The sequence below is a fragment of the Lithobates pipiens genome, unplaced genomic scaffold (assembly GCF_037356315.1).
Source record: "Lithobates pipiens isolate NorthernLeopardFrog02 unplaced genomic scaffold, aLitPip1_a1.2 Scaffold_18, whole genome shotgun sequence".
Taxonomy (NCBI): Eukaryota; Metazoa; Chordata; class Amphibia; order Anura; family Ranidae; genus Lithobates; species Lithobates pipiens.
Window position 1 is genome coordinate 375,491,621 of NW_027507758.1, and position 144,179 is coordinate 375,635,799.

Genomic DNA, 144,179 nt, shown 5'->3' on the forward strand with positions numbered 1-144,179 from the left:
AGTCCATTTTTAACCCTACACAGTCCAAAGGACCTTACCTAGCCACTTTTTATCATGTAGTATTTAAAGAGCTCACTGACCTATGTCTATCAGAATCCTCCAGGCCCCATCACTCTGTCACCAACTTAAGCCTCCAAGATCCTACAGAATTAAAATCATTGGGCACCAATCCTAATATTATAATCAAACCTGCCAACAAGTGGGAAGGTATTGTGCTGCAAAAGAAATCTGACTACCTCTCGGAGGCTATACGACTCCTCTCAGATGTTAATACCGATGATAAATTGAGAACTAACCCCCTGCCCAAATTTATTGAGGAGTCTCAGCTTGAGTTTGAGTGGAATTCTGTCGGAAAAACCATCCAAGATTTTTTAGACAAAAACTCAGATCGTGTGTATGCGGCATTAGGCATGTTTCGCTGCAAAAATACCTTATGTCTTACCTGTTCCCATGTTACCCATGGCAAAAAACCTTTGTTGCCAATGGAAAGACCACTTGAATTCCTTTCTACAATTGCTCCACAAGATATGTTCTCTATTGCATATTTTGTCCATGTGGCATGCTCTATGTTGGCAGAACCATAAGGGCCTTGCTTGCCAGGTTTGGGGAGCACCAACGAGCTGTCCAGGTAGGCAGCCCACAATACAATATCTCTCACCATTTTGCCACCCATCATCACAAAGCCATTGCTGACCTTCAGGTATGAATCATTGAATCCATACCAGATAAATTTACACACACACACACACACACACACACACACACACACTTTATATTACATTATTTTCAGGTTCAGGACTCTTTCATTAAACCTTCCTTACCTTTCTTCCCCTTCCTTTCCATCCCCCTTTGACACTGCACATTCTCCTGCTAGGGGTTACGTAGATTCTTACAATCCTTACTATATATTGGTTTGGTTTTAATTTTTTATTAAAGAATGTTTTAATAATAATTTCTTACTTTGTTATTTTTTTATATTTATCATTAAATTACATTAGGACATTATGCTTGATGACACACATATATAGACAATTCATTCATAGTAATTGTAATTCCTTGTGTCAACATTATATTAAGTGTATATATTATCAACTTTTTCTATTTTTATCTATTTAATTAGTGTATCATAGTAGTTATGTTTTCTTGTGATACGGTTTGCCTCTGGTCCCTTAAATCCTACTGCTAACACAGACGCTGTTACATGCTGTTGGCTTCAGTCTGGAAAGACCGACACCTCCAACAACCAATTAGATCTGAAGAAAAAGCGGAACCTTCGAAACGCATCATCTGACACATGCCCATACATCACTTCCGGTTCATGGACTCCTCCAAGTGCGTTCCATGCTGGTGTGCACGCCGACAAGCAGGAACCAGGCTGGTCCTGTCCATCGTCCTGCCAATCCACCCGCTGCAGCCCGCTGGAACACTCCTATGGATACAGCTCTGGACCTTACAGTGACCCTATAGAAACCATGGATACATTCACCTCATATGCTCGTTTCTCACTGATGTTGTGCGAGTAGCCAATTGGCTTTGTTTTGATTAAATTGTTCCTGATATACCGCATTTAGTTTGGCGCACCTTGTTTCTTCTTTTCCCCTTAACCATTTCAATGCACTATATTATATACAATATCTCACAAAAGTGAGTACACCCCTAACATTTTTGTAAATATTTTCTTATATCTTGTGACAACACTAAAGAAATTACACTTTGCTACAGTGTAAAGTAGCAAGTGTACAGCTTGTATAACAGTGTAAATTTGCTGTCCCCTCAAAATAACTCCACACGCAGCCATTATTATCTAAACTGCTGGCAACAAAATTGAGTACACCCCTAAGTAAAAATTTCCAAATTGGGCCCATTTTCCCTCCCCAGTGTCATGTGACTCGTTAGTGTTACAAGGTCTCAGGTGTGAATGGGGAGCAGGTGTGGTAAATTTGGTGTTATTGTTGCTCTACATAAAGATGGCCTAGGCTATAAGAAGATTGCCAAGACCCTGAAACTGAACAAAAACACAGTAGCCAAGACCATACAGTGGTTTAACAGGACAGGTTCCACTCAGAACAGGCCTCACCATGGTCGACCAAAGAAGTTGAGTGCACGTGCTCAGCCTCATATCCAGAGGTTGTCTTTGGGAAATAAACGTATGAGTGCTGCCAGCATTGCTGCAGAGGTTGAATGGGTGGGGTAAGCCTGTCAGGGCTCAGACAATACGCCGCACAGTGCATCAAATTGATCTGAATGACTGTTGTCCCAGAAGGAAGCCTCTTCTAAAGATGATGCACAAGAAAGCCCGAAAACAGTTTTCTGAAGACAAGCAGACTAAGGCCGCGTACACACGGGCGGACTGTTCGCCCAACTTAGTCCGCTGAACAGTGTTTCAGCGGACAGTCCGCTCGTGTGTGGGCTTCAGCGGACTGTTTCAGCGGACAGTCTGACGAACAAAGTTTTTCGGAATTTCCGCAAGACAGTCCGCTGAAACTTGGTTTCAGCGGACAGTCCGCTCGTGTGTAGGCTTGTTCGACAAACTAAGTTTCGCGCATGCTCAGAAAGGATTTACACGGCGAAGGTTGCATTGCAGTGTATTGGACGTCGAATTTCTTGTCCCGTCATACGTGCCGTTCACGTCATCGTGCACGCTTTCAGCGGACTGTTCGTTCATCGTGTGTGGTCAAGTCCGTTCATGCAAATTTTGAGCGGACTGTTTGTCGGATTGTTTGACGAACTAAGTTGGGCGAACAGTCCGCCCGTGTGTACGCGGCCTTAGGACATGGATTACTGGAACCATGTCCTGTGGTCTGACCAAGATACATTTATTTGGTTCAGATGGGGTCAAACGTGTGGGGCGGCAACCAGGTGAGGAGTACAAAGACAAGTGTGTCTTGCCTACAGTCAAGCATGGTGGTGGGAGTGTCATGGTCTGGGGCTGCATGAGTGCTGCCGGCACTGGGGAGCTACAGTTCATTGAGGGAAACATGAATGCCAACATGTACTGTGACATACTGAAGCAGATCACGATCCCCTCCCTTCGGAGACTGGACCGCAGGGCAGTATTACAACATGACAACGGCCCCATACCAGTGGCATACCAAGGGGGTGGGGGGGGGGCGGTCCGCCTTGGGTGACACACAATGGGGGTTTCGGCACTGCCCAGGGACCCCGGGTGCATGTGGGGCCCCTGCACTTTCCCTGTCATCGCAGCTTTGTAAAAAGTTGATTGGAACAGCACAGGGCCCAGCAGTGTGGGGGAAGCTGTCTGTAACTCCCCCCTGTCATCTCATCAAGTTAGGCTGTCCCTCTGGGATCTTCATGTTCTCCCGAGGCTGCTGCAGTTGGTGGGAGGGGTCAGGGTGTGCCTACCTCCTCCACTCCTCCTACAGACTCCTCCTCTCAGGCAGAAGAAAGAGGAGAGACCACAGCAGTCTGGGAATCTTCATCATCTGACATGCTGTAAGTGACTGAGCAGTGCACACTGTCACTACATTCAGACCTAGCCTGTCTCTATATACCACCCTAACCTGGTTCTATATACAACTCTAACCTGGTTCTATATACCACCCTAACCTGGCTCTATATAGAACACAAACCAGTGGTGAAGTTTTAGGATGGGGGGGGGGGGGGTCGCCAGACCCCGCCCTTCCTTTTTTACCCCTCCCACTTGGTGAAAATGTGTGTGGTTTCAGCAAAATAGTGGGCGTGGCTCTAAGGTGGTGGGGTTAGTGTCTGAGATGAACGAGGGACGGAGGGAGAGGGACAGCAGGGACAGATCCTACACAACAATAGAAATATGTGTATTCTAGAAAGTTTAACAATCAGCAGATAAAGATAATAAAATAATATTTTTAATTAATAATAAAATTGATTGTGGTTTTATATATAAACTTTCTCTGTATTTTGAGTATACTAGCACTGCAAAAATCCCGCTTTCTCCTTCTCTCTTTCAAATAATTCAGCAGATAAAGATATTTCAAACACCTGGTGTTAGCACTTCAATCATCCTGGCACCATGGTTGTTATGGTGTCAGAATGATCGAAGCGCATTATTTCTATTATAACATTGTAATATAAAATGAAATCATTCAACTCACCATAATGCAGAATCAGTGGGAGTCCTGAGCGTGTCACTAGCCACGTGGCCTGCCACCAGATGCCATCAGGTGTCCCCCCTCCTTACATGTAGCCTGTGTCCCACCAAATGCAGCCTGTGTCACCATCAATTGCAGCAGTATGTGTCATCACCAAATTGCAGCAGCATGTGTCATCACCAAATTGCAGCAGCATGTGTCACCATCAAATTGCAGCAGCATGTGTCACCATCAAATTGCAGCAGCATGTGTCACCATCAAATTGCAGCAGCATGTGTCACCATCAAATTGCAGCAGCATGTGTCACCATCAAATTGCAGCAGCATGTGTCAACATCAAATTGCAGCAGCATGTGTCCCACCAAATTGCAGCAGCAGCATGTGTCACCACCAATTGCAGCAGCATGCATCCCACCAAATTGCAGCATGTGTCCCACCAAGTTGCAGCAGCATGTGTCACCAAGTTGTAGCAGAATGTGTCACCAACTCAGCCCTTCACAAAGTGCCACAAGGCGGGCTAAACGCCCGCAAATGAAGCGCCACGTCTGCAATCTCGTGATTGCATAGACATGGCACTTCCCATAGGTGCAATGTGTCCGGCATTGGACTGTGTCCGGCGTCCGAACACAGTGCACTTGAGGGCCAGCTTTAAAAAAATAAAAATACATTTTGACTGCCTAGAGGGGGGAGGTGGCAGCGCCCAGGTGCCCCCTATGGACGGGCCGCCCCTTACCCAAACCCATCTCTATATATCACCCTAACCTGGCTCTATATACCACCCTAAACTGGCACTATTTACCACCCTAACGTCACAATGTCGATGTGCGGAGTGCTGCCTGGGAAACTGAGGGTAAAGGTGATGGACTGGTGAAGCATGTCTCCAGACCTAAACCCTATTGAGCATCTGTGGGGCATCCTCAAAGGGAAGGTGGAGGAGTGTAAGGTCACTAACATCCACCAGCTCTGTGATGTTATCATGGAGGAATGGAAGAGCACTCCAGTAGCAAACTGTGAAATTCTGGTGAACTCCATGCACAAGAGAATTAAGACAGTGCTGGAAAATAATGGTGGCCACACAAAATATTAGGACTTTGGGCCCAATTTGGACATTTTCATTTAGGGGTGTACTCACTTTTGTTGCCAGTGGTTTAGACATTAATGACTGTGTGTTGAGTTATTTTAAGGGGAAAGCAAATTTACACTGTTATACAAGCTGTACACTCGCTACTTTACATTGTAGCAAAGTGTAATTTCTTCAGTGTTGTCACATGAAAAGATATAATAAAATTTTAACAAAATTTGAGGGGTGTACTCACTTTAGTGAGATGCTGTACTCTGCACTGTGTGTGTGTATATATATATATATATATACACACACATACATACACACACACACACTAGACTGCCTGCACTGTACAGTTGCACTCATGAGACCCTGGCAGAATTCATGATTTCTTGGCCATTTTTCAGAGTCAAACTTTTCTTTCATTCATGGTTAGTGTTTGGCTGAAGCCATTTATTATCAATCAACTGTGTTTACTCTTTTTAAATCATAATCACAACAGAAACTACCAAATGACCTTGATCAAAAGTTTCCATACTCTGGTGATCATTGGCGGCTGGGGGGGGGGCGCAAACAAAACTAAAAAATACGGAAAACCAAAACCCATCAATTGCAGCCACTATGCCCATCAATTGCCGCCATTGTGCCCATTGAATGCTGCCACTGTGCCATCAAATGCCGCCACTGTGCCATACAATGCCGCCACTGTGACTCCCCCGCCTGCTCGCCGTCTGCCTTGCACTTACCCTGTCTCAATGAGGCAGCGGTTGATGGCGGTGAGCGATGTCCTCCATGTGTCTTCTCTCGCCCTCTCCTTCCACCAGGCATCCAATCACAGTGCTTGTCTTTTCAGCTAATCAGGTGAAGGGTAACAGACACCCGAGCACCTGATTGGCGGAGAGGCGGTTCAGTGTTAGGACAGCGAATGTTTATTCACTGTTCTAACACACCTGAGAACTGCGAGCGCCAAGTAGATTGCGAGCCTATGTAATTCAGGTGCCCGGCCCTTGAAAAGGGAGGGGAAGGGGATCACCGTTCCAGGTGGAAATGTGTGGATCAGTTGTAATGGCGCAAGTTGATATTGTGGTAATCCTATGTAAAGCGAATTTGCGTAGTCCAGTTGTGAATTAATGATTGTTCCAACTACCACTGCTTTGTCATTCTTTGGGATAAAAGGGATGAGTCTGCGAAGCATGCACAGCAGATGGTGAGATCCACTGACTACTGCTCCTATTTGCGCATCCATTGACATTTGTGCATCTAAAATAACCCCGAGACTCTTCGCTTTGGTCTTTGGGGAGATAGTCTGCCCAAAGACGGTTGGTGGAGACCAGGGGGTTTTGGTTGCGGGCTTATGATTTGGGTGTAAGATAAGAAGCTCTGTCTTTGATTCGTTCAGCTGAAGGGAGTTAGTGGTCATCCAGTCCTCTATTGATTTGAGGCAGTTTTCAAAGTTGTTGGTGATCTTTTTTTCCATTGATCCTGAAATAAAGTTGCGTGTCGTCAGCGTAAGAGTGGAAGCAGAGATCTGAGCATCTGATGATTTGAAGGAGTGGGCGAATGTAAAATGTTGAAGAGAACGGGCGACAAAGGAGAGCCTTGAGGGACTCCGCAGGTGACTGCCCGAGTTTCGGAGAAGAATTTTCCTAGTTTCCCTGTCTGTGACCGATTTCCTAGGAAGGACGCGAACCATTGGAGATCTAGGTCTTGGACTCCGGCTACTTCTGTGAGGCGGACGAGTAGAGTATTGTGATCTACTGTATCAAACGCTGCACTTACTGTCTAGCAGTACGAGGAGACACGGCTCTCCGTCATCTGCTGCTTCGAGGGCGTCGTCCCAAATCTTGAGGAGAGCTGTTTTTGTTCCATGACCCGGGCGGAAGCCTGATTGCAGCGGGTCCAGGAGTTTGTGAGTATCCAGGTGGAGTTGTAGCTGATGTACTACAGCTTTCTCCATGATTTTAGAAATGGTGTTGAGGCTTGTAATTGGCCTACGGTTGTTTGGATCCTGAGGGTCCAGGTTTGGTTTCTTGAGTATAGGTTTGACGATGCCTTGTTTGAGGATGCTGGGAACAATCCCTTCGTGGAATGATCGGTTTATAAGGTGGGTTATGGTTGGAGCCACGATGTCGGAGCATTCTTTTAGTAGTTTTGTGGGGATGATGTCAATAGGTGAAGTACTGTCACGCAGTTTATTAATGATGTTTTTGGCTGTGTCTACGGTAATTGGGGATAGTGAAAATTTTGGCGGTTGCGGTATGTTGGTGCAGACATCCTCTTTATGCATTTGCTGGCTGAGGTCGGATGTTTTCTTCTGACAGATTGTTTCCCTGATGGTTTTGACTTTATCAATGAAAAAATCCGACAGTTTGTCACAGTAATCCTGGGACTCACTTTCTGGGGGTTCTAGGCACACCGGATTTATTGATTGATTAACCAGTTTAAACAGTTCCCGTGGTTGGTTTGCGGCCGTTGAGATTGTATATGAGAAGTGGTCCTTTTTGGCTTTGAAGATTGCTTTCCGATAATTCTCTGTGAGACCTTTGTAGTTAAAGTAGTTTTCCTCTGTGGTATTTCTTCTCCGTGTTCTTTCTGCTCTTCTGCGTTCTTGCTTTAGTACGGCGAGGGAGCTGTTAAACCATCCAGAGTTTTTCTTCCTGATGAGAGCCCTGCGTTTTGGTGCTACCGAGTCTGCTGATTGCAGCAATGCCCTGTTCAGGAAGTTGAGTGTTTCCTCCGTAGAGTGGTTTAAGGTTCTTGTAGTTATCTTGTTGGACAGAGGGGATTTGAAGGATTCGGAGTACAGTTTTTTTATGCGATCTGGTCCAGTACGTTGTTACAGGATTCAGTTTTTCGTTGGTGATGTTGGTAGCGATTTTGAATTTGATGACGTGGTGATCCGTCCATGTCAATGTTATGTTGTCAACGTCAATGTTCTGTTTGAAAATGAGGTCCAGGGTGTGTCCTGACCTATGCGTGGGAGTCTATCAGTTGCTGGAGACCCAGTTCTTCTAGTTGATTGATGCAGGCAGTCGCGATGGGGTCTTTGGGCTCGTTTGCCCAAAGGTTGAAATCTCAGAGTGCCAGGAAATTTTTGAATTTTAGGGTGTGCATTGCGAAGGATTCCGTGAGGGGTGAAAGAAGATTGGACTTTGGTCCCGGTGGTCTGTAGCACAGTAGAATGAGTGGTGTCATGGGGTGTTGGTTGAAGATGTGGCGTCAGGGTTTCCATAAAAGGCACTGGGTTCTGAGATGATGGTTTAGTGAGATCCAGGTGACCTTTAAAGATCACTGCTAGGCCTCCTCCTTTTTTCCCTATCCGGTGTTTCGGTTAGGATCCTGTAGTTTTCCGGCACCAATTCGGTGAGGATGGTGTTGCAGGCAGAGGTTAACCAGCTTTCGATGATGAAGAGGCAGTCTACATTGCTCTCGATGATGAAGTCGTGTACTTCCAGTCTATGTTTGACTGCAGACCTGGTGTTAATCAAGGCGCAATCTAATTGTAGTGGTCGAGTAGATGTCTTCCTGTGGTTGGGAGCTGCTTGTTGTCCGGTTTTTAATAGTTGTTCTCTTTGAAGTATTTTTTGTATGGAAGATGGCAATGTGGTGTTGATGTTCCTTAAGCCCCATACACACTATCAGATTTTCTGCTGAGTTTTTCCTTCAGATTTACCAAATCCATGTAGTGCAAGGGCCTGCCTGATTGCATACACATTGGTTTTGGTAAATCTGAAGGAAAAACTTGGCAGAAAATCTGATAGTGTGTATGGGGCTTTAGTCTGTGCAGAACTTCAGCTGAGTATTTGAAGTGGCACATGGTTTGTGGATGCAGTTGATGGTTTGATGGTACTATGGGCCTAAGATGATGATCCTGATCAGGGTATTGATCCTGAGGAGGGGCTAGGTATCAGACTTTCCGTCGTGCTTGAGGCTATTAGCGCGCAAGTTGATCAGGGGATGCCTATATGGATGCGGAAGGAGTTGTATTCGGTTGCTGGCTATTCCGGCTACCTTTACTTGAGGTGAAGGTCTCCGCTCAGAAAAGAAGTCTAGCTGTGATCTGGAGTAGTCGTCCTAGGATAGCATGAAAAATGGAATGGAGGCCAGAGGTAGGGCTATGCTAACCTACGGTTGTTCCCGATTGTTCCAGAGGAAGGCGAAAAAAAAACCCTGGCAGTAGCAGCCAAACGCGCCAGTGGGGCAAAAATTCCTACCTGACCTCCGTAGGCAGTCGGACGGAGTCCCTGGAACAATCACTAGGGGGGGGCTTACCTGGCTGCGGTGGTCCCCGTTAAACACTCTGGTTCTGGTGAATCTGGCTTGCTGTCAGCCTGACGTTTCTGGAGAGCTGTCTGGTTGCCCCTTGCAGTGGGATCTTTACAATGGAGGGGAGGATGGAGGTAGGATAGAGGTTAGAGACTCCTGTCTTAACTCCTGGTTATTAACTCTCCACTTTAGTTCAAAAATCCACTTGTGTTCACAAAATCCACATGCAAGCCACCATCATGGAGCAAGCTCCTAGAGGAGTTTGTATAACTACCTTTATACACCTGTGAACAATTAACCCCTCCCCTAAATTAGCAGGAAGAAAGAGAAAAAAAAATGCTGTTTAAAAAGTGTCAGAAAAAAGGTCTTTTAAAAACGGCAAGCAAATGTATCAAATAAAGGAGGGGAAAAAAATAAATAAAAACACCCCCAAAACAACACTTGCAAGCAGAAGCAGTCAAAAGCACAACTCCTGGTTATTAACTCTCCATGTCGATACCGCAACCATAGTGAAACTATAACTATTGGACGGGGTACTGGATAAGGTGCTGGATAAGAACCTCAGATTGTCATGCTATAAAGCTGTAAATGTATCTAAGCAAATCTGCATACAGGATATTTATAAGAACAAACCTCTATATAAAAGAATCACAATTCATATCAGACACGCAAACTACAGTCTAAACCCATGCTGGCATTGCAAACCTCCAAGAATTGCAAGATGTCAGCTACTGGTAAAAACTGTTTAACATAATATGGGACATTGTCCAATATGAAACAAAATCAAATTTTATATAAATGAATACAAAAAAAATGCAAAACCAAATGAACCACTCTACACTAGCATAGCGTTAAGGAGACCAGGGAAAAGAAAGACGAAAACTAAAACCCAGACAGGGAGAAAAGAGGAAACGAGGGAAAAGATTGTTATTAATGAGAACAGGCAGTGAAAGACATAGCTATGTATGGCCAATCACGTTTTAACTTGTGGACCTATCCTCGCTCAAACCTCAGAATGGTCCATAGTGTTTAAAACCTGTACAGTTTGGAGTCCTGATGACTACCTAAACTGCCCACATGTAAGTAAAAGCCATCTAAATGTAATACTCCCACTCATGTCCACAACACTATGCGAACAGAGTGGTCAGTATCAAGATGGCCAAAGTGTTGCCACACTTCCCGTTAAAAACAGGCATACACATGACAATGCAAATTGTATGAACCATAGTAAACCGAAGCCTGAATGGCAAATCTTGTCTGCACTACAACCCATATACACCGCCATGAATCTAGTCATAATAAATAGTGAGAAATGTCCAACTCAAAGTTTAATTCTGTCAGAATTCTGGTTTGTAGAATAAATATCCAGAAAACTTTGTGCTTGCGAAGCCCCTGAAAAGGGAGGGCGCCTGAATAGGGGGTGGCATGCAATGCATGAATCTATCCATTGGTCATAGAGGGGGTGGCTGGAGAGAGGGGGTGGCTGGAGAGAGGGGGCGGCGCCTGTCCGCCCTTATGGACGCACTGCCACTGCTGGTAATTTACGCCTGATAACATGCACACAAGTTGACACAAAGGGGTTTGAATGGCTATTAAAAGGTAACCATCCTCACCTGTGATCTGTTTGCTTGTAATTAGAGTGTGTGTATAAAAAGATCAATGAGTTTTTGGACTCCTGACATACCCTTGCATTTTTCATCCAGTGCTGCACTGACGTTTCTGGATTCTGAGCCATGAGGAAAGCAAAAAAATTGTCAAAGGATCTGCGGGAAAAGGTAGTTGAACTGTATAAAAAAGGAAAGGGATATAAAAAGATATCCAAGGAATTGAGAATCCCAATCAGCAGTGTTCAAACTCTAATCAAGAAGTGGAAAATTAGGAGTTTTGTTGAAACCAAACCACTGTCAGGTAGTTCCACTAAAATTTCTGCCACAACTGCCAGGAAAACTGCTTGGGATGCAAAGAAAAACCCACAAATAACTTTAGGTGAAATACAGGACTCTCTGAAAACATGCATGGCTGTTTAAAGATACACAATAAGGAGGCATTTGAAGAAAGATGGGCTGCATGGTCGAGTTGGCAGAAGAAAGCCATTACTACGCAAATGCCACAAAGTATCCCGCTTACAATAAGCCAAACAGCACAGAGACAAGCCTCAAACCTGACACAAAGTCATTTGGAGTGATGAGACCAAAATTTAGCTTTTTGGCCACAACCATAAATGCTTAATTTGGAGAGGAATCAACAAGGTCTATGATGAAAGTTCTACCAATCCTACTGTAACACAGAGGTGGTTCGCTGATGATTTGGGGATGTGTGAGCTACAAAGGCACAGGAAATGTGGTCAAAATTGATGGCAAGATGAACGCAGTACGTTATCAAAAAATACTGGAGGAACATTTGCATTCATCAGTCAGGAAGCTGTGCATGGGGCGTACTTGGATAATCCAACATGAAAATGATCCAAAACACAAGGTGGAGTCGACCTGCCATTGGCTACAACAGAATAGAGTGAAGTTTCTGGAGTGGCCATCTCAGTCTCCTGACCTCCATATCATTTAGCCACTCTGGGGAGATCTCAAACGTGCAGCTCATGCAAGACAGACCAAGAATTTACAGGAACTGGAGGTTTTTTGCCAAGAGAATATGGGCAGCTTTACCATCTGAGAAGATAAAGAGCCTCATCCACAAATACCACAAGAGACTTCAAGGTGTCATTGATGTTAAAGGGGGCAATACACAGTATTAAGAACTGGGGTATGTAAATTTTTGATCAGGGTCATTTGGGCAATTTCCTTTGTGATTATGATTTAAAAAGAATAAACACAGTTGTTTGATAATAAATGGTTTCAGCCAAACATTAACCATGAATGAAAGAAAAGTTTTTGTGTTATCATTCATATTCTTTGAAAAGTGGCCAAGAAATCATAAAATTTGCCAGGGTATGTAAACTTTTGATCACAACTGTATACAGGCAGTCCCCTAGTTACAAACATCCGACTTACAAATGACTCCTACTTACAAACGGAAGGGAGACAACAGGAAGTGAGATGAAATCTACCCCTAGGAAGGGGAATTCACGCTTGAAAGAGTTATTATGGGAAAAAGGTATCTCCACTGATGCTTTATCACCAATCCTTGTTTCCACAACAACCCAAAATTTTCTAAATGCAATTGTCATTGGGAGAGAAAGCAAGGTGTAATCTTCTGAACAGGGGCACAGACAGGAAAACAAATGATACAGGGGTGTTAACCCTTACCTATGCTATTCATGAAGCTTAACATTTTTATTTTGGCTAGAGCTACGCTTAAAAAATTTACCCCTTCCGACTTACAAACAGATTCAACTTAAGAACAAACCTACAGACCCTATCTTGTTTGTAACTCGGGGACTGCCTGTATATAGTCTACACTGAATGATCTGTATAGTATAGTATAGTATAAATGCATATATATATATATATATATATACATACACACAGTGCCTTGCGAAAGTATTCGGCCCCCTTGAACTTTTCAACCTTTTGCCACATTTCAGGCTTCAAACATAAAGATATAAAATTTTAATTTTTTGTGAAGAATCACCAACATGTGGGACACAATTGTGAAGTGGAACAAAATCTATTGGATATTTTAAACTTTTTTAGCAAATAAAAAACTGAAAAGTGGTGCGTGCAAAATTATTCGGCCCCTTTACTTTCAGTGCAGCAAACTCACTCCAGAAGTTCAGCGAGGATCTCTGAATGATCCAATTAATGATCCAATGTTGTCCTAAATGACTGATGGTGATAAATAGAATCCACCTGTGTGTAATCAAGTCTCTGTATAAATACACCTGCTCTGTGATAGTCTCAGGGTTCTGTTGAAAGCACAGAGAGCATTGTGAAGACCAAGGAACACACCAGGCAGGTCCGTAATACTGTTGTGGAGAAGTTTAAAGCCGGATTTGGATACAAAAAGATTTCCCAAGCTTTAAACATCCCAAGGAGCACTGTGCAAGCGATCATTTTGAAATGTAAGGAGTATCAGACCACTGCAAATCTACCAAGACCTGGCCGTCCCTCTAAACTTTCAGCTCAGACAAGGAGAAGACTGATCAGAGATGCAGCCAAGAGGCCCATGATCACTCTGGATGAACTGCAGAGAACTACAGCTGAGGTGGGAGAGTCTGTCCATAGGACAACAATCAGTCGTACACTGCACAAATCTGGCCTTTATGGAAGAGTGGCAAGAAGAAAGCCATTTCTCAAAGATATCCATAAAAAGTCTCATCTAAAGTTTGCCACAAGCCACCTGGGAGACACAAACATGTGGAAGAAGGTTCTCTGGTCAGATGAAACCAAAATCGAACTTTTTGCCCACAATGCAAAACGATATGTTTGGTGTAAAAGCAACACAGCTCATCACCCTCAACACACCATCCCCACTGTCAAATATGGTGGTGGCAGCATCATGGTTTGGGCCTGCTTTTCTTCAGCAGGGACAGGGAAGATGGTTAAAATTGAGGGGAAGATGGATGCAGCCAAATACAGGACCATTCTGGATGAAAACCTGTTGGAGTCTGCAAAAGACCTGAAACTGGGACGGAGATTTATCTTCCAACAAGACAATGATCCCAAACATACAGCAAAATCTACAAAGGAATGGTTCACAAATAAACGTATCCAGGTGTTAGAATGGCCAAGTCAAAGTCCAGACCTGAATCCAATCGAGAATCTGTGGAAAGAGCTGAAAACGGCTGTTCACAAACGCTCTCCATCCAACCTCACTGAGCTCTTGCTGTTTTGCAAGGAAGAATGGGCAAGAATTTCAGTCTCTCGATGTGCAAAACTGATAGAGACATACCCCAAGCGACTTGCAGCTGTAATCGCAGCAAAAGGTGGCTCTACAAAGTATTAACGCAAGGGGGCCGAATAATTTTGCATGCCCCACTTTTAATTTTTTTATTAGTTAAAAAAAGTTTCAAAAATTTAATAGATTTCGTTCCACTTCACAATTGTGTCCCACTTGTTGGTGATTCTTCATAAAAAATAAAAATGTTATATCTTTATGTTTGAAGCCTGAAATGTGGCAAAAGGTTGAAAAGTTCAAGGGGGCCGAATACTTTCGCAAGGCACTGTATATAGCCTACACACCACTAACCAACCTGTCTAATCTAGCTCAAGTTCTGTCAATCTCTCCACGTTATCACACTACACACAGTCGACGTGTAAGCAGCCTTATAGAGTGTGGGGTATGGACTTAGCCCCCTGAGCCATGATTGGCCAAAGGCACCCTGCTTTTGGCCAATTATGGCTCTCCCAGCAGATCGCGCCGTGATTGGCCAAAACATGCAGGTCATATGGGGTTTCCACGGCAAATTTGAGCACCGCGGAGCTCCCCATAATGCACTGCGAGATCGCAGTGCATTGGGGGCTCCTGATTGGCCACAGCAAGGGTCATCATAGTCCCAGGGCATGCTGGGACTATGATGTCATAAGGGGCGGGATCACCATGTGACATCACCCGGTGACCCCACACCTTATGCCTAAATAAATAGCCGTGCACCGTATCCACAACATTACAGCGGGAGAGAGCATCGTGTCAACATCGGAAAGAACAGAAGAAGAAGAATACGGCGACGACTAAGGAAAATGTCGGGCTCCTCTGCTAGCAAGAGTGGCAAAAGAGCAGAAGATAGCGGAGGAGCCCGGCGAGAAGAACCGGAAAGCACGGAGAAGTCAGGAGAAGACCCCCGAAGTCGGAAGAAGAGCCCCGGAGCTGCCTAATAAACTACTTTAAAAACCTGTGTAGTTTTTTTTTTATTGACGATGTACCCCATACCCATTCACATAGGGTGGGGGGCCGGGATCTCGGGACCCCCTTATTAAAGGGGGCTCCCGGATTCCAATAAGCCCCCCTGCCCGCAGACCCCGACAGCCAACAGCCAGGGTTGTCGGGAAGAGGCCTTTGTCCTCATCAACATGGGGACAAGGTGCTTTGGGGTGGGGGGGGCCTGCCCTGTGCCCACCTTCCCCAAAGCACCCACCCCCCATGTTGCGGGCATGCGGCCTCGTACGGTTCAGGAGGGGGGTGCCGCCAGAAAGTCAGTTTGTGTGTGCAAGTCCACTCCTTTGGAAAGTCCAGCACATTGTCCGCCGGATAGTCCAATTGTGTGTACGCGGCATTAGAGAACCTTAGTGAGCAAACAGCCTCATGAAGGCCAAGGAACACACCAGGGATAAAGATGTGCAGGGTTAGGTTATAAAAAAAATACTACAAGCCTTGAGCACTGTTCAATCCATCATCCAAAAATGAAAGAGTATGGCACAACTACAAACATACCAAGACATGGTCGTTCACCTAGACTGACAGGCCGGCCAAGGAGAGCATTTATCAGAGAAGCAGCCAAGAGACCCATGGTAACTCTGGAGGAGCTACAGAGATCCACTGCTTAGGTGGAAGAATCTGTCCACAGAACAACTATTGGTCATGCACTCCACAAATTTGGCCTTTATGGAAGAGTAGAAGAAGAAACCCATTGTTGAAGTCCCGTTTACAGTTTGCGTATAATCGGTCAAAAATGTAGTGCAAGCGCTCAACCTATATACACTTCTTATAGTGCTACAAAATGATATATGCTCAAATGTATATATAAAATTACCCAAAGGGAAAAAGTGAATACACTGTTATAAAGGTACAAAATATAGAAAAATATATACAGTGACTTATATATGTATATATATAACAAAAAATAGTGGTAAATAGGATATTATATCCCAAAGAGAGAAGACAGTGACTATGGATATCTGTAAACAATAATCACAGTGATGAAGTCCATAAATGGATATATAGTCCAAAAAAATCGTGCAAAGTGCCAATAACAGCCAGGGTTCTGTGATATTGTGACCGAAGAAGACAATATTTCACCATGTGACGATCCCACCACCGTATGGGGTGCAGGCTTACCGGATCTATATGACCCTAGCAGACATACGCCTCAGGGGTCAAATGATTTTTTTGGACTATATATCCATTTATGGACTTCATCACTGTGATTATTGTTTACAGATATCCATAGTCACTGTCTTCTCTCTTTGGGATATAATATCCTATTTACCACTATTTTTTGTTATATATATACATATATAAGTCACTGTATATATTTTTCTATATTTTGTACCTTTATAACAGTGTATTCACTTTTTCCCTTTGGGTAATTTTATATATACATTTGAGCATATATCATTTTGTAGCACTATAAGAAGTGTATATAGGTTGAGCGCTTGCACTACATTTTTGACCGATTTTCCAGCTAAAAAAATCCCTAGTTTTAGCGTGTTGGCTGCTCATCATATACATTTCTTTATATTCTTCTATTCTTTTTTTCAATTTTTCTTTTGCGCAATATTGTTGGTGTACAGTTTGCGTATAAACATGTGGAAGAAGATGCTCAGATGAGACCAAAATTTAACTTTTTGGCCTAAAAGCAAAACACTATGTAAGGTGGAAAACTAACACTGCACATCATCCTGAACACACCATCCCCACAGTGAAACATGATGAGGGCATCATGTTGTGGGGATGCTTTCTTCAGCAGGGACAGGGATGCTAGTCGGAATTGATAGGAAGATGGATGGAGCCAAATACAGGGCAATCTTAGAAGAAAATCTGTTAGAGTCTGCAAAAGACTTGAGACTGGCAGAGATTCACCTTTCAGCAGGACAACGATCCTAAACATACAGGCAGAGTTACAATGGAATGGTTTAGATCAAAGCATACTAATGTGTTAGGATGGCCCAGTCAAACTCCAGACCTAAATCAAATTGAGAATCTGTGGCAAGACTTGAAAACTGCTGTTCACAGACACTCAACATTCGGTCTGACAAAGCTTGAGCTATTTTGCAAAGAAAAATTGACAAAAATGTCACTCTCGCTGTGCAAAGCTGGTAGAGAAATTCCCAAAAAGGCTTGCAGCTGTAATTGCAGAAAAAGGTGGTTCTATAAAGTATTGACTCGGGGGGCTGAATACAAATACACGCCACATTTTTCACATATTTATTTGTAAAAAATGTAGAAAATTTTAAAAACCATTTATCATTTTACTTCCGCCTCACACTTATGTGCCACTTTGTGTTGGTCTATCACATAAAATACATTTATGTTTTTGTTGTTGTAATATGACAAATTGTGGAAAGCGTCAGGGGATATGAATACTTTTTCAAGGCACTGTAATAGGTAATGACAGTGTCTCTTTTGGACTTATGCCATCAACAAGGAGAATAGTGAAAATGTAGGCAGCCTTATTGTTTGAGAAAATATAAGGGTTTATATGCCAACTATACATTTTAATGTGTTAAAGTAAAAGGTTTTAATTAGGTTAGGCAGCACATGGTCTTAAATATACTGTAAATAAAATATAAATAAAATATAAATGCTTTTAGATATAAAAAGTTATGTTCTACATTTATCAGCTAAAGATGCAGTGCATGCTGACGCTAGTCTATAGTTTTAGGTGCCAATTACTCTTTTCTTGGCTTTTTGTTAAATAAAGACCTATAATGTTTACATAGATGTGTAAAAGTTAACAAAAGATCATAAAAGCTTTTTTTTATATTGTGTAGCATATATGGGGCAATCAGTAATAAGTTGAGTAATTGTTGTAATTTTTCTTGCTTGCGCCCCACTACCAAATGAAGGACACTATAACGTTCAAAGCTTCTCTTCCCCTTGCAAATTTTCTTCGAATAGCACTTAAATTTAAAATGTATTCACTTAATTACAAGCCTATTATTATAATACTGCCCCTTTACCCCTATCTGGGACTTGGCTGTATTTACTATATGGAATGCTTCTCTAGTCCAATAACCCTGCGTGTTGAGGGTGATGGGCAGTGATGGGTGTTCAACATGGGTAGATGCCCCCTCGTTCCCCACCTCTACTATATTGTACTCAACTTTGTCTTCATTACCTACTCCCCACCAAGACCAATTCTGACATTTCACTCCTACATGTAAAAATCTGTATTTTTTTTTTGCTAGAAAATTACTCAGAACCCCAAAAACACTATATATGTTTTTTTTTTAGCAGAGACCCTAGAAAATAAAATGGTTGTTGTTGCAATTTGTTATGTTACATGGTATTTGCACAGTTATTTTTGAAATGCCGTTTTTTTGGAAAACATACACCTTAATGAATTTTAATGAAAAAAAAAAACCACAATATATATAACCCAATTTTTTGTAACGAAGCTGTCACACTGAGTAAATAGATAACTAACATGTGAAGCGTTAAAATTGTGCACAGTCATGGAATGGTGCCAAACTATGGTACTTAAAAATCTCCACAGGCAACACGTTCAAATTTTTTGTTGCCAGTTTAGAGTTACAGAGGAGGTCTAGTGCTATAATTATTGCTCTCGATAGGTTTGTTCGATATACATGTGTAGAGCAAACACTGTTTATATATGTAGGTGTGAACTACTTATGCACCTGCCTCTGTGTGCAAGCACCAGGTGCACTTTAAACTTTTTCTTTAGTATTTTTTTTTGACCGCTATTATTCCTATCGCAAGATATGTAAACATCCTTTGTGATAGAAATAATGCACAACAGGTCCTCTTTATGGAGACATCTGGGGTCTATAAGACCCCAGATATCTCCTCTACTCTGGAAAGCATGAGATTTAAAAAACTAAAATAAAAAACATTGATCTCTGCTTTCTAGGGGAAAAATGGCAGTGTTTACAACTGCCAGAGCTGGAAGTGACGCCACTTTCAGCCTCCCAGGGTCACAGAGCTCTGTGGTAACCCAGCCCCACTGCCGGATCAGATCTCTGGCTTCACGATCGAAAGGGAGATCCTGGAGAGGCACCAAAGGGGAGCGGGAGGGGGGACGTCTCCTCCCCCTGCCTCCAAAAGCCATGGGCTAGAATGGCTTTTACAGTATTAGGGAACCGGTAGCTGAAGGCATCATCCAGATATAGAATCTTAAAGTTCATGTCATATAACGTCATGCAGGCGGGAAGTAGTAAAATATGCCCCTGATTGATTCTTATTTACTAACTTTGTGCCAAGGGAGGAAGTTTTTGTTTTCAAAAAGTTTTATTAAAGCGATAAATAGAAAACAGCTTCAGTGAAAAGGATCAAATGACATAAACATCATATGCAGTTGGATGACAAGATTATAACAAAATGGCGAACAGACCATAGGGTTCTACAGTGGCATAGATCTTACATCCAATCAGAAATCGTAATAGAGGGAAAGCAAAAAGGGAGGAAGTTTCTTAAAGTAGCATCAAACCCTCAGTGTTTGTTTAACTTAACACATTGAGCACAATAAAATATACAGTCCCTAGTAAACTATTTGTTAAAATTCTTACCCCAGGACTTGCAGTGTGCAACTTTCAGTGCTGCTGGTTTCTGCATTCCCAGTTCTGCTTCCCTGAATATCCAATCATTACAGGAAAGAGTTAACAGTTTAAAGTGCAATTTCCAGTCAGTCGATTGGTTCAGAGAAGCGAGGGGGAGGAGTAGGTGAGGCTTTTGTGAACAGGTAGGGCTTTAAAAAAGTACTTTAAAAAAAACAAAGGTTGTCAGATCCTGGGAGTGGCATATCAGAATGAAGCGTTTACCCAAATATTAGGGGAGGTGCCTCCAAAAAACACTTGTACAACAAAAAAACAAACAAACACAAAGCATATAGCACCTATGCAAGCTACCAAAAAGGTATTTTTTAACCACTTCAGCTCCGGACCAATAAACACCTTAAGGACCAGAGGTCTTTTTGCAATTTCGCACTGCGCTGCTTTAACTGGTAATTGCGCGGTCATGCAATATTGCACCCAAACGAAATTTGCGTCCTTTTCTTCCCACAAATAGAGCTTTCTTTTGATGGTATTTGATTGCCTCTGCGATTTTTTTTTTTGCGATATAAATGGAAAAAGAGCGAAAATTTTGAAAAAAAAATATATTTTCTTCTTTTTGTTATAAGAAAAATCGAATAAACTAAATTTTAGTCATACATTGAGGGCAAAATTTATTCAGCCACATGTCTTTAGTAAAAAAAATGTCAATGAGCGTATATTTTTTGGTTTGCGCAAAAGTTATAGCGTCTACAAACTAGAGTACATTTTCTGGAATTTACACAGCTTTTAATTTATGACTGCCGATCTCATTTCTTGAGGTGCTAAAATGGCAGGGCAGTACAAATCCCCCCCAAATGACCCCATTTTGGAAAGTAGACACCCCAAGGAAATTGCTGATGGGTATGTTGAGCCCATTGAATATTTATTTTTTTTGTCCTAAGGGATTGAATAATGACAAAAAAAAAAAAAAAAAAATTTTTTACAAAAAGTTGTCACTAAATGATATATTGCTCACACATGCCATGGTTATATGTGGAATTGCACCCCAAAATATATTCCGCTACTTCTCCCGAGTATGGGGATACCACATGTGTGGGACTTTTTGGGAGTCTAGTCGCGCACGGCACCCCGAAAACCAATCACCACCTTCAGGATTTCTAAGGGTGCAAATTTTTGATTTAACTCCTCACTACCTATCACAGTTTCGAAGGCCATAAAATGCCAAAATAGCACAAAACCCCCCAAAATGACCCCATTTTGGAAAGTAGACACCCCAAGCTATTTACTGAGAGGCATGTTGAGTCCATGGAATATTTTATATTTTGCCACAAGTTGCGGGAATATTACAAACTTTTTTTTTTTTTGCACCAAGTTGTCACTAAATGATAGATTGCTCACACATGCTATGGGCATATGTGAAATGACACCCCAAAATACATTCTGCTGCTTCTCCTGAGTACGGGGATACCACATGTGTGGGACTTTTTGGGAGTCTAGTCGCGCACGGCACCCCGAAAACCAATCACCACCTTCAGGATTTCTAAGGGTGCAAATTTTTGATTTAACTCCTCACTACCTATCACAGTTTCGAAGGCCATAAAATGCCAAAATAGCACAAAACCCCCCCAAATGACCCCATTTTGGAAAGTAGACACCCCAAGCTATTTACTGAGAGGCATGTTGAGTCCATGGAATATTTTATATTTTGCCAAAAGTTGCGGGAATATTACAAACTTTTTTTTTTTTTTGCACAAAGTTGTCACTAAATGATATATTGCTCACACATGCTATGGGCAGAAGTCAAATTACACCCCAAAATAAATTCTGCTGCTTCTCCCGAGTACGGGGATACCACATGTGAGGGACTTTTTGGGAGCCTAGCCACGTACGGGACCCCGAAAACCAAGCACTCCCTTCCGGATTTGAATATAAAATGCTACCAAAAAACCTGTTAGCGATGGCAGGGATCAGGCCTGACTCTGCGATCGCTGCAGTTATGTGTTTAGTGTTTTGTAAGTGACAGTGATCGATCGATACTGCACTTGGGTGGGCTGGGCAGAGGGGCAAAACGCAGGTGCTAGCAGGTATTTGGGCTGATCCCGCTAACAATGCGTTTTTTTGGAACCCTAAACTGCTGGGGACGCTAGTATAGATCTGATCAGATCAGATATTGATCTGTTCAGATTCTATACCACTACGGGAGGTGTATGCTTTGCGTGTGGGTGTTAGCGGTACTGGCACTAACCTAGCGCTGCCTGGGGCGACGCAGACCCTGACCCTAAAACCTAATTGATATCACCCGCCGGGTGATCAGGGGGTTAAACCTTTATTGGGTAATAAATGGTGGGTGCCCTGATGCTATAAAAAACAAACTAACCAGAGTCACCCGTAACACTTATACGGTGATCAGTGGTGAAAGGGTTAACTAGTGGCAATCAGAGGGTTCAAATTTTTATTAGGTAGTATATGGGGGTCCCTGGCGCTATATAAAAACCTGACGGGGAACCTAAATAACTAACTGGCTAACCAGCGTCACCAGTGACACTTATACTGTGATCGCTGGTGAAAGGGGGTGAAAGGGTTAACTAGCAGCAATCAGGGGGTTAAAACCATTATTGGGTAGTATATCGGGGTACCTAGCGCTATAAAAACCTGGCGGTGAACCTAAAAAAATAACTAGCTACCTAGCGACTGTAGCGACACTAATGCAGCGATCAGAAAAACGATCGCTTAGTGACACTGGCAAAAGGGGGTGAAAGGGTTAACTAGCGGCAATCAGGGGGTTAAAACCATTATTGGGTAGTATATCGGGGTACCTAGCGATATAAAAACCTGGCGGTGAACCTAAAAAAATAACTAGCTACCTAGCGACACTAATGCAGCGATCAGAAAAACGATCGCTTAGTGACACTGGCAAAAGGGGGTGAAAGGGTTAACTAGCGGCAATCAGGGGGTTAAAACCATTATTGGGTAGTATATCGGGGTACCTAGCGATATAAAAACCTGGCGGTGAACCTAAAAAAATAACTAGCTACCTAGCGACACATGCAGCGATCAGAAAAATGATCGTTTAGTGACACTGGCAAAAGGGGGTGAAAGGGTTAACTCTAGGGGCAATCAGGGGGTTAAATCTTTATTGGGGGGTGATAGGGGGCTACCCTGGACCTAACACTAACTGTCCTGACAGTTTTTACTGTCACAACTGACACTGAATGCATTGATCAGTAAAGAAATGATCAATGCAATCAGTGACACTGTGACTGGGGGGGGGGGGGGGGGGGGCGGGGGGGATCGGGGGGCGATCGGGGGGGGTTTGTGTGCCTGTGTGTACCTACATGTCAGTGTAGTGTTGGTGCACACTTACTATTAGTCTTCTCCTCGTAGTCCGGTCAAAAAGACCGCCCCGAGGAGAATGACATCACTTCCTCCTTCCTGTGTAAACAATACACAGTGGGAGGAAGCTTCTCATTGGCCAGGAGCGATCCAGAGGGGGTGGCCGAAAACCAACGGCCATCCCCTCATCACGGAGCGCTCCTGGAGCGAACCGGACCGCCGTAACCAGCGGGAGGGGGTCCGATCGGACCCCCCACCCGCTGGAAGGCAATCACGTAGATCTACGTGATTGTGCCTGCCTGTGCCATTGTGTTGACGTACATTGGCAATACGGCGGTCCTGAAGTGGTTAATGGATGTACTGTATATAGTGATAAAAACAGTGCAAAAGTCAAACCCCCCTAAAGGATGCTCTCCTCCCATCCACCTCCCCCAGCCCCCTCACCATCTCTGATCCCCAGACCCACCCCAAACAACCTCTCTACCTAGCCCCACTTCCCCCTCTCTGATCTAATGTGACAACACTGAAGAAATTACACTTTGCTACAATGTAAAGTAGTGAGTGTACAGCTTGTATAACAGTACAAATTTGCTGTCCCCTCAAAATAACTCAAGACACAGCCATTAATGTCTAAACTGCTGGCAACAAGTGAGCACACTCCTAAGTGAAAATGTCCAAATTGGTATCAAAATTTTGCATGGCCACCATTATTTTTCAGCACTGCATTAACCCTCTTGGTCATGGAGTTCACCAGAGCTTCACAGATTACCACAGGAGTGCTCTTCCTCTCCTTCATGACAACATCATGGAGCTGGTGGATGTTAGAGACCTTGTGCTCCTTCACCATCTGTTTGAGGATGCCACATAGATGCTCAATAGGGTTTAGGTTTGGAAACATGCTTGGCCAATCCTTCACATTTACCCTCAGCTTCTTTAGAAAAGCAGTGGTCATCTTGGAGGTGTTTTGGGGTCGTTATGTTGGAATACTGGGAAAGAAAGAAATGGCTGCACATCCAGAACTTCCGATTGCCTTTTATTTTGCTTCACAAAGATAACACCAGAGACACCAAACTGTGGTCACGTAGACACGTTTCACACATACATTTTGTGCTTAATCATTACATTTAGTAATGATTAAGCACAAGATGTATGTGTGAAACGCATCTACATGACCACAGTTTGGTGTCTCTGGTGTTATCTTTGTGAAGAAAAATAAAAGGCAATCGGAAGTTATGGATGTGCAGCCATTTCTTTCTTCTTTCCAAGTTTCCCACGAAGGTGGGCCGGGGCTAGCACTCTGCAAGATACTTCAATCAGCCTTATCTTTATACAGCTGGAATAGAGGTTCTTTTTCTTGTATGTTGGAATACTGCCCTGCGGCCCAGTCTCCGAAGAGAGGGGATTCATGCTGTGCTTCAGTATGTCACAGTACATGTTGGCATTCATGGTTCCCTCAATTAACTATAGCTCCCCAGTTGCGGCAGCACTCATGCAGCCCTAGACCATGACACTCCCACCACCATGCTTGACTGTAGGCAAGACACACTTGTCTTTGTACTCTTCACCTGGTTGCTGCCACACATGCTTGACACCATCTGAACTCAATAAGTTTATCTTAGTCTCATCAGACCACAGGACATGGTTCCAGTAATCCATGTCCTTAGTCTGAATCACCTCACAAAGTGCAAATAGTGCAACTAAATAAATGCAATTAAATAAATACAATTCAGGTAATTGCTGCAATAATCAATGTGCTCATATAATATATATATGCCCAAAAAGAAAAATGCAAAATCAGAGGGCATAAACAATGTGCAAAAAACAATATTAAGAGACACAGTGAATCTGTAAATCATAAATGTTCATAAATTCCCGTTCGTGCAGATGCTTTGTGAGCTATAAACAAAGTCCATGCATAAAAGTGCCTTCCGCAGTGTATACTAATCCAGTGATTCAATTCAGTGCCAAGCCAGTGCACCACCTGTTTCCCCAGCCTCTCACCTCCAATACTTGATACAGAAGCACAATTTAAAAGCCAGAGCTATTTCCTCCACAATCATCCAGTGGTTAGTATCCAGCTGACTTTTTCTTTCCCTGGTTCTCCACCTCTCACATAAGTAAAGAACAGAAGGACAAGGGGGCTCTCATGTGTAGTATCCAAATAAAGCGATTTTAATAACAAACAATAGTAACTTACAGTTCAGTAAATGACAACGAGTAGATATAGCAACAATCCGAACTTCCGGTCTCGGCCGCGACCGGAAGTAACAAGTGCAATACCACAGCTCCTTCCCTGACGCGTTGCGTCACGATCACATGACTTTTTCAAAGGGTAAACCATTTACCCTTTGAAAAAGTCATGTGATCGTGACGCAACGCGTCAGGGAAGGAGCTGTGGTATTGCACTTGTTACTTCCGGTCGCGGCCGAGACCGGAAGTTCGGATTGTTGCTATATCTACTCGTTGTCATTTACTGAACTGTAAGTTACTATTGTTTGTTATTAAAATCGCTTTATTTGGATACTACACATGAGAGCCCCCTTGTCCTTCTGTTCTTTACTTATGTGAGAGGTGGAGAACCAGGGAAAGAAAAAGTCAGCTGGATACTAACCACTGGATGATTGTGGAGGAAATAGCTCTGGCTTTTAAATTGTGCTTCTGTATCAAGTATTGGAGGTGAGAGGCTGGGGAAACAGGTGGTGCACTGGCTTGGCACTGAATTGAATCACTGGATTAGTATACACTGCGGAAGGCACTTTTATGCATGGACTTTGTTTATAGCTCACAAAGCATCTGCACGAACGGGAATTTATGAACATTTATGATTTACAGATTCACTGTGTCTCTTAATATTGTTTTTTGCACATTGTTTATGCCCTCTGATTTTGCATTTTTCTTTTTGGGCATATATATATTATATGAGCACATTGATTATTGCAGCAATTACCTGAATTGTATTTATTTAATTGCATTTATTTAGTTGCACTATTTGCACTTTGTGAGGTGATTCACACTCATTGCACTTTCTATATATATTTTTCAGTTTACTATTGATTAGTTATTCTTTTATGGTGAGCGCCGCAATTTATTTATTATTTATTGTTTCACTAGTAGTGTGGAGATCACTATTCTTGCAGGCTGCTTCCACACTTTAATATGATTTAAAATTTTTTTTTCTTTTTGGTTTGTTACACTTAGATTAGTAAGGTGAAGCGCACTAGTACCCTCTAATTATATACATGTCCTTAGTCTGCTTGTCTTCAGCAAACTGTTTTCAGACTTTCTTGTGCATCATCTTTAGAAGAGGCATCCTTCTGGGATGACAGCCATGCAAAGCAATTTAATGCAGTGTGCGGCGTATGGTCTGAGCACTGACAGACTGACCCCCACCCCTTCAACCTCAACCTGTTCTGAGCATCATGGGAAATGTAGTTCCAAAACATCTGAGGTGCCAAGGTTCGCCATCACTGGCCTAGGCCATATTTATGTAGAGCAACACTTCTTTTTTTCAGATCCTGAGAGTTCTTTTCCATGGGGTGCCATGTTTAACTTCCAGTGGGAGGGAAAATGTATAATTGGGCCCAATTTGCCAGCATTTAGACATTAATGGCTGTTTGTTGAGTTATTTTGAGGGGACAGCAAATTTACACTGTTATACAAGCTGTACACTCACTATTTTACATTGTAGCAAAGTGTAATTTCTTCAGTGTTGTCACATGAAAAGACATATATATATATATATATATATATATATATATATATTTTAGCCAGTAAGATCTGTGCATCTATGAAGTTCCCTGAGTACAAATATGGGCTGACAGCTAGTAACATGCATACCCTACATGGCCTAATAGGACATATGCAACATCTGAATCAAGGAAAGTTAGAGTGACTAGGCGTGCGGGTGTTTATCTCACCACGCCGGTCGATGCACAGGAAAAATATATTCTCTTCTTGTAATATGGAGTTGCTAGTATGGCATCCAGAGCTGACCTGCCCATACACTGGCTGTGATCCATGGCTTATCCATTTGGCAGGACGTTCATAGAATCCAAATAGGGGGGGTCATACACCAGCGTGTACTCTGTATGGCAGCAGGTCTCCTGGCCTCGGGAGGGGGGGGGGGGGGTTCCCTTCTACACCCTCCCAGTGACTGGGGCTTCCTCAGGGCATAGATCAGGAAAGTGTGGACAGTGCAATCCCCAGTCAGTCTAAGAGCTCAGAGAAGGAAGGAGGAGAAGGGAGGAGTAGCTTGAGAGGCTTTTACTAACATACAGGCCTTTATTGCAGAATGGGAGTGACAACATCTTGCACAAGCCAATCAAGATGGCCAAAGAATGTCACCCAGAAGAAGCTGGGGGGAGGGGGGGATACCGATGCCAGCATCACACTCAGTGGATGTCAGACTGTTGGAACATAGATGAATATTCTTGCCTTTAGTTTTTCTTTAATATCACTTTAATTTGGTTGCAGTTATTGTCAGGACGTAAGTTTTAACCTACCTAGACATTTTAATACAAGGTATAACAGGCAAACACATGAAAGACTGTTTATGCTTAAATCAAATGTGTCTTTTTAGGAATAAAAAGATCAAACAAAAAAGACCACCATCACCACACATTCAAATTTTATAATTCATTTATTTATTTTTTTGGATATCCCAAACCTCCAAATTTGTACTGTAGAAATCTGCTGGGAACAAAGCACTTTGCAGTGTTGAGGAAACCATGCACCACTATCCAAAAATGTGTCCATCAGCACCACAATTTGAAAAGGCAAATAAATTCAACAAAAATACTATACGGTATGAACAAATAGAAAACTGTGCCTCACAAACTGACAAAGGTTGAGCAACAATGCTTTATTGACTTAAAAGCTCTTATTGGATTATGGATTAGCATTTAACGTGACCCTTCCAAATAAGTGAAACATCTAAAGCCTGCACATACCTGTCAGAAAAATATACCTGCGTCCCCTGGTTTGTTCACCGATTCCTGCTGACCTCCCCAGTACAGAGACAGTGGCGACACCTCGGCAAGTGCGAGGAACCAGTGACCAGTGACAGCTACGGGGAACCCAGGAGATCAACACTCCTGAAATTGCCCAGTGAACCATTTCTCAGCAACGGAGAGGAGTTCAATGGCATTTTCCTTTACATGTGCTTGCTTTAGTCTTCTTACTTACCGTATATACTCGAGTATAAGCCGAGATTTTCAGCCTCTTTTTTGAGGCTGAAAGTGCCCCTCTCGGCTTATACTCGAGTCATCGCTGTCTGCCCGCTCGATCAGCGTGTCGAGCAGACAGACAGCGGCCATTCTAGAATTCAAAAGCCGCGCCTCCGGCTCCGCCTTCGCCTGTGATAGGCGGAACACTGAATTTCCCAGCAGCCTGTGTTCCGCCTATCACGGGCATCGTCTCATCCTCGTACTACGGACGAGGATGAGACGATGCCCGTGATAGGCGGAACACAGGCTGCTGGGAAATTGAGTGTTCCGCCTATCACGGACATCCGATAGGCGGAACAGCAGTCAGTGGGAAATTGAGTGTTCCGCCTATCACCGACGGAGGCGCGGCTTTTGAATCCTAGAATGGCCGCCGACGAAGAGCTGAAGGACGGAGGCTCGGCTCGGGACGGGACGGGCCGGGCCGGGACGGGCCGGGCCGGGCCGGGACGGGACGCAGGCTGGACGGGACGCAGGCTGGACGGGACGCAGGCTGGACGGACACAGGCAGGCTGGACACAGGTAGGCTGCACGGACACACACACACACACACACACACACACACACACAGATGCATGGACACACACACACACACACACGGATGCATGGACACACACACAGGGATGAATGGACCCACGGGGATGGACGGACACACAGGGATGGACAGGCATGTCTCACCCTCGGCTTATACACGAGTCAATAATTTTTTCCAGTTTTTTGGGGGTAAATTGGGGGCCTCGGCTTATATTCGGGTCGGCCTATACTCGAGTATATACGGTATGTGGCAGGGTCACATCAAATGCTAATCCATAGGAATCAATCAAAATCCACCCTGTACCAGTGTGAATTCCAGATTGATTTCTTATGGGTTACAGCAGTTAGAAGTAAGACATTTTAATAATTATAGTAAAGCTATTGTAGGAAAATAGGAATTGTCTAATACTGTGTAAGACAAAACATTCTGGAACATTAGAGAACTAAAATGTTATTTACAGATTTGAATAAATATGATACATATTCAAGTATCCTTTGATTCCATTTGTAGTGTGCATGTGTTTTTGATTTGTTAGTTTCATTTTCTGTTGCTGACAAAGTCTTCCGAGTGACATATACAGTATCTCACAAAAGTGACTACACCCCTCACATTTTTGTAAATATTTTATTATATCTTTTCATGTAACAACACTGAAGAAATGACACATTGCTACAATGTAAAAGGAGTTTACAGCTTCTATAAACAGTGTAAATTTGCTGTCTCCTCAAAATAGCTTAACACACAGCCATTAATGTCTAAACCGCTGGCAACAAAAGTAGTACACCCCTAAGTGAAAATGTCCAAATTGGGCCCAATTAGCCATTTTCCCTCCCCCGTGTCATGTGACTCGTTAGTGTTAAAGGTCTCAGATGTGAATGGGGAACAGGTGCGTTAAATTTGGTGTTATCGCTCGCACTCTCTCATACTGGTCACTGAAAGTTTAACATGGCACCTCATGGCAAAGAACTCTGAGTATCTGAAAAAAAAAAAAATTGTTGCTCTACATAAAGATGGCCTAGGCTATAAGAAGACTGACAAGACCCTGAAACTGAGCTGCAGCACGGTGGCCAAAACCATATGGCGATTTAACAGGTCAGGTTCCACTCAGAAAAGACCTCACCACGGTCGACCAAAGAAGTTGAGTGCACATGCTAAGCGTCATATCCAGAGGTTGTCTTTGGGAAATAGATGTACGAGTGCTGCCAGCATTGCTGCAGAGGTTGAAGGGGTGGCGGGCCAGCCTGTTAGTGCTCAGACCATACGCCACACACTGCATCAAATTGGTCTGCATGGCTGTCATCCCAGGAGGAAGACTCTTCTAAGGATGATGCACAAGAAAGCCCACAAACAATTTGCTGAAGACAAGCAGACTAAGGACGTGGAGTACTGGAATCATGTCCTGTGGTCTGATGAGACCAATATAAATTTATTTGGTTCAGATGGTGTCAATCAAGTGTGACGGCAACCAGGTGATAAGTACAAAATCAAGCATGTCTTGAAAACTTCAAGCATGGTGCTGGGAGTGTCATGGTCTGAGACTGCATGAGTGCCACTAACACTGGTGAGCTATATTTCATTGAGGGAACCATGAATGCCAACATGTACTGTGACATACTGAAGCAGAGCATGATCCGCTCCCTTCAGATACTGGGCCGCAGGGCAGTATTCCAATATGGAAACTACCCCAAACACATCTCCAAGATGACCACTACCTTGCGGCAAAGCATGTCTCCAGACCTAAACCCTATTGAGCATCTGTGGGGCATCCTCAAAAGGACGGTGGAGGAGCGCAAGGTCTCTAACATCCACCAACTCCATGATGTTGTCATGGAGGAGTGGAAGAGGACTCCAGTGGCAACCTGTGAAGCTCTGGTGAACTCCATGCCCAAGAGGGTTAAGGCAGTGCTGGAAAATAATGGTAACCACACAAAATATTGACACTTTGGGCCCAATTTGGACACTTAAGGGGTGTACTCACTTTTGTTGCCAACAGTTTAGACATTAATGGCTGTGTGTCGAGTTATTTTGAAGCTATACACTCATTACTTTACATTGTAGGAAAGTTTCATTTCTTCAGTGTTGTCACATGAAAAGATATAAACTATTTTTTAAAAATGTGAGGCGTGTGCTAACTTTTGTGAAATGTCACTAAAGCTTGCTGTTTGTGTACCAGTAAAGGTCATATAACCTATTTTACAAATAAATACTAGAAAGTTAAAAATGACTCAACACGAAAAGGCAATACCCTTCTACAAATCAAGATATTTGTAGACTTAGTTTAAACCAAGCATGTAAGTTTATGACTGTGCCAAAGGGTGGGAAAAAATCTTTCAGAAGTCTGTCTGTCAACCCTTATCTATAGAAAGCGTAGACAAAACTAAAAATATGTCATGAAAGAATTACAGAGGTTGTCATTGCAGTGCATTTTCCTGTTGAGCAACATATCAAATAACTAAAGAAAAGAAAATAAAGAAGATCAATAGCAGCTGCAGGGGAGGAAAGAGCTACTCAAATAAAATTTTCACGAAAACTGACAATCTTTTGACTAGGGTTCCTAAATGTATATAAAGCAAGACCCCTGCCCCATACCTGCTTAACTTATAATTAACCCAGCCATACATGGATCAAAATGTGGCCAGTTCAGCAGTGAACGGATGAATTTTGATCCATGTATGGGCCAACTGGCTGTACACAAGTCAGTCTATCAATCAACTTATATACAACCAGCCTGTTGGGTTTTTCCTGAACAATCAGTGCTGCCGTCTATAGCCGACAACAAAATCATTGTATTCTCCACCAGAAGAATATGATAACTCAGCGGGAGTGAATTCCCTATCCACGTAGAATGTGCGGAAGGGGGAAAGTGGTTAATTATTTTTTTTTTTTTTTTTTTTTACATTCAACCTGCTGGTTGAATGAAAATAAATTAATCATGTAGTCATAATGTATGCCTTAGTCAAACCAGTGAAATGAAGTGGTTCAAATAGTGACCCACTTTTATGGTTGCATTGGAATCAGAATTTCACTAGACAGCAGCATTGCAACTGAGTTCTATAATTCTGTCTCAAGAAAACCTAGAAGCTATGGGAGAAGGGCATCTAAATCAAACCTGGAATTTTCTAATCCACATAAATCTGTCAACTGAAGAATGGTGAAGCCAAGATGGTGAGTACTGTGTGGAATGATGTGTGTACATCATACATCTCTCTTTGACCTGGTTCTAAATAACCAGACCACGCTGGGCATCCACATAAATCTGTCAACTGAAGAATGGTGAAGCCAAGATGGTGAGTACTGTGTGGAATGATGTGTGTACATCATATATCTCTCTTTGACCTGATTCTATATAACCCGGTTGAGCAACCACGCTGGGCCTATACACCCTTCAGCCATAACATTAGGACCACTGACAGGTAAGGTGAATAACATTGAATATCTCATTATAATGGCACTTGAAAGTGGGCTGGATATATTAGGCAGCAAGGGAACAGGTTGTCACTGACTTTGATGTGTTGAAAGCAGGAAAAAAATGGGCAAGCATACGGATTACTCCACTTTGACTTTGACAAAGGGACAAATTGGAATGGCTAGACAACTGGGTCAGAGCATCTCCAAAACTGCAGCTCTTGTGGGATGCTCCTGGCCTGCAGTGGTCAGAACCTACCAAAAGTGGTCCAAGTAAGGAAAACAGGTGAATGGGCAACAGGGTCATAGGTGGCCAAGGCTCATTGATGCACTTGGGGAGCAAAGGCTGGTCTGTGTCGTCTGATTCAAAAGAAAAGCTACTGTAGCTTAGATTGCAGAAAAAGTTAATGCTGGTTCCCACAGAAATATGTCAGAACACACAGTGCATAAATTAATAATAAAAAGCCAATCAGAGCAAATAATACCAAAATCAATTGTTAATGTGAAAATTATCTAAAAAATATTGTTCACCATGAACAACTGCGGCTCAGCCAACCATGGTGAAAGTGATTGCACAACACTTAAAAAAACTTGATACTAGAAAAATAACAGTGTGCACAGCAATATTTATAAAAAATCTTATAAAGTTCACTCTACAAATGTAAAAAAAGAAAGTCCACACTGCAGATGTATAAAAATGAAATAAAGATATTTCTTCAATGTGCAATCATAAAACTTCCACACCCCGTGTCTACTCTCTTCACACTCCGTGCAAATCCATCACCAGGTGAAAGGGCTGCTCGCCTCATTGCAAATAAAGGAAAGCATATCACACAAATTAGGCACTTCTCTCCTTTCCTCCTCTCCACAGTGATGGTATAGAGACTACACTGTTATTTTTCTAGAACACACAGTGCATCACAGTTTGTTGTATATGGGGATACATAGCCGCAGACCGGTCAGGGTACCCCTGCTGACCCATGTTCATGGGCACCTGAGCATCAGAACTGGATCACGGGCAATGGAAGAAGGTGGCCTGGTCTGAGGAATTCAAGAATGGTTTGAGGAACATAGCAAGTTCGAGTTGCTGTCTTGGTGTTGCTACTACCTCTAGGTGATATTATGTTTCCCATTAAAACAAGGATGTAAACATTTATGAAAGTTGCAAAATGGTTTGTATGTGTTGTCATAAAATATTTTTTGTAGAGGGTTTTTTTTTTTGCCAGCATCCAGAGTCATAGTGCAAGAAACAGAGTACCAAATAGCATTGTTATAAAACACAAGACATAGGCAAATATTTGCTTGTTTCTATGGTCAGTAGCTACTTTCTGTGGTCAGTAGTAGTATTAATACACTGAAAAGGGTAAGTAATGTAAAACTGGCATCACTAATGGGTGGACTACATTCTCTTCAAGTCAGTTAGAGGAGTACACCACCTTCTTGTCATTGTGCAGCTACTTCACAGAAAAAGCTTGCTTCCACATATGGAAATTCACCTCCCAACTGCAAACAGTAGCTATCTGTCACATGCATTTTACATTGTCTTACTGGCTTCTGACTCTGAAAAACATACTACAAATATGTACATTGCTGTATCTTGTTGATGATCACAGAGAATTGATGGAATCAGAGTTCAAATTTCATGAAGGTGAGGCAAACAGATGGCTTTCAGCAGTTAACAGCTTCCAGTCACTACAATAATCCTTGATAAATGGATAAAAAAGAAACCTCAGAGCACTTGATTTATAGAAAATGTCATTATTTTTCATGAAGTCTCAGTCTCAGTCACCGGTGGGGCAGGTTCCACAAGGTACTTGTATGACAAGCTGAACAATATCTAGAAATAGACAATAATAATGGTGTAAATAATGGTGTAAAAGCATCCCATATTGTATCTGGATAACACAGCACAACAGAAAACTTTGGAATTTTAACAAAGAATGTCCAGTATATATATATATATATATATATATATATATATATATATAGAATACGCAACATATACATCCATATATATGTATATACACACACACACTGTATTTCACATTTCTATATTTAAGTTCAAATCCTGTCTAAAAGACTGCTAACTTCAAGCATTTTTACATAAAATCCAAGCTCTACCGAATTAAATTGGTGTGTTAACTGCACTCTTACTCTAAAGTTAACAGTGGCAGATCTGGGAGCATGACAGCAGTACAGAGGCCATCACTGAGCTCCATCTAAAAATATTAATACAAAGCTGCCTATTTTTCTGACCCTCCGGCTTCAATACTTGTGGAGTTACTGGTCCAGAACATAGCAGAAAAGTCATTATCTAAATACTAGGTTAGTGACTTAAAGTAACAAAGCCAGGGGTCGAGCATGACATCCAGACAATCAATCACTTAAAGAATATGTAGTTAGGAATGGTAGTCTCAGCATTTCTCTCAGGGAAGGATTCTTTCAAGGCCAGATTGACACATATGCACTATGGTAATGCATGGTAAAACCTGTGCATTACTGCAACATGTGGTAGCATATCAAGCCTGCATTACTGGATTGTGATGCTATTCACTTTGAATGGCACCCCACTGCACCAAAACATTCCTGCATTGCAGGCCACCGGCCTGCACAATAACACACTACCGCTGCATTGGCAAAAATGATGCAGGTGCATTCTTTTGGTCCATTATGGCTGCCCATTCAAACACACCACACAAGACCACAAATTTCTGAATGAAGCCTAACAGATTTTATAGTGATCACCTATTTGGCTATTTCTAGACACATAACTTATTCTGCCATTATCAAGTCTGAAATTTGCAGTTCAAAGAAAAGGCTGCATGAGGACTTTACACATAAGCAAATATGGTCATTATGTGACGGGCAGGAAGTCAAGAATTCCAATACAGTGGCCTTTATAAACAAGTTATATTGAAAACTTTTGTTTTTTCTATGTTAATGCATATATAACCCCACACAATAAAGTAGAAATCACACTTTAACTAAGCTCACGCTGAAGAAAATAATGACTAATGTGCAAATGAGACCTACTGATCAAGTCAACATCTCACAATAAATGCATTGTTGGTAAACTATGCTGGCAGTCTTTAAGTAAAATCTATACACCAAAGTTTTGAATACCAAGTAAAGATAGTGTGACAAAGAAGCAGAATGTGAGAAAAAAAACGAAATATACGTATGGGACAAGTGAGCAAAATACTATGGGGTTGATTGTAAAAATCTGGTGCAGCTTTGCATAGAAATCAATCATCCTCCAGGTTTTCTTGTCAAAGCCTAAATGAACAAGCTGAATTTACAAGCTTATTGGCTACCGTGCAGAGCTGCACCAGATTTTGCACTTTCCAGTTTTAGTATATCAACCCCTTTGTCTTACCGTGATCAGAAGGAGCAGACCCATCATGACTCCCAACATTATATATAGATTTTCTGTTAAGCCTGCTGCCCACAGTGGCCCCAAAATTGTGGCTACACCTCCAACTGAACGACGAATCCCATGGTTAAACCCTGCAAAATGTGCAACACAATTCCATCTATATAAACATTTTCAGTATTCATAAATATAATTGTCTAAGTTGACTTGTAAGCATACTATATACATTTTAAGGCAAGACAACAGGAAGCTGTATTGTGTTAGTCCTCAACAGAAATAAAATATACATGTAATGGTTTAAGAGTTGCTAATGACCATTACCACATGGTAGCAGCAATCTCCAGGAGCATGCACAGAGCTTCAGCTTATTTTCATGACCGGAGAGCCCCAACATCCAGGGAGCTTTGTTCTACAAACCAAAACTCCATCTGAGGAGTTGGCACGTGGCCTTACCAGCTCATGGTCAATGAGGTCGCCCATTCCATTAACTGGACTCTAGTAAAGCATAGCAGGTATATGCATAATGACAATGAAACCATTTGAAAAGTACGACAAGACTTGTAGAGAGTTGCTTGAAGAAAAAGTAAATAAGAACAAGTTAAGCAAAGAAACTTCTCCATAAGGGAGAAGTTGTCCATTACCTAAGGCTACTAGCAAAAAATTAGATCTCACAGAGTGGGTAGGGTTACGGGGGTACCCCCAGGGGGCATTTCCAAAAGCTTTGCAATTAGGATAATGTGAATTTTGACTTATCAGTAATATCTGATTCTTGGAGCACAGTACAGCATACAGGCTTTTTATCATTATGACTGGGTTATATGCAGCTACTTCTAGGTGATTGGACAATGTCTTACAAAGAAGGCTGCAGGGACATCCCTCTATATAACAGGAATAAGAGGTCTGGATAATCCAAAAGTGTCCACAAAGCATCTTCCAGAAGCCCAAGTACATCAGAGTTTCATGTACTCCTGTACCAATGTAGTGCAATGAGGATCACCAGAAGGCCCCCTTCTTAATCCTATGGATTAGGTGAGGGAGAATCTGGAGGGACAGAAAGGCATAGATTAGGTTGAACTGATGCCATGGGATCACTAGAGCGTGCACTGCAAAGGCCTGAGAGTCCCTGGACCTTGTGACAAACCTGTCCATTTTGTTGTTTAATCTGGTCTTCAACGGGTCCACATCTGGTGTACCCCACCAGTGGTAAAGGTCCTCAAAGGCTTCTGGATTGAGAGCCCATTGCGCCGAATCCAGACACTGACAACTGAGAAAATCCTCAAACCAAATTTTTCACACATGGCATGTGAGCAGCAGACATGCTGGCAACCATTGTGAGAACCTTTTACGACTGGCAGAATAGACTTCCCTAACTCCAGCACCAGTTTAGAGATCTGCCCCCCTAGGAAAAGTCTTGCCATGGGGATCAGACACATGGGTGGTTCAAGGACCGAGTCTGTTTGTCCCAAGCGGCCAGAATGTTAAGCTGCAATGGTCTGGAGCGTAGCTTGATGTAAAGTATAGCTTTGAAGAGGAAACCAATTCTCTCAAGACTCTCATGCAAGAATAAATCCAAGGATTCCTCTAAGCCCTGAGGACAGAACAAAGTGATGGTGACAAACTGGTAATGCAATCACCCACTGCAAAAAACAGATAGTGTTGCTGAGGTGTAAGGACGGGAATGTGCAGATAAACATCCCAGAAGTTGCATAGAGGCGATTCAGTTCACATTGTGCGCTATACAAGTATTTCATTCATTCATTCATTCATTCATAGGAAAAAAAAATCCCTGCAAAGATGGAGGTAATGATTGCCCTGACATTTTCCATGCAAAACTATTGAACCTGTAGGAACTATTTTAAAGTATTTAGATCCAAAATGGGTCAGATCCCCTCCATTTGATATGGGAACCATAAAAAGTTTGGCATAGAAACCTTTAAAGTGATCTCTTGGCAGAGCAGGCCAGAAATCTTTGACATGAAATCGAACATTGCGACAGAACATTCCTCTTTAAATTAGAAAAGAGTAAGCTGGTGTGGTTGAAGGGGCAGAAGAAGGCAGGGAGTCAGAGAGAGGGCAACAATCAATGGAAAGGGTACTAGGTCCTTGTACAGATGTACTACCACTCCCAAAGGAGCTAAAAGCTGAGCCTAAGCCAGCAAGCGCATCTGCTTCCTGTGTTTGTGATCTGCTTTACCTGTAAAGTTGGTCCCAGTAGGGTTCTCACAACCTTCAAAGCAATAGGTATAAATAAGGATGACTCGGTGACAAGCACTTGTAAGCCACAGTAACCACCTCAGAGAAAGAACCAGGAGGTGTTACTGGTCCAGAGTCCTGTTTGCAAATAGAAAGAGGCAGGGTGTGCAGGGCTGTGTGTACAGAGGCAGGGTGTACAGTAGCTCCCTTGAAAACAAGCAGAAGCAGGCACAGAAGGCACTTATGCTGCACAAGTACAACAGACGCCACTTGGGATGTGCACAGGCTCAGTAGTACAAAACTTTGTGCGCCTAGAGAGCCAAAATGGCATCAAATTTTACATTTAACCCCAGTCAACCTAGTTCCTATTAGCAAGGGTGGATAGCTGTTCTCAATGCACCCCAAAGGGAAAATTTGGACAAGGGTACCCTGGGGTAAATGTTTAAGGGACCCTGCCCTGTACTCATTTTATCCATAGCAGGATGAAACAGGAAAATACCCTTATTCTGGTATAGCCCTCAGCTATTGGCATACCCCCATTGACAACTTCAGTTACAGGGCTATGCACCAAGCTTTGGACTTGTGAAGCATCCTGAAGCCAATTCCACACATTATGCAACATGCCAAAGTGAGGGCCCACCACAGCCGTAGCCAGTGCAAACAACATTACAGCCCAGCCAAGCATCTTTAACCATGGAGGGTCAGGGTGGTTGTGATCCAGCCTAATTGAATTGTGTTGGAATATTATCATCCACCACCTAAGGACCCCGCAGTGGTGGTTCTGGCCAGCTCAGTGGATTATTTCCTAAGTGTACATAATATAACTGGGTACTAGCATTTATAGGTAAAGTTGATCCGGGGAAAATCCGATTGCCTCTCGGGGATCAGGAAGGAATATTTTCCCCTGCTTTAGCAAATTGGATCATGCTCTGCTGGGGTTTTTTTCCTTCCTCTGGATCAACTGTGGGTATAGAATTGGATATATGGGATTTCATGATATTATTATTATTTTTTTTGTGGTTGAACTGAATGAACTTGCGTCTTTTTTTCAACCTGACTAACTATGTAACTATGACCCTAGAAAAAAAACAAGACTAGCTTGGAATAGGAAGCTGTATATTTGGGGATGACCATGCAGCCTGCTTTTTTTTGCCATTACCCAGTATAGTGTTGTGTCATTTGAGACAATTCTGTGACCGATTAATATATACCTCAATTGTACCTACATGACTCTGTTGCAAGCTGCGCCATTTGTCACAAGAATTTTAATGAGTTTCTATGACACTCTTAATGAATTTCACAGACTGTGTGTGCCTGACAGGGATAAACAGTGTCTGAGCAGCAAGATGCTGGAAGGCATAAATACATGAATAAGGTACATATTATGTATGCAACATAAGCATCAAGGGAAAGCCCAGTCTGTTTCCTAGGCCTGGTCTGCTTTGTATATTCACCACTGACATGAATCAATATATTTAACCATTGGCTGGTTATAACCTTTTTGGGATAGTGATAAAAAAAAAGAGTTACTCACCTTGGGTATTCTCAGCTGTCACTTTGGAGAACAGAGACACCTGGGATACCGATACAAAGGGCAGCGCAAGAACTTGTAGGAAAACCCCAATGATGAACTCTGCCAGCAGAAGTCCATAACTGCCTGCATGAGATATGAATATTTTAATGTAAGTAATATTATGTGCTAGGACTTGTGTCGGGAGAGATGTACACTCTCTCTTGCTTGCCGATTGTTACCATGCTGATCTGGCAGGTTCAATATTTTGAGTCATTGACTAGAAACAAGTACAGTATGCAGGTCAAGTGTTCTGACTTTTCTGTGACTTCACTGGCTGCATACTTATTCTATGTTAGTGACTTAAAGGAATGAAGCCAGGGATAGCTAAGCAACCAGTATTTCCACAAGGAGATCAGCCAATGTATCTCTCTCAGTACAGGATTCCTTTAATGCAAAACTTTGATTGCTAAGATTGACTAGCAGCAGCAAAGAAAACAATTCTGAAATGTGAAAATAAATATTAAAGTTTGTAATAAATGTTTTACAAAACAAATTCCAATAGTTATATTTTTGTCACATAGAATAAACTTAAATGAAGTTTGATAAATAAAAATAAGGGCTGCCATCACTGATCTCCCCAACCAAAAATGCCTGTTCTCTGGCCATCATGCTGGATTCCATACCGTCTAAGCCAATGACCTGGAGCAAGTATGGAGTTCGGGAAAAGTCACAGTAATTTCAGAAGTAGTTATCTAGCTATTTGTTTCAGGTCAGTGAACAATTATTCAAGCAAGATGGTCAATATGATAGCCAGTCAACTAGTGTCTCCAGCACAAGATCTTAGTAGTGGCAGCCTCTATGTTTTCCTCATGTCATTTAATTTAAGAGGAACTGTAAATGCATTTTTTTAGACATAAAATGAAAGTGTGATCAACGTAAAAGAAAACTAAAAAAGAAAATGGACTAGGCCTGTTGCTCCCTGCATAGGCATGGATTGGCTGGTACACATAGAACCCTTCTTAGAAGAGCAATGTCTGGTGTGACCTAGAGGCCACACTAGTGAACAGGTAAGTATGTGCATGTTACATAAAACAGAGAGTCTTGCATTAATTTGTTACTGGGGTTGCAAAACAGATGTGTGAGCATCACGGTCTGTTGTGCTGTGTGAGACCCACTGTTAGCAAAGCAAAGACTTGTATCCATGTGTTCAGGGAATGAAATCTTGGAAGGTATACAAAGTAAAAACACATCTATAACTAATCACAGAGTACACATGAAATTTACAATAATTCCTTTAACAAACACTGAAATTGTTAGTAAACCCAATACCCTGCATTCACTATATCTGGTCTCCCCCAGTACACAGAACATGGAAACACAATTATTTTAGTAAATATAAACTGCTAAATACCTTTTCTCATCAGCAGTATATAGCAGTCTTGTGACTTCTATCAGTGTCTGGCCGAGCACTGGTTAAAGCTTGTAGGAAGCATTATCATTCTCCTCTGACTGTCCTATAAGGCTGCAGGACCCCTGACCCTCTGTTTGGACAGAGCTGAGTTGTCCTGTGCAGATTACATGCACCCTCACAAAAAAAACAAAAACCAAAAAAAAAACCTCTCTAGCAATACACATCAATCTGAGCATGTGCAGAGTGACTCCTTCCTATCCTTACCTGTCAAATATCTCCCCTTTAGCTGTGTGGATCCCTGCAATACTCCCGCCAACCTCTACACTCCCCTTGACAAGGCATCGATATCTCTTACACTGAACTTCTGCTGGTCTCGTGGAATTATGCTCCATGATCACTAACATTCAGTCAAAACCCAGGATAGTCACCATATGACTTCAGCATGCCCAATCATGCTGAGGTGTAGAGCAGCCAATCCTGGGAGAGCTGGAGAATAAAGGAGGGGTGATGTGAAGTACACAGAATGCCTCTCTCACACTCTCATAAGAAAATCACCTGTCACACACAGCAAGGGGGAAGAACTGACTCCTATCCATTATTTATGTGTTTTTATTTTACTGAAGAAAGAGAAGAGGATTGCTCAGAGCTGGATTAACTCTTCGTGGCAAGACTGGGCACAGATGAAATTACATCATCTGCTGTAACAGATATGAGTCTTAATTTAAAAAAAAAGGGGGGGGGGGTTTACATCCACTTTAAGTACTGTGTAATGAGTGAGAACACACAAAAAGTAAAACAAGACCTGCTAACCTTTGGGTTCTGCCAAGAATATGAGGCACCAAATGCAGGAGATGATACTGATGAAGAGCCCAAAAGCCAGGATGAGACGATCTGTACAGCAACGGCTGAGGGTGCGTACAACAAGGAAACCAATCAACATCTGCAGAGATACCATTGTTAAATCACCTTTCATAATAAACATGTACAGATAGCTGTCATCAAGTATAGGGATTCATGGGCTGGAACCACACATCACTAAACTGACAATTTGTGTATGTATAGACAAATTTTTTTTTTTAAGTTTTGGATAGAGTAGGTAAGGATTAATGTTCTGTTGTCTGTGCCCCGTAGGGAATATCTCTCTTCACTTTCTGTCCAAGAGAAGTAACACGAAGTGAAATGAAATCTCTCTCCAAACCGAGAGTAATTCGCCTCTTAAGCTGGATGTACACTATACAAATTTTGTTGTTCAATTTCCTTTAGATTTACCTTCAACTATGTAGTGCAGTGTAGACCTGTTGTTCAATAAAAGTTTTTTTCCTTTTTATACACCAGTTTGTAATTGTGAGATTTCTATTGCTGCAACAAAGTCCCATGGGAGATATCTTTTGTCTAATATCAATAAAAATGACCAGTAAGCATTTTGTACAGTTGCTAGTCGTTAACAAAACATTATAATAAAAGTGAACCTTGTGATTAAAGAATAACTGCAAGCAAAAGAAGAAAATTTGCGTAAGGGTGCTCTTAAATAGTATTTACTTTTTAAATTTTTATTTATTTATTTATTACAGGTACTTATATAGTGCCATCAATTTACACAGCGCTTTAAATGCTGTCACTATTTAAGCAGCTGTTTCTAGGTGCCAGCGAAGTCTCTTGTTTGTACTGCAAGTCCTTTTACTGAAGATCTCGGGTCATAAAGAAACAGCAAGAAACGCCTCAAGGATGAAAGTATATCAGTGTTGTGGGGTGGCCACCTCATTACTAACATCCACACTCTAATCCCCATTGCTGCTAATTCTTCCTCTAGGAACCTGCAGTTTTTCCATGGAGATTGTCCGGCAACTTAAAATACTGGAAGCTTTTAAAATAATAAATGCATTTGTATCTATTACAGATTTTGGTTTCATCAGAATTTTAAAACATAATAAAATAAAAATAATAAAAAGATTTTGATTTCATGCCTTTCCTCTGTAAAAATAAAAATGCTGCATGTTCTAATGCCAGCCATGCCTAGGTGGCGATTTCATGACTATGAAGCAGGTGTCAGGGATTGAATGTATCTGCTTTAAAACTTATTTAGTGATTTTCGCAAACACAATGGGTATCAGTCTTCTTGGATGAATATCTATGTGAGCCCAACAAAGAGTAGCAAGGCACATACAAACAACTATGCTTATTGCTTACGTCAAACCCCAAAATGTTGTATGCTTTTTTTGAAACTTATAGTTTCATCTACAAAAAGGCACAAGAGTGTTGTCTACGTACTCGATCTACCTAGAACTTGAAGGCACTCTGTCATTGTATGCCCAATGGAAGTCAATGCAGTTGCAAACAGACTTGGTGTACTTAGGTGTGGCTGTTTAGTTAATCTTTAAACGCGCCCACCATAAAACCTCTTTGTTTTATGCAAGATATTTGCTTAAAGGCTAAGACTATTTAGGAGTTTGAATTTCATTTATGGATAAGCACAAGTGTCATACTTGACAAATATGCTGATATCATCCTGACACTGACTACCCTATGGGAAAGCTGGGGAGGGAATTTGTATACATGTTCACCCATCACTTAAAGCAACACCCTCCTCCCCAATATATATCAGAACTGTCATGTGAGCTGCCAGGTGATATTTACTAAAGAGCTGGACCTTGACCTGAGCTGCATTTCATCTTGGACAGCAGATAAAGTGGCAATATAAAGTGTCACGTACTGTATTTAATGGTTCCTACTATTGCCATCTTCTTATCTTATCTTGCTAAATGCTGTGATACACCTTTCAATTATCTCACATGATTGTTTTAACTAGCTAGGCCTAAAGCTGGGTACACACTGTCCGAAAATCGGCTGTTTCAGCGGGAATCGTATGACTTTCAGTCACTGTGTATAACAGTCTGTCTGACAGAAGATGGTCTAACAACTGGCTTTTATCCAAGGGCCATGCTGGAAAACCAGCATCTCATCAGTGTTTGCAGCCAATAGCTGCAAGTGCTGATTAGTTTATTCTGGCTGGGGAGGGTAGTCTCCCTTTCAGAATAAAATAGAACAGGGGGATAGACCGCCACACTAACATCACTTGTGTTAGTACAGGGATCTGTCCGTTTTATTGTGCAAAAAAAAAAAAACATACAGTTTGTACCAGGCTTAGGTGCAGTCGAAATAAAAACCCCAAAAATCAGCATAATGGGCATAAAACTTAAAATGAACAGGATGTGTCTCTCGTCTCGATTTCTCTTTTGTTATGTTAACTTTTACTCCATCCATGCCATGCCTTCCCACCACCATGATCTCCTGGTGTGGTTGGGCTTAATAGAACTGAGAAGGCACTCATAGGATCTCATCAAGAGTACCTGACTATGCCCACTCTTTCTACCCGGTTCTGCCGTTCATAGAAGCAGTGTCTATGAATGAAAAAAAATAAATGGGAGGACAGGTGGATGATTGAACGGTCCACCCCCTCGATTCATAATGTTTCCTTCATAGAAGCTGTATCACGGCTTCTATAAATGGCGGAGCTGGGCTTAAAAGGCGGGCATAGTCATGCACTCTTGATGAGAGCATGTGACAGCCCCTTAGTTCTATTAACCCCCAATGTACTAAAATATTATGATGGAAGAGGGTGTGGGGGGGCATGGATGGAGGAGGATTTCACACAACAGAAGAGGCATCAGCAAAAGGGACAAATCCTACTGACTTGCAAGTTATATCACTGCTGATTTTTGCATTTTTTTGTTAGCCTGCCCTAAGGCCGGCCATACATGGTTTAGCAGGAACCAGCTGAGATTCGAACCTTTAATGGACAGGCTGAATGTACCAAGTTGATCAATCGATTACCTTGGGTATAACCAGCTTGCAGGATTCTCTTGTCATTATCTCTTGTCTGCTATAGCCACTAGCAATAATCACTGTCTTCTCCCGGCAGGGACAGCTTCCTCCACTCGGCCACCCGTCAGGAGAGGACAATTACCCGTGGTTGCAGAAGAGAACTACCTGCAGCCTCAGAACTATAAGCCAGTGCAATACCCTGTAGTAATCAGCAATGACTAAGCACAGGTGTGTGAAATGCGTTTGCTGAAACTTCTCTTGAGCTGTAAGTGCATGTCATGTCCTCGATTTTAATGGATTTCTAATAACGTTTGACATTTTTATGCTGGATGTGTCTCCACTCTCCTCTTTACAGAAAATAAATTTGCATCGTGTATGACTTGCCTTAGCTTTTAAACTGGCCATATACCCTTGCGGGTTGAAAAAAAGAGATCTAACAAATTCTTCTATGCATGCTCTTTAGCATGGATGGAAGAATCTGTTACATTTCTCTAGCTGAGGTATTGTATTCTGACAGCCAGCACCCGCAGTTGTCAGAGTAGCCAAACAGTGAGATTGGACAAATTCCCCTGCTGCCCTATTGTATTCTGACAGTTAGTACCTGCGGCTGTAAAAGTACCAACAAAAGTGTACTGCATCTCATTGGATGCAGCTGTTGTTACTAAAGCTTGTGCACTCAGAATTTGGTGCAGCTAAGCATCATAGCCAATCAACTTGTAATTTCAGCTTGTGCGAAGAAGCTTTGGCAATATTACCTGGAAGCTGATTGGTGAGTTGCAAAAGATTTTGCACTCTCCAGCTTTTAGTAAATAACTCCCAATGCTTCCCTCTTGAAATGTATATGTGAGCACTTACAGCCAAACTGATACAAACAATGCTTCTGATTTGAAGCATCACTTGTGACATTCATGCTGTTTCTGCTGATCTCGAAGACAGGAAGATGAGACTCCAGCAGCTGAAAAGACTCATTGTACAGGTAGATTTTTCATCCTATTGGGACATATTCCTGTGGTTAGAGCAAAGGAAAGGATTAAAATAACTCACAGAATGGGATGGGGATCATGGAGGGTCACAGTGTTTGAGCAAGGTGCAAGAAGATGGGCAGATTTCTTCCTGCCCACCACTCTGGGTGATATGTCTGTCCATCTACGGCCAACACTAAAGGTGTACTCATACTGGACATAGCTGAACTGATCAATGCCCTAATCTCTATCTCTATGGTTACAATGAACAAAACACTTGACTGAGTTACAAGGAACCAGATCTAGTAGGGTTGAACATTTTTCAGTGACCACTTTTTGTCATATTGTTTCCTAACCATCGAACTGCTGCTTCACATCCATTTACTTTTTTAAAATTGAGATGTCTACCAAAGCTAAATTGTGTGTATTTTTTACTTTTTTGTTTGTTTACAATTTATTATTTTTTTCCAACCTGCAGCAATTACAAATGCAGTCAGGCATATACATAAATGATATCACACATTCATGATTTCAAGCAACAATATACGGGGCCCGGATATGAAAGGTCAATGTACTGCATTGGGGCTAGAGTTGTGACATGTTTTTGCCTAAAGAAACTTTAGCATGGAAACCAAAATTTGCTAGCAGCAAAGCGTTCTCTTACCTTACCATCTTACCTCCCTGCTAGAAAAGGTCTTAAAACTGTACACTTAGATGCACATGTGCAGCGCAGCACATAATCTCAGCATTCTTTGGTGCCTGGGTGAATTCATTTTTGTCATCCAAGGCTGACCAATCAAGATGGCTTAAGCCATTGGTAATGGAAGAAGGCTGGGCATAGAGGTCAGTGGCAGCAAGGGAGCTCGCAGACGTCACAGTGCATTTGAGAAGGAAGTGAAGCAAGTTTTAATTCCACTTTAAGGGCTAGTTTACACTTGCTTCAAAACATGGCTTCGGACATGCTTGTTAAATCTCTCTGAACGCCAGTCAAAGCCACTGTCACTAAATAAAATGGTTAGCTTACAGTCCTGTTTACACTTTACTTTTGCTTGGTGCTTCGATGAGGCTTTTGTGGGGTTCTTTTAGACCTCAGTGGGGCTTCAAGTGAGCTTTGTCAAACTTCTATGGAGGCTTTGAAGCACCACTAAAGCTACATGGGGTATAATTTTTGAAGCAAAGCAAAGCAAAAGCAGGTGTAAACAGGACTGTAAGCTAACCATTTTATTTAGTGACAGGAGCTTTGACTAGCATTCAGAGAACTTTAACAAAGCCTGTCCGAACCCCTGTTTTGAAGCAAGTGTAAACTAGTAGTTAACGTATGTTGAAGCCAAAGCAAATGTAAATGAGCCCCAAGGTTACTGGTGAGTAGGGATGTGCTGTCTGTTTGAATCAAACTCATGTTCGACTAGAACATTGGCTGTTAGCCTGTTCACTGAACAGCGAGCAATTTGGGGTGTTTGCGGCAAATTCGAAAGCCGAAACACCCTTTAAAAGTCTATGGGAGAAATCAAAAGTGCTAATTTTAAAGGCTAATATGCAAGTTATTGTCATAAAAAGTGTTTGGGGACCCAGGTCCTGCCCCAGGGGACATGTATCAATGCAAAAAAAAGTTTTAAAAACTGGCGTTTTTTTCAGGAGCAGTGATTTTAATAACGCTTAAAGTGAAACAATAAAAGTGTAATATTCCTTTAAATTTCATACCTGGGGGGTGTCTATAGTATGCCTGTAAATGGGTGCATGTTTGCCGTGTTTAGAACAGTCTGACAGCAAAATGACATTTCTAAAGGAAAGAAAAAACTCATTTAAAACTACTTGCGGCTATAATGAATTGTGGGGTCGACAATACACAACAGTTCATTGATAAAAACGGCATGGGGATTTCCCCACAGGGGAATCCCGAACCAAAATTAAGAAAAAAAAAAATGTGTGGGGGTCCCCGGAATTCCATACCAGGCCCTTCAGGTCCAGTATGGATATTAAGGGGAACCCCGCGCCAAAATGTAAAAAAAAAAAAAAAAAAATGGCGTGCCCCCCCCTTAAAACCCATACAAGGCCCTTCAGGTCTGGTATGGATATTAAGGGGAACCCTTCGCCAACATTTTTTTTATAAAAATGGCGTGGGGGTCCCCCTAAAAATCCTTTCCAGACCCTTATCCGAGCACGCAACCTGGCAGGCCGCAGGCAAAGAGGGGGAGATGAGAGAGCCCCCCCCCCCATGAACCGTACCAGGCCACATGCCCTCAACATTGTGGAGGGTGCTTTGGGGGGCACCCTCATCCCCACAACCTTTGGCCGGTAGTTGAGGGGGGTCTGCGGGTGGGGGGCTTATCGGAATCTGGAAGCCCCCTTTAACAAGGGGACCCCCAGATCCCAGCCCCCCCGTGTAAAATGGTAATGGGGTACAAAAGTACCCCTACCATTTCACAAAAAAAGCGTCAAAAGAATGTTAAAAATGACAAGAGACAGTTTTTGACAATTCCTTTATTCAAAGTCTTCTTCTTTCCATCTTCTTCCTTCTTCCTCCATCATCTTCTTCCTCTGCTTCTTCCTCTGATCCTCTGCTTCTTGCTCCGGTGTTCTCATGCGGCATCTTCCTACGTGCTTCGTTCTTGGGCTGCTCCGCATCCATGGGAGGCTCCCGCTGTGTGGCGCTTCTTTTTCTTTGACATTTCTTATATAATGGAGGGCGGGGCCACCCGGTGTCTGCATAGTTCCAGGGCCAACACCACTAGACAGAGCTAGCAGCATGACACCAATGATCATTTTAGCTGCCTTTAAGGGTGGCATTCTGAAAATCACTGTAAAGGATGCATTTTGTTGCCTGACCACCAATGTAAGGGGCATTTTACCATTTGACCCCCAATAAATTGGATTTAGTAAAGGTTCTCAGGGACCTGAAAACTCTAGGCGTTCCTCTGGGATAAAAAGTTTGAGAAAGGCTGCTCTAGATCACTGTTTCTATACCATTTTTTAGTCAAGGCACCCTTTAAAATTCCACACAATCTCAAGGCACCCCATTCTAAAACTAAACTAATAGTGTTGTATAAAGTAGCAACATCCTTATGCATAGGACACCCAACATTAGCAGGCAAATTCTTCCAAAGCAAATACACCTTTCAACACTGGTACTGATTAGTATCCCAATGTTTCTCTCCCTCAATCAGCTCATGTGACCCTGGTGCTAAAGGAAAGGGGCGGGGAAGAGGCAAACATGGATGCTGTACAGGTGCCCAACATCCTCCTTATCAACTGATGACATTATTGGTTGTTAGGACACTGGCAGCTAGAAGGGTGTAATGGTGCACAATGAAAACCTGTGGCTTTGTGTAACTAATAGGCAGTTTTTGGGCAATTTCTAGGTATTTTGCCAAGGCACCCTGGCTGAAAAAGGCTGCTCTAGACTAATAACCTATTATAACACGATTCAACACATGCATTGAATCACGCACATCTCAGGATACATAAATCCTGACATCATTATATTACAGGCACACGATTTCTTTATCCAATACTTGTACCATATAACCTCCCACACAGCACTTATCATTTGCTATCATAAAAGATGTCTCCTAGATTACACACCTCAATTCCACAAAGGAAATACAGCAGCGAATTCTCCAGATCCTGGAATGCAAGATATTTCTGTGCAAGTGGTGTGACCAGAGTCTGCAGAGGAATACAGAAATAGGTTAGATCAGTGTTTCTCAACTCCAGTCCTCAAGGTGCCCCAACAGGTCATGTTTTCAGGATTTCCCCCCAGATGAAATGGCTGTGGTAATTACTAAGGCAGTGAAACTGATCAAATCTCCTGTGCAAAATAGTGGAAATTCTGAAAACATGACCTGTTGGGGCGCCTTGAGGACTGGAGTTGAGAAACACTGCGTTAGATCCCGTCTTTCTTTACTTGGAACAATCATTTTGTAATATTCACCTCTAATGCTGTCTGATTAAAGAATGTCACAAACTGAGCCGTCAGAAGCACCACAATGTCCTCCCGCAGCAGCCCTACAACAAGCAATGTTGGAAAAAATAAACCTTAGGAGAAATATACCAGGAACCCCTACTATGGGATTAATATGCACAATGTTCATGTAATATGAGAAAAAGTAATATAAAATAAATATATTTGCTCTGCGGACACTTTATCAGGTACAATTGTTTTGCACCTCTCTTTTGCTTTAAGAACAGCCCGAATTCATCATGCCATAATACAAGAAAAATGTTTCTGGTCCAAAACATCAAGGTGTTCCTACCAAATTGTCAGCCTTAAAGAACCATGTGGCTAACACCATCATCTACATGTTGCAGCAGAAATCAAGACTCAGACCATTCAATGATTGTTCAATAATCAATTTTGGCGACCCTGTACCCAATGTAGACATACACTATATTACCAAAAGTATTGGAACACCTGTCCGAACAAACACATGAACTTTAATAGCATCCCAGTCTTAGTCCGTAGGGTTCAATATTGAGTTGGCCTGTCCACAAGGTTTAGGAGTGTGTCTATGGCAGGGGTTCTCAGCTCCTGTCCTCAGGACCCACTAACAGCCCAGGTTTGCAAGAAAACTGAAATACATCACCGGTGATATAATTTGCTGCTCAGTGATTGCAGTATTCTAGTCTGCATCTTCCCGAGGTAATACTTAAAATATGACCTATTAGTGGGTCTTGAGTACAGGAGTCGAGAACCACTGGCCTATGGGAATGTTTGACCATTCTTCCAGAAGCACATTTGTGAAGCCAGGCACCGATGTTGGACTAGAAGGCCTTGTTTGCAGTCTCCACTCTAATCCATCCCAAAGGTGTTCTATCGGGTTGCAGGTTAGTCAAGTTCCTCCACCCCAAACTCGCTCATACATGTCATTATGGACCTTGCTTTGTGCACTGGTCCAAATCATTTGGTAGAGGGCGAATTATGCTTTTGGGTTGTTCTTCAGGGGTTGGGCTTGGCTCCTTAGTTCCAATGAAGGGAACTCTTAAGGAGTCAGCATACCAAGACATTTTGGACAATTTCATGCTCCTAACTTTGTGGGAACAGTTTTGGGATGGCCCCTCTTGTTCCAATATGATTGCGAACCAGTGCACAAAGAAAGGTCCATAAAGACACGGATGAGCGAGTTTGGGGTGGAGGACCTTAACCCGATAGAACACCTTTGGGATGAATTAGAGCAAAGACTGAAAGCCAGGCCTTCTTGTCCACATCAGTGCCTGACCTCACAAATGCGCTTCTGGAAGAATGGTTAAACATTCCCCTAGACACACTCCTAAATCTTGTGGACAGTCTAACTCAATATTGAACCCTACAGACTAAGACTGGGATGCAATGAAAGTTCATGTGCGTGTAAAAGGCATGCATCCCAATACTTTAGGTAATATAGTGCATTTTCCTGTTCTGACCTGACAGCTATGGAACCTAGTATGGCTCAGCATACTGTTCAAACTATTGCCAAACCTCCTGGCCATGTCTGCACTCATTTTGTTTTTAGATGCATCTATGTTATTCATCGGTTGCCTATTTTATGTTAACAAGCAGATACACCAAATAAAGTGGCCACTGGATGCAAGTGGTTAGACAGACACATCTATACTAAAGTCCAAGTCCATTTATCTCACAGTGTAAAAATGTAATAATTCTGTACAGTTTTAAACTTCATATATAGAGATATGGTTATGTCCTTATTATAAAATATATGATTTGGCTACAGCAAAATAAAGTGACACCAACTTCAGCAGAATTAGTTACGCTGGCCATAGATGGGTATTTTTTTTTTTTTTGTTTAGCCAGCTGGATGAACAAAGTAAAAAGAAAGAAAAAAAAAAACAGATTCCTCCATCCGTACCAGCGAGGTGGATGGAGGAATCCCCCCTGCCAAGACATTGTATTCTGACAGTGGCACTCACTGGTGTCAGCATACACTGCTCAACAGCTGTAGCCGCTGATCAACAAACATTTTCCAGCATGTCCCTTTGACCAATCAAACAACTGGCTTTTACTGAACGGGGAGACCACACACAGATCAAAATTTGCCCGGTCACTGCTGAACTGGATGAATTTAAATCCGTCTAAGGTCAGCTTAACACTAGTTAGAATATGTACATTTCTACCATTACCTAAGTGCCAATAAGGGTATAATGACTTGGGCATCTTGAGAGACCCGATAGACTAATGCCTCGTACTCGCGATCAAACAATCCAGTGGAAAAGTCCGGCAGACTCAAGTCCGCCGGACAATCCCGCCGTGTGTGGGCTACGGCGGACTTTTTATTTTACCCAAAAGTCCGGCGGACTAAAAGTATTTTTTGCATTCCATTGCTTTTACAAATACCCCAATGTAAGCTGAGCAATATCATGGTGAAGAAAAAACAGGGTAGAAAATGGATTGATATTATGTCATAGGGTTTTTACATATAATAAGTATGAAAACCATTATCAGCAGTCTTTAAATGGCCAGAGCCATTAAAGTAGAACTATAGGCACAACTTTTTATCATTTTGGATAGAGCAAGGGAGCGTTATAACCCCTGTCAGATTTTTTTTTTTTTCACCATCTGTGTCCCATTGCAGAGATTTACCTTCACTTCTTATCCCATAGCCAAACAGGAAGTGAGAGGAAGTACCTGAAAATTAAGAGAAATTCAAAATATACGCTAAAATTCTTGCCCAAAGACTCCTCCCCCTAATCCCCCAGCTGATTCATCCGGATCAGTTGGGATTTACACCCGGCAGGCAAGCCTCAGACGCCACTAGACGTGTCATAGGAGTTCTCCAATTTGCAGAGGCCCGTCGAACGCCTTCTCTGCTCCTCTCCTTGGACGCGGAGAAGGCGTTCGACCGGATCCATTGGGGATACATGGACGAGGTCCTTCGGAAGTTTGGCTTCAGTGGACCGTTCCTATCAGCCATTCTTGCCCTATACTCGGCTCCTTCGGCACAGGTCTTCACCTCTAACATGCTATCATCTCCCTTCGCCATTTCTAATGGCACCAAGCAAGGCTGCCCACTATCCCCTACCATTTTTAACCTTCTTATTGAACCGCTGGCAGAAAGAATTCGCTCCCACCCCCTAATTACAGGCGTTTCCATGCAGGAGGGCCCTCACAAAATCAACCTCTTCGCGGATGATATCATTCTTTTTTTGACTTCCCCAACCTCCTCCCTACCACAGGCCCATCAGATACTCCAAGAGTTTAGCTTAATCTCCTACTATAAAGTGAATTTTTCTAAGTCAGTAATACTAGATACCGGCCTTAGACCCGGCCTTAGACCTTCTCTTCGGGCACGACTGATGGCCACATTTCCATACAAATGGAGTGACTCCACCATCCCGTACCTGGGCATACACTTAAGCAAATCAGCTTGCCGACTAGCGGAGGCAAACTTCCCCCCTCTTATTGACAAACTCAAGATAGAGGCCAACAGGCTAGCCAAGTATGAACTCTCTTGGTCAGGATGACTAGCCTCCTTCAAGATGCTATTACTCCCCCAAATTTTGTACACATTTAGAGCACTACCTGTCTCTCCCTCTAGGAAGCACCTCCTCGGTCTCACTCTCTTGATGAATAAATTCATCTGGAGCTCTAAAAAACCTAGATGTTCTAAATCACTTTTACTGAAGCACAGGTTGGCTGGGGGTATGGGCCTGGTGGATCTATGGGACTACTACCTTGCATCCAGGCTGACACAGATCTCCCATTGGTTTAACTCGGCCATAGAACCGAAATGGTGTTGCCTAGAACGAGCCCTTACCCCCACTCAAGACCTGAAACAACTTCTTCTCACTGATTCAATTAAACCCTGGCCTCTCCAGTCCCTCCCTCTCACAGTTCGCGCTTCCCTGCAAGCCTGGCGAGATCTTCTTAGGTCCACGCCCCCGTCCTATAAATTGGTCCCTCTGCCCATTCCCCTACTGTCCTTAGAATTCTTAATTCCCGATCTTTCCGTCAAAGAATGGGTCAAGAAGGGGTTGCAGTCGTTGCAAGATCTTTTTCAGGGACCTTCTATGATCCCGTACCAATCCCTGAGGACACAATTCCAATTAAAACCTACCGACATATACAAACATCATCAAATAGCCCATTTGCTCCGAGGTGGTGGAGTCACCAGTGTTTCGGTGGCCGAATCTCTTTGGCACTTTCTTAATGCTGACCCCCCCCCTACCTAAAGGTATTTCCCTATTCTACAACTTTCTACAGCAAAAACGTGTTTTTAGCAAATCTCGTCCCTTCTTGCGCTGGGAGGAGGACTTAGGCTGCGCCTTTTCTGAGGCGCAATGGTGTCAGGCATTCAAGGCTAATTACAAGGCCTCCAGGTGTGTTGGGCACTGGGAACTTGCCCAGAAGATTGCCCTACGCTGGTACCTCACTCCCTTTAGGATTTCTAAATTTGGCCTGGCTGAGTCCTCCCCCCTGTGCTGGAGGAACTGCGGAGAGGTTGGTAATTTACTTCATATGTTCTGGTCCTGTAAACATCTTCGAAGCTTTTGGAATGCTATTTTTAGAGCTATTTCCGATATTACCGGTTTCCTATCTACCCCTGAACCAGGCTTGGCAATTCTTAACTTAGGTATTGATAGATTCCCGCCTGACTTTAGAATTGTCATCTCCCACATCCTCCTGGTGGCTAGGTCACTGATAGCTAGATTTTGGAAGAACGACCAAGCCCCCAGTGTTTCTGAGGTATGGTCGACCACCTCCCCACATTACTCCTATGAGCTGGTGCTAGCCCTCAGGATGGGGAAAAAAAATTCAGTTTGATAACAATTGGCAAATTTGGAACACATGGTATAAGAGTACTCACCTGCTGTGATCTCTCACCCTAGTGTTTAGCTCTTCTTGATATAATGTAATAATCTTTACTGCAACCTACATTACTACTATTATTCATATAGGCTTTTTCTTTTGGACATGTGACAGACCAACCATTTCCAGTTCTTTGTTGTTTTGTTTAATGTTTTGTTTCTTTCTGTTCTGCAGTATGTTCATCAAATTGCTATCTACCTCTCCCTACTGCCTGATTGTGCTATGCTATGTAATGTTGTGACAGCTTGGGGGAGACACTTATGACTATTTCCTCATTGTACTGTAAATTTCTTGTGAAAACCTTTCAATAAAAACTATTTACAAAAAAAAAAAAATTAAGAGAAATTCTTGGGGATCCCCTGGTCATCGAAACTAGTGTCCCCATTGGAAGATTTCCCTTCTATTACTTTTCTGGGGACAAACCAATATTGTAAGATTTTTAACTTTCAATGATAATGGTAAACAGGACAAAATAGAGGGGGGGGGGGGTGTGGATCTCCCTAATGAGGACACAGACAGCAATAAAAACTGACAGGTGTTGTAATCCTTCTCCACTTCATCTAAAACGGAAAAAACAAAACAAAAAAAACAACATGTTTTGCCTTTAGTTATACTTTAACCAGTTGCCGACCGCCGCACGACGATGTACGTCGACAGCATGGCACGGGCAGGCATAAGGGCGTACATGTACGTCCCTGCCTTCCCGCGGGTCGGGGGCCCGATCGGGCCCCCGCCCGGTGCCTGCGGCGGTCGGTTTTCGTGCGGGAGCGATCCCGGACGAGGGGACGGCCATTCATTCATGGCCACCCCCTCGCGATCGCTCCCGACGAATGAAAATCCTTCGTGACATCACTTCCTCTCCTGTGAGGAGAGGAAGTGATGTATTCTCTCCTCCGTGTCGGTATTTTTCGTTCCGACACGGAGGAGAACGGATCGGTGAGTTGCACCAACACTCTACACAAACAGTAGAACATGCCAGGCACACTCACACCCCCCCTTTACCCCCCGATCACCCCCCCAATTACCCCTGCCCCCCAGTCACAGTGACACCAATGTCATTTTTTTTTTTTTTTTTTTTTTTTTTGCATTGGTGTCATTTGTGACTGTAATAACTGTTAGGGCAGTTAGGGTTAGCCCCCTTTAGTTCTAATGTACCCCCCTAACCCCCCCAATAAAGGTTTAACCCCGTGATCACCCCCCGTCGCCAGTGTCACTAAGGCTGGGTTCACATTGCAGCGGTTTATGAGAACGAATGTGATTCGCACCGCACTGCAGTGCAAATCACATCCGATCTCTGTGCGATTCGAGTTCAGCCATTCGCCGCACCCGCCACACCCGCCGCACCCGCCGCAAATTCGCACGGGACCCTTTTTTTGGCCCGCAGCAGAATCGGATCGCATGGGTGTTCACGCCATGCGATCCGAGTTTGCAGATCGCACTGCGATATGCAAACTGATCTGGGGGTGTCAGTAACATTTCACTGACACTCCCAGCAGTTCGCATAGGGCAGTGTGAACTGCCGCCGGGAGGCATGCGATGCGGGAACCCGCCGCGCATTCGTGGCGTTCCCGCATCGCTCCAGTGTGAACCCAGCCTAATAAGCGATCATTTTTCTGATCGCCGTATTAGTGTCACAGGTGACGCTAGTTAGGCAGGTAGGTATTTAGGTTCGCCGCAGCTTTTTATAGCACCAGGGACCCCCATATACTACCGCATAAAGCCCCCTGATTGCCCCCTAGTTAACCCTTTCACCAGTGATCACCATATAACTGTTACAGGTGACGCTGGTTGGTTAGTTATTTTTTTATAGTTTCAGGGCACCCGCCATTTATTACCTAATAAAGGTTTAACCCCCTGATCACCCGGCGGGTGTCATTTGTGACTAATAACTGTTAGGGCAGTTAGGGTTAGCCCCCTTTAGTTCTAAGGTACCCCCCTAACCCCCCCAATAAAGGTTTAACCCCGTGATCACCCCCCGTCGCCAGTGTCACTAAGGCTGGGTTCACATTGCAGCGGTTTATGAGAACGGATGTGATTTGCACCGCACTGCAGTGCAAATCACATCCGATCTCTGTGCGATTCGAGTTCAGCTATACAGATAGTATGGCTGAATTCGTGTCGCACCCGCCGCACCCGCCGCAAACTCGCACGGGACCCTTTTTTTGGTCCGCAGCAGAATCGGATCGCATGGGTGTTCACACCATGCGATCCAAGTTTGCAGATCGCACTGCGATATGCGAACTGATCTGGGGGTGTCATTAACATTTCACTGACACTCCCAGCAGTTCGCATAGGGCAGTGTGAACTGCCGCCGGGAGGCATGCGATGCGGGAACCCGCCGCGCATTCGTGGCGTTCCCGCATCGCTCCAGTGTGAACCCAGCCTAATAAGCGATCGTTTTTCTGATCGCTGTATTAGTGTCACAGGTGACGGCAGTTAGGTATTTAGGTTCGCCGCAGCTTTTTATAACGCCAGGGACCCCCATATACTACCGCATAAAGCCCCCTGATTGCCCCCTAGTTAACCCTTTCACCAGTGATCACCATATAACTGTTACAGGTGACGCTGGTTGGTTAGTTATTTTTTTATAGTTTCAGGGCACCCGCCATTTATTACCTAGTCTCACTAGTGTACCCCTAAATTTAGGGGTGTCTACTTTCCAAAATGGGGTCATTTGGGGGGGGGTTTGTGCCATCTTGGCATTTTATGGCCTTCAAAACTGTAACGCCCTTAGAAAGCCTGAAGGCGGTGCTTGGTTTTCGGGGCCCCGTACGCGGCTAGGCTCCCAAAAAGTCCCACATATGTGGTATCCCCGTACTCAGGAGAAGCAGCAGAATTTATTTTGGGGTGTCATTTCACATATGCCCATGGTATGCGTGAGCAATATATCATTTAGTGACAACTTTGTGAAAAAAAAAAAAAAAAAAAAAAAGTTTGTAATTTTCCCGCAACTTGTGGCAAAATATAAAATATTCCATGAACTCAACATGCCTCTCAGCAAATAGCTTGGGGTGTCTACTTTCTAAAATGGGGTCATTTGTGGGGGTTTTGTGCCATCTTGGCATTTTATGGCCTTCAAAACTGTAATAGGTAGTGAGGAGTGAAGTCAAATATTTACGCCCTTAGAAAGCCTGAAGGCGGTGCTTGGTTTTCGGGGCCCCGTACGCAGCTAGACTCCCAAAAAGTCCCACATATGTGGTATCCCCGTACTCAGGAGAAGCAGCAGAATTTATTTTGGGGTGTTATTTCACATATGCCCATGGCATGCATGAGCAATATATCATTTAGTGACAACTTTGTGAAAAAAAAAAAAAAAAAAAAAAGTTTGTAATTTTCCCGCAACTTGTGGCAAAATATAAAATATTCCATGAACTCAACATGCCTCTCAGCAAATAGCTTGGGGTGTCTACTTTCTAAAATGGGGTCATTTGTGGGGGTTTTGTGCCATCTTGGCATTTTATGGCCTTCAAAACTGTAATAGGTAGTGAGAAGTGAACTCAAAAATTTACGACCTTAGAAAGCCTGAAGGCGGTGCTTGGTTTTCGGGGCCCCGTACGCGGCTAGGCTCCCAAAAAGTCCCACATATGTGGTATCCCCGTACTCAGGAGAAGCAGCAGAATTTTTTTTGGGGTGTCATTTCACATATGCCCATAGCATGTGTGAGCAATATATCATTTAGTGACAACTTTGTGTAAAAAAAAAAAAAAAATTTTTTTTTTGTCATTATTCAATCGCTTGAGGCAAAAAAATAAAATATTCAATGGGCTCAACATGCCTCTTATCAATTTCCTTAGGGGGTCTACTTTCCAAAATGGGGTCATTTGGGGGGGTTTTGTACTGCCCTGCCATTTTAGCACCTCAAGAAATGAGATAGGCAGTCATAAAATAAAAGCTGCGTAAATTCCAGAAAACGTACCTTAGTTTGTAGATGTGACAACTTTTGCGCAAACCAATAAATATACAATTATTGACTTTTTTTTTACCAAAGACATGTGGCTGAATACATTTTGGCCTAAATGTATGACTAAAATTGAGTTTATTGGATTTTTCTAATAACAAAAAGTAGAAAATATCATCTTTTTACGTTTATATCGCAAAAAATAAAAATCGCAGAGGCAATCAAATACCATCAAAAGAAAGCTCTATTTGTGGGAAGAAAAGGACGCAAATTTTGTTTCGGTACAACATTGCATGACCGCGCAATTACCAGTTAAAGCAGCGCAGTGCCAAAGTGTAAAAAGACCTCTGGTCATTTACCAGCAAAATGGTCCGGTCTTAAAGTGGTTAATATATTCCTCATGTACCTTGAAGAGATCTGGGGTCAGCTCAGTTGCCTTTTTTTTATGGAGCTTAAGTCGAGGGGAAAGGCTAGTAGTCTTTGTTTACCCTTTTATGTGGTTATGTTACGTGATATTTACTTACACATATTTTTTTTTTTACATTGTATACGTATTAAAGCATAATAATCTCATAAAAACAGATTGGTTTGTGTAAATTACTTCTTGTAAGTTCCTTCACGTAGGTTTGTACTGAGTGAATAATTTCTGGTGTTGTACTGTTAAAACATAAGACTATAAGTATCTTTCTAAATATACCTATTACCGTAATTCTTAATACTTTAGTCTATAATAGCATTAATAAGTTAGAGTGTTCTCACCAATCACTGGCTTCACATTGTGAAATCTTTGATCTAGTTCATCGTTCTTTAGGTGAAGATGATCATTTGATGTTGGACTGGAGGACATGGATGCATCTGCGTAAGCAGGAAAATCTTCCTGGTTAGATGATGGCTCTTCGGAGTTTACTGAGCCATACAACTGACTTGGTATATCACTTTCCTTTAATAGAGGCTCATGCTCTTGATTTAGTGACTGTGTGGCATTCCGTGGACCATCATAAAACATAAAAATGACCATGAATTGTATCAAAGTCCATAGAACACACATGAAGATCTGAAGAAAATAAAATAAATATAAAAAAATAAACTGCAGTGCAATTTTGTAATCAAAAACATTTATTACACATTTACTTTCTGCATGTTGTGTTCTTAAAGACCACTCCAGAAAATAATAGTTTAGTTACGTACTTGTTTTAAGATGCGTAAACTAATTCTAATGGGTTGAATATTAATTTACTCTAGCCACTAGAATACATTTAGGCATGTTTAGGTACGTTTACAGGAAAACAGGAGTACATTATTAATTGTCCTGGCTCCCGATTCTGTTCCAGGTCTGGTCCACTGCCAAATACATCCTACCCCTTCCAAGCACATCTGCCTTACAGCGCATCCTGCCTGTTCCAGCTAATCTCTGATGATCAACTCATCAAACCTCAGTAACTGGCAAACCGTGCTTCTTTGGGCGCTGCATTCCCTGTACCACTCTAAGCCCTTGTACACACGGTCGGACATTCCGACAACAAAATACGTCGGATTTTGTCCGAAACTTGTGTTGCATACACACGGTCGGACAAAGTTGTCGGAAAATCCGATAGTTCGTAACGTGATGACGCTATTTAGTTCCGAGGGGACTACGTTCAGGCTAGTAGCCAATAGCTTTGGTCTAGGAATTTGATCTGAGCATGCGTGACACTTTGTCCGATTGGAATTCTCTACAAACGATAGGACAAAGTCCGATTGGATCATGTTGCCGGAAAATTTTTATATCATGCTCTCAAACTTTTTTGATCGGACATTCCGACGGAAAAAGTCCAATGAAGCCCACACACTGTCGGATTATCCGACAACACTGTCCGATCAGACATTTTCCGTCGGAATGTCCGACCGTGTGTACATGGGCTAAGGGGTGTGCTGCACTCAGCCACAAGGGGAGCCCTCTCAGCACCACGGCCTCGCACTTGGAACTTGACACCTATGTAGAGAAAGGTTTCCCCCATTGGGTGGGACTTTAACCACTTGAGATCCGCGCTATAGCCAAATGACGGCTACAGCGCGGATCTCCTTTTCCGGGACTACGTCTAATGACGTAGTCCCGTGTACGAGCGGCCTGCACGCCCCCTGAGGGGCGCGCGCGGCGCGCTCTGTGATCAGCAAAACAATGAGACTCGCTTGATCACCGATCCGTGCAAGGGGTCGATCCCGACCCCTTATCACGTGATCAGCTGTCAGCCAATGACAGCTGATCAGGTGATATAACGGAGCCGGTAATCGGCTAGTATTCCTCCTCGCGCTGACAGCGCAAGGAGAAAAAAAAAAGCCGATCACCGACGGCCGTGATCGGGACATCAGTCCCGATCACGGCCAGCAATGCAAGCGCCCACCTGCCCCCTGCCAGTGCCCATCTGCCCCCTGCAGTGCCACCCTAATAAAAAGTAAGTGCCCCCCGTCAGTGCCACCCAGCAGTGCCCACAGTGCCACCCAGCAGTGCCACCCACAGTGCCACCCAGCAGTGCCACCCACAGTGCCCACAATCTGCCTCAAAGGTGCTGCACCCCAGTGCCGCCCATCAGTGCCCAGCAGTGCCGCCCATCAGTGCCCAGCAGTGCCGCAAATCAGTGCCACCTATCAGAGCCACCTATCAGTGCCCATCAGTCCCATCTATCAGTGGTACCCATCAGTGCCCATCCGTGCCACCCATCCGTGCCACCCATCCGTGCCACCCATCCGTGCCATCTTTGCCCATCAGTGCCGCCTTATCTGTGCCCATCGGTGCCGCCTTATCTGTGCCTATTAGTGCCGCCTTAACTATGCCTATCAGTGCCCACCAATACAGCCCATCAGTGCCCACCAATGCAGCCTATCAGTGCCGCCTAATCAGCGCACTTCAATGAAGGAGAAAAATGACCCGTTTGCAAAATTTTATAACAAACTATGAAAACATGATTTTTTTTTTATTTTTTTTTTGCATCTTTTTTTGTTTGTTTAGCAAAAAATAAAACTCCGAGCTGTAACTAAATACCACCAAAAGAAAGCGCTATTTGTGGGAAAAAAATGATAAAAATTTCATTTGGGTACAGTGTTGTATGCCCGCGCAATTGTCATTCAAAGTGCATCAGCGCTGAAAGCTGAAAATTGGTCTGGGACTGAGGGGGGTTTAAGTGCCCAGTAAGCAAGTGGTTAAAGACTCAAAAAGTGATGTTTTATTTTAAAATATTTAAATTGTTATTGTTAATTTCATATAAACATTGTATACCAAAAGGTATTTCACAATAAAATGGGTACAAAATCACACAATACAAATCACATTATGTGTATGTCTATTTATACATGCAGATATTGTCGGAAATGGACAAAAATGGCTGTATGAGGCAAATATCATGTCATGTCTATGGGCTGCCTTTTTAAGATGCAGGATGCGACTGTTTAAATTACCACACCACTCCCTACATTTTATCTTTCTTAGCCCTAGTTCACACTGACAGTGCGAATGAAATGGTGAAAGTTCAGCTGAACTTGCACCATTTCATTCCCGCATGTCAGTCCCGACTTTGGGGGTGATTTCAGAAACATCTGTGTGGGTTGCTGCACAGATGTCAATAGAAATCGCACCCTGAAATCTCCAAAAGTAGTACAGAAACTACTTTTGGGAATTGGTGAGGCGCTGCAAATGCAGCACCAATTTGGACGGTGCCATTGCAGCCGATTTGGAATGCCAAATCACATCAATGTGAATCAGGGCTTAGTCATGGCATAACTCTCCCTACAGTAGACTAGGGGAAGCTACAGTAGTGTTATAGTAGCTAAGTTAAACTCCTGTCATCCTGTTAAGTACTTTGAACCATGTTGCTAGGTATTTCCTAAAGCCTAGTACACATAGTTACATAGTAGGTGAGGTTGAAAAAAAGACAAGTCCATCAAGTCCAACCTATGTGTGTGATTATGTGTCAGTATTACATTGTATATCCCTGTAAGTTGTGGTCACTCAGGTGCTTATCTAATCGTTTTTTGAAACTATCGATGCTCCCAACTGAAACCACTGCCTGTGGAAGGGAGCCACATCCTTGCTGCTCTTACAGTAAAGAACCCTCTACGTAGTTTAAGGTTAAACCTATTTACTTATGATTTTAATGAGTGGCCGCGTGTCTGATTAAACTTCCTTCTGCGGAAAAGTGTTATCCCTATTGTGGGGTCACCAGTACGGTATTTGTAAATTGAAATCCTATCCCCTCTCAAACGTCTCTTCTCCAGAGAGAATAAGTTCAGTGCTTGCATCCTTTCTTCATAACTAATATCCTCCAGTCCCTTTATTAGCTTTCTTGCCCTTCTCTGTACTCGCTCCATTTCCAGTACATCTTTCCTGAGGACTGGTGCCCAGAACTGGACAGCATACTTCAGGTGAGACCGGACCAGAGTCTTGTAGAGTGGAACAATTATCGCTTTATCCCTTGAGTTAATCCCCTTTTTAATGCATGCCAATATTCTGTTTCCTTTGTTTGCAGCAGCTTGGCATTGCATGCCATTGCTGAGCCTATCATCTACTAGGAAGCCCAGGTCCCTTTCCATCCTTGATTTCCCCCAGAGGTTCTCCCCCCAGTGAGTAGATTGCATTCATATTTTTGCCACCCAAATGCATTATTTTACATTTTTCCACATTAAACTTAATTTGCCATGTAGTTGCCCACCCCATTAATTTATTCAGATCTTCATACAAGGTTTCCACATCCTGCGGAGATGTTATTGCCCTGCTTAACTTCGTATCGTCTACAAATACAGGGATTGAACTGTTTACCCCATCCTCCAGGTCGTTTATGAACAAATTAAACAGGATTGGTTCCAGCACAGAACACTGGGGGACCCCACTTTCCATCCCTGACCATTCTGAGTATTTTCCATTTATCACTACCCTCTGAACTCGCCCTTGTAGCCAGTTTTCAATCCATGTACTCACTCTATGGTCCATGCCAATGGACCTTACTTTGTACAGTAAACGTTTATGGGGAACTGTGTCAAATACTTTTGCAAAATCCAGATACACCACATCTACATGCCATCATTTATATAGATGGCACCTCACCTCCTCATAGAAGGTTAATAGATTGGTTTGGCAAGAACCATTCTTCATGAATCCATGCTGATTACTACTGATACCGGCTCTTTTTTAAGTATCAGTCAGTAGACCGTCAGTAAAAATTAGGAACAATGGTCTGGCAATTACTTGACTGAGTTGCATAAGGACCCTCGGGTGCAAGCCATCTGGTCCTGGTGACTTATTAATGTTAAGTCTTCCAAGTCTATCTTTAATTCTGTTCTCTGTTAGCCATGACGGTGCATCCTGTGAGGTGTCATGAGGATAAACACTGCAGTTTTGGTTACTGAAGCCCCCCCCCCCCCCCGATTCCCTTGTGAAGACTGAGGAGAAGAATAAATTCAATACCTTTGCCATCTCCCCATCCTTGGTAACCAGATTTCCTTACTCATTCTTTATGGGGCCAATATGGTATGTCCTTCCTTTTTTACTGTTTATATACTTAAAGGATTTTTTTTTGCTCTCCTCCGCTATGTGTTTTTTGTGTTCTATCTTAGCTGCCCTAATAGCACCCTTACATTTCTTGCTGCATTCTTTGTGACGTTCGAATGCCGATGATGATCCTTCAGCCTAGTATTTTTTGAAGGCCTTCTTCTTTGCTTTTATATGCATTTTTACATTGGAGTTAAGCCATCAAGAACTTTTGTTTGCTCTTTTAAAATTAATGTCCCAATGGGATGCACTGGCCCATTCACTTATTTAATATGCTCTTAAAGCAAAGCCATCGCTTCACCTTGTTCTTTGTTCTTAAGATTCTATCCCAATTTAAATATTCTAGCAAGGTTCGTAGTTTAGGGAAGTTGGCTCTTTTTAAATTCAGTGTCTTTGTATTCTCCTTATGTTTCCTATTTGTGTGAAGCTAAATGACCTGTGATCGCTTTTTCCTAAATTGCCCCTTATTTCCACAATCGTGATCAGGTCTGTATTGTTGCTAATCAGTAGGTCTTGTAACACTTTGTTTCTAGTTGGTAGGTCTACCGTCTGACCCATGAATTTGTCCTGCAAGACATTTAGGAACTGGCGAGCCTTAGATAAATGCATGGTGTCTTCCGCCCAGTCTATTTCTGGATAAATGAAAATCCCCCATTATGATGACACTTTCCATCCTTGCTGCTAATCCAAATTGTGATAGGTGGTCTGTCTCCCCCCCTCCCTCAGGTTAGAGGGCCTATAGCATACTCCCAGTATTATTTCCCCCTAAGTTTCATCCCTTTGGCGCTCTACCCATAAGGATTCCGCCTCCTCCCTAGCTCCCTTAGTGATGTCATTTCTCACATTGACTTGTACAGTATTCTTGATATACAGGCATACCCCTCCCCCTTTTTTACCCACTCTATACCTGCGATAAAAGGGAATACCCTTGAATGGTTGCCAGCCAATCATGAGAGCTGTTTTCAGGCAGCATTGGTAGGTTCAATTCAGCCCGTGTGTACTGGAGTTGGTCTGACAGAAGCTGAAGGGGCATGACCGAAAAAGGTCTGCCAATTGGCTCCCCATCCCAGTGGCTGAAAACACTGACCCCCTGTCAGAACACAATAGCACTGCAGGGGTGATCGCTGTACTAACGTTGGATAGTTAGTACAGCGGCTCCTTCTGGAGCAGTCTGTTTTTTTTTTTCAGCCCTGCTGGATTGAACGAATGTAAAATTTCTAGTGTGTACCAGGCTTAAAGAAGTTAAGGCAGAAGGTTTTTTATGCTAATAAAAAGTCTTCTGTGTGTAGCAGCTGCCTCCGCACCCCTAATACTTACCTCAGCCCCTTCTCTGTCTAGCGATGTCCACAAATTCCTCGGCTGTCCTTCCTGATTGGCTAAGACACAGCAGTGGTGCCACTGGCTCCCGCAGCTGTCAAAGTCAGTTAGCCAATCAGGGGAGAGAGGGGGCAAGGCAAAATGGCAGCTCTGTGCAGACACAGACACATGTCTGAATGGACACACGGAGCTGCTGCTCAGCTCGGGTGTCCCCATAGCAAGCTGCTTGCTGCAGGGGCACTTGATAGAAGGGAGGGGCCAGGAGCAGCAAGAGGCACCCAAGAAGAGGAGGATCCGGGCTGCCCTGCGCAAAACAAACTGCATAGAGCAGGTAAGTATAACATGTTTATTTTATTTTTTTTACAAGAATTTACAAATCACTTTAAATCTAGGTATGAGATCCAACCTACCTCCTTCCCCTACCGTGGCTAGGAAGGAGACATACTTATCATAATGGCAGCTTGCATCGGCTCTGAGCATTATCAAAAGACAAGAGGAATACAGAGGAAGGGTGGATGTGTTAGCCTCCTGTCTCCCTACATTCCTCTTGTCTGGGGAAAGCTACCATTATTATGAGTTTGCCTCCTTCCTACTTATTTTCAGATTTTCCATGTGAGCAGAGGTCAGGGAGGATGCTTATAACTAAATTTATGAAGCACCTAGCAGCATGGGACAAAGTACTACATATACTATGTACCATGAGGGGCAAAACGGGTTAAAAATTTATGATTGTTCTTTCTTATTTTCTCTGCTTAGTGATCGAGGAAAAAAAAAAGGGCAAAAAGCATCTTTACTATTTTTATATAGTTTTCACTTTATCCTTTGGCTAGGTTCACATCTATGCATATGCGGTTGATGTGTTTTTGAGGCCCGTTATTGCAGTTTATTCATTTGTGTTTTTTGATATGTTTTGTTTTTTGGGATGTGTTAGTGTTGCTCAGAGGAGGTGCTTGTTGTCACGTAGGAAAATGCACCAAAAAAAATGTACATGCGTTTTTTTCATGCGTTAGTTCATTGGAACTAATGTTAAGTGGATTGTAGTGCGTTTCTGCAAATGCACTGCAGAATGCATAGGTGTGAACCTAACCTAAAAAGAAAGCAGGCTAAATATTTCTGGTGCAGATTTAGAGTGGGGGGTTAACATTTTAACTGGTATAATAGGTGTGGGACATCAGTATTATCCATATTTTATATTTCTGATGGCAACCTTGCCTGTTCTCACCAGGACAACATGTTAAAACCCTGCTCCATATTTAGGAATATATGATAGTTTAACAAGCATGGAATCTATGCCATACATAAAGATATTAATCTACACTATTTACAGATGTTTAAAAAGTGAAGAGAGCTATCACAAGGGGTTGCAATATGTAGATATGTCCAGGTAAAAGGCCTCGGTTATTTAAACTGACTCACAATTTTAATTTCCCAATATTACTTTAATACTTTTACTACTAAACCAAGTCAAAGAGGTTCCACTCCTTTTTCTGAGCTTTTCCCTTAGAACGTCTTGTGAAAAGGCAAGGAGAATTACATCACATATTAAGAAATGCTACAGGGTCACTGCTGTTCTGTGTTTTCCATAGGAATTATCAACATTAGATAACCTTTGTAATAAATGCACCTCAAAAGACTTAAAGTGGAACTTCACTCTCCCAATCAACATTGACTTTTTAATCCCCATGCTACTAGCATTAGTAAATAGATAGGAAGGTTTATAATTATTAACTTGTTTTAATTTTTTTTTTTTTTACATTTCTCCACTTTCTTCCTGGCTTCCAGGCCTAGGCAAAAGCAGTCAAATATCCCAGGAGTTTTCAGGAGGGGAAGAGGCATTTTCTCAGCTAAGCACACCCTCCTGTCTGGATGCCTGAGAGAGAAGGGCAGATGGATTCCAGGAAGCAAATGCTATATGAATCATGTGCCCTTACTCAAGATGGCCAATATCTGCTTGATCGCTACTACCTAATGATTTCTTGGCTGGTGGAGTTTGCAATTGCCCACTGACAATTATTGCACACATATTTTCATGGCTATGGTTACTCTATGCATAGACTGGCAGATAGATCAGGATAACAGGGAGCTGTCTATCTGTAACCTGCATTTCTAGGAACTGATGGACCGAAGCATGCATGCTTGTATATACTACCCTAAAGCTTTTCCTTGTGCCTTTGGTGAAAATGTAGTGTCTAGATCAGTGATGGCGAACCTTGGCACCCCAGATGTTTTGGAACTACATTTCCCATGATGCTCCACTACACTGCAGAGTGCCGGAGCATCATGGGAAATGGAGTTCCAAAACATCTGGAGTGCCAAGGTTCGCCACCACTGGTCTAGATGCCCACAAAGGCAATCCAATCAAAAAAAAAAGAAAAAAGGCAGCAGGTGGGGCTTAGTCCTGAATTCAGGAAGCAACAAAGTGAAAGTACTTGCAACCTCTCTATCTATATATATATATATATATATATATATATATATATATATATATATATATATATATATATATATATATATATATATATATATATAAGAAGATTTTTCAAGCATTTATATGAAAATCCTCATTGCACCAATGACTTGATGAATGCCATTCGAAAGCACTTCGAAAGGATTGAACGAAAACATCATACACTAAAGAAAAATTTCCATCCTGCTCCTTCAAATTTTTGAAAAGGAACGTCGATTTGAACAAAATTCTACTAGTGCATGGCCAAACACATAGAGAACAGTTTTATGGCTAATTTAATGTATTAGCTTTTAAGCTAGCCATATGGATAGAAATTCAGCTGGTTCAACAGGGCCAACTTTTGATCTATGTATGGCCCCTATGGTTGAGCAGACGTTAAACTACAACCACCTTATCATGTTTCCCCTCTCGATCAGCGCTGCAGGTTATAGGGTTGCCACCTTTTCTTCACGTCAAACCCGAACACTTCAGCAGTGTACAGCAATTTTTTTAATAGTATAAATTATACATATATTTTGCAATTAAATACCATTTCTAATAAAATGAAGCTAGGGGTTCTTCTTTGCATCAGAGTCCAGAGAGTTCCCTTTTTACATCTGAACTTGCATAGTTCCCTTAAGGCCCATACAAACGATCAGACTTTTTGACAACAAACATGCAAATTAGCTGTTTTGGAGCAACATCCGACAGTGTGTACGCTCCATCGGACAAACTTTTTTGGTTTTCATCTTTTGTTGGCTGTGCGAACGGACAAACTTTCTGGCAACAAAAGTCCAATGGAGCAAAGTCTGATCGTGTGTACAGAAAACCATAGGACTTTTGTACAAAGTACAAACAGGCATGCTCAGAACCAATGCAAAAGATCAGACAACAATACAGAAGTTGACCAAAGGTGGCGGTAAAGAGCAAGCCGCTAGAGATAATAGCAAAAGAACCCAGCAGGCTGGCTGTACTCAAGTTGATCAATTGATCAACTTGGTACATTCAGCCTACCCATTAACAGTTTGATTCTCACCTGGTTCCTGCTGAACTGGCTGAGATTGGAACCGTGTATGGCTGGCCTCAGTGGTAGTAATTCTCAAAGAATCCTTTTAGGGTGTGAGTAATTTTGCCAAAGTTGTTTTTTGAACATTGACTGGAGACTCAAGTCATACAAAAGGTTAAAACAACCTATTCGGACTACTGCTTTTCAGAGTAGGCCTTCACTGAACTCTCAACCCTTCCCATTGACATAGAATTGTAAGATTGGCCAAGCTGAGCTTATAGGTTAGTGGAGTCCATCGAAATTTCAAGATATACAACTTCAGCTATACTTTATGGTTCATTAATGCACTGATACATATGATACAACAAATAATAGCAATATATAAGAAAAATATTCTTACTCCAGGGGCAGAGAACTTATCAACGTGGAATGGTCCAAGCTGGAAGGTGCAATATCTAAGGAAGATGTTAAATGCAGGACCTGAAATATCACAGCAAAAGAAAGTGTGAAAATACTTTAAACTGACATGACCAAGCACCAACACAATAATATATTATCGAGTTCAACCGCACAGTTTACACCCGTCTCAAACTGCTTATTGCAACAGGAGGGAACCCTGCAGCTGTAAAAAAAAAAAAAAAAAAAAATCTAATTTTAAAGGCTTTGTTTTTTATATATATATATATATATATATATATATATATATATATATATATATATATATATATATATATATATAAAGTGATCTTGCACAGTATTAAAAATAATCAAACATGTTAAGTGCAATCCACAAAAGGGTAAATAAAGTGCCAAAGTCTTAAGGTGCAAATGATAATATCTCCACAAAAAGGTGCAAAATCCTGCAATACAGTAATAGTAACTAAACATGTGCAAATGTCAATTCTCCAAAAAAACAATCAAGGTATTCCAGTCCTCTAATGAGAATAAAGTGCTACATGTTCCTGTCAGTGGCCCCGATAGCCCGGGTTGGTCTGGGGTAGGGATCCGTCCGTTCCCGAGTCTCAGAACCTGCTGGTCCCAGGCGCAGTAACTGAGGGAGGATTCAAAGTGTCCGGGTGTGCTCTCGGCTTGGAGGGACACTGCAGCTCATGGAAGTGACTGGGGGAGGACTCTTTGGAGGAGGGCCGGCAAGTGGCATCCTGAGAAGTGCCTGGTTACTGAGTTGAGAAGGACATTGACAAATTCACACTTTTCCAGTACTATAAAAGGAGACGGGAAACGTTCCAGGTACAAAGTAAAAAGTTTCCTGTTTACCCTTGGTTGCTTGTTCAAGTTTGAGTCAACGTGCTGACTGCCATGGTCTATGGCTAGAGATCTGTTCAGCCTTGAAGTACCCAGCTGTGAGTGGCTACTATCTGGGTGGAAATAGAGACTTTGCTAGACCTGCAATTCAAGGTGCCTTAGTTCTTCACCCGTGCCCTCTATTCCCTAAGAGACTGTGTTAATTGAAAGTTCTACTGCAAAATAAAACCTTTTTGAAAGGACTTTATCTGTGTCAGTGTACAAGTCCTTGGGCATCAACCCTGGGAACCCCTAGAAGTGGTGAGCAGGCCGAGAGAAGGTAACCGGTAAGCCCAATAAGTCAAGGCCTTTCGTATCAAAACCAAAACACTGCGCTATCAGGAAAAAGAAAACAAAAAAGCAGCTAACACACTAAAAATTTATATTTTAGTTCAAATAACAAAAGATAAAGTGTTGCGCTAAAATTGAAAAACCAATATGTGCAAAATATCACAATTTTATATAATACAATACAATATAAACGATCATAATCAATAATGGTTAACTAATACCTGGTAACGCCCCCCTATATAGATCATTTATAAACAAATTAATCTATACAATAAGGTGGAGTTCACATCTGATCTCTCTTTGGGCCTAAACCGGAAGTGACTTGTAGTGACACCGGGAGGGGGAATTCCAATTATGGGTCTTATTTTGCTATAAAAGTGAGTACTGCAGCAGTGGAGGCACACCCCAGACGATGCCTAAGGAGACGAAACGTGTCAGGAGGACTCCACTGCTGCCATTTTTTATGTGAGAAGCGCTTAAATAACTGCATAAATGTAAGTCTGATAACTTTTTAATAAATTAATTTGTTTTACGGAATTACGCTATTTGGCCCCATTCTTTTGTCCTGCATGGTTCTTTTCGGGGAGCGTGACCTGTTATTGGTTTCGTGCTTAACTTGGCTTGAGAAGTGATTTTCAGTGTTGAGTTTCAAGTTTCAATGTTCTCCGGTCGGAGCGCCCCTCAGTTGTATGACATCAAAGCGCAATTGATCCTTGGAGCATATGTTCGCTTGGGTCAATAGGAGTTGGTAAGCCTACATCTGTTTAGGGTGGCAGTGTCGGCACCAGGGTGTTTGTATTCCTATGGATTGGAGGACATTTTGATCTCTCTATCTGCACTAAGGGGGATTGCATCTGGCTTTCCACAAAAGGACTTTTTCTTCACATATATGTTCATATTGAAATTGTATAAATTACGTTTCTTTTTTTGTTGTTAATAAATGTCAGAATTTATATTGGGCAAAACACGTCACACTTGTGATATTTTGCACATATTGGTTTTTCAATTTTAGCGCAACACTTTTTCTTATACATTAAGTCAAGGCCGCCCTGCAACGGGTTATGGCCGCTACATGTACAGAAGTTTTTTCACCTTAGGTGAAAAAACATGAGGGTTTACAACCCCTTTAACCCTCTTGGACGTGAAGTTGCCCCATAGATGCTCAATAGGGTTTAGGTCTGGAGACATGCTTGGCCAGTCCATCACATTTACCCTCAGCTTCTTTAGCAAGGCAGAAGTCATCTTGGGAAAAAAATAAATAAAAATCAAGCTTTGAGGGTTGTAGCTTGGCGACCTGAGGTCACAGAGACCCCAAATGGGGGATAGGTAGCCCAAGTCCGACCCCACAACTAGTAAAACATTTGGGGCTCCTACGACCTATGGTTCTGGAGATACGGGGCTCCTTGCACAGCCTGTCAGTAGCTACATACAGAGCGGTCAGTTTAAATACAAGCTGGCACACGGTTTGATGACCTCACATTGCCTTGCCTCACTTCTTGTCAGAGGCACTGAGCTCAATGGACAGCTTGAAGTCTTGGAGCAACGGTAAAGTACCATTAGCCCCAGGATAGCTCTCACTACAGTGTCATAGAAGGGGCATGTGTATAAAAGACAAATGCTCCCTTCCAGCCCAAGGGTATAAGATTTACACACAATCCTATGTTTTTCTCACACAGTTAAGTGGGAGAATGAGACTGCTGCTGTTGAAAAGTTACTGTCATAATCAAGCTAAAGCATATATATATAATTATGCTATATGTTATAACATAATGTATTATTTATCTATTTACTGTGAAATTACTGGTTTGAAGTTATAACTTCAAACTTCAGTAATTTGCCCGTTAAGCCACCTGTTTGAGTACAGTTTTTGAAAATATAGTAAATTACCAAAATATAATAATTATTTGTATATTACTTATGGGAATCAACCCTTGCCACCCAGGCCAATTCTGACACTTCTCTCCTACATGTAATAATCTTTTTTTTTTTTGCTGGAAAATTACTCAGAACCCCCAAACATTATATATATTGATTTAGCAGACACCCTAGGTAATAAAATGGTGGTCGTCACAACTTTTTATGTTGCACAGTATTTGCGCAGTAATTTTACAAAAGTGAATATATAAAAATAAAAAAAAAAAGACATTAAAAACAACCGAATTTTGTATAATGTGAAAGGTGATGTTACGTCAAGTAAATAGACACCTAACATGTCACACTTTAAAATTGCACACACTCGTCAAATGGCGCCAAACTTCAGTACTTAAAAATCTCCATAGGCGACACTTTACATTTTTTACAGATTACATGTTTAGAGTTACAGAGGAGGTCTAGTGCTAGAATTATTTGTCTCGTTCTAATGATTGTGGCGTATGTAAATTGTGCGTATCTGGCTCTGATACCAGCCAGTGCCTCACCAGCCACTGACCTCACCACATGTCCCTGTTGGAATACTGCCCTGTGCCCCATTTGCAAAGGGAGGGGATCATGCCCTGCTTCAGTATGTTACAGTACATGTTGTCATTTATAGTTCCCTCAATGAACTGTAGTTCCCCAGTGCACTCATGCAGCAGCAGACCATGACACTCCCACCACCATGCTTGACTGTAGGCAAGACACACTTGTCTTTGTACTCCTCACCTGGTTGCCACCACACACGCTTGACACCATCTGAACAAAATAAGTTTTTCTTATTCTCATCAGACCACAGGACATGGTTCCAGTAATCCATGTCCTTAGTCTGCTTGTCTTCAGCAAACTATTTGGAGGCTTTCTTGTGCATGATCTTTAGAAGAGGCTGCCTACTGGGATGACAGCCATGCAGACCTATTTGATGCAATGTGCGGACGTATGGTCTGAGCACTGGCAGGCTGACCAGCACTCATACATCTATTTCCCAAAGACAACCTGTGGATATGACGCTGAGCACATGCACTCAACTACTTTGGTCGACCATGGCGAGGCCTGTTCTCAGTGGAACCTGTCCTGTTAAACTACTGTATGGTCTTGGCCACCATGCTGCAGCTCAGTTCCAGGGTCTTGGCAAACCTTTTATGGCCTAGCAGGGGTGGCCCATCCATTAGGGGTGACCGGGTGCCGCCCTCTCTCTCCTCGCCACCCCTCTATATGGTAATAGATTCATGCATGGCATGAATCTATCCATTGCCGCTGCAGCCACCCCTTTTTCATGCATCCGGCCCCTTTCAGGTCACCGGTCGCATGAATTAAAGCTGCCAGTTTTTAAGCAGGCTTCAAAACAGAGTGGGATCTGGTCGCAGAGTGCGGTCCAATCCCACCCAGGTATTTTACAACTGCAAATGAATATTCGCTGTTGCCACACTGATTCTCCTCCCGGGCCAATCGGGTAGCAGGTTCGATACCCGGCTGAAAGAACAGGCACTCCTACTGGATGCCTAGGAGGAGCGGAGGAGACGGCGGAAGTGAGAAGAGCCGATGCATGGATGCCCGGTCCCCGCTGCTGCGCCTTGGATGCCTGATCCCCACCGTTCCTCGAAACGAGTTCTTTGCCATGAGGTGCCATGTTGAATTTCCAGTGACCAGTATGAGAGCGTGAGAGTGATAACAAAAATTTTTAGCACACCTGCTCCACATTCACACCTGAGACCTTGTAACACTAATGAGTCACATGACACCAGGGAGGGAAAATGGCTAATTGGGCCCAATTTGGACATTTTCACTTAGGGGTGTACTCGTTGTTGCCAGTGGTTTAGACATTATTGGCTGTGTGTTTAGTTATTTTGAGGGGGCAGCCAATTTACACTGTTATACAAGCTGTACACTCACTACTTTACATTGTAGCAAATTTATTTCAGCGTTGTCACATGAAAAAGATATAATAAAATATTTACAATAATGTGAGGGGTGTACTCACTTTTGTGAGATACTGTACATTGTACATTCACATCAGTTCCTGCCCTCAAGGATATTACAATCCAAGGTCTCCAACTCACACAAATACTAGAGCCAATTTAGACAGGATCCAATTAACCTACCACCACGTCTTTGGAGCGTGGGAGGAAAACAACGTATCCAGAGGCAACCCATGCACAGGCACAGGGAGAACACGTAAACGCCATGCAGGTAGTGTTGTGGCTCGGATTCAAACTAATGACCCTTTCGCTGCTAGGCGAAAGTGCTAACCACTACACCACTGTGTTGCCCACAATGGATGAAATATGCCACTGTGGTGGCATTGCCTGACTCCAATCGTATCAGTGTGCCTTTAGAAGGGGGTCCAGCGTTAGCACAGTCCGACTGCTGTGAGCACCAAGATTCTGATGCAGAGTTTGGTTTTCTCTCTTGAGCATGTTCCCTGAACTGTCAAGGCTTGGAAGACTAATCCCCAGCCTGATAGATTTGCATTTGTTGTAAGAATTTTCCAATTGTAGGGAAGGAAATATTTTCCCACTGTTAGAGCTGAAGTGGTGACCCACCAGGACAACGTTTTTGTTTGGCTGGATAGAAGCATGAGTAAGTCCAGGTCCAGGCATGAGTAAGTCCAGGGAAAGAACCTGCTTCTTCCATGCTGACAGAATGTTTAGTTGGAGAGTTCTTGAGTGGAAATGGGGGAAAGGTAGTGCCTCAAAAAGGAGGCAACTATTAGACCCAGAACTTCCTTTTCTGCTTGGGATCCAGGATCAGACCCTGGCCTTCTAGGCATGGGGGGCTGGAGAGAAGATTTGTTGAAATCGATTTCCCATTTAAAGGCTGGAAGCTGCAAAACTGACTGTTCTTGGACAGTTTTTGGTAGATTTGAAAGAACAAAGCATTGAGGTGGTAGAGTTTTGAGCTCTATGTTTTGCCCGGCAGAGGCAGGCGATCTGCTCCTGTGGAGGGTGGTTTTTGAACCTTCCTACGAGTTAGTAAAACCTTCCCACCTTTGACCTCTCTGATGAATTAGTCCATTGCCCCACCACTAGTCTTTCTTGGAAGGGCATATATGTGAGGTGCTGTTTACAGGCAGCCTCTGCTATGCAAGCCTTTAGCCATAAAATTCTGCCCATCTGTATGGAGATAAGAGCCTTTCTGGATATTTGTCTCATGACATCTTCCAGAGCTTACTGTAAAAATCCTTTTCTTGAAGCACATCACGGGACACAGAGCCATAGTAGTTACTATGTGGGTTATAGGGCACCTTCAGGTGATGGACACTGGCACACCCTAAGACAGGAAGTTCACTCCCTATATAACCCCTCCCACTACTGGGAGTACCTCAGTTTTGTAGCAAAGCAATATACGTGTATTAGAAGTGGGGAGGGACCTCTGTGTCTCGTGATGTACTCCAAGAAAAGGACTTTACAGGTAAGCGGTTATAAAAAATCCTATTTTCTTTATCGTACATCACAGGACAAAGAGCCATAGTAGTTACTATATGGGATTTGAGCCATGGAAGCTTGGTGATGCACTGCCCACGAAGCACTAGCAGAGTGCGCTTTTCATTTGAGAGGGTGGAATTTTCCTCTTCAAACCATAAGCTTGAACAATTACTTGCCTTTAGAAATAGTAGATTTCGATGCTGCCTGTCCCCTTTTTGGACCTTCAGGCAACACAAACAAAACATAAATTTTACAAATCTGAGCAGTCGCCTTCAAGTAGACTTTGACTGCTCTCCAGAGAATGTAGTGACTTCTCTTCCGTAGAACAGGGTTCTGTAAAAAATGAAGGTAGAACAATATCATGGTTTAAATGAAAGCCTGACACTACCTTTGGTAGAAAGTTGGGATGAGGATGCAATACCACCTTATCCTTGTGAATAATTAAATATAGCTCTTTACAAGAACGAGCAGCCAACTCTGATACCTTTCTTGCAGAAGATATGGCTACCAGAAAAATTTGTTTCCTTGTCAAAAGGACCAAGGGAATATGACGTATCGTCTCAAAAAGCTGTTTCTGCAATGCCAACAGAACTAAATTCAAGTTCCAAGGGTTCAGGGGTGACCTAACCAGAGGATTAAGCCACATTACCCCTGAATAAAGCCACGAACCAGAGAATGCAAAGCAAGTAGTCGTTGAAATAATACCGACAAGGCCAAAACCTGGCCTTTGATAGTACTCAAGGCCAGCTTTATTTCTAACCCCATCTGCAGAAAGTCAAGGATTCTAACTATGACATACTTCCTGGGGTGCTAAGCCCTGGATTCATACCAGGAGACATATGTCTTCCAGACGCTATAATATATGATTCTGGAGGCCGGATTCCTTGCATTAATCAAAGTAGATACCACTGAACCTGATAGCCCACGCTTCTTCAGAATGTGAGTCTCAATAGCCAAACCATTAAATTTAGCGTTTGTAAGGTAGGATGGAATACCAGGCCTGGTGAGAGAAGGTCTGGAAGTGGTGGTATCCTTATGATCTCTGCATACCAGGATCTTCTGGGCCACGCTGAGGCCACAAGAATCACCGACTTCCCTTACCTGCTTGATCCTGCGAAGAAGTCGTGGAAGCAGCAAAATAGGAGGGAATGCATAAATCAGTGAAAACTGATTCCATGGAAACACCAAGGCATTTGTTCTGCGTGCTAGCGGATCCCTTATTCTTGACACAAAGTTGTCGATCTTTTTGTTGAACCTGGACGCAAACAACCGATAGGATACTGTTTTGCAGTAGCCTCAAATGAAACTGAGCATAAGGAACGGCCTCGAATGAAGCCACCATCTTTCCCAATAACCTCATGCAAAGTCGAATAGAATGATTCTTCTTTGCCTTGACTACCTGAATCAGTTCTTTTATGGTACCGTTTTTCACCTGGGGCAAGAATACCCTTTTCTGGGATGTATCTATGATCAGACCCAAGTATTCTAATCCCCCTGATGGTTTTAAGGAAGATTTCTCTAGGTTGAGAACCCAACCTAGGAATTCCAGGTAGCTGACTGTGATGATCATACTTTGGTCTAAGTGGGCTACCGACTGGTCTATCAAGAGCAGATCATCTAGGTAAGCTATAATCGTTATACCTTGGTCCCTTAATCTGGCTAGTGGAGGGGCCAGGACCTTTGTAAACGCTCAAGGTGCAGTTGCTAGACCGAAAGGCAGAGCTACAAACTGAAAATGAAGATTTCTACCTGGAAACTTAGATATTTCCGGTGAGCGGGAAAAATAGGCACATGGAGGTATGCATCCTTGATGACACTGAAAGTTCTCCACCTTGTAGAATGGAGACTACTGATCCGATTGACTCCATGAGAAAAGATATTCAGAAACCAGTTTAGATCTTTGAGATCTAGAATGGGTCTGACATCTCCATTTGGTTTTGGTACCGTAAAAAGGGTTTGAATAAAACCCCAAGCCCTGCTCTTCCATGGAGGACCACTGAGATCACCTTTTGTGACAAAAGATGGTCTAATGTTTGAAAGAGAGATTTCTTTTTCTCTGGATCCCTGGGAACGTTTGATCTGAGAAAACGAGGAGGCAGAAACTTTCGGAACTCTAGTTTGTACTCTAGAGTTATTGAGGAAGTCACTTATCTGTCCCGACACTCTTCCTGCCAGATCCTTGAGAACTGTAGAAGCCTTCCCCCCACTCGAGCGAGCGGGGGCACCCCTTCATAAGGAGGCTTTAGTATTTTGACTTGTAGGTTTCCTCCTCCAGGGCTTCTTTTGTCCCTGGGGTTAACCCGGAGATTTACCTCTTGAGCTTGATGGCGGAGGCTGTCATGACTGCCTGGAGGCAGATGCCCTTGGCACTGGAGAAGGAGCTCATTTAAATGAAATACGTTTACGTTTTCCTCTTCCTAACTGGCAAAAGGGTACTTTTTCCACTAGAATTTTGTATTTATCCAAATCATCCCCAAACAGCCGTTCACTGTGAAAAGCAAAACTAGCCAGGAGCTTTTTGCATGGCGCTTGGGCTGACCAATTTTTTAACCATAAGATTCTACACGCATATGCACCAACTCAAGCGTAAGGCGTGAGGCCTGGAGAATAGAATCTCTCATAGCATCCATTGCAAAACACAAGGCACCTGGTAGCTCGGCTAAACCCTGGGCCTGCTGATCAAGAATAACCTTGAACACCTGTTTAAATTGGTCTCTCAAGGATTGACATACACCAATTGCTGCCAGCGCAGACTGAGTCACTGAACCTGCCAGAGCAAAAGTGCTTTTTAATAAGAATTCCAACTTCTTATCCATTGGATCCCTAAGCATTTGAGCATTGTCTACTAGACAAGTGAAACTTTTATCCACAGAAGATATAGCGGCGTCAGTTGCTGGTATCTCCCATTTCTTAGTGAATTTTTCCTCCATAGTATAAAGTGTTGAAAAATGTTTAGGAGGAAAAAATGCTTATCTGAGTGATCCCACTCAGAATACATAAGCTTTTCCAGCAATGAATGGACAAGAAAGGCATGCACAGCTTGAGGAGGCTTTAGCGAATCCAAACAAGAAGTGGGCTTATCAACCGACTCATTTAGGGGTAGCATAAATGAGGAATGGACCATTTTGGTAAGAGATTGCACCATAAATTTTTCAGATTGTGAAGCTGATCCTTCTGCATTTGACCACTCAGAAGAGGAGTCATCAGCCTCTTCACGGTCCCGTGAGAGAAAATCATCTTCTCCTGCCCCCAGTTCCTCAGATTGAGGGTCCTGGGTAATGGAAAGGGACTTGTCACATTTTGTCCCACACTGGGATGCGATTAAAGCCGCTAACCTTTCTTCCAATCCTATCATGGCTGAGGAAAAAACCTCTTCAGTAATATAGACGGGGCTGCAGTGTTGGAAACCATTTCAACATTTGACAGCCCTGATGGCTCTCTCTGACCAGCCATCTCAAATCTCTCAGTGGAGGATGCCATAGTAGAGATGAGTTTAGGCTTTTTCGAGTTTGAGGGAGTCCCTTTTGAGCCCTTTTTTGGGGTGATTCTACCACCCCTTCTGACCATAGCTCGATGCACAAATGCAGAGGTACTACCAGAAGAAATTGCAACTATTGCTTGAGCAAATATTCCAGCAACTGCTGCTGCTATTAGTGCTCAGCCTGGTGCTTTAGTAAATGTACCAAGGGAATGTTTGTGTCACCACTTACATGCCCCCTTTTTGCTCGTGTCCCTCTGACAGCTGCAGTCAGTAAAATGGAGCTTTTTAAGTGTACACCCACGCTGGACGTTGCTGCATTCCAACACCACACTAAGCCACGCCCCTCCATATTCCCACCACGCCCCCTCCTCTTTTCAAAAAGAGGGTTTAACCGCGTGAGCGCGGGCCTCCGAACTGACGGTATTGGCGTGTGGTTGAGGAAGAGAGCTGTGACAAAACCACCGTGCAGAGAAGCGGTGGAGAACGGAGTGGCATTGGCCGATCATTCTGGGCTTCCCCCTACTTTCCTGTGTGAGAGGGGGAGAGCTTCTGTCCAGGTGGGGGTGTTTTTGGAAAAAAATTCCCCCTCAACATCTTACTGGAGGCCTGGGACTGCCAGCCGAAGAGAGAGATCTGCAGCTTCAGCTGACACACTGATCTGAGGAAAGCAAGACAAGGTACGTGCTCTATACAGCCCCCAGTGGTGACTTTTAGGCATGACAACATTTACTTTTAAAGGAGATAATTCATTAGAAAATTAAAATTCCTTAGAAATCTCCACGTACTTTTCCCGCCGCAGCGATTCTGTGGTAAAACCAACAGACCCAATCGTCCCCACTCGTGGTGGGCTCCGTTAAAAAACCTTCAGGAACCAGGGCCCCTTTTTATCGGGGATCCGCACTCCTGGACCCGTAAAGCACCACACCAGGAAAACTTTATGGCTGAAAAAAAACAAAGCACTGGACCCCGGGGTCCAGCTCTCTAAAAAGAAGCGCTACGGACTAAACTTTGTTTCTTCTGCCACAAGGCCCAGGTACCATTCAATTCAGCCTAAAAAGACACTTAGAATGGATCCGGTTGCATAGCCTGCCGCAGCAAGGAATATTCCATTGGAGCTCAGCATAGCACATCTTTACTTGTGACCAACACCTAAAACACTGGCGAACAAACTGAGGTACTCCTAGTAGTGGGAGGGGCTATATAGGGAGTGAAATTCCTGTCTTAGGGTGTGCCAGTGTCCATCAACTGAAGGTGGCCTATAACCCATATAGTAACTACTATGGCTCTGTGTCCCGTGATGTACGATAAAGAAAAAAGGGTCATGTTAATTATTTATTGTCCTAGCCCAGTTAACTGCAGTTTGACCTACAGAAATAGAAGAAAAAGCAAGTTGCAGAGCTGAGCCTGTCAGGTTAAAGACAGCTTTTAAAAGCATCTCAAAAATTCTATCAGCAGAAACTATGAAAGAAGAAACATCTTCTATAGGCACAGTGAAATGTTTGTATAGGCAAGGTCAACCACAGGAATACTCCACTTTTTTGTAAACTCTTTTTCCACTGGATAGGGCTCAGCAAAGATTTTTGGGGAGTGCAAATCCTTTCAGTAGTGACCAAATAAACATATACTGCACATGGTATCTATTCATAAAGAGGGAATGTTTTGCAAGCTCCTGTAGGTCTCTTTTTGCCCAAAGGGGCATGGCGAGACAGAGGAGATTCAACTTTCACAATGCTACCTTTTGACAGACACAGGCAATGAGCTTTTCCATGTTGGCAAAGCGTACAAAGAAGGGTGACCGCATCCCAAACTTCAGAGAACAGGGAGATTTATTTCATAAAGTCCATACAGGACATAACGATACACAAGGACAGCAGCATGGTTGATGCGTTTCATGAAAAGATTAGTTAAATAGGTTATAATTAAGCTAATTATTATTTTTTCTTAATGTGATTGTAGCCGTATTAGTATCACGGGCAGTACTCAATTTTCTCTATTTTTTTTTCTTGAAACACGTCAACCATGCTGCTGTTCTTATGTATCGTGATGTCTTTTATGGATTATGAAATGAAGCTCCCTGTTCTCTGAAGTCTGGAGTGCGGTCACTCTTCCTTGTACACTTTGCGGACTGGACCGGCACCTGTCTTTCAGAGAGGGGGATACTACACCTGCTGTCCAGAAGGGGACTATACGGGGGCATTGCCAGTATATGTGCAGGAGGGTGCCCTTATGCTCCACACAGCGCCAGCACTGGTCTGTTGTAGAAGGGTAAATAGCGTGTAGGACATCCGGGGTCATGTACCAGAAGAATAAAATTTTGTATGCATTCTCCCGGTAGAGCGTACACATGGAGCTCTTGGATGCCTCCCTGTTCTCTGAAGTCTGGAGTGCGGTCACTCTTCCTTGTACACTTTGCAGACTGGACCGGCACCTGTCTTTCAGAGAGGGGGATACTACACCTGGAGCGTTGTTGCTTTCCATTACAGCTTTTCCATGTTAGCAAGTATATTGCATTAAACTTTCCCTTCAATATGGAAACAATGTCAATGTTGGGGAGAGAAATCTTCTGCAGCTTCCTCCAGAACTGCCTTAACATCCTCTCCATTCCCTTCTGTGTCTGATTCCTCTAGGACCAACATATTTGGATCCCACTCTGGATGAGAAACAGGAGTAAGAGAAAGGTGGGGTGTTTCTGTGCCCTAGACAAAGATGGCTGTATTAAGGTTGTGATCTGTCCATGAAATTATGAGATACAGTAGATAAAGAAAATGTAGCTTTTTTTCAAGTAGGCCACTTATTCCGTGCCTGAAATAGAACTAGAATCAGATGCAGAGTGTGGTGTGATGGATCATCATTATGTAGTTGTGTTGTGCAAGCTTTCAGCAGCCTGTTGTTTTGAATTGGCCCCTTTTCACCTGATCTCCGCCATAGCTACAAGTGAGGATGTTTCCCTGTGGGCTAATTACAGAGTTGAGAGTGAGAGATAAGGTAAGCATGTCTGGAAGTATATAACTCAGATGTAGAATGGTACATTAAACAGCAAGGGCTCTAGACAGAAGTGACCTTAAAGTGTGCGATCGATGGTGAGATGTAACACCTGAGACTGAGCTCTGATTAGTTGAATTTTAGCACCAAGTTTGAAAAGTTTGCACTGTGGAATGAATAGTTTTTTATAGTAACGATCAAAGATACAGGTGACCCTGTCTTTACTGTCCACTACACTGGGCTGTATATAAAGTCCAGGCTTCACCCATCACTGTGGGCAAACCCCCAAAGGGGTCTTCAGGGACTGGGTTCTATAGTGACAGACCATAGCTCTGGATCTGTAGAACACCCTGCGGAAAATGCAATGCATTGCACCCAGCACCGAGGTGAGTGCTAAACACAGGATCCTGTGCCCAAAGCCATTTTAAATGCTGTATCCAAAGCATGGGGCCCCATTCGCAAGGTTATCTGGATACACCACTTCTGTTCCTGTTCGCAAGGTTATCTGGACACAACGCTTCTGTGTAGGCATTAGAACAAAGTGAGGGTTGACTGAAGAATTCCAGGAAAGTAAAGAAAACAAACAAAACAAGTGAAGCAGATTTCTCAACAAAGAGAAGAGGTCCATCACCTTCAGACACTAGTAAAAAAACAACAACTGAAGACTGATGGAGTGTTGTAGGGTTATAGGAGAGAGGCCACAGGGGGCATGTCCTCAAAAGCTTGCCAGTTCCCAATCACCTGAAGGCACAAGCCTATAACCATAGTGAATGAAGAAGTTCCTGTACTGTATATTAATTTGTTCTATTTTTATTTTATAGGCAATTTGTTTTCAGTAAATATACAGCTTTGGGAGTTTAACATGGATAAAACATCTGGGCGAAAAAAAGGTTAAAGAATAATTTCAACAAATTTTTATTTTTCTTATTTTTTGGATAGAGTGGAAAGTGTTAGAAGTGATGGGAAGTCTTTTCAACAGGACAAAGAAAGAAATAATAACCTCTCTATTCTCTAAGGTAAAGCAAAAAAAGTAGATTAAAGTAGATGGCTCAAGTGTTGGGACAGCTTGCAAAACTTCAGCCAAACTTACATTTTCATGGGCAGTTCCTTTTTTTTATTTAGCTGCACTTTTCTTTATTTTCAAAATACTTTACAATGAACTAAAAATGCTAACTTCCTTAATTTCCTCATAAGTAAAAAGAACTCACCTATCAAAAGACCAGCTTGTCTGCATGCCATTGCAATGGCAAAGACCGGAATACGTTCTTTGGCGCTAGAATGGCGTGTCAGATAGCCAAAGATTGAAGCCCCAGCTCCCCCACCAATACCTAAAAAGAAGGAAAATAAGATTATACTTTCAAACTACTTTGGGGTTTGTTTACAAGTTACAAGAGCTTCGTGAATGCGATAAAGCTCTGCTGTTTTCCATCATCTAACCATGTGCAAGCAAAAATGCTGTGTTTTTTTGTTTTTTCCTTGCACCTGATTAGGGATTCTTTACAAAGTGACACCACCACATTCACTAAGCTCTGCGAAAAATCAACTCCTGTGTGTAAATACCAAAAACATGTTTTCTTTAAATCGTACATCACGGGACACAGAGCCATAGTAATTTGCCTCCATATATAACCCACTACTGGGAGTATCTCATTTTATTTGCCAGTGTCTAAGGCAGTGGTCTCAAACTGGCGGCCCTCCAGCTGTTGCGGGAACTACAAGTCTCATTAATCCTCTGCCTATGGGAGTCATGCTTGTAACTGTCAGGTTTGCAATGCCTGATGGGAATTGTAGTTCTGTAACAGCTGGAGGGCCACCAGTTTGAGACCTACCTCTGGTCTAAGGTGTTGGTCACGAGTAAAGATGTGCTGTGCTGAGCTCTACTGGAGTAATACTTGCTGGGGCTAGCTATGCAGCCGCATCTATTTAAAAAGTGTCTTTTAGGCCAAATTGAATGGTACCCGGGCCTCATATCTGAAGAAACAGGGTTTTACCTGTAACGCTTTTCTTTTTAGAGAGCTGGACCCCGGGATCCAGTACTTTTGGTATTAAGGCCATAAAGTTTTACTGGTGAGGGGCTTTTTACAGGTCCGGGATTGTGGGTTCAACGAGGGTCCCCAGTTCCTGAAGGCTTGTCAACGGAACCCACTGTGAAGGGTGAAGATTGGTTCTGTTGGTTTTACCACAGAAAACCCTAAGGCGGGAAAGCTAAGTGGAGTTTTTCTAAGGAATTTTTAAATTTTCTTATGAAATGTCTCCTTTAAAGTAAATGTTGTCATGCCCAAGTGTCACCACTGGGGGCTGTATGGAGCATGTACCTTCTCATGCTTTGCTCAGAGTCAAGCTGTGTCACAGAAGCTGCAGACTTTTTTCCTCTGGCTAGCAGGCAGTCCTCCAGTAAGTTTGGGGGGGTTTTGCTTCCTCCAGACACCCCCACCTGAGCTGAACTCTTCCCCTCGCTGTTTTCTTTCACCGCCCCTACAAATCGGCGGCTTCCAGGTCTACTCCCCGCCATCCCTCCCTCACTTAGCCGATCCTGTCAGATCGGAGGCCTGTGCTTGCGCGGGAAAACTTTTTTTGAAAAAGAAAGGAGGGGTGCCATGTGACGGTGGGGGTGGGGCTTAGTGCAGCATTGGCATCCTCCAGCGTGGGAGTATTTAAAAAAAAAAGAAAAGAAAAACTCCATTTATGCTGGCTGCAAAATTGTCTGAGAGACATAAGAGCAAAGAAGAGCATGAAAGAGGTTTTGGTGATACAGGCATTTCCTATTTGCATCAGGCTGAGCATTAATAGCAGCGGCGGAGGCTGGACTACTGCTCAAGCAGTGGATGCGATTTCTTCTGGTAGTACCTCTGTTTTTTGCATCTGGCTATGGTCAGAAGGGGGGGGTTGAAACAACCCAAAAAAAAAAAAGGAGCTAAAAGGGTCTCTCTCAAGCTCTGAAAAGCCTACTCATCTCTACAAATGACAGAGTGAGCATCAGGGCCATGAAATGTCTGCAACTGTTTTTAACACTGCAGCCCCTGTTTATTTTAGTTGCCATTGATCTGGGACATCCCACATAGTAATTACTATGGCGCTGTGTCCTGTGATGTACGATTAAAGAAAATAGGATTTTTTATAACAGCTTACGTGTAAAATCCTTTTCTTTTGAAGTACCTCACGGGACACAGAGGTCCTGTCCTTCTTTCTAGTATACACATGTATTACTTTGCTACAAAACTGAGATACTCCCAGTAGTAGGGGGGGGGGGGTTATATAGGGAGGCAACTTCCTGTTTAGGGTGTGCCAGTGTCCAGCACCTGAAGGTGGACTATAACCCACATAGTAATTACTATGGCTCTGTGTCCCGTGATGTACTTCAAAAGAAAAGTATTTTACAGGTAAGCTGTTATAAAAATCCTATTTAAAGAAAGAAAAAAAAAAAAGGGAAGATTTGCTATGCTATGGAGAGAATTTTGAAATGTTAATGCAGTTCTTAAAAAATATAACCTCACTCTGGAAGTCCTCTTGAAAAATAACTAACTATCTATGTAAAAAAACACTGCGCTATTCTCAAAGTTCTTATTTAAGTGAAAAATGTTATGTGCTTCAATCCTTTCTATAAATGATTATGTGTCACAAAATGATATATGTAAAATAAATAGGAGTAATGGAAATTGTTCTAAACATAAATGTGATTGCTAAAAAAAAAAAAAAACTAAAAAAAAAAAAGCGAACAGCACTTTCACCTGTTTGCATACAGCTATACCCAATTTAATATTGTTTACATATCATGGAAAACACAAATGTGTCAAAAAGTCTAGTGATCAGAAAAAAGTTCTAAAAGTAGTGTTCCTTCATTATTTAAATCTGGTTTTAAAATCTACAAAGTGCAATCCCACCAAAACACACCACCCAACAACAAATGGAAAGCAAAGCTCACTAAATAAAAGGGACCCTTTATTACAGAATTTCAACAACACACAGAAATTATTATGGCAGTCGCCAGTTTTGCATATACACTATATTACCAAAAGTATTGGGATGCCTGCCTTTACATGCACACGAACTTTAAATGGCATCCTAGTCTTGGTCTATAGTGTTCAATAGAGTTGACCCACCCTTTCCAGCTATAACAGCTTAAACTCTTCTGGGAAGACTGTCCACAAGGTTTAGGAGTGTGTCTATGGAAATGTTTGATCAGAAGCACATTTATGAGGTCAGGCACTGATGTGAACGAGAAGGCCTGGCTCACAGTCTCCGCTGTAATTGAAACCAAAGATGTTCTATTGGGTTGAGGGCAGGACTCTGTGCAGGACAGTCAAGTTCCTTCACCCAAAACTCGCTCATCCATGTCTTTATTGACTTTGATTTGTGCAGAAGAGTTGAAGCTGTTATACAGCAGCAAAGGGTGGGCTAATTCAATATTGAACCCTACAGACTAAGACTGGGATGCCAGTTCATGTGTATGTAAAGACTGTACACGGACAGTAGATATGAATAAAAATTGCCTGAGTTAGTGTAGTTTGTACAGTTTTCTACTATAATGCCGCGTACACACGATCGAATTGTCCGGCGGACCTGCTCCAGCAAACAATCCCCCAGACTTTATAACGAACGGACTTGGCCACACACGGACACTCCAAAAGTCTGGCGATTTCTAACGCGATGACGTACAGCACGTACGACGGGACTAGAAAAAGGAAATTCAATAGCCAGTAGCCAATAGCTTCCTTCTCATACTTGCTTCAGAGCATGCGTCATTCTTAGTCCGCTGGACTAGCACACTAACGAATGGATTGTCCGCTGAAAGCCAAGTCCGGCAGACAAATTTTGAGCCAAAACTACTTTCTAAGTCCACCAGACTTTTACGATGAAAAAGCCCACACACGATCGAATTGTCCGGAGTACTGTGGTCCGGCGGACAATTTGATCGTGTGTACGCGGCATAATCAAAAATACATATGACCATTCTGTTCTATTCTATTATATAGAAAGTGTGAGTATTAAAATAAAAATCAGAAAGGATTCATCCCTGCAGACCCATTTGATATTAGTGGTCTGTTAAAGGGAATACAAGCAATCCTCGGGTTACAAACAAGACAGGTTTAATAGATTTGCTCTTGAGTTGAATTTGTATGCAAGTTGGTACATTTTATTAAGTGCAACTCCAGCCAAAAAAAATATATTTTTTACGTTTTTTGGATAGCATGGGGAAGGGTTAACACCCATGTAATGTTTGTTTTGCCGCCTATGCCCCTGTTCAGAAGATTTCACCTCACTTTCTTTGCCTGCAATTGGATTTCGAAAATGTTGGGTTGTCGAGGAAACAAGGATTGGTACTAAAGCTTTAGTGGAGACACCTTTTTCCCCACGATAACTCTTACAGGAGTGAATTTCCCTTCCTAGTGGTAGATTTCCTCTCACTTCCTGTTTCACTCCGTTTGTAAGTATTAGTCATAGGTAAGTCGGATGTTTGTAACTCGGGGACTGCCTGTATAGAAAATGCCACTTTATGAGAATGCAAGTTACCTGGCTGCCTCCGAGCCACCAATTAGATACAGTAAATTCTAAATAACTACGTGGAAAAAGTAACAGCATGACAGCCAGGCAGGTAGACTTTTATTAATAAGTTGGGATAGCAATAGAAGCCTCTATATTCCCTAGTATATATATCCTTTATGTTAGGGGTCAGCAACCTACGTCCTGCGGGCCGCACCCGGCCCACCCCTGCTAAATGTCTGGCCACTCAGTTTGAAGGGGTTGTACCAGGGTGATGCCTGCAGCTGTACATATCACCCCAGTACCATTTTTTAGAGCTGACAGTTGGCTTTCTTGGGACAACAATCGATGCTACCAAGAAGCCAGTCTTGGTTGTTATCCCAAGCAGTGATTGGCTGCCTTCCGTGGCTCATTTGGGCTCTCCCGTCCCACCGGGAGGCCCGAGCGACCAGCCAGCATGTCCACCAGCTGGCCGGAAACCCAAACAAAGCCAGAATCGGCCTTGATCAGGTCTCAGATCTAGTAACCCAGAAGCGATGTCATGAAATCACTTCTGGTTTACAGAAGACTTAAAAGGTGCCAAATTTTAAAAAGTGGCAGTATTCAAAACAGCCAAACTTGATGATGAAGTTAAGCGCCCCATCCCTCTGTGCTTACACAGCTGGGGGGCTGTGTAATATGTGGGGGGGGCTGTTTAATGTAAAGGGATCAAGAGGTACAGGGGCTGTGTAATGTAAGGGAATCCAGAGGTGCAGGGTTGTGTAATGTAAAGGGGTCCAGAGGTGCGGGGGCCGCGTAATGTAAAGGGGGCCAGAGGTGCGGGGGCCGTGTAATATAAAGGGGGCCAGAGGTGCGGGGGCCGTGTAATGTAAAGGGGGCCAGAGGTGCGGGGGCTGTGTAATGTAAAGGGGGCTGTGTAATGTTATCTTCATTTATTAGCAGGTGAATGTGGCCCTCCATGCATTCACATACATTAAATCCGGCTCTTAAGTGGAAAAAAAGTTTGTTGACCCCTGCTTTATGTACTGGGTGAATGGGCCTGTCTGCCACAAAGTTGAACAGTGGAGACACATGCAGACAGTGAGTTAGGCATCAAAGGGCTACCTGCTAAAAACTGACATTACCTGCTACCAACCGACTAGCCAGGAGAAACCACTTGGAGATTCCAACAAAGTACATGAAATTACCTATTAAAATAAAACAAATGAGGAACAATTGTGTATGGTAACACATAACAGACACAGAAAATAGGAATAGTTTATTACACAGGATAACATTTCACCAATTGATAGAGCACAAAAAAGAAATAATAAAACAAGTGTACTTTTGATACACACTAGCTTTTTCAATATACAGTGCCTTGAAAAAAAATATTCATACCCATTGAAAGTTTACACATTTTGTCATGTTATAACCAAAAACGTAAATGTATTTTATTGGGATTTTATGTGATAGGCCAACACAAAGTGGCACATAATTGTGAAGTGGGAGGAAAATGAGAAAAGTTTTTTTACAAATAAATAAATGAAAATTGTGGCGTGCATTTGCATTCAGCTCCTCTGAGTCAATACTTTGTAGAACCACATTTTGCTGCAATTACAGCTGCAAGTCTTTGCGGTTATGTCTCTACCAGCTTTGCAGATCTATAGAGTAACATTTTTGCCCATTCTTTGCAAAATAGCTCAAGCTCTGTCAGATTGGATGGAGAACGTCTGAACAGTAATTTTTAAGTCTTGCCTCAGAGTCTCTATTGGATTTTGGTCTGGATGTTGACTGGGCCATACCAACACATGAATATGCTTTTATCTAAACCATGCCATTGTAGCTCTGCCTGTATGTTGAGGGTCGTTGTCCTGCTGGAAGGTGACCCTCCGTCCCAGTTTCAAGTCTTTTGCAGACTGTAAACAGCTTTTCGTCTAAGATTGCGCTGTATTTGGCTCCATCCATCTTACCATCAACTCTGACCAGCTTCCCTGTCCCTGATGAAGAAAAGTATCCCCACAACACGATGCTCCCACCGCCATGTTTCATGGCAGGGATGGTGTGTTCAGGGTTATGCACAGTGTTAATTTTCTACCACACATAGCGTTTTGCTTTTAGGCCAAAAAGTTAAATTTTGGTCTTAACTGACCAAAGCACCTTCTTCCGCGTTTGCTGTGTCCCCTCACAAGGCTAATCGCAAACTGCAAATGGGACTTATGATGGCTTTCTTTCAACCATGGCTTTCTTCCTGCCACTCTTCCATAAGGGCCAGACTTGTGTCGTACATGACTAATAGTAGTCCTGTGGATCTCTGCAGCTCCTCCAGAGTTAACATGGGCCTCTGGGCTGCTTCTTTGATGAATGCTCTCTTTGCATGGCCTGCCAGTTTAGTTGGATGGCCATGTCTTGGGGTTTGCAGTTGTGCCATACTCTATTGAACAGTGATCTGTGAGATGTTCAAAGCTTGGGATGTTTTTTTATGACCTAAACCTGCTTTAAACTGCTCCACAACTTTATCCCTGACCTGTCTGGTGTGTTCCTTGGCCTTCGTGATGCCGTTAAGTTCACCAAGGTTCTCTAACAAACCTCTGAGGGCTTCGCAGAACAGCTGTATTTATACTGAAATTAAATTACACAAAGGTGGACTCTATTTACTAACTAGGTGACTTCTGAAGGCAATTGGTTCCAATTAGGGGTATCAGAGTAAAGGGGGCTAAATACAAATGCACGCCACACTTTTCAGATGTTTATTTGTAAAAAAAAAATTGAAAGCCATTTATCATTTTTCATCCACTTCACAATTATGTGCCACTTTGTGTTGGTCTATCACATAAAATCCCAATAAAATACATTTATGTTTTTGGTTGCAACACGATAAAAAAATTATAAAATTTCTAGGGGTATGAATACTTTTTCAAGGCACTGTATTTGGATGAATCAAACAAAATCTGTGTATAATGGTTCGCCTTTTCCGTTCTGCTATTCTTTTAAAACCGAGATCATTAAAATATCTTGACAGTTTAAACTCCCTTTTTTCTAGATTACATTTTTCAGACCCTGAAATTCCTAGAGAGAGTGTTGTAGACACTCATTAGAAACCTGTCCCTCGCTTGTGCAACTTGCAACAGATTTATGTAACGGTTGGTAAGGTAGGGTGCATATGGAATCTGGTGCAGAATTAGGCTTCCCAGTGGTGGCTGGTGCTCCATCGGCCGGGGGGGAGGCAGATGGACCTGACCATGGGGACACCCCATCCCACCCCGGTCACCCCCCATCAGCTCCGCAGATACCCTGTGCAGGTCACGGCTCAGTAGACACACACAGGGAAGGTGTGAGGAGCAGAGCATAGACAAAGGAGCAGAGGGTACCTTGCTCTACTCCTTTGTCTATGGATCTGATGAACAAAGCAGGCTAGGCTATTATCGGGACTGTACAATCCCTGTACAATTTCCATTAAATTTACCAAAACCATGTTATATACTGTAAGGACATACCTAAACAATTCATTCAGTTTGTAGCCAATGGGTAGATGCTTACATTTTACAGTTGGTGGTAGAGCTAATGGAAATTGTACAATCAAACAATATAGTATATGGTCAGCTTTAGATTTGGTTTACTATATATGCGGGGATGAGCCAGAACATACCAAGGTATGCAAGCAATAGCTTCCTTTTTGACAACAGAAAACATTTCTTTAGGTCTCTTCTAACCATCATCACATTTCTCTTTGTATACACCTTTAGCCACATTGCAGATAGTATTTACTGTAAAAAAAAAAAAATATATAGCTGCCACTACTGATCATCCGGGTTCAAGAAGCAGGGCTAAACTAATAAATATATTTCATCTTCGCTTTGTCATTGACTTAAAGTATAACTAGAGGCAAAACATTTTTAATTTTTTTATGTTTTGGAAAGAATGGAGAGGGATTAGAACACCTTTCAGGTTTTTATTGTGCTCCTGTTAGGGAGGTTCACGCTCTCTTTTTGTTTCTGTTTATCGTTGTCATTGAAAGTAAAAAAAAAAATCCCAAATTTTGGGTTGTCCTATGAGAAGAGATATACCGATGGAAATCTTCTAATGCGGACACTAGTTCTGGTGACCTGGGGAGCCCCAAAAGTTTTCCCTAATTTGCAGAGATTTCCTCACTTCCTGTTTTGGCTATTAGACAGGAAGTGAATGGAAACCTCCCCAATGGGACAAAGATAGCAAAATAAAAAAAATAAAAACCTGACAGGGATTATACATTTTCCTTATTCTATCCACAATGAAAAAAATAAATGTTTCTTTTAGTTCTACTTTAAAATGGCCCCAAGTTTGAAAACAAAAAAACGCTCCCTCATCCCGGCAACCGTGTTTCAAATGAATAATAATGCTAAAAAAAGAAATTGCCCTATAATACTAAAACTTTTGTTGCAGTAAATGCTGCTCTGAGCACTCATGGAGGCCAATCATGTTACCATATGCCTAGAAACCTGGCCTAGTAATTGCAGCTGAAGGAACTGATGTTTCCGCAGGGCCATCCAACTGGAGATTTTGCCTGAACTGTGATCATTTCCTTCAGCCAAGATCATGTAACTAAAATCCTAGGGACGGAATTAACTAACCATGCCGTTTAACAGGTAAATTGTATCAGAAATGTAAACTTATTCTTTAAATAACATTGTTGACATTAGCGGGTGAGAAACAAAAACCATACTACACTGAAAAGGTTAAGTTAAAGCGAGTCCCTTGATAAAAGTGTAAAACATAATATGCCTTGCCTGCAATCTCAAAGCAATTACTCAGTAGGATGACATGCTTTGTTTTGCCTGTCCTATCTGACCAGTAACCAAACACGGGACCAGACAATAATTCAGTTAGACTGAAGGCAGAGAGAACAAGACCCAAGAAGAAAGGTTGTGCATCTAATGTTTGCAGGTACATCCAAACAGTTGGTAGGATCACAGCTAGAAGAGGAAAACAAACATGAAATTAATTTCTTATACAATACACTTCCATATAAAGTTAATAAGCCTCCAAGCAGTTGGTATTTTTAGTTAGCAAAGCAACTTTTGACATAAGGTAGTGCCATACACTAAAGAAAAAAAAAGGGTATGCATGGGGAGCTTACAGTAGAGGTGCACCGAATGGAAAAATTTTGATGCTGAAACTTAAACTGAAAATTCAGGCTGCATTTGGCTGAAACCGAAAATGACAGTTTTTCTAAAAAAAAACATTTTTTATATACAATTGCAATATATTCAACTTTTTAATTAATATCATGAATTTAAATGAATATGACTTTATCGGCACCTTTAGCACAAGAAAAGCTCAAGGAAAATACATCCCTTTAAATCCTACGTATGTGTTCACACTGGTCTGTTGCGCTTCCTCCTAGTTGAAATGCATTGAAAATGCAGCAATAACACATCAATAAGGCACTAGTGTTACGTTTTTGAGAGACATGACTTCTGAAAAACCATACTATAAGCACAGTAGAATCGCAGTAAAAAAAAAAATCACTGGAAAATCACGGTAAAATTGTGGTAAAATCACGTTAGATTTCGTCACCATTATCGGCACCTTTTTCTCTATTAACAAAATGCCGAAAACACAATTTTCGGCCGCGGAAATTTCAGCACATCTCTGGTTTACAGGTATACAATCCATGAGCATGATGTAACCATGTGCCTAAATGTAAAACTGCTTAAAATACACTTTCTTTTTTCACTTGTACCATTAATGAACAGAATATGTCTGAATATAAAAATGGGATTTTTGTACCTACTGTAAAATACTTTTCTTGGAGTTCAACCGAAGGACATAGGAATTGGAGACTACTGGGTTATACTGTTGCCTACAGAAAGATTTGGAAACCATTCCATATGTGATGGTAGATCTTGCAGGAAGTGAACTTCCTGACTTTTCACTTTACGGAGATCACCAATTTTGAGAGGCTCTGTCCCTAAAAACCTGGGCTCCAACAGCTATGCCATTAAAGTCAACAACTGTGAAGCAGAATGGTAAACAGGTCCTTGGGACAGAAGATTCTGACAGTCTGGCAAATGGTGCATCTTCCAGGAGTTTGATTAGCTCAGATTGCCAATCTGCCTGAGCCAATACAAAGCTATAAGTATTACTGGTTTCATTTCCACACAGCAGAAGCAGGAGGAGTTTCAGGAGAAGGCATAAATCAGGCTGTACTTTTCCCATGGAGCCACCAGAGCATCCACCGTTTCTGCAACAGAAGCTCTGTAAATGTAGTCAAATCTATCCAGTTTGTTGTTGAATCTAGAGGCCAAGAGGTCCACATCCAGCATTCCTACCCATGACACAGGTGTAGGACCCATTCTTCTGGATCCAGATGCCGACAGCTGAGGCAGCTGAGGAAGTCTGCCTACCAAGTTTTTCACTACTGAGAGTTAAAAACGGCAATTGGTAAAATGCTGCACTGTGGTTTTGGCCAAGAGAGAATACTTTTTACTTGCTGTAGAAAGACTTCTAGTTCCTCCCTGATGGTTGCTGTTGTGGCATTGTCCAACTGGATCCCGATCAGATGATCCGGCAGTTGGGGTGACCAGCACTGTAGGGACAACAAAATTTCACAGAGCTTGTTGGGCTGGCAATCATTGTAAGGATTTTCAAAGAAATCAGAAAAAACTATTTACCCATCTCCAAAACTGGATTCCTGGGCAGGTCCGAGGAAACCTAGTCCTTAGTATCAGGCGAATCAGTTTGCCCAGGGACTGAACCAATGTATCCCCCAATGATAGGAAGTTGAGTTGTAGTGTTCTAAAGTGGAACTGGGTGAATGGGACTGCCTTGAATGAAGCTCCCATCAGTCCCAAGACTCATTACGTTTCTCTTTGGAAAAAAAAACTCTGGCTTGAGCTGTGTCTAGGATAAGATCCAGACACTCCAAGCAATGAGTTGGCTCTAACACTGACTTCTGAAGGTTCAGAATTCAACCAAACCTTTTTAAAGGTCTGAATTGTCCATACCACATTGTTGGTCAGACTGTTCCTTCAACAGGAAGCTATTCAGATATCCCTTAATGGGAATGCATTAGGAAGGTAACAAAGGAAGCACAGGGCCAAAATCTTGTTAAACACTCAGAGGGAAGAAACCAGGCTAAATTGCAGGGCCAGGAATTGGAAGTACTGGAGACTTACAGCAAAGCATAGGAAGCACTGGTAAAAATGGGGACATGCAAGTATGCATTTGTGAGGTCTACAGAGATCAGCATGACCTGATGGAGAGAGGTTTATGACAGACCTGGTGAACTTTGGATACAATATCAGGTGGATGCCCCCTTCTGGTTTGGGGACTATGAAAAGGTTGGCAAAAAAACCCTGACACACTGAACATTTCTTGGGAACATGGTAGATAACTTATTGATCCACAAGACCTAAAGATTCTGCATATAAATCTGCTTATCCTTTGACACAAGCAGGTTGGAAGACTTGAACTGTGGAAGGGACTGGGATCAGAAGTGTAGTTTGTAGCCCTTGGAAACCCCCTCCTGTAGCCATGCTTCTGAGATACTGTCTTTTCAAACATCCACAAAGACTAACAGTGTCCCCAGTGGTGACCTTTGCCATCACAATCAGCACAGATTGCAGTTTGGCCCATAAAATCCTGCATAACTGCAATGAAATCCCCCTAGTATAGAACTGAGAGGTGGGCCATTACAGACAGAGCTAAGGAAGATTCTGAGATTCAACAGGTTGCACTCCAAGGCAGGGACAAAGTAGCTCAGAGTACAATGTTAGGCCTTCAATAATACTCAAACAGCTGCTGAAAGCAGGAGAGGTTTAAAGGGCTGGAGGTGACCAGGAGTTGCACATGATTTTAGGATATGCACATTTTATAACTTTGTTTGAAATTCACGAGCACTTTTTAGGAGTTGCATATGTCTGTATGTATAAGGATTTTGCACATATATATCATATACTGTCATTTTTTAAAGTGTATCACTATCAGGAGATCGCAAGTTGTTTGCGATGAGGTGGCACTGATGAGGTTGCACTGATAGGTGGCACTGATGGTCATTGATAGGTGGGCATGGATGGGCACTAATGCCCATCACTTTTTTATCTGAACCATAATGTTGCCAGCTAGTGCCCAGTGATTGGCATGTATTGTGCAATTTTTTCATATGTGGAAGGCCATGGTGTACATACCTGGCCATCTACATGTTGCTCCCTTCCCTGGTGGTCCTGGGTGGGCATCCATGGGGGGCTGGGCTGATAAACAATCAGCGCAGACCCCCGTCCGGAGAGCCGACGATCGGCTCTCCTCTACTCCCATCTGTCAGAAGCTAGTGAGGAAAAGCCAATCATCGGCTCTTCCTGTTTACACTGATCAGCCGCGATTGGACATGGCTGATCACGTGGTAAAGAGTCTCTGTTGGAGGCTCTTTACCAAGATCGGTGTAGCGGTGGGTCAGACTGACACACTGGACCACCAATCGCTGCGATATGTGCCCCCACGGGTGCACGGCAGCTGTTATCCTGAAGGACGTCATATGACACCCAGTCAGGATAACTGAACCACCGCCCGGCCGTCATTCTGTTATAGGCCGGGGCGGGAAGTGGTTAAAAAGCCACCTACAAAACCTGGTGGCCAAAGCAAGCATCCAAAGATGCGTTCACATCAACCTTGTCAAAATTTAGTGAAAGTGTGAACCAGGTCGCCGCCTTACACACCTGGGAAAACGGACGCTTGATGTCGGAAAGCCCAAGAGGCACCAATTGCCCTGGTAAAATGTGACAGGACAGGGGGGCGCCAGTCCCCTTATGGTATAAAGGTTGAACTACAATCTGTCTGATCCACTGAGAGATAGTGGCCGATGAGACCGCCAGTCCCTTCTTCGGACCAGCCACCAATACAAACAGCGAGTCTGACCTCCGAAAAGGAGTCGTAGCAGACAGATAAACCCGTAGGAGACCAGACCACGTCCAAGGAATGCAAAGCCACCTCTTTGGGTTGTAACGGCTGAGGACATAAGGACGGAAGGACAGAAGCACAATGTCCTCATTTAAACGAAAGGCTGAAGCAACCTTATCCTTGTTGAGGATCAAGTAGGGAGACTTGCAAGACAAGGCCGCCGACTCAGAAACCCTCCTGGTAGATGTAATGGCCACTACAAAGGCTACTTTGTGAGAAAGGGGTCGATAAGGGAATCTCCCGAATGTTTTCAAACTGCGGTTTCTGAAGCACCAAGAGCACCAGATTAAAATCCCATAGAGGTAGCGGTGGTCGAACAGGAGGGGCCACATGTCGAACCCCCTGAACAAACGTACTCACCAATGAAAAGCTGATATCTGCCCCTTAATGCAAGTTTCTGATCCACTCCTCGCTGCAAAAACAGTAGGATCCTGGAAACTGAATACGTACGTGGACGCCACCCCATCTCCTCACAAACGGAGATGTGGGCCTTCCACGTAGGATGATAAATCTTCAGAGAAGATGACTTCCCTGCCCTCAACATAGTGGATATTACCAAGTCCGACAGACCTCAGTCCCCTAGCACCTGGCTATCAACAGCCATGCCGTTAAAGCCAGTGACAGTAAAGCAGGATGAAGTATTGGACCTTGCGACAGACGTTCCTCTTGCATCGGCAGTTGCCAAGGAACATCTGCCACCATTCGTATTATGTCGGCGTACCAAGAGCCCAATCTGGGGCAATCAGAATTACCGGAATCCCCTCGGACTCCACTCTGTGAAGCAGACGTGGTAGAAGTTTGAGTGGGGGGAAAAGCATAAATCAAGTCGATAATGCCCCCATGGAGCCACCGACGTGTTTGCCCAGGGATCCTTTGCCCTGGTCACAAACCTCTGTACCTTCCGATTGAGTCGAGAAGCCAGGAGATCCACATCTGGCATGCCCCACCTTAGACAAAGGAGCCAAAATACATCCAGATGTAGCGACCATTCCCCTTGGTCCAGCATCTGATGACTTAGGTAGTCCGCTTGCCAGTTTTCTATGCCCGGAATGTACACGGCCGACAGAGCCGGCACACGCCGCTCTGCCCACCGCAGGATTTGAGCGACCTCCAGTGCTGCAGCTGAGGTCCTTGTTCCTCCTTGATGGTTGACATATGCCACCGTCGTGCCGTTGTCCGACTGGATCCTGACCGGACGCCCCTGCCGCATCTGTGACTATGTGGAGAGGCACCGCGTGATTACCCGAAGTTCCAGCACACTGATCGGCAGGCGGGATTCTTCCTGGGTCCACTGACCCTGGGCTGACTGTACGCCCCAAACTCCACCCCAACCGGTCAGGCCGGCATCCGTTGTGATAACCGTCCAATGAAGAGGAAGGAACGACTTCCTGGACCGAAGAGCCGGGGACCTCAGCCACCAGAGCAGGGAGTCCCTGACTAGCTGGCCCACTCGAATTTGACAATTCAGGGACAATGGAGATTTGTCCCATTTTGACAGGATCTCCTTTTGCAAGACTTGAGTGTGGAATTGAGCATACAGTACTGTCTTGAAAGTGGCTACCATGAGACCCAGGACTCGCATCCAAAAAGCACAGCGATGACCACCTGCGGGACACCAACAACTTCACCGCAGCTTGAAGAGTCTGCAGCTTGTTTAAGGAAGAAATACTCTCGCCTCCGAGGAGTCCAGAAGTAGGCCCAGGTACTCCAGGGCGTTGAGTCGGCATAAACACCGACTTCTGTATGTTCAGTATCTGACCAAACTCCCGAAGAGTTTGCATGGTGATTGCCACATCCTCCCTTAATTCTGAGGCGGAAGCTGCCCTCAGAAGGAGGTCGTCCAGGTAACCCACGATTGCGATCCCTCGCTGTCTTAGCAAAGCCAAAATTGGGGCTAGCACCTTGGGGAATACCCTCGGTGCAGACGCCAGGCCAAAAGGGAAAGCTACAAATTGGTAGTGCTCGTCCCCGACCGCAAATCGCAGAGACTTCTGATGCTTGATGCATATGGATTCCAGAAAATTCTCCTGATGGAGTGTAGCGACCCAGTGAGCAAACTGATTCCATCCTGAACCTTTGTACCTTCACAAAGCTGTTGAGGGCCTAGAGGTCCAGGACCAGATGGACCCCTTCCTTCTTTGGGACTACAAAAGACAAATTGGAGTAAAATCCCTGAAACCTTTCCGGCGTTGGTACCCTTTCCAAACCCCCCTGCGCAGCAGCCGATCCTGTACTGCCCCAAACAGGGCCTCCCAATGAGCCTGAAGAAGATGAAGGTCGGAGGGAAAAAATCTGTTTGGTGACCAAAGCGCTCCACTGCTAACATAGTTCAGTTAGTGCCACAATGCAGAACACAGCATCAGGTTGGCCCCGCAATTATCCAGTCGAGCGGATTTCAAGCATGGCCTCCAAAGCTAAGACACAGGAAATGCTAACCTGAACAGCTGCATACAGAGAACAACTCAAATAGTGTGTAGGAGATTCTTAGATGAAGGAAAAAAGTATAAATTTGCAATGCAGGAGAAATGGCTAGCAAAATGGCAAAATGAGCATTAAAAACGCTGCTTTTAGGGGCGTCTGGATTTTTTTTTTCTGCCTCCAAGACGCCCCTCTATGTTAGCCTATGCGTCCATGCACACATAGGCCTTAAGATGCATATAGAGGTAAAAAAAAAAAAAAGCCCACTGCCAGCGTATCCAGGAGCAGCAGCGTTTTGGCAGTAAAAATGCTTGACAATTGTAAATGTGTCTAAATATGCGTTAATGCTAGACGCATTAAGTGCCTCAGCGTTAATTAATTTCAATGGCCAGAATATGCATTATTCTGACCAAAAAAATGAAGACGTGTCTAGACGCGTTTAGGTACGTCAAGCGTTTTTCTGCCAAAACGCTGCTGTAAGGAGTGAAGGCATTAAGGAGAACTGGGCAAAAGCTTTGTGTGCATTATGCCTATGACATTAGCAAAAAAACTGGGACATTTTAGGAGTGGGAGGGGTTACACTGGAATTTTCTTTTTGACTGCCAGTGTCACAATTCTTCTGTAGGTGGCAGTAAAACCCAATAGTCCAGGGGTGTCAAATGCTACTTATTTGCAGACCGCATCAGAATTATGATTGGCCCCAAAGGGCCGGTTGTATCTGTAAGACTATATAGTAATTTATCCAGGGCTTTCTTTTCTTCAGAGAATAGGCGCTCAACCACACCCTCCACCAAACCACATCGAACAGTTGGTTTGGCCATATTTCACAGCAGCAGTGGGAGGATCTTAAATGGGAAATAAATACCAGAAGTGCATTAGGTGCAGAGTTCAGGGGTGCCCTTTGCACAGACTGCAGGGTTTATGAGTGTGTTACATAGAGTGCAGGGTTTAGGGGTCAACTCTCTTTCACAGGCTGTCCACATCTCACTTTCAACCCTATTCATCTCTGACCTCTGTGGCACTCTCCCCCATCCCCCACCTCTGCACACATCTCCCTCCACAGCCCTCATCCCCCATCTCACCTACCCAGCCCGACTTTAGTACCTTCTGGCACTGTAGGTGGCTTCACCTCTCTCCCCCTCTTGCAAGAAGATCATTGGTTGGCATTTGTGCACCCAAGCACAGATGGAGATCACAGTGCAGCTAACCACGTGAAGCCCCATCTCACACTGCGCCAGTATCGGAATCTTCCTTGACTCTACCATGAGTACAGGGCAAGCAGGGACCTGTGAGGTCAAAGAGCGGAAAGCGGTCCTTGTAAACACTGAAGGCTTTTTTGTTTACAAGGACAGTAGTGAGTGGGGAGTGGAGGGTGAGAGCCAGAGGTTTGCGGAATGGAGTTCTGCCACGTTCTGGCAGAAAAAAAGCCCTCTGGCCTTGTGTTTGACACATGTACAATAGTCTCTGAAGCCTATGTTCCTTAAAGCGGTTCTTCACCCTAAAGGGGAAGTTCCGCTAATCTTATCCCTCCCCCCCTCCGGTGCCACAATCGGCACCTTTCAGGGGGGAGGGGGGTGCAGTTACCTGGATAATCCAGGTAACTGCACCCACTTCCGGCCAGACCGCCGCAGACCCCCGCAGACGCTCCGCCCCCCCCCCGTTGTGTTCTGGGAAACACACAGTTCCCAGAGACACAGCGGGGGACCATAAGAGACGCGCAGCGCGACTCGCGCATGCGCAGTAGGGAACCGGGCAGTGAAGCCGTCATGATTCACTTCCCGATTCCCTGACAGAGGATGGCGGCGGTGGCAGCAGCGAGACGAGCGATCGCTCGTCATCTGCCGCCGACATCGCTGGAACCTGGGACAGGTAAGTGTGATTTTATTAAAAGTCAGCAGCTGCAATATTAGTAGCTGCTGGCTTTTAATATTTTTTTTTTAGGTGCAGCTCCTCTTTAATGAACAAGAAAAAGTATGTGCCCTAGGTGGAATGAAAACATATACTGTATATACATATATTCATTTTAGTAATTTCATTTATTTAATTGAAAGTTGTTTTAAGAAGTACAGTCAATATGCATTACTGTGTCATTACTAACCATATTCAATACCACTGAGCAAAAAGATGAATCCAATAACAACATTGGTAAGTTTTTGCTTTTTCTGGAGCACACCTGTTTGCAGAAAAATAAAAAAATACTAATTAATATCAAACATTTGGCTGATCATAGTCATCAAAAACATGAGAAACATTGGGTCTCATTAATTACTGCTGAACTCCAGTTTAAAATTACCAATTCAAGTATAACAGTGTATTTTAAAATGCAACTGGAGTAAGTACTTGGATTTGTCATGATCTCAACTTCATTGGACAGCAAACTAGAAGGAGGATTGGAGCACGACAAGGGATATGCTCCAGAAGGAGAGAGCAGTGAGAGCACAGCTTATCAGTCTGCTGCTGCATCACCATCCAATCATTGGATGGGAACTATAAGGTGACATCTCTGCATTGCTTATTTGCAAAGAAGAAAAATCATGTCACCAAGCGGTTTCTGATGTCAAACTATTTCCATTTAAAGTATGTATTTAAGTTGCTGTTTGCCAGGAGTCCAACTCTGAAATAAACGAAAGCAAAATGAGAAAATAGGTGGAAAAGCTGTCCATAGCAACCAACTAGAATTATTTCATTTTCAAAAAAACAAAAAGTGGAATATTACTGAATAATATTAGCAATATTGCTCTTATTTTATTTCTTCCGTTTTAATAAATGAGCCCAATTGAAAAATAGCAAAAACTGTACAAATAATTATTACAGTACAACCTTGGATTATGAGCATAATCTGTTCCAGGAGAATGCTTTTAATCCAAAGCACTCGCATATCAAAGAGAGTTTCGCCACATAAATCAATGGAAAAGAAGATAATTCCACACTGACTTCTATTGCATGCAATACCGCATGTGTTCAGAGGTGGGGGGGTGCCGGAGAGCCTCAGAAATGCTCGGGGACAGCTCGGCTGAACTCGGAAAGGCTCGGAAACACTCGGGAACGGAGTATTTACGAGTATTTCCAAGTGATTTTGAGTATTTCTGAATGGCTCCAAACCGTTCGAGTGTCACTGGCGCATCTCTGGCCAAATGCGGTACTGCACACCCTATTAGCTTGAATTCTGCTTGTTTTGCAAGACAACACTCGCAAACCGAGTCAGAACGAAAAAAAAAAGTTGCTCGTCTTTCAAAGCGCTCGTTAACCGCGTTATTCGTTAACCAAGGTTCCATTGTAAATGCTTTTTTGGCAACGGTATTTTCATACGTCTAAAATAGCCTTCGTATTTCAGATAATCATCAGATGCATATTTCATCTCATTAAATAAAAATGGTACCAAACCTAGCTGTGTTTAGCCTCAATTTCTTAAGCTGGCCACACAGTTTTTTTGTTTTATTTACCACAGTAGGCACCACTGATGCAGCTGATTGGCTGCAGCAGGTAATCAATGGAATGTCCCTGCTGGGCCAGCTGAATTTTGATCACTGACCTTGACCATGTATTCCATGTAAGGGTAAATGACTAAAGCCCCGGGATCAACTTAACCTCCAGGCAACTAGTATTTTCAAAATGAGAGGTCAGCAATTTCCTTTTTTCAAGTTAAAAACATGTTCAAACAGTGGAGACAGCAGTTCACTAGTTCTGCAAGCTCTGGACCTCAAGAGTGTGCCCTGCTTGTTTTTTTACAGGCCCCCTCAACATGTATCAATAGAGAAAATCACTCTAAGCTATTCCTACAAATTCCTTCCACATCAGCTGACATAGCAGTAACTAGTTTTTCAGACTTATTTTAGCTGTATGTTCTTCATAATAACCCGGTACAGGGGGAGATTTCTGGTACACTACTACATTCTTCAAATAAGGCATACATGATCTGAAGGGTGTATTTTATCTTATAGAAGCATTGACTATATCTTCATCTCACAATCTTTGCTGGGCTTTAATCCAGTTTCCTCCATAGGCCTTAGGCTGTAGTCGGACCATTCTCCTATCCATTTGTCCCTGGGGAGGCTTCCTTCTAGCATCTGGTCACCGAACTTGCCGGTTAAATGCTAATCTCCTTTATGACTCGCTTTGCGTGCTAGTTGTCTTCCAATCTATTAAGGACTTCTCTTACACTCATGCCTCTGATCTGACCACCGCCCCCCCCTTGACCCAATGGAAGGCTCTGAAAGGAGTTCTTCAGAGCATATTCATTCAACACGGTTCCAAACTCAAATGGGAGAATGGGAGAAGACTGCAGATATTCAAAGACTGTTAAATCTCATTTCCACGAGTCCAACCATAAATGCAGTCTGGGATTACGCTACCCTACTCGAACTCCTGCTCCTTTTTGCTGACTGTTTCCATATTGCAAGGGGCAAAATGCAACATATTCACTACTACAGGGCTCGACAAACCCCAGGCGTCATGTTGTCAATGCGACCAGAAATCGCAACCTGGCTGCCACCAGCCCACTCACTATTGATGCCCCAGACATGCAGCAGCATTAACACTGACTGCCATCCTCCTCCCTCCTCCACACTCAGCGGCGCCGCGCTAAGTGTGTGAAACTGACAAGCAACAGAGAGTAGGATCTGTCAGATTTCAGCTTGATGTCGGGGTGGGCGGGACCGGCCGGGGTGGGAGGGACCCAGCAGCTATCAAACACCAGCCAACGGGATCTGGGCGGGCCACTATGTGTATGTGGTCCGCCCCTTTTCTTAAGCAGCCCAATCGTTGGCTGGTGTTTGATAGCTGCTGAGTCCCGCCTACCCGGCCGGGCCCCACCCACCAGTAACAGAGTGCTCCGTGTGAAACCTGGCAGTGCCACCTGCCAGCACCAACCACTGCCATCTGCCAGTGCCAACCAGTGCCACCGCCAATCAGTGCCACCAATCAGTGCCACCTGCTAGTGCCAACCAGTGCCACCGCCAATCAATACCACCTGCAACCACCAACCAGTGCCACCTGCCAGTGCCATCTGCCACCGCCAATCAGTGCCAGCGTCAACCAGTGCCACCTGCCAGCGCCAACCAGGGCCACCGCCAGTGCCACCGCCAATCAGTGCCACCTGCCAGTGTCAGTGCCACCTGCCACCACCAATCAGTGCCACCTGCTAGTGCCAACCAGTGCCACCGCCAATCAATACCACCTGCAACCAGTGCCACCTGCCACCACCAACCAGTGCCAATCAGTGCCACCTGCCAGTGCCATCTGCCACCGCCAATCAGTGCCACCGCCAATCAGTGCCACCTGCCAGTGTCAGTGCCAACTAGTGCCACTGCCAACCAGTGCCACCTGTCAACACCAACCAGTGCCACCGCCAATCAGTGCCACCTGCCATCACCAACCAGGGCCACCTGCCACTTCCAAACCAGTGCCACCTGCCAATCAGTGCCACGTGCCACCGCCAGTGCCACCTGCCAGTGCCAATAGTGCCACCTGCCAATGCCAACCAGTGTCACCTGCCAGTGCCATCTGGCAGTTCCACGTGCCTGCCAGTGGCAACCAGTGTCACCTGCCAGTGCCAGCCAGTTCCATCTGTTGCCAGCCTTACTCTTTCTGGTCTGGTCAGCCCATAACCCTGATGTAACAGCGTTTCAATGGAGTTATTGACTGGGTGCTCCATTGTGAGTTAGGGATAGGGGGTGAAAATGGGTGGCCTTACCCCGGGAGCTGACAATCCCTACCACTCAAAAAAAAAAAAAAAAAAAAAAAAAAACTGGCTCCTAACTTTTTTAACTGGCTCCTAAATTCAAAGCAAATTTGTCAACCCCTGCACTACTATATTCAGGCCAACAAATGCAGTCAGCATCTGTCACATTATTTACCCCTGAGAACCATGACAGACAATTCCATATTTGCTTTGCTCCACAAATGACAAAATCTAGAATAACACGGTGATCACATCTGAATTCCAAAGCTACTACTCACAATTGCACAATTTTACTTACCCCTCACCTCCTAGTTAATGGGACCACGTCAAATCCCTTCACAACCTCTAATGGCACCCGTCAGGAATGTCCTCCTTCACCCCTCTTATTTGTTATTGTCATTGAACACCTGGCTCAAGCAATTCGGCAAAATAATTGCATCAAATGTGTCCCTACTCCTTCAGCACATTGTAAAGTTTCCCTGCATGCGGATAATTTGCTTCTCTGTGTGGCCCAACCCCATACCCTCTATGCTAGCTGAAAAACAGAAATTTGGATCTTTTAGTAACTTTAAATTGAACCTCTTCAAGCCAAATTTCCCATTTCAATGGAAGCATGGGTTCCCTACCTACCTGGACACAGATATTTCCTTGTGCCTTCCAGAGCTTTATGCCCTAAACTACAGCCCTCTCCGGACTAAAATTTGCAGGTCTTTGGAAACCTGGCAAGACATAAATATATCATGGTTTTTCGAGACTTAACATCTTCATGGATATCCTCCCCAAACTGCTATACATTTTCCAGACTGTCCTCATCTCTGTCACATGAGTTTTTTCACACTTTATGCTCCCTCATGGCCTACTTTATCTGGTGCCATTGCTTTTTCAGATTGAATTGAAAATTACTCTGCAATCTGGAATTACAGAGGATGGGGGTTGTGCCTTCCCGATTTTGAGCTCTAACATGCCTCCGCTTTGGTCTTGCGAATTTTAGACTGGTGCCCACATCTGTTCCCGGAGGCTTCCACAATAGTAGAGCAAGGTTTTTTCCCGATGGACCTATGGGCGTTGCCCTGGAGCCATTATGGCTCCCATCATTCTTTCACCACACTCTCCTCATTGACAGTGGCCATTTTAAGCAAATGGTTCCACCAGGGCGACCTATTTTCACTCTCTACCGACCAGAATCTGCTCTAATCCCTCTTTGACAATCCTATCCTTCCCAAAAGTTTCAATGTGGCTACGTTCAGAATGTAGAACAGATTGGATTGGCCTATGTCCAACTCCTTTTTTTTACCCCACTTCAGGTTCTTTCATCTTTCAAGCCACACAAGATATGTCTATGTTGAATTAGCTCACAGAACTTAAACTCTCTGCATTCATTTAGTAAATCTTTGCATTCTTAAGGCTTAGTGAAAAACTGTCTATTCTCAGCAGCACCCCTTCACACACTCTCCACTGTATATAAATCTTTTTTACTTCAAACCCCTGGCATTCTCCTTACCTTTATCAAATCATGGTCTAGAGAGTTGGGTCACAAATTTGCTGCAAGCAGGCCAGTTTATTATAGCAGTGGAGACATGCAATTGTTAAGTAATCTTAAAGAGTAACTCCACTTTTGTTGAGAAAAACAAACAAACATTCCCCTCTGGGTGACCTATGTACATTGCAGAGATTTTTGGTCCATGTCCATGTGCTCAGTGAGTCTAATGGGAGTGGTTTCATAATTATCAACCAGCTACTGCACCTGCAGACCTCTAATGATCAAAACTGCAGGGTCAGTATGCCTTTAGCCATGTTTTCCTATCGGAAGTATCACAACAAAAATTACACTTTGGTTTCAGGGGATGCCTGAAATCTGACTTGTATCTTAATGCAGATTTCCCCGTAAAACAGTGAGCCAATCACACAAACAGGAAATTACATATTTGGGGGGCGTTCTGTACACATTCTGTGTATAACACACCGCCAGGTAGCCATATTGCATTGCAACTTACAGAAAATTACAGAGCAGCAGATAGAAAAGGAAAGGTAAATTTTTAATAACATTCAATTACAACAGGACTTGTGTCACAATTGTGGATGAGAGAGATATATGCATAACCATGTAGTGCAAGGGTCTGCCTGATTGCATATACAAATTGAAACTACTAAGGTTTGACCTCATATTATATGGTTTTTGTAAATCTGAAGGAAAAAAAAAATCAACAGAAAATCTGATGTGTGTATGGGACTTAAACTCCCTGGCGGTATGATTATTTTGCATGGAAATTTGGCGTTTTATATTGTAGTCCTGTAATTCTTAGGAATAACTCACTTAAATCTGTCCAAACCAGAGTCTAGTAGACATCCCGGGTATGATAAAGTTTGAAAAATTAAATAATAAATTATAATATAATAAATAATTATAAATAATAATATAATAATAATAAAAATGATTCAATAATTTGATCAAATCAAAAACACAGAAATTTGCTCAGTTGCAGAATTGTCACTGTCATTACTTTTCAGTATTTGATGATGGATCTCCCCACAAATCGCGATCGCTCAATTCTGCGAGTGATTCTAATTTATTATCGCTGTTTTCTAGCTGGTCTAAAACCACTGGTTTTAACCCCTTTCAGCTCTATTCAATAAACATTTTGGCTGAAGTTCTCCTTTAAAGCGTTACTAAAGCCAGGACCCTGCATTCACTATATCTGGTCTCCCACAGTACACAGAACATGAAAATGCAATTATTTTAGTAAATATAAATTGCTACAGTGGATATAAAATGTCTACACACCCTTGTTAAAATATCAGTTTTCTGTGATGTAAAAAAAAAAATTTGACTAATGACGCGTACACACGACCGGACTAGGTCTGACGGACTTTCCGAACGAACGAACTTGGCCACGCACAAGCACACCAAAGTCTGATGGATTCGAACGTGATGACGTACAATCGGACTGGAATAAGGAAGTTCATAGCCAGTAGCCAATAGCTGCCCTATCGTTGGTTTTTCTCCATTGGACTAGCATACAGACGAAAGGATTTTTCAACCGGACTCGAATCCGTCGGAAAGATTTGAAGCATGTTTTAAATCTAAAGTCCGTCTGATTTTTAGACAGAAAAGGTCAGATGAAGCCCACACACAATCGAATTGTCCGGCGGATTCATTCCAACACCATACCCACAGTGAAGCATGGTGGCATGAGCACCTAGTCCATCGAAAAGTCTGGTCGTGTGTACGCAGCATAAGATAAATCATTTCAGAAACTTTTTCCACCTTTAATGTGACCTGTAAACTGTACAGCTCAATTGAAAAACAAACTGAAACCTTTTGGAAGGGGGGGTAAAAAAAATAAAAAAATAATAATGTGGTTGCATAAGTGTGCACACCCCCTTATAAATGGGGATGTAGCTGTGTTCAGAATTAAGTAATCACATTCAAACTCATGTTAAATAGGAGTCAGTACATATCTGCCATAATTTAAAGTGCCTCTGATTAACCCCAAATAAAGTTCAGTTCAGTTCAGTAGTTCTTTCCTGACATTTTCTAATGCCACGTACACACGATCGGAAATTTTGGTTGGAAAAAGCTCCGATTGTTTTCCTGACAGAATTCCGACGGGATTCCCCTCAAGCTGTCTTGCATACACACGGTCACACCAAATTCCGACTGCCAAGAACACGGTGACATACAACATATACGACGGGACTAGAAAAAGAAAGTTCAATATCCAGTAGCCAATAGCTTTCATCTCGTATTTGAATCTGAGCATGCGTGAGTTTTTTTTTTTTTAGGAATTAGGCATACACACAATCGGAATTTCTGAATTTCCGATAGAAAGTTTTTCCATCAGAAAAATTGACAAAATGCTCTCAAATTTTTGCTGGCGGGAATTTGGCCAGCTAAATTCCGATGGAGCATACACACAGTCGCATTTTCCGATGAAAAGCTCTCATCGGTCTTTTGCTGGCCAAAATTCCAATTGTGTGTACGCAGCATTAGTCACATCCTACAGCAAAAGCCATAGTCCACAGAGAGCTTCCAAAACTTGACAGTCATCAAGTGGAGAAAATATGGCACAACAGTGCTATTACCAAGAACTGGACGTTCCTCCTAAATTGATGAAAAGACAAGAAGAAAACTGGTCAGGGAGGCTGCCAAGAGGCCTACAGCAACATTAAAAGAGCTGCAGGAATATCTGGCAACTGGCTGTGTGGTACATGTGACAACAATCTCCTGTATTCCTCATATGTCTGGGCTATGGGGTAGAGTGGCCTTTTCTTACGAAGAAAAACAGCCAAGCCCGGCTAAATTTTGCAAACACACATCTGAAGTCTCCCAAAAGCATGTTGGAAAATGTGTTATGGTCTGATGAAACCGAGGTTGAACTTTTTGGCAATAACTCCAAAAGATATGTATGGTGCAAAAACAACACCGCACATAACCAAAAGAACACCATACCCACAGTGAAGCATGGTGGCTTGAGCATTATGCTTTGGGGCTGTTTTTCTTCAGCTGGAACAGGGGCCTTAGTCAAGATAGAAGGAATTATGAACAGTTTCAAATGCCAGCCAATATTGACACAAAACCTTCAGGCTTCTGCTAGAAAGCTGAACATGAAGACTTCATCTTTCAGCATGACAATGACCCAAAGCATACATCCAAATCAACAAAGGAATGGCTTTACCAGAAGAAGATTAACGTTTTGGAATGGCCCAGCCAAAACCCAGACCTGAATCTGATTGAAAATCTGTGGGGTGATCTGAAGAGGGCCATGCACAGGAGATGCCCTCGCAATCTGACAGATTTGGAGTCTTTATTGCAAAGAAGAGTGGGCAAATATTGCCAAGTCAAGAAGTGCCCCGCTGATAGACCCCTACCCAAAAGGACTGAGTGCTGTAAAGAAATTAAAAAGGTGCTTCAGCAAAGTATTATTTTAACCGATTGCCGCCCACTCACAGTGAAATGACGGAGGGACAGTGCGGCTCACGTTCTGGGTGAACGTCACACGACAGAGCCCAGAACGGCCGCCTGGAAGCACACAGTGTGGTCGCCGCACCGTGTTGCTAGGACATGGCATGACCCCGGTCTCTGTAAAGAGCCAATAGCATGTCTCTTTACCCATCCGATTGGCTGTGTCCAATCACAGCTGATCACATGTAAATGCAGAAGTGCTGTAAATCGGCTCTCCTCGCCTCACACTGACAGCTCGTGGCGAGGAGAGATGATCAGCGGCATCTCCTCGCAGGGAACACCCGGATATGTAATTAGGACACTGATCACCAGTGTCCAGATTACAGTAAAGCCCCCAGTGTCACCAATCAGTGACCATTAAAAAAAAAGGGTTGTGTATACTCCGTGCCTGTATAACAAAATGAATCTAATAAAAAATATAAAACAAAGCTGCGCCCCTAGTTAAGTAATAATAATACTCAAAATGTGATTGGAAAAGATGAAGGGGGCCCTATATAATAATAAGTGATAATCTAAATGTTTTTTTAAAACAAAGAATCATTCATAAGTGTGCTGAAAATACAATGAACTAAATAACAATTAAGCTACATTCACATGATAAATTGGCCAATGAGCCAAGAAAAATAAGTCCCAAAACAAATCAATGATCAAAGGGAATCTTCTGTGCAGATAATCTTCCAAAAACAAAGTGAGCAATCCTTCACCACAAACTGTAAAAACAACCCACGTGCTCTGAGTAAATATTCTGCTTACCAGAAGGACTTGCTTACTTTAATTAAAAAGTGAGTCAAACAAAGCTTTAGCAGGATAATGCTTGCTACATATACTGGAGATGTATGCAACTCATCCTCCGTGGGGATTAGACATAGGATATATAAGAAAGAAAATGGAAACCCATGGCGTCATTCTATTTATTTAAAATGAAGTAAAAACTACAAGCGCCAAGTGGCCGCTTACATGTATGAGTACCTTAACCCGGCACTGGGGCTGCTTTTCCGGTCGGGTTGGTGGAACAGACGTTAGCTACGGAGGCTGGACGGGAGGCCATCCAGCACAGACAAGCCAACAACCACAGCGCTGGGTTAAGGCACTCATACAATAAGGCAAATATTTGCCCCATACAGGCAAATAAGGATGAGCTCAGGCGTGTTCACAAGCCACACGTGCAGAGCCCACCAGGAAGTCGGCACAGCGCTAATCACAAGCAGTGAGACATTTGTCAAAAGCTTCTTTCACATGACCGATCCGTTCAGGTCCCCCTGTCAGTTTTTTAGGCAGACCTGAACGGATGCTCCATAGAGCTCTATGGAGCGTCGGATGTCAACGGTGACATGTCCGCTGACATCCGACTCGCTCCGATCCGAAAAAGTGTGACAGAGGAAATACCTACTTTTCCATCCATCTGCGGATCCGGTGACGACGGACTCTACGGTCCATTATCACCTGATTTCCCATAGGGAGAGTGGCACTCTGACAGGTCCGTCCCTGCACAGTGTGCTGAGACGGACCTGTCATCTTCCTGCTCAGCGGGGATCGACGGAGCGGGGGGATCGATCCCCGCTGAGCAAGCCGATGTCCACCGGGCGGATCATCACGGATCCGTCACGTGTGAAAGAGCCCAAACTCTGCAGCCCCACATAGGGACAATGTCTCACTGCTTGTAATTAGCGCTGTTCAGTGCCGACTTCCTGGTGGGCTCTGCACATGCGGTTTGCGAACACGCCTGAGCTCATCCTCACAGGCAACCATGGCCTCGCACTTTGGTGTGATGTAGTAAACCTATGAGAACTAGGCCTAATTATCCTGCACCATGCAACTACCTGGTCCACCAAGAAATCAAGGTTCTTGTAAAATGTATTAGGTCCACACACCATAAATATAGGAGCTTTGAATATCAATAATTAAATATAAAAAAAATTATAAAAGTGCAGATAATTTTGAAGAGTGCGTGTGTGTGTATATATATATATATATATATATATACACACACACACGAGAGGTCTTCAAAAAGTTGCCGCAATTTTATATTTTCATTGGAAATGGTGAGGGTGCGAGTAGTAATTGGTCCTGTCTGAGAGTGTCATGTGACTGGGGAAAATGCATCGCAAAGGAACTATGTTGAAAAGTGATATAGCTTGTTTTTGAAACGCTAAAAAAAAAAAAAAAAAAGGAAGGGGGGAGTTAAAAAATTGTGCGGAAGCTTTTTGAAGAATCCTCGTATTTAAAAAGCCATTCATTCCTACGTTTCATAACAATACCAATGGCAGTGCAATTTCCTAGTACATACTACACACCCCCATAGGAAAACAAATCCAACACATGACTTATCTGGGTGTGCAAAGAGCAATTATTATGTAGTAAGCCGTAGCAACCTGACATGACTTTAGTACACTAAGGAGAGCACAATCAGGTTTTTCTCCGCACACCGCCATCTGATATTCCAACACGCATGTCCACCATTCACAGATAATCACATTAATCCTGTGTCATGGTCATTTAGAAGGGCAGTTTTTAATCTCTATTTCTAAATAATCATTCCAGGTAAGATAAGATCCACCTGGATAAAGAAGTGGAAAACATCAGATGGGGTCATTGACAAGGAGGACTGTAGCTGAGACCAAGACGGAAACAAAAGAAAGTACATTTCATCTTACTGTCATTCCCAGCCTGGGGATCCATGTGCTCTGCCTCCATTATTAACAGATTTTATATTTCTGTGTCATCTTCAATGATATCTCCAGCCTCTTCTACAAAGCATGCAACTTTAGCACAACCAATACTTGTTACTGTTTATTAGCACCTTGCATCACCCCCTCTATCTAATATATGATAGTTCCTGTACAGCGTGCCTGCACAGCTCTGATCACCCCATGTAAACAATCCCTGCACTGTGTGTTCCATCTGATTCCTGGATGATGCTGGCCCCTCCTACTTCCCTGCTGCCCTTCAGTCTCAAGTCTCAGCCTTGGCTCACTTGTTTGTACAAAGACAGCTTTATTGGGCGTGTGACAAAGACACAGTGTCTATGATGCATTTTGATCAGGTTCTATGTATGCAGACCTGCAGCAGACTTGTAAATAGTAGTTGTTGCAGCTGCACGGAGGTAGCTACATCTGAGTTTACACTAAATACAAATGTGTAGCAGATAGAAGTGCCTCTAAACCCAGAGCTTCCTGTGTCAAATAAAGAAATTGTAAGGTCTGTGTGCTGCCCATAGGAACTGGTTGACATATGTGCGCTCTGCGAGATCGCATGTGATTTCAGCCATACAGATAGTATGGGTTGCCACCTTTTCTTCAAGCCAAACCCGAACACTTTAGCGGCACATTTTTTTCTTTTGTGGTGTATACACTATAGGATTGTAAATGACCTAGGAAACCTTTTAGTGCCTCAAGGAGAGTAATAATGCAGCGCGCTAGGTGCACCACGGTGCATTGCCGCCCACCCACAGTGAAATGATGGAGGGACAGTGCGGCTCACGTTCTGGGTGAACGTCACACGACAGAGCCCAGAACGGCCGCCTGGAGGCACACAGTGTGGTCGCCGCACCGTGTTGCTAGGACATGGCATGACCCCAATCTCTGTAAAAAGCCAATAGCGTGTCTCTTTACCCATCCGATTGGCTGTGTCTAATCACAGCTGATCACATGTAAATGCGGAAGTGCTGTAAATCGGCTCTCCTCGCCTCACACTGACAGAGCGTGTGGCGAGGAGAGATGATCAGCAGCATCTCCTCGCAGGGAACACCCGGACATGTAATCAGGACACTGATCACCAGTGTCCCGATTACAGTAAAGCCCCCAGTGTCACCAATCAGTGACCATTAAAAAAAAGGGTTGTGTATACTCCGTGCCTGTATAACAAAATGAATCTAATAAAAAATATAAAACAAAGCTGCGCCCCTAGTTAAAGAGGAAGTAAACCCTGATGAGTTTACTTCCTCTTTCATTCCCTGCAAAGGCAAAGCATAATGGACTACTATGCATCGCATAGTAGCCCATTATGTGTCACTTACCTGACACAGGAGCCACCGAAGTCGCCGCTGTCCCCTGTAGTCCGCCGCATCCATCTTGTTGGTGGGGTCTCGCAGCTCCGCCGCTGTCATTCGGCGAAGCCGCGATGACGTCACTCCCACGCATGCGCACGGGAGCCGACACGCGCGGCAGCTCCGTCGCGGAGAATGCCGCGCTCAGTGCGCCTGCGCGCCGCTGTCTACGGCGCATGCGCCGTAGACAGCGGTGCCCGTTTTCGGGCAAATATCTCCTAAACCATATAGGTTTAGGAGATATTGCTTGGACCTACAGGTAAGCCTTAATCTAGGCTTACCTGTAGGTCAAAGTGGTTTGTAAGGGTTTACAACCACTTTAAGTAATAATAATACTCAAAATGTGATTGGAAAAGATGAAGGGGGCCCTATATAATAATAAGTGATAATCTAAATGTTTTTTTAAAACAAAGAATCATTCATAAGTGTGCTGAAAATACAATGAACTAAATAACAATTAAGCTACATTAACATGATAAATTGGCCAATGAGCCAAGAAAAATAAGTCCCAAAACAAATCAATGATCAAAGGGAATCTTCTGTGCAGATAATCTTCCAAAAACAAAGTGAGCAATCCTTCACCACAAACTGTAAAAACAACCCACGTGCTCTGAGTAAATATTCTGCTTACCAGAAGGACTTGCTTACTTTAATTTAAAAGTGAGTCAAACAAAGCTTTAGCAGGATAATGCTTGCTACATATACTGGAGATGTATGCAACTCATCCTCCGTGGGGATTAGACATGGGATATATAAGAAAGAAAATGGAAACCCATGGCGTCATTCTATTTATTTAAAATGAAGTAAAAACTACAAGCGCCAAGTGGCCGCTTACATGTATGAGTACCTTAACCCGGCACTGGGGCTGCTTTTCCGGTCGGGTTGGTGGAACAGACGTTAGCTACGGAGGCTGGACGGGAGGCCATCCAGCACAGACAAGCCAACAACCACAGCGCTGGGTTAAGGCACTCATACAATAAGGCAAATATTTGCCCCATACAGGCAAATAAGGATGAGCTCAGGCGTGTTCACAAGCCACACGTGCAGAGCCCACCAGGAAGTCGGCACAGCGCTAATCACAAGCAGTGAGACATTTGTCAAAGGCTTCTTTCACATGACCGATCCGTTCAGGTCCCCCTGTCAGTTTTGTAGGCAGACCTGAACGGATGCTCCATAGAGCTCTATGGAGCGTCGGATGTCAGCGGTGACATGTCCGCTGACATCCGACTCGCTCCGATCCGAAAAATTGTGACAGAGGAAAAACCTACTTTTCCATCCATCTGCGGATCCGGTGACGACGGACTCTACGGTCCATTATCACCTGATTTCCCATAGGGAGAACGGCACTCTGACAGGTCCGTCCCTGCACAGTGTGCTGAGACGGAACTGTCATCTTCCTGCTCAGCGGGGATCGACGGAGCGGGGGATCGATCCCCGCTGAGCAAGCGGATGTCCACCGGGCGGATCATCGCGGATCTGTCACGTGTGAAAGAGCCCAAACTCTGCAGCCCCACATAGGGACAATGTCTCACTGCTTGTAATTAGCGCTGTTCAGTGCCGACTTCCTGGTGGGCTCTGCACATGCGGTTTGCGAACACGCCTGAGCTCATCCTCACAGGCAACCATGGCCTCACACTTTGGTATGCTGTAGTAAACCTATGAGAACTAGGCCTAATTATTCTGCACCATGCAACTACCTGGTCCACCAAGAAATGAAGGTTCTTGTAAAATGTATTAGGTCCACACACCATAAATATAGGAGCTTTGAATATCAATAATTAAATATAAAAAAAATTATAAAAGTGCAGATATTTTTGAAGAGTGCGTGTGAATATATGTTGAAGGCTGGCCGTAGGAGGAGCCTGAGAGGGCTATTTAAACCTCCTCCTCTGTCAGGGCCAGTGTCGGTAGGTTTTCTGGGTGGTACCATGTCATTTCAGAGCTGCGGTCGGCCGCGGCTATGGTCCCCACCCCACCCCCCCTTCCCCTCATCCCTGGGTCCACACTGGCTTATGGAGGCCACCCTGCCGCCCCCCCCCCCTTTTTTCAGCCCCATGTTCCAGCATGGAGGGGGGTGGCAAGCCGTCGGCAGTGGTTTCTCCCAGCGTTCAGGCATGGGGGCGGGGACAGTCCATCTCTCCTGCTCTAAATCTCCCCACAGCTTCGTGGGGACAGCCTGCAGCCCTCCTGGTGAGGGGAGGTGGAGGTAGTCGGCCGCCGCTGGCTCCCCTTACAGGCACGGAGTGCCCGCCGTTCGTGCGGAAGTGCTGGAAGTAGCAGCAGAGGAGATAGTCGAGCACGGTATACGAACGGAGGAACGAGGGACTCCCAGAACCACAATAGAGGCAAGCCAGAGAGCAACACAGTGGCTGATACTGTGAAGGCTGATCCACCCCGGACGGGGTCATAACTCTGGTGAGAGCAATTGCATAAGTGGTCACAGAGCACCGGGAGCAACATTTGAAGTCACCTTCCCTCTTCCCTTCACCTCTACTTATAGAGGATACCCCACCACTTTTCTCATCATTTTTTAGGACACCATTTTTTGGGACACTATTTACTATCATTTCTATTTTCATTTTCATCTTTATTTTTTATATATTTTTTTATATTTATTTTTATTTTTATTCTTATTATATTTTTTTCACCTTTTGTATTTTTCCGCATTTTTCATCCCATACAATTATCTTCGCACGTACCTTTAACCACAGTTGCACCAAGTGAGGATTCGACATGTGAAATAGATAATCGGACTATATATATTTTATATTCCAATCTTCATACTATTGGTTTTCACCTTTTACCCTTATAGTTACCTTTTTTTCACATTACTAGCGATTGTATTTGTGCATTTTGATATTGACACTATTCGTTCACAGGCACTCTGCACTTTAATATTGTTATTTAGTAACTATATGTTGCTTTAATTGATCTATGGCTCATTAATTTATGATTCCAATGACATTTATGGTTTTTAAGATATAATGATTGTTTGTTGACATCCATTGATAAGCACATATATACATGTATTACCAGTTGGTATCACATATTTATATTTTTATTTTTATTATTTTATTATCCAGCAAGCTGGAAAATTTCTGCTTATTGCTTATCTGAATTTTAAATTTTAAACGGTATAGCGCCAAGCCTATTTCCTCCCCCACTTTACATGCAGTGCACCTGCCGATTCTCCTGGCGGGGGAGGGGGGAGGTAATCGGCCGCGCCGCCCCCCCCCCACATATGCTTTCCACCGCCGATTCGGCCGTCCTTCGCCTACACTCTCCCCTCCCTCAGCTCTCCAGCGGGCAGTCCGCTCGGTATTCCTGCCGGGGGAGGGGGGGGGTGATCGGCCTTCCTTCGCCCACATTCTCTCCTCCCTCTGCACTCCTGCGTGCAGTCCGCCCCTCTCCCCGGTTTTCTCTCTGGGGGGAGGGGGGTGGGCGGTCGTCCTCCGCATTGCGATCTACCCTCGGCTCCGGGTGGCCAGTGTGCAGCCGCCCGGTGCTCATGGGGGGGGGGTGTTTCGTCCGCCTCCTCACACCTTCTTTCCTGGGCTCGGTCCTCTCCCCTTCTCCCCTCGTGGGTACGGAGCACCCGCCGGTTCTGCTCGTGGGAGGGAGGGGGAGGTGATCGGCCTTTTACCGTCTGCGAGTCAAATTGAGGAAATGCTTACCTTTTTACGGCCCATCAAATTACTATGGGTGGTGTTTTGAATTGGCACAGTAGTGCATGTCTGTATGGACCCACAATAAGCCCCCGGTCACACCGGTCCGACTTCAGGTACGAAATGCGATTTAAAATTGTACCTGAAGTAGTATCTAATGTGTCTTCTATGGCAGTGTATTAATGGTCACTATCGCAAATCGTGCGATTTGAGAAGTAGTTCATGCATTACTTTCAGGACTCCAGCCCAAATTCACTGCCATAGACTGTAATGTAAATCATGCTGCAAATTGTACCCGTGTCTATATCGGCACTACTTGAGCCCGAAAGAGATTATTATTATTAACTTTATTATTATTATCGACATTATTTATCATTTATTTATCATTATTACAATTCTAAAAAAAAATTATATATAACATGACACGTGTACGTATAAAATATGTACATGTTTTTAAAATATGTGTTTTGAGGTGTGCATTTGATTAATTACATGAATGTTGGTGCTTTACCGTAGCCAATTGTCTCACATCTGTGTGATTATATTTTGGTATCTTCTCACTGTGACTCATTAGTACAGGTTTGTTGTGGATGATCTCTTTAATTTGGCCTGCTATGAGACACCGCACACTTTTTTAACATCAGTGCTGGTTTACTCCGTACTCAAGGGCAGCTATGACGGCTTCGGCTCTTCTGGGGGGGCTGTCCGCGGGGACTGGGGGTGTGTCTGTGGGGGTGTTTGGCCATTTTTCCCGGGGGGCTCGTTTGTGGGGTCGGGCATTGATGTTGTACGAGACTCTCGTCCAATCTCGAGATTTTCGTTCTAAATCATACCAAAGGTGTTCTATCAGGTTGAGGTCAGGACTCTGTACAGGCCCCCCCCCCTCCTGAGCTCCACGTGGTGGGCCTCCTGAGCTCCACGTGATGAGTCTCCCCCCCCCCCTGAGCTCCACGTGATGGGTCTCCCCCCCCTGAGCTCCACGTGATGGGTCTCCCCCCCCCCCCGAGCTCCACGTGGTGGGCCTCCTGAGCTCCACGTGGTGGATCCCCCCCCGCCTGTGCTCCACGTGGTGGGTCTCCCCCCCCTGAGCTCCATGCGGTGGGTTTTCCCCCATCCTGAGCTCCACGTGGCGGGTCTCTCCCCCCTCCTGAGCTCCACGTGGCGGGTCTCTCCCCCTCCTGAGCTCCACATGGCGGGTCTCTCCCCCCTCCTGAGCTCCACGTGGCGGGTCTCTCCCCCCTCCTGAGCTCCACGTGGCGGGTCTCTCCCCCCATCCTGAGCTCCTCGTGGTTGGTCCCCCCCCATCCTGAGCTCCTCGTGGTTGGTCCCCCCCATCCTGAGCTCCTCGTGGTTGGTCCCCCCTCCTGAGCTCCATGTGGTGGGTCTCCCCCCCCTCCTGAGCTCCACCTGGTGGGCCTTCTGAGCTTCACGTGGTGGGCTTCCCCCCCGCCTGTGCTCCATATGGTGGGGTTTCCTCCCCCCCACCCGCCTGAGCTCCACGTGGCGGGTCTCCCTACATGCCTGAGCTCAACGTGGCGGGTCTCCCTACCCACCTGAGCTCCACATGGCGGGTCCCCCCCCATGTCCCATCGTGTCTGTGTCATGTTTGTACCTGGGTCAGGTAGCTAGGGCTCACACGTCAGGATCTGTCACGTCTATGGATCCATACGGGCTGAGGTTTCGTTTATTAATTGATTGTTGTCCACAATCTTCTCGCCCGTATACCATACGTCATGCGTTGCATGTTCATTCACCACATCTATACGACTACCCACCATTGCCTGTGGGTACACTAGCCCTGAGTTCTCAGTTAATTACCTGTCTCTGCTCTGCAGGTTACTCGGGCTCACTTACCACTTACATGTGGGTGGGGGGTCCGTCCGGCAGGTTCTTTTACGCGCAATGGTCTTGACTTTTCTGCTCATATTTCATTCTTAGTTAGGCAGGAGGGTATTGTTGTTCTCATGTCTGGTTGTCTGTCATTTCGCTAGTTTGTGTTTCAGGTTGGGGCCGTCTTGGCATCCATACCGATATCATCCATGCTTGCTATCACTTCCTTCAGCCTGGCCATTGTTGGGGGCTAGTTGATTGGTGCTGATGTCTTGTCACCACTGGGCTCACCCTTGGGTCAGAAGCAGTCGGAAAATGTTTTCCTTCAGTTGATGTCCTGTTGTGTTGAGGCCCTGGTTACTGCCCAGGGATGTATAGTCTCTCTCAGGGTGTTTGTTAAGCCACGTTCCCGTGATGGTTCTTGGGAGGTAGGTTAGGCAGATGTCATAATGGTTTTGGATTCCACTCTTGGCTCTGTTCTTGTTTGAACTAATTGCCTGGAGTTCCACTTAGGGACATCAGTTTAGTCTTTTACGATCCCCAGCTTATTCCAAGTAGGGGGGGCTTGGGTATGTCTGTGGCATGCCATGGGGACTATTTCCCTGGGAGGGAGTTTGGCCCTCCTTGGTTCAGGATTCTGTCCCAGCTGTTGGGTTCAGGCTGTAGCATGACCCGATCGTATCCGGTGGGACCTGGGTCCTGCGTCCGGTATGGTTTCTCCAGGTTGGCAGTATTATTGCCATGGTGCATGGGCCTTATCCGCTTACTCCGTCACATCCATCAGGTTTCCAGCTTTTCGCACTCCTGCTAGTGGTCTTTTTGCCACTCACCCTCGTGGGGGGGGGGCATATGTCTCTGGGCTATTTCACTGGTGTTCATTGGGGTATTTCACGATCTTTTGCAGGGGTTTCCTCGGGCCAGGCCTTGTTCCATTCCCCTCTCGTATCCTCTCATTTCACAAGCAGTTCATTCTCGGGTCTGGGTGTCGCGGGCATCCGGCTCAATTCAATCTTTCAGGGGATGTTCAGTTGGGTTTAGGTAGTGTCACAGGTTCGATAGGGGGTTCCTTCTCATCGCCAAGTCAGGAGTCGGTGTGTTCTTTTGCCATTGCGAACACTTTCCAGTTACTTGCTGGATACATCCGGGAGCACACCTTTATCCGTGATGGTTCTTTACCTTCCCTTCTTCACCTAAATTTTGTGTCTTTTTGCCCTCTTCTCAGGCATACTGACCAGCTAGGCCAAGGCACACCTCAGGCCTTGGTTCTTAGGAGTATCGCATTTCCCGCTTGAAGACTCTGACTACAAATATACACACACACACACACACACACACACACGAGGTCTTCAAAAAGTTGCCGCACTTTTATATTTTCATTGGAAATAGTGAGGGTGCGAGTAGTAATTGGTCCTGTCTGAGAGTGTCATGTGACTGGGGAAAATGCATCGCAAAGGAACTATGTTGAAAAGTGATATAGCTTGTTTTTGAAATGCTTAAAAAAAAAAAGGAAGGGGGAGTTAAAAAAAATTGTGCGGAAGCTTTTTGAAGAACCCTCGTATTTAAAAAGCCATTCATTCCTACGTTTCATAACAATACCAATGGCAGTGCAATTTCCTAGTACATACTACACACACCCATAGGAAAACAAATCCAACACATGACTTATCTGGGTGTGCAAAGAGCAATTATTATGTAGTAAGCCGTAGCAACCTGACATGACTTTAGTACACTAAGGAGAGCACAATCAGGTTTTTCTGCACACACCGCCATCTCATATTCCAACACGCATGTCCACCATTCACAGGTAATCACATTAATCCTGTGTCATGGTCATTTAGTAGGGCAGTAATAATCATTCCAGGTAAGATAAGATCCACCTGGATAAAGAAGTGGAAAACATCAGATGGGGTCATTGACAAGGAGGACTGTAGCTGAGACCAAGACTGAAACAAAAGAAAGTACATTTCATCTTACTGTCATTCCCAGCCTGGGGATCCATGTGCTCTGCCTCCATTATTAACAGATTTTATATTTCTGTGTCATCTTCAATGATATCTCCAGCCTCTTCTACAAAGCATGCAACTTTAGCACAACCAATACTTGTTACTGTTTATTAGCACCTTGCATCCAGGGCCGCTGATAGAAATCATGGGGCCCCGTACAGCCTACCTGATGGGGCCCCCTTCAGCTCCACCCTGACCCCACCCCTGGTCCCTCCTTCAGCCCCACCCCTGGCCCCACCCATTGCCCCTCCCCAGACCCCGCCTTGAAACAATTGGCAGGGTATGTATTGCAGAGTATTGGCGGGGTATGTATTGCAGAGTATTGGCGGGGTATGTATTGCAGAGTATTGGCGGGGTATGTATTGCAGAGTATTGGCGGGGTATGTATTGCAGAGTATTGGCGGGGTAAGTATTGCAGAGTATTGGCAGGGTAAGTATTGCAGAGTATTGGCGGGGTATGTATTGCAGAGTATTGGCAGGGTATTGGCAGGGTAAGTATTGCAGAGTATTGGCGGGGTAAGTATTGCAGAGTATTGGCGGGGTAAGTATTGCAGAGTATTGGCGGGGTATGTATTGCAGAGTATTGGCGGGGTATGTATTGCAGGGTATTGGCGGGGTATGTATTGCAGGGTATTGGCGGGGTATGTATTGCAGGGTATTGGCGGGGTATGTATTGCAGGGTATTGGCGGGGTATGTATTGCAGGGTATTGGCAGGGTATTGGCAGAGTATTGGCAGGGTATGTATTGCAGAGTATTGGCAGGGTATTGGCAGGGTATGCATTGCAGAGTATTGGGTATTGGCAGGGTATGTATTGCAGAGTATTGGCAGGGTATGTATTGCAGAGTATTGGGTATTGGCAGGGTATGTATTGCAGATGTTGAACTTCAAGCCCCCCCCTGCCCCCCCCAAAGCAAGCATACACCTCACCTGTAATTGTCCACAAGATCTCGACTCGATTGCCCGGCCCCTGCTCTCTCTGGTCGCCTGAGTCGCCTCTCACCCTGCTACTAAGTTCTTGTCATGCGGAGAGAGAGACACCATAACATTATATGCTGGCCGGGACTTGTGCGGTGTGCGGAGCATTAGGAGCGGGTGCATAAGACGTATTCTTCCGCACCCGAAATACAGGAAAGAGTCCCTCCCCTGCAGCCGCATACTAAAACGAATACAGCACATAGCACATTAAAAAAAAAACGGTGATCGGTGGAGGAGGAACTTTTTTTTTTATTTTTTTATACATAAAATTTTGCAGTTCAGGTTGCCCGGGCCCCCCTGCTGGTCAGGCCCGGTACAGCAGGGCCAGTTGTACTGGCCTATCAGCGGCCCTGCTTGCATCACCCCCTCTATCTAATATATAGTTATATATATATATATAGTTCCTGTACAGCGTGCCTGCACAGCTCTGATCACCCCATGTAAACAATCCCTGCACTGTGTGTTCCATCTGATTCCTGGATGATGCTGGCCCCTCCTACTTCCCTGCTGCCCGTCAGTCTCAAGTCTCAGCCTTGGCTCACTTGTTTGTACAAAGAAAGCTTTATTGGGCGTGTGACAAAGACACCGTGTCTATGATGCATTTTGATCAGGTTCTATGTATGCAGACCTGCAGCAGACTTGTAAATAGTAGTTGGTGCAGCTGCACGGAGGTAGCTACATCTGAGTTTACACTAAATACAAATGTGTAGCAGATAGAAGTGCCTCTAAACCCAGAGCTTCCTGTGTCAAATAAAGAAATGGTAAGGTCTGTGTGCTGCCCATAGGAACTGGTTGACATATGTGCGCTCTGCGAGATCGCATGTGATTTCAGCCATACAGATAGTATGGGTTGCCACCTTTTCTTCAAGCCAAACCCGAACACTTTAGCGGCACATTTTTTTCTTTTGTGGTGTATACACTATAGGATTGTAAATGACCTAGGAAACCTTTGAGTGCCTCAAGGAGAGTAGTAATGCAGCACGCTAGGTGCACCACGGTGAACACTGAGTGCCAAATTGCATTGGGAGGGGCTGAAAGTAACATTGTTAGATAAAGCAAAAGCATTCGTCTACCTATAAAATACGATTAAGTTAATAAAACAAATGTCACTGTAAAAATATGAATTAGCCTACTTTAAAAGCAGTGTCAGTAGGGCAGAGATTGGTGTCAGTAGGACAGCGGATGGTGTCAGTAGGGCAGAGATTGCTGTCAGTAGGACAGCGGATGGTGTCAGTGGGGCAGAGATTGGTGTCAGTAGGGCAGAGATTGGTGTCAGTAGGGCAGAGGACTGTGTCAGTAGAGCAGAGATTGGTGCCAGTAGGGCAGAGATTGGTGCCAGTAGGGCAGAGGATGGTGTCAGAGCAGAGGCTGGTGTCAGTAGGGCAGAGGCTGGTGTCAGTAGGGCAGAGGCTGGTGTCAGTAGAGCAGAGAGCAGAGGCTGGTGTCAGTAGGGCAGAGGCTGGTGTCAGTAGGGCAGAGGCTGGTGTCAGTAGGGCAGAGGCTGGTGTCAGTAGGGCAGAGATTGGTGTCAGTAGAGCAGAGATTGGTGTCAGTAGGGCAGAGGACAGTGTCAGTAGGGAAGAGATTGGTGTCAGTAGGGCAGAGGATGGTGTTAGTAAGGCAGAGATTGGTGTCAGTAGGACAGAGGATGGTGTCAGTAGAGCAGAGATTGGTGTCAGTAGGGCAGAGATTGGTGTCAGTAGAGCAGAGATTGGTGTCAGTAGGGCAGTGGGCGGTGTCAGTAGGGCAGAGATTGGTGTCAGTAGGGCAGATATTGGTGTCAGTAGGGCAGAGGACAGTGGCAGTAGGGCAGAGATTGGTGTCAGAGCAGAGATTGGTGTCAGTAGGGCAGAGGACGGTGTCAGTAGGGCAGAGGACGGTGTCAGTAGGGCAGAGATTGGTGTCAGTACGGCAGAGGACAGTGTCAGTAGAGTAGAGATTGGTGTCAGTAGGGCAGAGGACAGTGTCAGTAGGGAAGAGATTGGTGTCAGTAGGGCAGAGATTGGTGTCAGTAGGACAGAGGATGGTGTCAGTTGAGCAGAGATTGGTGTCAGTAGGGCAGAGGACAGTGTCAGTAGAGCAGAGATTGGTGTCAGTAGGGCAGTGGGCGGTGTCAGTAGGGCAGAGATTGGTGTCAGTAGGGCAGAGGACGGTGTCAATAGGGCAGAGATTGGTGTCAGTAGGGCAGAGGACAGTGTCAGTAGGGCAGCAGACGGTGTCCATAGAGCAGAGATTGGTGTCAGTAGGGCAGAGGATGGTGTCAGTAAGGCAGAGATTGGTGTCAGTAGGACAGAGGATGGTGTCAGTAGAGCAGAGATTGGTGTCAGTAGGGCAGAGGACGGTGTCAGTAGAGCAGAGATTGGTGTCAGTAGGGCAGAGATTGGTGTCAGTAGGGCAGAGGACAGTGTCAGTAGAGCAGAGATTGGTGTCAGTAGGGCAGAGGACAGTGTCAGTAGGGCAGAGGACGGTGTCAGTAGGGAAGAGATTGGTGTCAGTAGGCAAGAGGACGGTGTCAGTAGAGCAGAGATTGGTGTCAGTAGGGCAGCAGACGGTGTCCATAGAGCAGAGATTGGTGTCAGTAGGGCAGAGGATGGTGTCAGTAAGGCAGAGATTGGTGTCAGTAGGACAGAGGATGGTGTCAGTAGAGCAGATATTGGTGTCAGTAGGGCAGAGGATGGTGTCAGTAGGGCAGAGATTGGTGTCAGTAGGGCAGAAGACAGTGTCAGTAGGGCAGAGGACGGCCAGTAGAGCAGGGATTGGTGTCAGTAGGGCAGAAGACGGTGTCAGTAGGGCAGAGGACGGGGTCAGTAGGGCAGAGGACGGGGTCAGTAGGGCAGAGGACGGGGTCAGTAGGGCAGAGGATGGTGTCAGTAGGGCAGAGACTGGTGTCAGTAGGGCAGAGACTGGTGTCAGTAGGGCAGAGACTGGTGTCAGTAGGGCAGAAGACAGTGTCAGTAGGGCAGAGGACGGCCAGTAGAGCAGAGATTGGTGTCAGTAGGGCAGAGATTGGTGTCAGTAGGGCAGAGATTGGTGTCAGTAGGGCAGAGGACGGTGTCAGTAGGGCAGAGATTGGTGTCAGTAGGGCAGAGGACGGGGTCAGTAGGGCAGCGACAGTGTCAGTAGAGCAGTTAATGGTGTCAGTGGGGCAGCTGACAGTGTCAGTAGGGCAGAGGACGGTGTCAGTAGGGCAGAGATTGGTGTCACTAGGGCAGTGGACAGTGTCAGTAGGGCAGTGGATGGCGATAATAGAGCAGAGGAGGGTGTCAGTAGGGCAGAGGAGGGTGTCAGTAGGGCAGAGGATGGTGTCAGTAGGGCAGAGATTGGTGTCAGTAGGGCAGAGGATGGTGTCAGTAGGGCAGAGGATGGTGTCAGTAGGGCTAAGGATGGTGTCAGTAGGGCAGAGATTGGTGTCAGTACGGCAGAGGACAGTGTCAGTAGAGCAGAGATTGGTGTCAGTAGGGCAGAGATTGGTGTCAGTAGGGCAGAGATTGGTGTCAGTAGGGCAGAGATTGGTGTCAGTAGGGCAGAGGACAGTGTCAGTAGGGCAGAGGATGGTGTCAGTAGGGAAGAGATTGGTGTCAGTAGGGCAGAGGACGGTGTCAGTAGAGCAGAGATTGGTGTCAGTAGGGCAGCAGACGGTGTCCATAGAGCAGAGATTGGTGTCAGTAGGGCAGAGGATGGTGTCAGTAAGGCAGAGATTGGTGTCAGTAGGACAGAGGATGGTGTCAGTAGAGCAGATATTGGTGTCAGTAGGGCAGAGGATGGTGTCAGTAGGGCAGAGGATGGTGTCAGTAGGGCAGAGATTGGTGTCAGTAGGGCAGAAGACAGTGTCAGTAGGGCAGAGGACGGCCAGTAGAGCAGGGATTGGTGTCAGTAGGGCAGAAGACGGTGTCAGTAGGGCAGAGGACGGGGTCAGTAGGGCAGAGGACGGGGTCAGTAGGGCAGAGGATGGTGTCAGTAGGGCACAGACTGGTGTCAGTAGGGCAGAGACTGGTGTCAGTAGGGCAGAGACTGGTGTCAGTAGGGCAGAAGACAGTGTCAGTAGGGCAGAGGACGGCCAGTAGAGCAGAGATTGGTGTCAGTAGGGCAGAGATTGGTGTCAGTAGGGCAGAGGACGGTGTCAGTAGGGCAGAGGACGGGGTCAGTAGGGCAGCGACAGTGTCAGTAGAGCAGTTAATGGTGTCAGTGGGGCAGCTGACAGTGTCAGTAGGGCAGAGGACGGTGTCAGTAGGGCAGAGATTGGTGTCAGTAGGGCAGTGGACAGTGTCAGTAGGGCAGTGGATGGCGATAATAGAGCAGAGATTGGTGTCAGTAGGGCAGAGGAGGGTGTCAGTAGGGCAGAGGATGGTGTCAGTAGGGCAGAGATTGGTGTCAGTAGGGCAGAGGATGGTGTCAGTAGGGCAGAGGATGGTGTCAGTAGGGCTAAGGATGGTGTCAGTAGGGCAGAGGACAGTGTCAGTAGGGCAGAGATTGGTGTCAGTAGGGCAGAGGACGGTGTCAGTAGAGCAGAGATTGGTGTCAGTAGGGCAGTGGGCGGTGTCAGTAGGGCAGAGATTGGTGTCAGTAGGGCAGAGGACGGTGTCAGTAGGGCAGAGATTGATGTCAGTAGGGCAGAGATTGGTGTCAGTAGGGCAGAGATTGGTGTCAGTAGGGCAGAGATTGGTGTCAGTAGGGCAGAGCACAGTGTCAACAGAGTAGAGGACGGTGTCAGTAGGGCAGAGGACGGTGTCAGTAGGGCAGAGGACGGTGTCAGTAGGGCAGAGGACGGTGTCAGTAAGACAGAGGATGGTGTCAGTAGGGCAGAGGACGGTGTCAGTAGAGCAGAGATTGGTGTCAGTAGGGCAGCAGACGGTGTCCATAGAGCAGAGATTGGTGTCAGTAGGGCAGAGGATGGTGTCAGTAAGGCAGAGATTGGTGTCAGTAGGACAGAGGATGGTGTCAGTAGGGCAGAGGATGGTGTCAGTAGGGCAGAGACTGGTGTCAGTAGGGCAGAAGACTGGGTCACTAGGGCAGAGGATGGCCAGTAGAGTAGAGATTGGTGTCAGTAGGGCAGAGGACGGTGTCAGTAGGGCAGAGATTGGTGTCAGTAGGGCAGAGGACGGCCAGTAGAGCAGAGATTGGTGTCAGTAGGGCAGAGATTGGTGTCAGTAGGGCAGAGGACTGGGTCAGTAGGGCAGCGACGGTGTCAGTAGAGCAGTTGATGGTGTCAGTAGGACAGCTGACAGTGTCAGTAGGGCAGAGATTGGTGTCAGTAGGGCAGAGGACGGTGTCAGTAGAGCAGTGGATGGTGTCAGTAGAGCAGTGGATGGTGTCAGCAGGGCAGAGGATGATGTCAGTAGGGCAGTCGGCGGTGTCATTAGAGCAGTGGGCGGTGGCTGTAGGGCAGAGAACAGTGTCAGAAGGGAGGAGGCTGGTGAAGAGGACTGTGTAAGTAGGGCAGAGGATGGTGTCAGTAAATTTTTTATTTATTTCTTTTTTTACAAATGTATTTATAAATTTTTTAACAATCTTGTTGGGGGGGCTTTGGTGAAATACCAGGGGACTAAACAGACCCCTGATAGCTCACTTTTGAGACAGACTGAGGGTGGATTCTCCAGTTCCTTTCTCTGAAACATAATAAACATAGTAAATTGGATAAAATTTACTCTGTGTGTTAGGGACGCACCATAACCATTTTTTTTACAATGAGTAAAAGTACCGTTACTTTTTTTTAGTACTTGCCGATACCAATTACCTATACCTACCACAATTGTTTTGTTTACACATCAGCTGTCAGCAATGGTTGAAAGAATTGAAAAGTTATTTACGAATTAAATAGATTTTTTTTAATTTTGCGCTTTTTCAATGTGAAATGTGAAATATGAGATATTTGAAATATGTTAATAAATATATGTAAAAAATATTCACAAACAAAATATTCACTAACAAAGCAAACAAAAAAAAGATTTAATTGTTTATCGTTTATAAAATAGACGTGAACAAAAAAAAAGCAGGAAAATAATAAGTAAATGGAGGAGAATAGGGAGTTATTTAAGGCCGATTAGAGTAAATTAAGGGTTAATAAGGGGTTAAACAGAGGAACATTTGTTCATCCCTTTGATCTGCAGATGAAGAAACAGAAAAATACAAAAAGAAACAATGTTTCTTTGAATTTTAGTGTTTTGGCGGCTGAGCAATGTTGTTTAACACTTCCTCTGTCAACAGGGGACACCAACTGACACCTCAAAGAACTGAGTCTGAAAGTATTGGTTTCAGGTATCGGTGCTTGGCACGAGAACCGATACTTGTGCAAATACTCGGTATGGGCATGATACCGACCTACCTGACCATTACACTGACCTACCTGACACAGACTGGCCATAACACTGACACACACTGACCCACACTGACCTACTTGACCATTACACTGACCTACTCGATCCACACTGACCTACCTGACACACACTGACACACACTGACCTACCTGACACACACTGACCTACTTGACCCACACTGACCTACCTGACCATTACACTGACCTACCTGACCCACACTGACCTACCTGAAACACACTGGCCCACACTGACCTACTTAACATTACACTGACCTACCTGACCCACACTGACCTACCTGACCATTACACTGACCTACTTGACCATTACACTGACCTACCTGACACACACTGACATGCACTGACCTACCTGACCCATTACATGTGATGTTAGATCCTTAGGAGGCACTCTTACACAAACCAATAGAAGGCACCAAACCAGTGTACCCTAGTGACAAATATATTTACCCCCGCAAAGCAGATGATCGTGAAAGTGTGGAAGTCGCCGATTCTCAACTTCGATGAGTTGAAAAGCTGTGTGCAGTGTGGTATTCTGGTAAATGAGAAACTGACAGTGATATTAACTGACACACGGCAATTTGGCAGCCTTGGCTAAATTATTTCCCTATAACAAAACCATCTACACACTTTTTAGAATTATAATCCAACATTATGGGTCAACATACCTGCAGTGAACCTCCAGGACAGTGATGACCTTCCCCTAACCCCCCTCCCTTTTTTTTTGGTTCTATGGACCACTGCACTGCTCTCTATAGCTTTGTTTTACAAAACAAAGTGCATCACATTTGCAGACAGGGCTCTTATAATTGTTAATATACTGGCAGTGTTACCAACCTACCAGAATGAAATTTATACCCCAAATTTACTGGCACAGCCAAGTTTTTACTGGCATTCCCAAAAGTTTTTACAGTTCAAAGTACAAATTTCAGTATTTAGTCTACAAACCAGTACAATATGCAATTAGCAATGAACTTAAAGAGGAGCTCCAGTCTATAAGAGGGGCCAGAAATGTTGTAAATCGGTGATCTGACCTGGAATTGGGAGCGGGTACCTGTCAAAATCTAGTAACTGCTCCCCCCCCAAAAAAGTGGCAAATGTGGTAGTTGAGGGGGGGGGGGGGAGGTGTGAACAAGTGGAGCTTCCCCTTTTGGGTGAAGCTCTGCTTTAAGGTAGGTATTAGGGTAAAAAACATATTTCTTATTTTATTTTCGATATAGTAAGTAACTTAGAGATAGGACTCAGGAGGGCAAGAAATTTAAATGAGCAGGCACACGCACATGAAATTGACTCTTACAGTGATACTGACAGCAGTGTGTAGGAGCAATGATGATGATGATGATGACACCTCACTGACACGTCCCCTCCTGAGTCACAGTGACAAGTCTCTCTCCATGTTAGGTGATCCCTTCAGTCCACTCCAGTCCAAACAGCACTGACCGTCCCACTCCTGGCTTGCTTTGCTCCAGACCGGCATATCCACGCACCCAAGGTCTGAGAAGGTAGAGAATAAAAGGTAGAGAATAAAATGGCGGTTGTTGCAATACTTTCTGACACACCGTATTTGCACAGCAGTCTTACAAGCGCACTTTTTTTGGAAAAAATACACTTTTTTGAATTAAAAAATATGACAACAGTAAAGTTAGCCCAATTTTTTTATATTGTGAAAGCAATACGTTCCGTGTTCATCCGATCCCCCCCATAGGGGAGAGCGGAGATCTGACAGGGCAGTCCCTGCACAGTGTGCGGGGACCACCCTGTCATCTGCCGGCTCAGCGGGGTTCAACGGAGAGATCCCCGCTGAGCAAGCAGATGTACACGGGAATGGATCATCACGGATCCGTCCCGCGTGAAAGGACCCTAAGTGCGTTACATCATGCTGCAGCTAATACTTCCAGCCAGGAAATCTATGGGGGGAAGCTGATCAAATAATTCAAAATTTCCTTCTTGAATGACCGCCGATATAAAACTGGAAGTGGGGTGTTGTATATTTGTATGCAAGGTTACTAATTTGTTGCATGAGCAGATCACTCCCTAACATCTGACCACTGTCCATGGTCAGCTTTAATGTATGGAACTTGTAATTTCAAGGTAAACATTTACCTGATGATAATTAAATATAAGGTATCAATAATATTTTATTACCCAACTAACTGTAATTTTATCTTTCTATTTCTACATGTCTTGTGTATCTGTGTAAAACAGATATAGGAGAGTTCCCTATTTACTAGTGTATATGCTTTACACACTGTTATCACAAAAGATATTAAACTTTGCTATACAAAACACTCCTTTATTTGAGAAACAAAAGACTTTGTGGTTGCAACTTACTTTACAAGATGCTAACATCTCAAGAAATTAATAGATGGTCCTTTTTTTTAAGATGTTGTGGTCAATAAAGAAGGTGAAGAACCATAATGTTTTACTATACACAGGCAGGTTTCTGATACCCCACTGATGTTTAATTTATATTTTTATTGTTATATTTTATTGTTAGTGCTGGTTTCCATATCAAATGTGTTTTACCTGTTATCTCTACCTGTCAAAGGCTTTGGTTACCTATTAACTGCAATTCTTCTGAAGCCTTGATTTGTTTTTTTGTTAAATATGTAGTGATAACACTGACTCCTGATGGACAGCATTTTCTCTTGTGGATTAACCACTATAAAGCTGGCCATACACCAGTAGAATTCAGTTAGTAAATTTGTATTTTTTAGAAAGTTTAATTGTCTAATAAATCATGGGGTCAAATCAAAAATCATTTTTGACTATAGTGATGGAAAAAATAAAACAAAGCTGAAGGATGGAAAGTTTTTTCTCAAAACAAACTTTCAACGGTAAATTTGGTTTTCATTCATGAAATTCTATTTATTCTAAAACAATTTAAAAATGTTAAAAGCAAACTAAGTTGTGAAGTACTTTTGAGTGACATTCGTCAAGTCTTTGATGGCACTATTGTATGTACTGACTGGATTTTTTTTAAACAAACATCTGTGTAAAAATCTACCATATGGCCAGTGTTAAGTGTTTTGTTCACAAAAATGTATTTTAATGAATAAAGAGGCAATAGACAGATATGACAGTTGTCTGATGTACTGATTGGTCGTCACTAATTATCACAGCTGAGACCCAAAGCAGGTCTGGAGAACACTGGCAGAGCCTGTGACTGATGTGTGTTCCGTGCGGCTGCTGCTGTCCCTGGTTTATCATTGATGCTTGGCCAAGGAGAGGTTACGCGAGTGATTTTATATCCGGAAGTTCTCTTGCTACATAGACCATACCAAGGTGGTCCGCGGAGGTGTAGTTGCTGGGTTGATACCTGGATAGATATCTACTATACAGGCTTTAACAAAGCTTGCCTTCTGGTAAACGTGACATCTATGTGGTGGTGGATCACTCATTGGTGGTGTTTGTGCACTCATAATTTCCATTCACTCCTTACTCATTTGGACTTCATTGGACTTTACTATTTATATTTATTTATTTATTTTTATTATCTATGTATTTATATCATATATTGTCTTTTTATTCATTTATACACGATTAATGGGGGTTATATATATCAGATATATATAATTTAGAGCAGCTTTTTTACGTTACTATATACTGATTTTAGAGAGATCGGGAAAAAAGTTCAATTTTTTTATGATGTACATCGACATCTGCTGGAAACAGGGATTAAAGAGGGTGTAAACAATCTCACCCAGTCGGTGCTGTTTTTCCATTCCAATCATTTTGTTTCAGGGTCTTTTTTGGGGGGGTTTTAGAAACTGTGTTTAATAAAGTTTTATGAAAATTTATAAAACAGAGCCTCTGGGCATTCCTGGCTTGACATAAACAGATAACACAAAAAACCCTAAGCCCTTGTATACATGGTCGGACATTCCGACAACAAAATCTGTCGGATTTTGTCTGATGGATTTTGTCCGAAACTTGTGTTGCATACACACGGTCGGACAAAGTTGTCGGAAAATCCAATCGTTCCTAACGTGTTGACGTTATTTCATTACAACGGGACTACGTTCAGGCTAGTAGCCATTAGCTTTATTCTCGCAATTTGATCTGAGCATGCGTGGCACTTTGTCCAAACAGAATTCTCTACAAACGATCAGACAAAGTCTTCTGTTTTCGGAAAAATTTATAGCCCAGCTCTAAAACTTTGTCGGTCTGATATTCCGACAGAAACAATCCGATGGAGCCCACACATGGTCGGATTATCCGACAACATGGTCGGAAATGTCCGACTGTGTGTACAAGGGCTAACAGTAGCTCAGGTACACCTCACAGTCAAGAGAGAGATTTCACATGTAAAAAAAATATACTTACATAGCAGATGAAACAATAATCACAGTGAAACTGGTCAAGGAAGCATAATGGCACTACAGGCAGGTATATGGAACAAGGTAGGAATGGTGCAAAAGCAACTTCCCCAAGGGGGAAAAACAGAGGGGGAGGTAGGATGGGGGCACACGTGAAGGACAAACCAGGTCCACCACACAATGCAAGACATGTACAGAATGGGAAAAATGCCGCTCACCCATCCCTCCCCCCCCTCCTGGCCTTCCAGGCTGCATGCTCGAATAAGGGCCTGGTATGGACAGGGGGGACCACACAACGTTTTTTTCCTTCTTTTTTTTTTTAAATAGCCGATTGTGATTTTGACTTTTTTTTTTTTTCTTTAGAAATTTAATTTTTGCTGCGGTATGTTCTATACATGGTACAGATGTGCTACTTTAGGCCTCTTGCACATGATACTCCTGTTTGAGCATCTACTTTTTCAGACTTTTCTTTTGTATCTATGTATTTGCATGTATTAAGAGTATTTTTATGTGTATGTGTTTGCGCTTCTTTGCGCATTTTCGTGCAAGTGTGTGAAAACATATTCTTGTGTTTTCCTTCTGCACAATATGTAAATGGTCATTTGCATGCATTTGTGCATGTCCGAGCATATTTGTACACATTTTGTACACATGAGGCGTAAATTACTGACCTTTTTTTTTTTACTGGAGAATGCACGGCGCTTGTCTACGTGCCTGTGTGCATAGACACATTACAATTAATGGGCTGTATTTTAGTCAGCTTTATCAAGCTGCAGTGTGCAAGAGGCCTTACAGACAGACTAAGGGGACCCCCCAGGCACTATATTTAAAATCATTTTAAATTTTTATCATTTCCCTTTATGTGAGATTCTGCTTTGGGTCTGATATGAATTTTATGGGGAATGGCAAAATAAATAAAAAAAACGGTGTGGGGCCCCTCCCAAAATCTATACCAGACCCTTATCCGAGCATGCAGCCTGGCAGGCCAGGAAAGTGAGCACCCTCCCCCCTCCTGAACCATACCAGGCCACATGCCCTTAACATAGGGGTGTAGGTGCTTTGGGTCAGGGGGGGCTCTGTCTCCCCCACCCCAAAGCACCTTGTCCCCATGTTGATGGGGACAATGGCCTCTTCTCGATACCCATCGGCGGTAGTCACGGGTGTCTGCGGGCAGGGGGCTTTTCGCAATCTGGAAGCCCCCTTTAACAAGGGGGCCCTCAGATCTCAACTCCCCCCTATGTGAATGAGTATGAGGTACATTGCACCCCTACTTATTCACCAACATTTTTTCAAAAATTCCTTTATTTTTAAAAAAATTCAAAAAATGTCCCCCGATGTAGATCCACCGCACCACTGGACCCGGAAAAAAAGCACTGCCCAGGACAAAGGCTGACCGCCTAATGTCTACTCCGCTGGATGTCAGTTATTATATACAGTATCTCACAAAAGTGAGTACACTCCTCACATTTTTGTAAACATTTTATTATAACTTTTCATGTGACAACACTGAAGAAATTACACTTTGCAACAGTGTAAAGTAGTGAGCGTACAGCTTGTATAACAGTGTAAATTTGCTGCCCCCTCAGAAAAACTCAAAACACAGCCATTATTGTCTAAGCCGCTGGCAACAAAAGTGAATACACCCCTAAGTGAAAATGTCCAAATTGGGTACAATTAGCCATTTTCCCTCCCCAGTGTCATGTGACTCGTTAGTGTTACAAGGTCTCAGGTGTGAATGTGGAGAAGGTGTGTTAAATTTGGTGTTATCGCTCTCACTCTCTCATACTGATCACTGGAAGCGCAGCATGGCACCTCATAACAAAGAATCTCTGAGGATCTGAAAAAATAATTGTTGCTCTACATAAAGATGGCCTAGAATATAAGAAGATTGCCAAGACCCTGAAACTGAGCTTCAGCATGGTGGCAAAGATCATACAGCGGTTTAACAGGACAGGTTCCACTCAGAACAGGCCTCACCAAGAAATTGAGTGCACGCGATCAGCATTATATCCAGAGGTTGTCTTTGAGAAATAGACATATGAGTCTATTACTGAAGAGGTTGAAGGGATCAGCCTCTCAGTGCTCAGATCATATGCCAAATTGGTCTGCATGGCTGTCATTTCAAAAGGAAGCCTCTTCTAAAGATAATGCACAAGAAAGCCCACAAACAGTTTGCTGAAGACAAGCAGACTAAGGACATGGATTACTGGAACCATGTCCTGTGGTCTGCTGAGACCAAGATAAACGTATTTGGTTCAGATGATTTTGAGCATGTGGCAGTAACCAGGTAAGGAGTACAAAGACAAGTGTGTCTTGCCTACAGTCAAGCATGGTGGTGGGAGTGTCATGGTCTGGGGCTGCATGAGTGATGCTGGCACTGAGGAATTACAGATCGTTGAGGGAACCATGAATGCCAACATGTTCTGTGACATACTGAAGCAGAGCATGATCCCCTCCCTTCGGAGACTGGGCCGCAGGGCAGTATTCCAACATGATAATGACTCAAACACACCTCCAAGAGGACCACTGCCTTGCTAAAGAAGCTGAGGGTAAAGGTGATGGACTGGCCAAGTCTCCAGACCTAAACCCTATTGAGCATCTGTGGGACATCCTCAAATGGAAGGTGGGGGAGCACAAGGTCTCAAACATCCGCCAGTTTCGTGATGTTGTCATGGAGGAGTGGAAGAGGACTCCAGTGGCAACCTATGAAGCTCTGGTGCACTCCATGCCCAAGAGGGTTAAGGCAGTGCTGGAAAATAATGGTGGCCACACAAAATATTGACACTTTGGGCCCAATTTGGACATTTTCACTTAGGGGTGTACTCACTTTTGTTGCCAGATATTTAGACATTAATGGCTGTGTGTTAAGTTATTTTGAGGGGATAGCAAGTTTACACTGTTTACACAATTTTACAGTGTAGCAAAGTGTCATTTATTCAGTGTTGTCACATGAAAAGATATAATAAAATGTTTACAAAAATGTAAGGTGTGTACTCACTTTTGTGAGATACTGTAGGTAAGAGGCCGGGCCACCTGGTGACCCCGTCCCCTTGTGACATCATCAACCCAGCATGACCCGGTCAGTGATGTATCACATGGTGATGTCATCGGGTGACTTAGCTCCTTAGCTATTTAACCCTTTCATGACTAAGCCTATTTTTGGCATTTGGTGTTTACAAGTTAAAATCCATATTTTTTGCTAGAAAATTACTTGGAACCCCCAAACATTATATATATTTTTTTAGCAGAGACTCTAGAGAATAAAACGGTGATTGTTGCAATATTTTATGTCACACAGTATTTGCGCAGTGGTGTTTTAAATGCAACTTTTTGGGAAAAGGGACATTTTAATGAATTAAAATAAAAACGAAACAGTAAAATTAGCCCAATTTTTTTGCATAATGTGAAAGATAATGTTACACTGATTAAATAGATACCAAACATGTCACACTTTATAATTGCACGCACTCATGGATTGACGACAAAGTACGGTACCTAAAAATCTCAATAGGCGACGCTTTTTTTTTACGGTTACCAGGTTAGCGTTGCAGAGGAGGTCTAGTGCTAGAATTATTGCTCTCGCTCTGACGATCGCGGCGATACCTCACATGTGTGATTTGAACACCGTTTACATATGCAGGCGCGACTTCCGTATGCGTTTTCTTTGCTTCGCAAGCTCGCGGGGACGGCGGGAGCTTTACATTTTTTTTAAATGAAAAAATTGTTTTGTTTTGTTTTTTTAAATAAATTTGATCACTTTTATTGCTGTCACAAGGAATGTAAACATCCCTTGTGACAGTAATTGGTGGTGACAGGTACTCTTTATGGAGGGATGGGGGGTCTAAAAGACCCCCCATCCCTCCTTTACACTTCAATGTATTCAGATCGCTGAAAATGGGGAATCTGAATACTGTATATTTTTTTTAAACCGGCGCCATTGGCAGCCGAGTAAACGGGAAATGACGTCACGACGTCGCTTCCGTGTTTACTTTTAGGAGACTGGAATGAAGCTGATTACGGCTTCATTCCAGTTCCTCCCCAGCAGCCGGAGGCATCGGCGCTTGAATTGGTGCTTCCGATTGAGCGGGAGCCCCGGTGACAGCGGCGGGAGGGGGGGACGTCCCCTTCCGCTCCTCTGGCATAACAGCCGAGCGGCTTTTAGCCGCTTTGGTTGTTATGGCTGGATAGCCAATCGCCCGCTGGAAAAAACGGTACGGGGATGATGCCTGCAGGTGCGGGCATCATCCCGGTATAACCCCCGGAAGCCGAGTACGCACATCTGCGTACGCTCGGCGGGAAAGGGTTAAGAAATGTCAGACAGAGGAGCAGGAAGTTTGCGAGGAGCGATCCATGAGGCCGGAGGTTTTTTTTTCAGGTTCGGCTGTGCGGTGGGTGGTATGAGATGGATCTATATCGGGGACATTTAAAAAAAAAATTTTATAAGAGAACTGTCAAAAGCTCATTTACCCCATACTATTTCACATGGGAGGGGCGGAATCTGGGGGCTTCCTTTAATCTTATTAAAGGCGGCTTCCAGATACCAATAAGCCCCCCGCCAACAGACCCCCGCAACCACAGCCCAGGGGTTGTGAGGAAGAGACCCTTGTCCCCATCAAAATGGGGACATGGTGCTTTGGAGGTGGAGCCCTCATGTTGGGTGCATGTGGCTTGGTAAGGCTCGCTCATCCTCTCCCTTTCCTGGCCTGCCAGGGTGCATGCTTAGATAAGGGCCTGGTATGGCTTGGGGGGGGGGCCCGCTATTTTATTCTTTATTTTTTTGTAAATAGTCAGGCTGGCAATTACAATTGTTGCTGTTTTTTGGGGGGGGGGGGGAATTTTCTATAACCGGCATTGTTTTGTTTACATTTCAGCTGAAAGTCAGCTGACAGTTGATGAGTCATTGGCTGTTAAGGACACATTGGCCGGCTTCCTGGCCCGCCGCTTAAGAACCAGATATTCTTCACACAGAATTCAAAACGGTCGATCATTTTTTGACCAATCCGAATGCTAATTGTTCTGAAAATGTGGAATGTTAGAAAATGAATAAATGAAAGGAATTTTAAAGAATTTCAATGAAAATTGTTACTATTTCATTCAGAGATTCAGATAATCCGAATCTCTGAATAACAAAAAATTTGCCCGAATTTGTATTCGGACCGAAACGTATAGCACATGTCTATACAATGCCACCCTTGTAAAAATAGCAAACAAACCCCATCAAGGTAGAACAGAATGATCAGTACCTATTCTAGCTTCGGTAGTGGAGGTAGACTCAAGCCATGTACCCTATACCCTGTGAAATTTCTTAGGACATCCCCAAAAAAAATATGTAATTTTGCATTGGTATCACCGCGTTTATCAGTTTCTTCCAACTGTCTAAAGAAGGAGGCCTGTCTGATTTTCAAAGTAACACAATTGCCTTCTTGGCACAGAAAAAGAGTAAACTTAATAGGATCCTAGATGCTCTGGAGATTAACTAAACCCAGCAAACATACAGAAACTGTTTGGGGAAATTATAATGTGGTTAGTGAATAAATAAATTGAACCATAGCAGCAAAAAACTCTATGGATATGACTATGGAGGCAAGACCAAAAGACATGGAAAAAATCAGCAGGTGTGTCCCCACATCACCAGCAATTAGGTTCTACCGCACGGTAGATTCTATGAAGGCGTTGAGAGATAAGACACAATTTTAAACTGTATCGGCCTATTCCCCTAACTCTACCGGCCTATTCCATGTTGCAACCAATTGGGCCAATAGGTATTTCCAGGCACCCTCCCAGCCCTCACTATTCAAATCCCGTGTTCTGTCTAAAAATGTCTGCCTATCGAATAGTGTCCGTTGTGTACTGTGCAGGCTCAGCGCTTGTGCAGTACGGAGCACAAAAAGATTCGGAAAAGATGAACGGCGCCACATCTTATCAACCCAGATCCTAGAAATGAGCTTTGATGTGGCAAAGATGGACAGCTAGACAGATATGTTCTTTGTCTTTTGGCCATGTGAGTATTGATTTACTTCATGAACATAAACTACAATGAATTGATTTTGTAAGGAAGTGAATGAATGCTTGGCAATGGTTTTTACCAATAATCAATTTCCAGACAGTCTGTGTGGGTGCTTTCTGGACGATCATCACTGTTATGCACATTGGAAAATTCATTAGAACAAAAAAATTGCCTGGTGTTAGTTTTACATCAGCCACCCCCTGGGGGGTAATGTTGAGTAATGCTGCTGCAGTCAGGATAAATGACATGACATCAGGAGGCAGAGCAGACCGATGAGCTGACTGCAAGTTGAGTGAAGGGGAGGAGCTTTATGCTCTTCCTGGAGACCCCATGTTACCAGAGGCATCACTGGAGGTCCCCGGAAGTGAGCGGAGAAGCAGAGACACACTGAGCATGGAGGAGGGCAAACTGACTGACAATGAGAGCAGGGGATTGCCAGTGTCACTGATCCCATTCCTCCCCTACCATCCATCTGCCTGATCCTATCCATCCCACCATCCCTTTGCCCTTGATTCCATCCATCCCACCAGCCCTCTGCCCTGATCCCATCCATCCCACCAGCCCTCTGCCACTGATCCCATCAATCCCACCATCCCACTGCCCTCTATCCCATCCATCCCACTGCCACTGATCCCATCCATCCCATCATCCCTCTGCCCCTTTCCCTTCTACCACCATCCCTCTGTCACTGATCCCATCCCTCTACCACCATCCCACTGCCACTGATCCCATCCCTCCACCACCATCCCACTGCTACTGATCCCATCCCTCCACCACCATCCCACTGCCACTGATCCCACCCCTCCACCACCTTCTCTGATTCCATCACCACTGCTGCCTCTAACTGATCCCATCCCCCTCCCATCAGGCAGTGGTGATGGAAGGGGATAGGGATGACATCAGTGGCAGTGGACTGATGTCATCCCTATCCCCACCACTGCCACTGATAGTTACATAGTTACATAGTAGGTAAGGTCAGGGCCGTCTTTAACCACCTCAATACCGGGCACTTAAACACCTTCCTGCCCAGACCAATTTTGAGCTTTCAGTGCTGTTGCAATTTGAATGACAATTGTGCGGTCATGCTACACTGTACCCAAATGAAATTTTTATCATTTTTTCCCCACAAATAGAGCTTTCTTTTGGTGGTATTTGATCACCTCTACAGTTTTTATTTTTTGTTAAACAAATAAAAAAAGACCGAAAATTTGGAAAAAAAATGTTTTTTTTGTTTCAGTTTCAAAACTTTGTAAATAAGTATGTTTTTTCCTTCACTGATGGGCACTGATGGGGCTGCATTGACGGGCACTGATAAGGAGGCACTGATGGGCACTGATGAGGTGGCACCAATGAAGTGGCACTGATGAGGTGGCATTGATGGGCACTGATATGTGGCACTGATAGGCGGCACTGATGGGCACTGATAGGTGGCACTGATGGGTGACATGGATGGACACTGATAGGAGGCACAAATTGGCACTTATAGCTGGCATGGATTGGCATGGATAGGCAGCACAAATGGCCATGGATAGGCAGCACAGATGGGCATGGATAGGCGGCACAGATGGGCATGGATAGGCGGCACAGATGGGCAGCATGGATGGGCACTGATAGGTGGCACGGATGGACACTGATAGGTGGCACGGATGGACACTGATAGGAGGCATTATATTGTATTGTTTTGTACTGATAGATGCCAATCTGTGCCAAACAATAATGCATGTAAATCAGTGATGCCCATTGTGGGCACTGATTGGCATCCATTGTGGGCACTGACTGGCATCCCTGGTGGTCTAGGGTGGCATACCTGGTGCTGGGCATCCCTGCTGGTCTGGTGGGGTCCCTGGTGGTCCAGTGTGGGTATCCTGGGGGGGTGCTGCACTGATAATCGATCAGCACAGACCCCCCCCCGTCAGAGGAGCAGTCGATCGGCTCTCCTCTACTCGCGTCTGACGGACGTGAGTGAGGAAAAGCCGATCACCGGCTCTTCCTATTTACACTGTGATCAGCCGTGATTGGACACGGCTGATCACGTGGTAAAGAGTCTCTGTCGGAGACTCTTTACTGAGATCGTAGTTGTGGGGTGTCAGACTGACACCCCGCAACAACGATCGCCACGATGCGTGCCCCCAGGGGTGCGCAGCGGCTCAAAATCCTGAGGACATCATATGACGCCCAGTCAGGATTTTGAAACCACTTTGCAGCTGTCATTTGCCTATAGGGCAGACGGCAAGTGGTTAATTTTGATTGGACCTTGGGCAAAACTTTTCTTGGGCCCCCCCCCCATGCAGTTTTGCTCTCCAGCTGCTCTGAGACATACAATAAATAGCAGCTAGACTCAAAATCAGTATACTGAATCAGATCAGGCAGCAATTGCGATTGGTTGCCAGAGGTTACATTGTATCATTACCGTTCACTGATTGGTTGCTAGAGGTTACAGCACACATTACGACTCACTGATTAGTTACTAAAGGTCTGCTTGTTGATTGGTTGCTAGAGATTACTGTGGATATGACCTCGGGGGGGCATGATATACATATCAATGCCGCCGGCCGCCCCTATTTACATATGAATGCCGCCGCTATTTACATATGGATGCTGGTACATGTACATGTAAACACGGGGTGTGCAGGCGAGTCATCTTTACACAACAATAGGACAGAGCTGGGCAGCATTAGTAGCATCACTTCACACTGAGATATTGGGACACAGCACAGGACTAAAACCTCAGGGGACGAGGGAATTTAAACCAGGATAGTTGGCAAGTATGAGGCAGCTGCTTTTGGCCCCACAACAATGACAGGGCCCAGGGCAGCTGCCCCTTTTGCCCTGCCTTAAAAATGGCTCTGGGTGAGGTTGAAAAAAGACCATCAAGTCCAACCTATGTGTGTGATTATATGTCAGTATTACATTGTATATCCCTGTATGTTGTGGTTGTTCAGGAGCTTATCTAATATTTTTTTTAAACTATCGATGCTTCCTGCTGAGACCACCGCCTGTGGAAGGAAATTCCACATCCTTGCCGCTCTTACAGTAAAGAACACTCTACGTAGTTTAAGGTTAAACCTCTTTTATTCTAATTGCAATAAGTGGCCACGTGTCTTGTTGAACTCCCTTCTGCAAAAAAGTTTTGTCCCTATGGTGGGGTCACCAGTATGGTATTTATAAATTGAAATCATATCCCCTTTCAAGCCTCTCTTCTCCAGAGAGAATAAGTTCAGTGCTCGCAACCTTTCCTCATAACTAATATCCTCCAGTTAAGTTAATTGCCCTTCTTTGTACTCGCTCCATTTCCATTGCATCCTTCCTGAGGACTGGTGCCCAGAACTGATGATGTCATCCCTATGCCCAATATCGCCACCTCCACTGATGTCATCCCTATACTACCACCACCACCGCTGCTACTGATCCCACCTCCCCACCACCATCAGTGGACTGATTCTATCCCCCACCACCCCTACCGCTGCTACTAATCCCATCCCCCCAACACCCTCAGTGGACTGATCCTATCACCCCCTCACCACCGATGCCACTTATTCCATCCCCCCACCACCACCGCTGCCACTGATCTCATTCCCCCTCACCAACATCATTGGACTAATCTTACCCCCCTCACCATCACCGCTGCCATGGATTCCCCCCCTCAGTTGACTGTATGTAGCGCACTCCTGAACTCTATATAGTGCATCCTTGAACTCTGCACTCTTAATGTTGTGCACACCTGAACATTATACATAGCATACCCCTGAACTCTGCACCCCGTCCATCGTGCACCCCTAAACTCTGCACTCTGTACATTGTGCACCCCTCAACTCTGCAGTCTGTACGTAACGTACCCCTCAACTCTATACATGGCACACCCCTAAACTCTGTACTCTGCAGTCTGTATGTAACGTACCCCTCAACTCTATACATGGCACACCCCTAAACTCTGTACATAGCGCACCCCTGAACTCTGCACTCTGTACAACCCCTGCCCTTCTTTGCTAAGAATAAAATACAAAATATGTATTGGAAAGTAGTTTCTCTATCTTATCTTCTTAACATTTGGTAGTCATATCGCAAAAAATTCTAAATTTTTGCAAAAATTTCCCCTCCTCCAACACCACCATCTATCCCAGAGTGACTTCCAGGTATTGCGGCTCCAGCGCTGTGACTGGCCGGAGCTACGAGGACATTACTCCTGAACATGCGCGCTGGTGCCACCACTAACGGTATGATCCCCATTATAAACGGCATGCTCGGTGCGCCTGCGTCCGATGTCTACGGTGCATGCGCAGTAAATATCGGTGCCACTATTTCTGCAAATATCTCCTAAACCTAAAGGTTTGGGAGATATTTCTTGCACCTACAGGTTTACCTGTACGTTAAAGTGGTTGTAATGGGTTTTACAACCACTTTAAGGAAACACAGTGCCAAATAGAAAAAAATGGCCTGGTCATATAGGGGGGGAAAATATTTTGCAGATCAAGCAGAATGCCATCTATCACATCATCACATTACATTACTTGCCTATTGTGTCTTCGGCATCTCTGTACGATGTTTATCTTTTTTTCTTGGAAAAAAGGGCTATAGCAATAAACCCTTAAGTGATGGACAGCACTGCAGACATTTGGTGAGTTTTTGAAACTTGTGTGGTTGCAACTTTCTGTGCAGCTGAAAAAGATTGGTAAAGGCACAGGATTCTGGGATGCCATGGTAAGTCACAGGAGAAGTGGGGGATTTGGTGTTCAAGCCTTTACCATCTTGCATTTTTATTGTACTTAACCCATCTTCCACATTTTTAGTTTAAGACCCTTTTCACACTGGGGCGGTTTTCAGGCGCTTTAGTGCTGAAAATAGCCTCTCCTAAGCGACTGAAAACCGCCTCCCATTCATTCAAATGTGATTTTTCACACTAGGGCGGTGCGCTTGAGGGCCGTTCCAAAAAGTCCTGAAAGCAGCATCTATGGGGTGGGTTGGAATGAAAAGTGCTTCGGAAGTGCCGCAACGCGGGAGTTTTTAACCCCTTCTTTGCCCCACTAGCGGCCGAAAAGCGCAGTTTAAACAGCAGTAAAGTGCTGCTAAAACGAGTGGCGCTTTACCATGAATGTGGCCGCGGCCCCAGTGTAAAAGGGGTCTTAATTGATAACATTTTCACCAGTAATATAGTAATAGTATTTCATCTGTTTTCACAATCCCAGTATAAACACCCTAGAACTCAGAGCTAGAATTTCTCATTCCCTCCTAGATATCAGATAAACACGATCTTTGGAAATTATTTTCCTGATGTCGTTAACCTACCTTAAAATATGCGGGCTAGAGTGGCTGCCATGTGTAACTTGCAGCATAACTAACCAAGTTAATATTAACTTTTTGCGCAAGTGGTCCAAACACTGACAGTTGTATAATGTTTTACAACACCTGAATGAAAAATGCACTGGGTGAGAGATAATGTCAGTGCAAGATGTCAATACATGGAACAGAAACTACAAATGTACGTCTCGTTATCAGTTCTATATATAGAGACATTGCAAGAGATTAATCAACATTGCACACAAGAGCAAGAGAGAAAGATTCCCTATGAGATGACAATTATAAATTCCCCTCTCTGCTGCTCTAAATTTGCACTGCACAAATATAAAACACCATAACCACTTAAAGAG

At 43.9% G+C, this 144,179-nt stretch overlaps 1 protein-coding gene across 5 annotated transcripts; it reads right to left on the reverse strand.

Annotated features, from left to right (window-relative positions):
- Nucleotides 1–32,723: 32,723 nt before the first annotated feature.
- On the reverse strand, nt 32,724–112,278 carry LOC143988284 (major facilitator superfamily domain-containing protein 8-like). 5 transcript variants are annotated; one of them, XM_077487736.1, is made up of 13 exons: nt 112,015–112,278; nt 100,816–100,890; nt 92,132–92,317; nt 88,511–88,573; nt 83,114–83,233; nt 68,914–68,993; nt 58,986–59,280; nt 49,460–49,533; nt 49,111–49,194; nt 41,555–41,684; nt 39,355–39,477; nt 35,631–35,761; nt 32,724–34,091 (listed from the first exon to the last, which is right to left on the reverse strand). In XM_077487736.1, the coding sequence occupies exons 1-13, from the start codon at nt 112,052–112,054 to the stop codon at nt 34,020–34,022; spliced, it is 1,473 nt and encodes a 490-aa protein (XP_077343862.1). In that variant the 5' UTR covers nt 112,055–112,278; the 3' UTR covers nt 32,724–34,019. The 5 variants fall into 5 exon arrangements, with proteins under 5 accessions (XP_077343862.1, XP_077343861.1, XP_077343864.1 ...); XM_077487735.1 differs by having other exon boundaries at nt 112,003–112,278; XM_077487738.1 differs by lacking the exon at nt 92,132–92,317.
- Between the last annotated feature and the right edge of the window lie 31,901 nt (nt 112,279–144,179).

What these genes read in the sequence shown, in the direction of transcription:
- LOC143988284 (XM_077487735.1), bottom strand. Translation starts at nt 112,054, where the DNA reads ATGGAGGCAGAGCACATGGATCCCCAGGCTGGGAATGACAGTAAGATG. An exon ending in GGCTAGTCGGTTGGTAGCAG is followed by an intron (nt 83,234 to 88,510) that starts GTAATGTCAGTT and finishes CCTTCTTTTTAG; the next exon opens with GTATTGGTGGGGGAGCTGGG. An exon ending in ACAAGCTGGTCTTTTGATAG is followed by an intron (nt 68,994 to 83,113) that starts GTGAGTTCTTTT and finishes GTGATATTTCAG; the next exon opens with GTCCTGCATTTAACATCTTC.